Source organism: Furipterus horrens, unplaced genomic scaffold (genome assembly GCF_987537825.1).
Source record: "Furipterus horrens unplaced genomic scaffold, mFurHor1.1.pri manual_scaffold_3, whole genome shotgun sequence".
In the NCBI taxonomy this organism is placed as follows: Eukaryota; Metazoa; Chordata; class Mammalia; order Chiroptera; family Furipteridae; genus Furipterus; species Furipterus horrens.
Window position 1 is genome coordinate 9757105 of NW_028327173.1, and position 105440 is coordinate 9862544.

Below are 105440 nucleotides of genomic sequence, written 5' to 3' on the forward strand. Positions count from 1 at the left end.
CAGGGGGTGGGTGGAGATTGAGGGGGACTCAGTTCCTGACCTGGTCTCGGGGATTCCACAGCCTGTGTGCTCTGCCCTGCACTGATGTGCGAAAAGTTGCCTAGCACCCTATAAATACAGGATGGGGCAGAATAGGCTTACAGTTGTTCGTATGGAAAATAATAATTAATAAATAATAACAAGAATAAACCGTGTTTTGCATACTTACAACTGTAAACCTATGTTTGCGCACCCCTGTACATTCTTAACAAACTCTCAAGACTCTGGCCTTTCTTGTCTCCTGGATGCTGAGCCCGGCCCCTGAGCTTGGAGGGCTCTAGGACCCAGCAGTTGGGGAGAGAGGGGAGTGTGTGTTTTGGGAGTTCTTTCCTCTGGGCCCCTCCCCTCCCCTTCCCCCTCTCCAGCCTTCCCCTTGCCTTTCTCCCCATCTCTTCCCCTCTCTACTCCCCTCCCCCTCTTTATCCTAAGTCCTCCCTCTGTTCCCCTATTTCTTGCTTCCCTCCCCTCCTCTGCTTACCCACCCCTCCCCCAACCCCTCCCATCCCTGTGGTCACATGGGGGCACCGGATTTAAGCCTAATCTGCCCAGTGCTCAGCACAGCAGTCTGGCAGTGGGGTGAGCTGGGTGACTGAGCTGGTCTGGGGCCCTGGAGAGGGTTGCTCACAGCCTCCCTCCATGAGCTTGGGGCTGGAGGGGTCGTTGGAGGCCCAGCTGGCACTGGAGACGGTTATCCAGGTGGGTCCTGAGGGCTGTGCCCACCCCATCCAGTCGCTCTGAAAGGAGTGGGTACCTCCTGGGCGTCCAGTGGTGGGAGGGGTGTGGGGTGAGGTGCGCAGGGACCCCAGTTTGCAGCTCCCAGCCCGACTGGACTCTGGGTAGAGGGGTGCGCAGGGCTCAGCTAGTGTGGCTGCCTTGTCCCAGAGCCCTGCAGGGGGTGGGGGGGCCCCCCTCCACATTTGAGGATTGGCACAGTGGATCCTCACCCATCTAGGTCAGAGCTGGATTGGAGCCCCCGATACTTCGTGCTGACACTGTAGGGTTTGGTTCTCTGGTCCTCGAGGGGCGTCCTTCCCCGGCAGGAGGCACCCCAAGAGTGTCTTTCCATGGGGGTGTGTTTTGCTGTGATTCTAACATCTAGGCTTCCCTCCATTTGGGGGATTTCCTGATGGTCTCTTGGGCGGCAGGACTTTGCTCCTTCTCCCAGGCCAGGGAGCCCAGGGTCCCAGGCTCCCCTCAGACCCTCTCTCTTTCCCTGCAGACATTGGAGAGCAGCGTCCTAGGGCCCGGCCGGGAGACAGGCCTGACTGTGCAGGACCCGGCCCAGGACTGTCAGCCTGCCCAGCTGCCTGCCCGCATCAGGGAGATTGTTGCCCAGAACTTCTCCCAGCCCGAGAGCCCAGGTACCTCCCCTTCCCTGCACAGACACTGCCCACATCTTACCTCTTCTCGCAGCCCCTCCTCAGCAGCCGTGATGATGACAATGACTGCTGCTTCCATGTCTCCTCACTGGGAGGCAAGTGCAACCCTATGATGGAAGGACCCGCTTTACAGAGGAGGAAGTGAGGGCTCGGTGGGGTAATTTCCCTACACGTGTTCCCCAAGCCTTGCTGCTAGAAGGCAAGGCTGAGCATCCCTTCCTTGCTGCAAAGACTTAAACCCCACACACCATATTCACTGCCAGAGAAGGGGTGAACTGGCTGGACCTGAGCTTATAGGGCAGGGCAGTTCAGCTTAGCTCAGGGCTTTGCAGAAGTCCAAGGGGTGGTACTGTTCATCCCCCCCCTCGTTGCCCCACCCCACTGGAAGGCTGATGGGCCCTGGGGCACTCACAACTGAATATGTGATTGAGAGTCTGGGCAGTCTGCGGGGTACACTCAGGCACAGCTGGAGTGTTTGCAGCTCTCCTTGGTGGTGTTTCTGGTGTTCCTGCCATAGTCCTTGTCCAACCTCAGCCTCCTTGGGAGACCAGGGATGCTGGGGTCCCTGGGAGCCACAGACAGGGATTTAGAGAGCCCTCACCCAGGCTGGAAGAGCCTAGAGGCCCATGGTATGTGTCTGGTTTGACCAGGAGGAAGGGGGGCCCACAGGGCAGAGTTCTTCCTTTTCCCTCTGGGCTTTTATTCCCTCTTCCTCCTCCTCCTGCTCATAACCTGATCTACACTATCTTGATCCCTGATCCCTTCCCTAAGTCAGGCTTTCCTGCTTCCCTGGCAAGATCTGGTTACTGTTTCCCCCATTTTAAAGATCAGCAAAACTGAGGTCCAGAGAAGAGTAGTAATTGGAGAAGGAAGAGCTGGAACTTGGGGCCTGGTCTCCTGACTCCTTCTGAGCCTCCCTCCTGGACCCCCCGGGCTGGTTGGGGCCACACGTCAGCTGTAGTTCTGTCCACTCTGAGTCTAGCCCCAGGCCCTTCACTTTGCCCATCTCCCTGCTCTTCAGCTGTGTTTGTGGGGCCTGATGCTACATCCGCTCCTACCTGGGCTCCTCCTGGGTCCTGGTTCATCTTCCTGCCTCCACTGATGGGTAAGGCACCTGTAAGAGGTGGCTGTCCCCCTGGACCCAGGTGGAAGCCAATCATGTGCCTCTGTCCCTCTCCAGCCCCAGCGTCGGCCGCAGAGATGGCATCAGTGCTGTCACTGCAGGAAGAGAACCAGCTGCTGCAACAGGAGCTGTCCCGCGTGGAGGACCTGCTGGCGCAGAGCCGCGCAGAGCGTGATGAGCTGGCCATCAAGTACAACGCGGTCAGCGAGAGGGTGGGTGCTGGTGGGGGGCTGAGAGCTGGGCTGGGGAGGTCAGGGAGACTGCCTGGGCCCACGCACCAGGCAGAAGGTGGGCCTGGTTCAAGCTGTGGCTCTGCCGACTTGAATGGCCTAGAGCAAATCACTCTGCTCTCCGAGTCTGCTTTTTGTAGGGGGGATGGTAATCTGAAATGGAGTTTGGAAGAATCAATGAGCTAATGGAATAAAGTGCCTGGTACCAGGAGTATTTCATTCCTGTCTGTCCCAGGCCTGCCTGGGGGTGAGGAGACTCAGAGAGTAAGACCCCTAGAGGTCTCTGTCACCCCTTGAATCTCTGGGCATCTCCCTCTCTCTCATTTACATGGGCTTGGGGCTCACCCAACAGTGGCTGGGTTCTGGGGCAGACTAGGGTAGGCACAGGCAGCCACAGACCTGCCGCCGCTCCCCATGGGGCTGAGGCCCAGCTGTGGAAGAAGCCAGGCCTTCCTCCAAGTCCAGATGGGATTCACATTCCCAGGGAACCCTGTGTTGCAGGCTTGTGGGGGGTCCCAGGGCCTGGGCCAGGAGGTCAGTATGGGCCAGGGCCAGGGGAGCAGGTTGTTCTCTGTACACTGTCTTCTTTGGACCTCCAGGCTCATGGGAGGTGACCCTGGGGAGGTGATGGTGGCTGAAAGTTGGTGGAGGGTTGCAGGAGGAAAGGAGAATATGTGCATCTTGGGGATGTGTGCGTGTTAATGACAATCATAATAGCTGCCGTTTACTGAGTGTGTAGTACCTGCCAGAGAGGTGCTGAGTGCTTTTCATTTAATGCACCAAACTTGGGACCATTGTGATGCTCATTTAACAGAGAAGATGACAGAGGCTCAGAGAGGTAGAGCACTGTGCTTGGGGTCACACAGCCAATTAAGGCTGGTCTCCTGACTCCCAGTCCAAGGCTGTGCATTACAGTTTTGTTTCTTGGGTATGGGAAGAGACAATTGGGCGGGAGCTCCAGTGGGGCAGGTGGCCCTTGGGAAGCTGGAACGACCTCAGACATGATATTCTGATGTTGCAAACAGGAGATTTAAGCTGGCCCAGGGTCCTCTGTGTGGTACTAGGACCCCTGAGCCGACCTGTTCATGCAAACCCCTGTTGGGAAGAAGGAAATTCTTTTTTGATTGTGGCTGTAGGCTGTGCTGTGTCCTGGTATCTGCCCGCCTGGACAAGCCCCTGATTTGTTGGGACTTGCAGAGGAGCAGGGTGGGGGGCCTGCAGTGTCCCCCAGCACTGGGGACAGCTCAGGGCTAGTTTTCCCAGGGTTTGCAGGGGGTGTGGAGGGCGGACTGGCCTGAGTTCCACATTGTTGGTGGTGACGGGGCCCTGAGCCAACCCTCTTCCAGTTTGGGCCTTTCATCTTTTGGCCCCTGGCGCAGTGCCAGGCTCATGGTGGGTAGGGGGCTACCTCTTAAATGCTAGCTTCTGACTGACAATGAAGCCAGCACTGCCCCCCCCCCCCCAAGCTGGCAAGAGAAGGGAAGAAGAGGTGGAAGGTAACAGGTCCTTTTTCTGCTAGGATAGAGCTACTGGGGCCGGGGCCGCAGCATAGGAGAAGGGGGTCTGTGTTAAGTCTAGAAAATTTCATCATGTGGCCAGGGAGGCCCCAGAGTGACTTGCTGAGTGAGCCTGCTGCTTCACTGTTCTCTGAGATGGTGTCAGTGCAGCCGCACCTGGAGTCGGGGATTGGATGAGAATGACCTCCAGGCCTTTCGGGGGGCGGGGGGGTTGCCCAGAGAACATCAAAGCCTGTAAATCACCTTATGGCGGATGGGGAAACAGGCCCAGGGGTGGGTGTGAGACCCACGGGTGAGCGTGTAGGCCCAAGTCAGTGGTGGAGCTGGGATGAGGCCCCTGATCTGGGCTCTGAGGTCCTGTGGCACTGTCTCTCCCTACTGCCCCCCGTCCCTGTGCTGCAAGTGACGGGCCTGCCCCTGTGGCCATGACTGCTGCATGTGGGCTGGGTTGGGGGGAGTCAGTGAGGTTGTTCTCACTCTAAACCCCACAGCGTCCCCGGGAAAAGTGGAGGTGAGATCAGGATCTGTGTCTTGTTGATTGCATGTAGGGAAACTGAGGGTCAGTGGCCACCTCCAAGTTCAGAAGGAGGCCCTCAGGGTCCCTGTGGAGCCCCTGCCCCCCATTCTTCCTGTCTCTGAGGAGCAGATGTTGGTTGACGCAGCTGGGATGGGAAGGAGGGAGTAGCCACACCCCCTGGGCTCCACAGGGTAGACTCCCTGGGCTCCCTGTGTCCATGGCAACCTGGACAGAGTAACTCGAATAATAACGGTACTGGGGCAGCGGTTGCTAGGGGAGACTGTAAACTTCTTTCATCCTGGCTTGGTGACACCGTCCTTTTCTTTTGAATTACAAGTAAAATTGAAAGGCTGTTTTGTGAGGGGTGAAGTCTGTGGAAAGGGGTGAGGTATGGCCAGGAGTGGCCTGGCCTGGCTGGGAGCACTGGGGAAGCAGGTGGAGTACCCAACGACTGCCTGAACCCCTCTAACTCACAGAAGCGAACAGCAGCTGGTCCAGACAGCTGTGTAAAACACACACAGCACAGGCCACAGTCACACCTACACAGACATACAGAGGCACACAAAACACACCACACAGAAACACAAACTCACCACAGCAGAAGCGCCCGCAGCCAGAAAATCACACGGTCCCACTCAGGTGGGGACTGTGTCACCCAGACGCACAGTCACAGCACCGTGATGTACCCATTCTGCAGACAGCACAGCACATCGCCTCACGTCTCGAGGACACACGCAGCCAAAGGTACGCCCAGGTGCACAAAGCGTAGCGTCGCCAACACGCACGCCACAGGCACGCGCAGAGCCCAGGCGCCCTCCCCAAACTCACCTACTTGGAGTTGTGCACACAGACCCACAAACACACGAACACAGTGATACCCGCAGATGTACCCACGCCTGCACTGCAGCGTAGACCTGCAGTCGCAGACACCACCTCCCTCACAGAGACACACAGGGTCCCAGGTGGAGACCAATGACAGAACACTCCCCACTCCCACCTGTGGGGTACACCTGCATCGGTGCACAACACACTCAGCATTTTGGTGCCACCACCAGCACGCTCAGACAGGGACACTCGGCCTGTCACCTGACCTAGGTGGGCTTATTGCGGGGGCCTGCAGCCCACTCTCCAGGCAGAAGGCTCCTGCATGTCCCCTCCTCTCACACCTTCAGACAACATTCCCCCCCAACTTGAGATGAAGCCTCCAAGCAGCCCTCACCAGCTCCTCCATGGGGGTGGCTTTGGGTACCACAGTCACCCTGCCCAGGGCTGTGCCTAGGGGCCGGGTTAGGAGGTAGAGATGAAGTTTTCAGCTTTCTCAGTGGCTCATTGAGCATCTCCTGGGTGTACTGGGTCAATGCAGGGACCAACTGCAGAGAAACTGCATCTGCCACTAGCCTGGCTTGGCCCTGTCATTAGCATGGGTGAGAGTAGCTGTCTTTGCCATTGGTGTTCTCAGGACCAGGCGTGGGTGGACACATGAATGCCCTGCCCTGGCTGTAGATGGTGAGTATGGGCTGGTGTCAGAGTCCCCTGGGCTGGGGTGTTGTCCTGTGGGCTCTCCCTTTGCACTTACTCCTCTGTTAGTCCCACTCATCCTTAGTTGGTGGAGGAGGAAGCTGAGGGGCCCCCTGGGACCAGCAGGTGCCTAAGGAGGCTGAGGGGTTCCGAGGCCAGTGGGGGCAGTCAGAGCCAGGCAGGCATCCTTCCTCCTCGCACAGGGTCTGATGATGAAGGGGCTGCAAGCTGCCCGGGGGTGGAGGAAGAGCGCCAACAGCAGAGGCTTCTTGTGGGTCAGGGAGAGGTGGGAGCCTGTGGCCGGGCTGGGGCTCAGGGCATACGGTGTATCAGAACGCCTGTGTGCACCTCTTACAAATCTGAGCGCTGCGTACCTGGGAAGCGGGGGCTGGTTGAGGAGTTCATCTGTGTCACCCTGGGGGTGTTTGACACCGCCTGTGTGCCTTAAGTGTGCGCATGTCTCTAAGCTCAATTTGCATGTATGTGTGGATGCCTTTGCTTGGATGTATTTACATGTGCTTATGCCATTAACTCATGATCTCAATGAATATTGCCACTAACACTGTTCTAGGTCTAAGATACAAAAATCCTGGCTTTCCTGAGCTTACTTGGGCTTGGGGCGGGGAGACGTGGGCATGGACCTAATAGTCATCAACCACAGTGGGGTTAGTTGTTTTGGAAGAGAGGCTCACAGTGCACCCAGGGCCTCTGAGGTTTACCCCTAGGTGCATCTTTGTGTTTTGCGTGCACATGTTTGTGGGTCCACCTGAATGTGTCCATTGCATGCACGCACCATCTTTTTGTCCATGCATGCCCCATCTGTGTGTTCATGCACGGCTGCATTAGCCGGTGCATAGGTGCATTGCATCCTGGGCTTGCCCAAATGTGCCTGAAATGCACTGTGGGTCTGGGCCCAGCCTGGCTCCCCCTGCGGAGTCCTATGCCTGCCTTCTCTAAAGGCCCAGGACTCTCACCCAGGACCCTTCCCTGCAGCTGGAGCAGGCTGTGCGGCTGGAGTCTGGGGAGCTGGAAACGCAGGAGCCCAGGGGGCTGGTACGGCAGAGTGTGGAGCTGCGGAGGCAGCTGCAGGAGGAGCAGGCCTCCTACCGGCGAAAGCTGCAGGCCTACCAGGAGGGCCAGCAGCGGCAGGCTCAGCTTGTACAGCGGCTGCAGGCCAAGGTCAGGGCTGCCCATTCCTGCTCCTGCCTACCCCTGTGCTCACTTTGCCCCGCCTCCACCCCAGGGCTAACCATTTGCTCCTCACCCATCCATCCCCAGATTCTCCAGTACAAGAAGAAGTGCTCAGAGCTGGAGCAGCAGCTGCTGGAGAGAACCACAGAGCTGGAGCAGCAGCGGCTGAGGGTGGGTGCTAGGGCAGGGCAGGGCAGGCCCTTCCCACCATGTGCCCAACCTGATGCTCACACCTCCCACCCAGGACACAGAGCACAGCCGAGACCTGGAGAGCACCCTCATCCGCCTGGAGGAGGAGCAGCAGAGGTGGGGCACAGCAGGGAACGGGCGTGGCTGGCAGGGGGTCCTCTCTAGCCCCGAGCCCCCTGGTCTCTCTTTGTCCCACCCAGGAGCAGCAGCCTGGCCCAAGTGAACGCTATGCTCCGAGAGCAGCTGGACCAGGCAAGCTCAGCCAATCAGGCTCTGAGTGAGGACATACGCAAGGTGACCAGCGACTGGACACGCAGTCGCAAGGAGCTGGAACAGCGGGAGGCGGCGTGGAGGCGCGAGGAGGAGGTGGGCATGGGGTACTGGGAGGCCAGTGGGGCCTCGTGGGTCCAGCCTGACCCGAGTGGTGAGGACTCGGACTTCAGGAAAAGGAGCGGGAGGGCCCTGCTGGCCAGGTGCGCCCTTTAGAAGAGGTAAATAGTTGTCATAATAATAGTTGGCCTTGATTAGCATGTACCACGTGCCACGTGTTCATTTTCTCCCCTGTCTCTCATAATAACCGATGATGCTGCCGTCCTCATTTTAAAGAGAGGTGCAGTAAGCTGCCCAGTCATGTGGCTGGGATGTAAACCCAGGTGCCAGCCCTTGCCGCCCTTGCTGGCTGCCTCCTGCAGCTGGTAGAGGCATTGAAGCTCATTTCCCTGTGCCAGAGGGAGGCTTGGGAGTGTGAGGGTGACAGCTTCAACACAGCCCTGTGTGCAGGCCCATACCTGGCCCATGGGAAGACCCCCTCCCTGGGCAACAGAGCCTCCAAGATGGTCAGAGCTGGGGAGGGAGCGGGTGGCCCTCCCTCCAGCCCCTCACTCAGCCTGTCTCCCCTCCAGTCCTTCAACGCTTACTTCAGCAACGAGCACAGCCGCCTGCTCCTCCTTTGGAGGCAGGTTGTGGGGGTCCGGCGGCTGGTCAGCGAGGTGAAGATGTCCACTGAGAGGTGAGGCCTGGCCGGCAAAGGGGGTGGCTTGGGGAGGTGCTGCAGCAGCAGCTGGGACATTTTATTTATTCTTAGAGAGAGAGGAAGGGAAGGAGAAAGAGGGAAAGAAACATCGATGTGTGGTTGCCTCTTGCGTGCCCCCAACTGGGGACCTGGCCCCCAACCCAGGCATGTGCCCTGACTGGGAATCGAACTGGCGACCCTTCGGTGCATAGGTGTGCGCTCAGTCCACTGAGCCACACCAGCCAGGGCAATGATTCCGCTTTTTAAGTTGAAGTCAACTCAACTCAGTTGAACTTCAGTCCAATCCAACACACCTACTGAGGCGGAAGCAACTAGTAATAATGAACTCTTACCACGGTTGTGGTAGTCAGCATTTACTAGGTGTTTCCTCTGAGTTAGGCTCTTTGTACATTTCATATCCACAGCATTTCTGGCAGGTAGGAACTGTAATAGTTCCCATTTTACAGATGAGGATACTGAGGCTCAGAGAGGTAGAGTAACCTTCCCAAGGTCACGTGCCGATAAGTGGATGAGTCAGGATTTACAGTTCCTGCTTTTAATCCCCTAGAACATTCAGCTCCTGCTACCAAGGACCTTACCACCTCTCGTGATGAAAAGGAATAGACTCCCAAGATTCTAGCCTGAGGAAGTGTGGAGACAGGGACATGAAAGTGGAACAGAGAATGTCCTGGATGCTCAGAAGGATGGGAGGAAGGGAGGTCAGAGAAATCCTCTTCGTTGTGGAGGTGGAATTTGCACTGACTGCCAGGGATGGGTAGGATTTTAACTGGCGGAGCTGGGGCACCCCAGGTAGAGAAAACAACCTGAGCAAAGGCTCAGAGGTGCGAGAAAATGGCAGTTGATGGGGCTTGGAGAGAAAGATAGGTGAGGGGAGGTGGGCTTGGAAAGGGGAGCCTCTGAGGCTTGCCCCAGCAGTGGCACTTGGTCCTGCTTGGTCTCTGAGCGGCTGAGTCAGTGAGGAGACCCCAGAGGCAGGAAGACCAGTTTGTTTCCTTTTTTACATTAAAAATCTGTTTAAGTCTACGGCCATACCACCCTGAACGCGCCAGATCTCGTCTGATCTCGGAAGCTAAGCAGGGTCGGGCCTGGTTAGTACTTGGATGGGAGACCGTCTGGGAATACCGGGTGCTGTAGGCTCAAAAAATTAAAAAAAAAAAAAAAAATCTGTTTAAATAATGATCTTTTGTTAAAATCATCAACTATTCAATGTGTCCAAATTTCCAATGGACTCATCAGGGTCACAGATGGTTTGCTTCACTTTTTATCTTTACAGTTTGTTTGACTCAGGGTCCATAGATGTTCACAAACTGTGATGGGTTGATTTGTCCTTTAAGTCTCTTTTATTTGTCCGGGAAACTGGGACAGGTGTTCTAAGAGATTCCCACAGTCTGGATTGTGTGGTGTCACTTAACACTTTGTCCCCCGCATTTCCTGTAAATTGGATGTTGGATTTAAGACTGGATGGGATTCAAGTTCAGGTTTTTGTTGGTTTCTTTTGTTTTGTTTTGTTTTTTTTTTTTTTTACAAGACTTCTTCATATGTGCTGGGTGTTCTTTCATCAGGAGGCCCTGAATGCCTGGGCGTCTCTTTTTGTGCACTGGCGGCCTTCGCCGCTCAGTGCCAGGTCCCAGACACTCACCAGAGGTTGCAAGATTGTGATCGTCTCATTCTGTCACTCCTTCATGTATTAATGCAATTCTTTCTTAATGAGGCACTTCCTCTCCTTATATTAGATACCCAGGGGTATAGTTCATTCACGGAAGAAGAGGATTTAACCTATATGATGTATTTTAAATATGCTCTATTTTTAATTAGCATTTTAAAATTTAATATTTTACTTTAGAATAACTCATATATTCACGAATTCAAGTCCTCAGGCACTCCTCTCCACTCTTGGAGGCAAGCAGTAGGACCTGTCACTTTCCTAAATGACCTCCCAAGATTATTTTATGCAAGCAAATACAGCAGATCTCTCACACACACAAACACACACACACCCTTTTATATACTATTGGTAGAATTTCATCTTTATGATTCTTGAAGATGCTTTCTTCACTTCATATAACTGAGTTATAACTGAGAGGTGGCTCCATTTCAGGACCCAAAGAGCTTCCCTGTTTGTTTTCCCCAGCTACAGAGTAGTCCATGGAGTGGATGTATCATGATTTGTTTAAGAGTGGTCCCCTTCTGATGGCCATTTAGGCTGCCACCGGTATTTCTTACCTGAGCAGTGCTGCAGGGGATCACCTTATACACAGATCATTTTCCATGTGTTGGGGCATCTCTGTAGGATAAATCCTCAGAAATGGAGTTGGTGGGTCAAAGAGCTGATGCACTTGTAATTCTCAGAGCTCTTTATAACTGCCCTCTGTCGTGGCTGCCCTCCTGACAGCAGGGTGGGGGAGGGCCTGTTTCCCCACAGTCTCACCCGCACCGTGCGTGATGACTTCTTTCCCCCAATCTGATAGTGACAAATGGCATTCCACTGTCGTTTTAATTGACCCTTGGGAGCCCATCCCCTCCCATCCCTGTCTTGTGTTCGCTCCACCAGAGACCTGCTGCAGCTGGGAGGGGAGCTGGCCCGGACCTCGCGAGCCGTCCAGGAAGCGGGCCTGGGGCTGAGTGCAGGCCTGCGCCTGGCTGAGAGCCGGGCCGAGGCAGCCCTGGAGAAGCAGGCGCTGCTGCAGGCCCAGCTGGAGCAGCAGCTGCGGAACAAGGTGCTCCAGGAGGAGGGCCTGGCCCATCTGAAGATGCAAAATGACCTGGACAAGGCTGACCTCAATGCCAGGTGGGTGCCTGGTAGGTACCATGTGAAGCAGAGGAGGACGGGATCTGATCACTGAGGACAGGCCCTTCCCCTGCTTGAGCTTAGCCAGTCTTCCGAGGCACCCCGTTTGGTGGAGTGAGAAACTGAGGTCCAGGGGACTCTTGCCCAGGGCATATCACAAGCAGTTCAACCTCTGATGTCAAGTTTGCTCCCAGCTCCTGAGACCTAGACAAGTCCCCGGGTGCCTTTCCAGGATAAAAAGTGGGTGGCAACCTCATTCTCATTTATAGATGTGAAGTCTGAGGCCCAGAGAGAAGTAACTTGCTCAAGGTCATACAAACAGGGAGGTACATCCTAGGGTCCCTGCTTCAGGTTTAGGGAAGCACCCAGGACACAGAGCTGGAGGATTGAGGGCAAGCTGGGTGGCTCTCCCACTCACCTCTGTTGCTTCCCAACCCCCAGAGTGACAGAGCTGGCCCAGACAGTGGAGCACCTTCAGAACCAGAATGTGGAGAAGGATCAGGTCAACAAGGCCCTCACTGAGAAGCTTGAAGCCCTGGTGAGAGGCAGCCACCCTTGAGATGTGGCAGGGTGGGATGCGACACCGACCAGATCCGTGGACACAGGCTGAAGGCTGGGCTGCTTGGCCCACCCTGGAGAGACCCACTCAGACTGTTTTACCCCTTATTAACTGAGCACCCAGTGTGTGCCAGGCTTAGTATGAGCACACTCACCTCCTTTATCCCATTTCATCCTGTCAGCAGCCCTGTAGCATGATCCCCGTTACACAGATGAGTAACCCCAGGCCCAAGGGGAAATGCTTGTCCAGAGGCTCAGAGCCAGTAAGTTGGGGAGTTGGGACTTGAGCTCATTGTGCCTTAACTTGCTAGCCCAAGGCTCTTCCTCTTGCAACTCAGCAGCTTCCTCACCAGAGGGACACCCCTTAAGAGTACTGTCTGGGTTGGTCATCCTTCTGTGTGGGGCCAGGACAGGTTATATGTCTAGCTCTCCCCCAACAGGCTGTTTGACCTGAGGTGGGGCATGCACTTTTCTGGGCCTAGTCTGCTCGGGGCACTGGGGCTGCTGTGAGGTCTACCAAGGGGCTGGACTATGATCATGGCCTTAGAGGCTACCTGATGGCTAGAATGCCAGGGAGGGAGATGAGTGGGTTTCACATTAGGGCAGAGATCCCACCACCCTTCCGTTGTCTCTTCATTACCACTCCAGGAATCCCTGCAGCTCCAGGAGCCAGAGGAGGGAGAGGGGCTGCAGCAGACCTTGAGAGACCTGGCACAGGTGCGCGGTGGAGGGAGCCAGGAGCAGCCAGAGGGATGGGACACCTGGGCACGGCAAGGCCAGCAGTCCGGGGCCACCATGTCCTCTGGTGGCCTTGAGCTGAACTGCAAATGGTTGGTGACCCTGGGGGACACCCCTCCACCTGCGAGAGGCACCGCAGGGTCGGGCCCGTCTGTAAGAAAGGCTGAATGATGTCTTCGCAATACACGGTGCTGGCGGGCTGAGGGGCTGTGAGCTGGTGGAAGTGGAATGAGGAAGCCCTGTAGGAAGGGAGCTTGGGATGACGCTGGGCACGGCTTCTGTGGGCCCACTGCCCTACATGGGCTTACGTGCCCTCCTCCTTCTGCCTCCCTACCCCACCCCTCAGGCCGTCCTGTCAGACATGGAGAGCGGCGTCCAGCTAAGCGGCTCCGAGCACACCGCGGAGGTGTCGGACGGCAGTCTGCGGGGGCTCTCGGGCCCCCGGACCCCGACCCCACCGCGGCGCTCCTCGCCCGGCCGCGGCCGCTCCCCGCGCCGAGGCCCGTCCCCGGCCTGCTCCGACTCCTCGGTGCTCGCCCTGATCCACTCAGCCTTGCACAAGCGCCAGCTGCAGGTGCAGGTACGAAGGGGCCTGAGCGCCCCGGGGGCGGGCCTTGGGCAGCCGGGGGGTGGAGCCAGTGTAACGGGGGAGGAGCCTGAGCGCCCCAGGGTGGAGTCAGAGGTCTGAGAAAGAGCAATGGGGGTCAGAGTCCGGATAAAGAACTCTGGGGTAGAATCTGAGCCTAGAGTAGGAGGTGGGGGCAGATCCCGGGGAGGGAGATGCCTGGTATAGACGGGGAGATGAGGTTCCCTAACAGGACAGAGCTAGGACCCTGGGAAAAGGCCTGGGAGGAGAAATCTGCCTAAGATCAGGGGAGCTTGGGACCTAGGAGCAGAGAGGATCCCGGGGATAGAGTCAGAATCTGGATGCAAAGGGGAGGAGTCTTGGGGCAGCCAGAACCTGGGAGAGGAAGTGTGCTTGCTGGTTTGTCTGGCATCTTGGGGCCTTAGGTGGCGGTTGCCAGGGAGATGGAGTCTCAGAGCCCTGGTGATGGGCTTGAAGAGGTGGTGGTGAGGGCACAGTGACGGGAAATAGAAACCTAGTTTGGGGGTTTAGCCTCACTCTCCTGCATCAGGCTGAGGCCATGGGACAGGCTGGTGTACATCCCTGGAACCAACAGAGAGTAGCAGGCTTCTGTGAGGGCATCCTAGGGCTCCCCTAGACTCAGTGGTTCCCATGCCACAGGACATGCGTGGGCGCTACGAGGCCAGCCAGGACCTCCTGGGCACGCTGCGGAAGCAGCTTAGTGACAGTGAGGGTGAGCGTCGTGCCCTAGAGGAACAGCTGCAGCGTCTGCGGGACAAGACCGATGGGGCCACCCAGGCCCAGGAGGATGCCCAGCGCGAGGCCCAGCGTCTGCGGAGTGCCATGGACCTCCTGAGCAGGTGCCTGGGAGGTCAGAAGTGGGGGCCCTGGAGAATAAATCAGCGTCTGGGCCTAACGCCAGCCCAGGCCCGTAGCATGTGGATTTGCACCAATATGGTCATAACTAGCCATTTGTGTGTGTTTCCTGGCAGTGAGGGAACAGACGTTTCCTGTATACCTGCTGTGTGCCAGGCTCATTGCCAAGCATTTTACATGTATTATCTCCAATTAGCCTTTCTGCCAGACTCACGCAGCTCAGAGCCCTCACTGTCCTGAGGTTGGGAGGCTTGTCCAAGCTCACAGAGCGATGTGGCCAGGGATAGGACTTGGAACTAGAAGCAAAACCAAGGGTTCCCATGTCTTGGAAGGAGAAGGGCTTTTTATAATGTAGTCATAGTGAACACTTCATTTTGCATTCTGCTATTTTTACTTGATATCGTGATGTACCTACTGCTAGCCTTCGTATTTACAATGCTTAAGGGTTGCTACTTCAAGTGACGAGGTGGACAGTGAAGGATATGACAATCATCAGCCCTAAGTCTGAGCTGGAAACCCTACCTGGCTCAGAAAGAGGCACCCCCGCCCCCTTGCTTGTGGCTGCTGGAGTTGGGAAAATGGCAACATTCTACAAATTGTCAGAATTCCCAGTTGCTGTCCCGCCATGCTGCCCTGGCTGCCATGTGCTGCTGGCCTATGCAGCAGGAAGCTATGAGAACTGAACAGACCCAGCTCTATGGGCCTCCCAGGATGGAGGGGCGGGGTAGGGAGTGCTGTAGTTGCATCTACTGGCCATACGAACTGTCAAGCTGGCAGCAAAATTGCCCACATGTGTCAGGAGCATAACCTCTTCAACTTGGTGGCATACTGGAAGATAACACCACCTCCTTTGTCATTCCACTGGCCCCTAGGTGGGCAGTTTGGGGGAGAAGGAAAGCCAGGTTTCCTCTGCCAGGAAGAGTCAGCTTCAGGGAGATGTAGATGAAGGAGTTGGCCATGGACATGGTCAGGGAAGGCTTCCTGGAGGCAGGTGCCTTAGAGGACAGAGGATGTGGCTCACATCTAGTGTAGCAGTATGGTCGTCTTCCCCTGGGGAGCATCCCCAGCATCCCCTTCAGCTCCCTCTTTCCTGGTCCTGCAGGGAGAAGGACAGCCTGGCCCAGAGCCTGCAGGCGGCCCAGCAGCAGGCCGAGGAGCTGCGACAGGAGCAAGAGAAGCTACAGGTGACACAGGAGGAGCTGCGGCGCCAGCGGGACCAGCTGGAGGAAGAGCGGGAGGACACAGTGCAGGACAGTGCGCGGACACGCAGGGAGCTCGAGCGTAGGTGAGCAGCTTCTGGCCTCCCTGGCAAGGCCACTTGGATGGGCCTTGGGGCTCCTGACAGTGTCCCTGGGGTCTACAGGGCCTCTGCTGGGTCCTGGGCCTCCTGCTGTCTTGAAAAGTCCTCAAGGTGCCCCTCTGACGTAGGGTCTCTGGTCAGCCCTGTGTTGGGAAACGGGCTCAGGGAGGTATAGTCACTTCCTGGGATCCGAGAACTGGTAGGAGACATGGATGATAATAACAATAATTAAAATAACAGTAGTCATATATTACTTTTTAAAATTAAAGTTACAGTAATAATATGAATACTAATATATTGCCAAGTGCCAGGCATCATTTTAAGCAATTAGATCATCTTATTTAACCCTCATGATAATTCTATGAGGTAGGAGCTATCATTAGCCCCATTTTATGGATGGTGAAACTGGGGCACAAAGAGGTCATGTAACTTCACCAAGGTCACAGCTAGTTAGTAAAAGAGCCAGGATTTGAACCCAAGCACTCTGCCCCTCACTCTGAAGAGTGACCTCTAAATCACTGCACCCTTTACTATTCTGAGACATAAGTCACAGTGACGTCCAGGACATTGTGGTAGGGGGCATTGTTCTTGTTTCTAAAGGCCCTTGGGGAGCTATGTCAGGCACTGTTTTAAGCCCTTCATGTATCCTTAAGTCAGTCATGTATCCTTTTAACAACTTCACAAGGTGGTGTTACTCAAGTTGCAGATGTGAAAACTGAGGCCCAGGGCCACAGAGCCCCAAGGTGGTGGCCCTGGCTGTCCTTGTGAGACTCTTGCCCCCCAGGGCTCCTGCCTCAGACCTGACCCCCAGCCTCCTCCGCATTATCTGCCTGTAGGAGGCTCAGGGCAGGGAACTAACATGGGGCACCCGCCCCCAACTCTGTCCCACAGCATTAGGCAACTAGAGCAGCTGGAAGGGAAGCGCTCAGGGCTGGCGAAGGAGCTGGTGGAGGTGAGGGAGGCGCTGAGCTGTGCCACGCTGCAGCGGGACATGCTGCAGGCCGAGCAGGCCGAGGTGGCCGAGGCGCTGACCAAGGTGCGTCCCCGTTTGCCCCCTCCCCTAGGCCTTAGACCTTCTCACTCTGGCCAGACGGACCCTTACTTCAGGTTGACCTCTAACCCAGGTCACAGACAGACCCCTGGCTTCTAGACTCGGACTAATATTTGACCTGAGCCACAAACTGACCTCTGACCTCAGACATAGGTGAATTCACCTCTATTAGTAGCCGTACCCCTGCTTTTCCAGATGCCTGGGGCAGTGCCTATAGTTCAGGTCATCTCGTCCCATCTCTGGACACAGGCCTGGGGTCTGTGATAGTTGGGTCACAGTCCTTGGCAGGTGTCTGCACCACTCCCTGTAGCCTAGGCCCAGAGCAGTGCCACCCCTAGATCCCACTCTGGGGGTCCCTCTGGCCCTGCTCTGCATGGCTCTGCGGTGTGCAGCTTGTTTTAAGTGGCTTCGTAGGCAGTAGGCCTTCTGCAGTGATTTTCTGTCTCATCTTGTGTCTCCCTTGTCCCCGCTACCCTATCTCTGAGGGTCCTGTGAATCTGTGTCTTCTTGTTTCGTCCCACTGGCTTGCCTCTCCGCATCGCTCCATGTCTCTGCACATCTTTTCCCAGCTCTCCCTGTCTCTCTCCTTGTCTCTCCATCTCTCCCCACCTGACTGTCTCTGGCTGCCTGGTTCCTGACCCTGCAGGCTGAGGCTGGTCGCATGGACCTCGAGCTCTCCGTGACCAAGCTGAGGGTGGAGGAGGCCTCTCTGCGGGACTCCTTGTCTAAGCTGAGCGCCCTCAACGAGAGCCTCGCCCAGGACAAGCTGGGTCTGAACCACCTCGTTGCCCAGGTATGCCGTGTGCCAGTGGGCCATCTGCTTCGCCCACCTGTGCTCCCCACTCAGAGACCCCACCAGGCATCCCAGGCCCATATCGTGCCTCACTGTACACTTTGCTGTACACCTCTGTTCCCTGTTCCTATCTGTCTTGCCGCTTGCCTTTTTCTGACCCTGTCCTTGTCTCTTGACTCCATCTGTCTGTCTGTCTTCTCTTTTATGATCTGAGTTGAAGAGAAGCTTCATGGGCCCTCCTCCCTTCTCCCTTCTCCCCAGTGTCCACACACCCAAGGGCACTGCCCCTTCCCTCCTGGGCTGTGTCAGGTGGGTGGGTGACCCTTGGTCCTGGGTGGGATCCCCTTCCCTGGGTAGAGGGGCTGAGCTTATCTCCTCATTCACCTCCACCCCCACTGGGCCCCACAGCTGGAGGGGGAAAAGGCAACTCTGCTGGGCCAGCAGCGGCGGGTGGAACAGGAGGCCACCTTGGCGCGGGAGGAGCAGGAGCGGCTGGAACAGCTGCAGCTGGAGCAGGAGGTCGATCGGCAGGGCCTGGAGGGCTCCCTGCGGGTGGCAGAGCAGGCCCGGCTGGCCCTGGAGCACCAGGTCCCCACACTACGCCAGGAGCGCTGCCGGCTGCAGGAGCAGCTGGCCCAGGTGAGTGATGGGGGAGATGGGGAGCAGGTGGGGCAAGGGTTCTAGGCTCCCAGTCTTCTGCACCCTGTCCTGGGGTCACTCACAGGCTCAGGAGCCCGAATCTGGGTTTAAGTCCACCTCCACCTGTCAGCTCGGGCTTTGGGCAAGCTATTCAATCTATTCATGCCTCAGTCATCCCATCTGTAATATGGGGCTAATCGTTCTTATCACAAAGGTCTGTTCTAAAGAGGACACCCATGTAAGCACTTGGCAGCTGGGTTACCACTCAGCAACAATGACTGATGTGAGAGTAGGTAGAGGATTTTAGAATTGGATTCTTGGCTTTACTGGGACATCGTAGCTGGAAGGGACCTCAGGGTTTTAGGGATCCAGGGACCTTTATATGGTGTCTGTCCTGGAGGGCCTGGGTTCCTGGGAGGGGCTGCTAGGGGGCGGGCCATGGGTGCAGGGAGCAGGGATCCATGTTGAGGCCTGCAAAGCAGCCCCCCTTTGGTCTGTTCTTTATATTCAGCTTCTCTGGAAGTTTGGGGGTGCAGAAAGGGTTCTGCCCTGACCCAAACTGAGTGAGAACCCTTGCTGTGTGTGTGAATGCATTGCAGGTTCAGTTCTCTGATTTGTCCACGTGCACACAGCACATCAGGGCAGAGGCTGGGCTTAAACTTGGGCCTTCTGCTTATTAGTCCAGGGCTGGGTCGGGCCCACGGTTGGGGTGCTGCATGATGAGCAGGCTGAGGGAGTCTGAGGGTGGTGCTCACAGTGCCTGGGTGGGTGCCAGCTCTCCCGGCAGCTGAGCGGGCGGGAGCATGAGTTGGAGCAGGCCCGGCGGGAGACGCAACGGCAGGTGGAGGCGCTGGAGCGGGTGACCCGGGAGAAGGAGGCGCTGGCCAAGGAGCGGGCAGGCCTGGCTGTGCAGCTGGCGGCAGCGGAGCGTGAAGGCCGGACCCTGTTGGAGGAAGCCACACGCCTGCGGTAAGGCTTTGGGCTCCGCTCAGCCCACACTGGGGGAGCCTGCCTGCGGCCACTCTGTCCCCCGTCACACCCTGGCAGTGGCCCACAGGCATAGTTACTGAGGAGCTGGGCTTGCCAATGCGTGCTAGCTGTGGCTCAGGCTTCCCCAGGGAGCGCGGGCCCGGCTGGGCAGGTAGGCTGGCACCTGGCCCGGGGCTGGCCACGCCCTGGGCTCCGCAGTTTCCTGGGGCCCCAGAGGCTGAGTCCTGCGGCCTGAGGGATTGTGTGTGCTGCAGCTTGGAGAAGGAAGCCCTGGAGAGCAGCCTGTTTGAGGTGCAGCGGCAGCTGGCTCAGCTGGAGGCCCGCCGGGAGCAGCTGGAAGCTGATGGGCAGGCCCTGCTGCTGGCCAAGGAGGCCCTGACTGGTATGGGGGTGGGGGGGCAGGGGGTGGTGAGGAACACCAGGCTCTAGCCTGGACTGTAACCTGTCTAGTTCTGGGGTCTCACGGAAGTTGGGAGCACTGCCCTCTGAGTCTGGCTGACCTGGGTTCCAGTCCTGCTGCTGCCACTTAGATCTGAGCTTTCTTGAGCAAGGCCCTTCCTTTGCTGGGCCACAGGCTCCTCATCTGAGAATGAGGGGTGATATTGCCCACCTTCTAAGGCTGTTGCCAGGAAGGGGTGAGGCAAGCTTGTGGAAGCCTTGGCACAGAGCCTGGCTCAGCCAATGGTGCCTGCTGCTTATTGTCATCAGGGCGCTTGGAGAGTTCTGAGTTCTCTGTGGAGCCATCGCTGCTTTTCCAAATGGCTCTCTCAGCCCCACAGTCCCAGCCCTGCTTCTCTCCACATGCCCCACCTGGTCTCTGAACTCTGGGGTTCTTCTCTCTCAACAAATATTTACTAAGCACCTACTTGGACCATGAAAATTAACTTCCCCTGTCCACCTGCACCCGAGCCAGGCAGCACCAGGAAGTGAAATGCTGACAGAGTTTCTGGTGGGTTTCCAACCCAGAAGATGGTTTTTATTTATTTTTTATGTTTAAAAAAATATTTTATTTAGTTATTAGAGTGAGAAGAAGGGAGGGAAAGAGAGGGAGAGAAGCATCGATGTGTGAGAGAATCATTGAACAGTTGCCTCTCACATGCCCCCAACTGGGGACCTGGCCTACAACCCAGGCCTGTGTCCTGACAGGGAATCGAACCAGCGACCCTTTGGTTCCCAGGCTGGTGCTCAATCCACTGAACCACACCAGCCAGGGCAAGGAGGTGGTTTTTAGATTGTCCACAGTAGGGTGCACCCTCCCCGTGGTCACCTCCATTAGTGCTGACAGCTGATAGCCCACCGAGTGGTGATCAGTAGTTAAAGGAGATGCCGCGTGGAAAGCTGCGTAGCTTTGGGAGGTTACCTGTCTCCTCTGAGCCTCCATGTCCTCATCTGTAGATCGGGGATGAGATAAGCTCCTTTGACATGTTATGAAGCTCTTATGAGATTGGATCTGTCAGGTGCTAAGCCAGGTGCCTGACCCATAGTGAGCACTCAGTCAATAACGGGGTTGCTATCTTCCTCATTTGTGAGGGCCTCCTCAGTCATTTCATCCCTTCGATGGCATTTCTGGTAGGGAGGGAGGGAGGGGGACAGTGCCAGTGGGTCCAGGCAGCAGATGGGAAAACTGAGGCCCAGAGGGTGAGAAGCTTCTCCAAGGGAACCCAGCCTAGGTACCAAGTGGGCCCTCTCTCCTCCGGGGCTTTGCCTACATGGCTCACCTGGCCTGAGTCTGCCGGCAACCCAAGCCTGTCCCTTCCCCCCATCCTTCCCGTGCAGGGGAACTGGCAGGCCTACGGCAGCAGATTACAACTTCAGAGGAGAAGGCGGCTCTGGACAAGGAGCTGATGGCCCAGAAGCTGGTGCAGGCTGAGCGGGAGGCCCAGGCCTCTCTGCGGGAGCAGCGGGCCGCCCACGAGGAGGACTTGCAGCGGCTCCAGCGAGAGAAGGTTTGGGCCGCTGGGTTAGGGGACGCGGGGCTCTGAGCCGTTGTCTCAGGGAGTCCTCCTTCTCACTTTGCCTCGGTCTCCAACTCGTTGAAGTGGAGCCTCATCTCTCTTCGGGGTCGGGGGCCTTGGGGGAAGCTGGGAAGAAAACATCAGGAACTCCTTGTCAAACATACAGATCCCCAGACCCCAAATCTGGTCCAGCCCTGGTGATCCTCATTCAGGAAAGCAATTTCATTTGCTAAGAATTGCCGTTTGCATTTGAAGGGTCACTCCAGGACCTAAACACTGTATAGAAAGGTGAGGGGCCAGGTCACTAGAAGATAGAACACAGGCATCGGAGAACACTGGCTCTGAAGTTATATTGCCTGGGATTGGGCCTGCTATAGGCCACATACTGGTTATATCACCTATGGCCTCTGTGCCTTCATTTCCCCGTCTATAACAATGGGGATAAGGACGGTATAGGGCACTGTGAGCATGAGGTGAGGTAATCCATATAAAGGGTTATTATAGTGACTGGTACTTTGCACATGCTCCATAAATGCTGATTGTTATTATTATGGTACTAGGTAGGATAGGCCTCCGGACAGGAGACCTGTGTCACCCATCTTGGACAGGGCTGCCTCTGTCAGAGGTTCAGGCTTTTGCTGCACGACTCCAGGGTGCCATTCACTCTGACTCCAGCAGGTGGCAGCGAGTGTTTGAAGTTTCACAAAGGTGCCAGGCACCGCCCTCAGACCCTCCGTGGGCTGTTCTTTGCCTGTGGGCTCTAGCCGCCCAGTCCCCAGGGAGCAAGTGCCTGCCCTGTCTCTATTTTCCCTGCCCTGCCCGACTTGGCCTCTTAATGTCACCCGTCTGTACTCTTTCCTGCTACTCTGACACCCCCTGACGGACCCCCTTTGTTTCTCACAGCCAACCCAGCTCCCCTTGGTCCCTACCTGCAATCCTGGTCCCTCTTTCTCAGTTCCTGTCCAATCCCCAAGCCTAGCATTTAGGTTGCTCCTTATCACTCTGGCTTAAGGTTTTCCATTGCCCCCCACTGTCCTCAGAGTCAGGCCCAGCCCTCCCCACACCCCCAAGGCCTGGTCTGGCCCGGTTGCTTCCTGTGGCTCTGGCCCCCTTGCTCATCATGTTCCCCTTGTAGTCCAAACTCCAGTGACCCTTAAGCAGTGTGACTTCCCTGTATGTTGTGTTTCCTCCTCCCTCCAGGACATCTCTGGGGCTGTACTCTGGGCCTGAGGTTCTTCCCCCTCATCCCTTTTCCTGGCTGACTGCTGCTTGCCTCTCCGCCAGGAAACATTCTCTGACCCCAAGACCAGGGCTGCTGCTCCTAGGGGCTTGCACAACCCTGGCGTGTCCCTGCCCTTGTCATCTACCCAACCTGGAGTTTCCTGGTCACCTGTCTCTCGGGGGCTGGGGTACAGGTGGCCCTAGCCTCGTGGGTCACCTGCTCAGGCCTGGCCCCCAGGAGACAGCGTGGCGGGAGCTGGAGGCAGAACGGGCCCAGCTGCAGAGTCAGCTGCAGCGGGAGCGGGAGGAGCTGCTGGCCCGGCTGGAGGCTGAGAAGGAAGAGCTGAGTGAGGAGATCGCTGCCCTGCAGCAGGAGCGGGACGAGGGCCTCCTCCTGGCTGAGAGTGAGAAGCAGCAGGTTCGTGAGCCCTGGCGTGGGGCCTGGGTTCTGGAGCTGTTTCCCGCTCAGCCACCCAGCAGCTGGGAGTTGGGAGCCCCTAAGCCATGCCTAGTATACAATGGGAGCTCGCTGAGTGGCAGTCACTGCCCTGACACCATGTGCACGGGTTCCGGGAGAGCTGCCCCCCATTCTCTCATGTTCCCTCCCACCCCTGGCTGGGCATGGCGTCCCCATGACTGCCTTCTGAGCAGTCCCTGCAATGCCCAATGTGTCAGCTGACTCTCCTCTAAAAGCACCGACTCCTGACTCCCGTAATGCCATGGAGACAGGGCAGATGGCGCCTTTCTCTTCTCTTCACTGGCTGTGGCTCCCTGGGCGAGTTACTTTATTTCTGAGCCTCGGTTTCCTCATCTGTAAAGTGGGACTCATGAAGGACCCTGCTTCAGGGTTGTTGTGGCAAGTTAGGAAGGTTTAAGTTGTGTCTGTGTCCAGAGTTACTATTACTCTTGTATCCTTTTCTGGGGCTTCAGGAGGGGTGAGCCCTGGGTCCATCCGTGGTGCCCACTCATGCCCCCAAGTCCACAGTGGGCACGTTTCCCAGGGCAACATAAGGGAAAGGCCTGAGCATGCCTCCAACGCCAGCCAATCCCCAGGCCCTTCTGTCCCTGCCCCCGCCAGGCCTTGTCACTAAAGGAGTCTGAGAAGACAGCGCTGTCAGAGAAGTTGATGGGTACACAGCACAGCCTGACCGCCATCTCTCTGGAGATGGAGCGACAGAAGCGAGATGCTCAGAGCCGGCAGGAGCAGGACCGGGTAGGCAGGCTGGGCAGTGGGCCTCCATCTGAGCCAGGAGGAGCCCCCTAACTGAGGGGGCAGCGTGGCTGTGCCCTGGGGAAGCGCCCAGACTGTGCGGGGAGCTCCAGCCCGTCCCTGGGAGTCCCCATCAGAGGGAGGTGGCGCAGCTGTGCCCTGTTGAACCCCTTAGTCTGAGGGACGGGCGCTCTAGGCACCCAGGGATCACAGAGGGTCTGTAAAGCCCGCAGCAGGGGCCATGTTTGGAGCTGACAGTGGACAGCTCAGCTGGCCCAGCCGTGAGCACCGAGGCAGTAGGGGGGATGTGGAAGGGGGCACAGCACCCCTGAGGAGCCCGTCTGTCCTAGAGCACCATGAACACCCTAACGTCTGAGCTGCGGGACCTACGGGCCCAGCTGGAGGAGACTGCCACGGCCCATGCTCAGGAGGTGAAGAGGCTGCAGGAGCAGGCCCGGGACCTGGCCAGGCAGCGGGAATCCTGCATGCGCGAGGTGAGCCGTCTGCCCCGTGCCCTTTTGGGCAGCACCCCCTAAATGCTGCTGGGAGCCTGGTTCAGTGGGGGCCCAGGAAAATGTGAGGCTCATCCCTGCATTCAAGGATAAATGAACAGCCCACTGAGAAAGGGGGCCGCAAACATTTCTTAAGTACTTGTTATGTACATGTGGGAACTTGGGGCGCTCAGGAGGGGCTGGTGGTCCATGCCCTCTTGGTGTTGTCCATAGGACGATCCTGATTGCTTATTTTAGGCCAAAACACTGCTGACTCCAGCTTGCTTTGCTCTGAATCATAACTCACGCCTGTGCTCTGAGTTGTTGCAAAGCAATGGGCCAGGGCTATTTTCCACCAAGGCCCAGCTTGAGTGGAACCCGACCTCTGTCCACTGACCGCCCACTGTCCTCACAGGCAGAAGAGCTCCGGACTCAGCTGCGCCTGCTGGAGGATGCCCGTGACGGGCTGCGGCGGGAGCTGCTGGAGGCCCAGCGCAAGGTACGAGAGAGCCAGGACGGCCGCGAGGCCCAGCGACAGGAGGCGGGCGAGCTGCGGCGCAGCCTGAGTGAGGGGGCCAAGGAACGCGAGGCCCTGCGGCGGTCCAATGAGGAGCTGCGGGCTGCCGTGAAGAAGGCCGAGAGCGAGCGGATCAGGTGGGGCAGCAGGAGGGATCAGCCCTGAGTCCTTCACCCAGCCCTGTCCTTCGCACTGAATTTTGTCCCTGGAAGCTAACATCACTCCCAAGCTTCAGGGAAAATGGCACAAGTGGGGGCTCTCTGCCCTTGAGCCAAGCCTGGCACTTGAGTTGATTTAGGTGTTTTTCCAACCTGAAGGAAAGGGAAAGGTGGCAGCAGGCAGAGTTGGGTCCAGACTCTGACCGCACCTGGTGGAATCACCCTAGAGACTAGTGCGTGCCCCCCACCCTAGCCCCTGACCCACCTCACCCAGCTGAGGGCCTGGGCCCAGTCCTGGAGGGCTCAGGTCAGGTCTGGGCCAGCACTTGAGGCACCTTTAGGCTAAGAGCCAGTTACACCCATTCCAGGAATTATGGGAAGGGACACACTATAATCTTCCTAGGGCCTGGGGCTGCCTCTGACCTCTGCCCCCTGCCCTTTCCAGCCTGAAACTTGCCAATGAGGACAAAGAGCAGAAGCTGACGCTCCTCGAAGAGGCTCGGGTGGCCATGGGCAAGGAGGCTGGGGAGCTGCGGGCTGGGCTGCAGGAGGTAGAGCGCTCCCGGCTGGAGGCTCGGAGGGAGCTGCAGGAGCTCCGGCGGCAGGTACCCTCCATAGCGCTGCACCTTTCCTGGGCACTTGCTGTGTGCCCCTGGGCCAGTAGCACCCCTTTTTATGGAGCTAAGGACTCTCCATCTGTGAAACCAAGGCCTGAACTATAACCGGTTTCTTAACTAATCTTAGTATTAATGGATGGGCTTTGGGGAGTCCTTGAACCCCTGAACCTGTGTGCAAAAGTGTGTGCGTGCATTCACACACTTGTGCACACATGTTTGTGTACATTTGTGTATATACTCATTCACATTTCTCCAGGGGGAGGGTCTGGAGCTCTTGTCCAGTTCTCAAAGGAATCTGAACAAGAGGAGCAGATCCTGTGCACTAGACCAGGAGCTGGCAAACTTTTGTGTGTGAAGAGCCCAATAGTAAATATTTTCAGCTTAATGGTTCATACGGTCTCTGTTGCCACTGCTTGGCTCCGTCGTTCATCACAGTGAGAACGCAGTCCTAGACAGTACACGAACGAGCGGGTGTGTGGCCCATGAACACCTTGTATGAACACTGAAATTGGAATTTTATATAATTTTCATGTGTCGGAATACTGTTCTTTTAAAATTTTCTTTCAAGCCTTTAAAAATGAACTATTTCCAACTATTTGAAAATGTGAAAACCATCTCAGCTCAAGGCCTTTCAGAAGCAGGCAGCCAGTGGAGTTTGGCTTGCACTTTGCTGGCCCATGAACTAAATGATCTCCAAATCATCACCAAGAGCAAGCATTTCACAAGTGCCTTCTGTGTGCTGGGCACTGCCCTGGACCCTGTGAGCACAGGCTGTCCTGCTCTGGAAGACTCCCCAAAACAGGAAACAGCCCCATTAAGTTTCTACGCTCTACCTTCCCCAGAGATATCACAGCCTGAATACAAACCCTTTCCACCTCCCACCACGGCCCCTTCTACCCAGGCCCTTCCTGTTGGGCTGAAGTCCTGGAAGCCACAGGAGAAATGTGGGTGCCAGGCTTTTGCTGGGTGCTTTGCATGCCACAGCATGATCTCATGTTCCCCTCACTTTAGCACCTTGGGGTAGGCCTTACCCCTATTCCTATGGGGAAATAGGGACTTAGAACGCACCTTAGCATTCCACCTGTCTAAGATCAAATCCCGGTCTGCTGCTTCAGGTCTTTGTGACTTTGGGCAAGTCACTTCACCTCCCTGAGCTTCAGTTTTCTCATCCTTTAAATAGTGATAATGTTAGTACCTACCCCATGTAGAATTGGGTTAAGATTAAATGAGTTAATAGGAGTGAAGTGCTTAGAACAGGGCTGGATACTTGGTGAGCACCCCATAATAGTTAGGCATTTGTACAGGTGAAAGGTGATCCAGGGACTCAGCACTCCTTCCTCCATTCCCCATGAGAGATGGTTATGATTAGGTGGTAAACTGAGGTCATTGGTGCCCAGGTGTCTGGCATGGCTCGACTTGGTGGACGTATCGGGGACAAGCTCCCAGTGGATATGGGGTGGTATTCAATGTACATGTCCCTAGAGCAATAGGTCCTGAGCGCCCCCTGTGCCAGGCCTGGAGTAGGCCAGGTTTAGGGGCAGAGCTGAACGGGATGCTATTGGAACCTTTGAGCACTCTCCCTGGGGTAGAGGGGGCTGTGGGTGCTGAGACTGGGTACCTCTATCCGCTCTCTCACAGATGAAGATGCTGGACAGTGAGAACGCCAGGCTGGGCCGAGAGCTGCTGGAGCTGCAGGGCCGTCTGGCACTCGGTGAGCGGGCAGAAAAGGAGGGCCGACGGGAGGCCCTGGGCCTCCGACAGAAGCTGCAGAAGGGTGAGGCCAGCCTGGAGGCCTTGCGACAGGAGGTAACTAGGTGGGTGGGCAGGCTGGAGGGGGAGGGTTCTGAGGGAGTCGCTGCTCTGTGCCTTTCTCTCCCCCACTCCTGGGAAAAGCAGGTGAGGACTCTAATGATGGAGTCATTCTAAGAGACCACTGTCTAGCACTTGTCCCTGTCCCCTATTCCTGGAGAGTCATCCCTGAGTGTAACACTAATAACAACAACTGCAATAACTTTGTAGCAGGAGTAGTGGGAGTTCTGTAGGTATAATCTTCTTTGATTCTTCCAGAAACCTCCTGAGGTAGGCACAGTTATCCCCATATCACAAAGAGAACCAGACACTAAGGCTCAGAGAGAGAAGGGAACTACCCAGGGTCACACAGCCATATAGGTGTGTCTGCATCTGAAGTCTCCACTCTGTCTTTTCTGGCTGTTTCATCACATTGCATCTATTGTGTGACCTTGACTAAGTCACTTAACCTCTCTGTGCTTCAGAGCACTCATGAGATAGGGTCTAGCCTAGCAGGGGAGGTAAACAGGGCCTCCACCCAGATCCTTGCATCCAGGTGGTATTCAGTAGCAGTGAAGCTGAAAACTGAGAGAAGTTGACTCATTAGACCAGAGAGCTGTGTGTGTGTGTGTATGTGTGTGTGTGTGTGTGTGAGTGTGAGAGAGAGAGACAGAGACAGAGAATCATGTACTCCATCAGTAAGTAATTTTTAGTACACTCCCCTGCTGTGTGATTTATTGATAAATTATGTGCACTGAGAGGCAGTGTTGTTTTGTGGTTAAGAGAACAGCCTTGGGAGCCAGAGTGCCCGGCTTTCAATTCTAGCTCTCAGCTTACTAGTTATTGGTGTAGGGCAAGTTACATAACAAATCTGTGCCTCAGTTTCCTCATTTGTAGAATAGAGATGATTCATAGTGGTAGAGTTGGTATTTTTTGGAAAGTTCTTAGTGTCAGGCATTGATAAGTCCTATCTATGCAAGTATTAGTTGTTAGTTTATTACTAATAAGCCGAGTAGATTAGAGGGCATATGAACAGAAGGAAGAGAGAAATTCTACTAGTTTTCTCCCACACCTCTGAATGGTCCTCTCCTGCTTGGATGGAGACCACTAAAGGAACAAACAGGTGCTGTGCACGCCACTTTTGAACAAGTGGGCATCAGGTTGGGAGGCGGCCTTGGTGACCCTCCCTCCGGGCTTCACCCCTGCCCCAGCTCCAGGGAGCCCAGCGGAAGCTGCAGGAGCAAGAGGGAGAGTTCCTGGCCCGCGAGCGAGGCCTGGTAGGCAGCCTGGAGGAGGCACGCAGCGCAGAGAAGCAGCAGCTGGACAATGCACGCAGCCTAGAGCTGAAGCTGGAAGCGGCGCGAGCTGAGGCTGCAGAGCTGGCGCTGAGGCTGAGCGCGGCCGAGGGCCGGGCGCAGGGCCTGGACGCCGAACTGGCCCGCGTGGAGGCCCAGCGGCGCGGGGCTGAGGCCCAGCTGGGCGGCCTGCGATCGGCCCTGCGCCGCGGCCTGGGTATCGGTCGTGCAGTCAGCCCCGCCCCGCGACCCCTCAGCTCCCCTGGCCGCAGTGCGCCAACAGGAGGTGAGCTACGCCCCAGAGACGCACGCTGAGGGGCGAGTGGGGGATGGAGACTTCTGGTCCCCGCCCCCACGACTAGTTCTGTTCCGTGGGGTTCGCCGCTCCTTTGATTACCAGTCTTCAACCCGCCCCCTTGGCTGGTCCCTGACTCCTGGCGGAGAACTGCCCATCTAGACCCCTGTGTCTCACATCTCACGTCACTTTACATCTCTCTGTGGTCCACGCCCCTCTTTTGAAGAGTCTCGGCCCAGCTCCCTCACCAAGGCTGCTTCCCTTTGCTGATCCAGGTCACTTCTTAAAGGGGGTAGAGGTCGCCTCTTGATGCCCCTAACTCCTCTGAGTCTTTGAGCATCCGTCCTCTATAAGTGACCTGCGCTCTGTCTTTATCAACGCGCCATCCTCTTAAGTCTTTCATCCCTAGCTCCACCCCACCCCACCCCCCGCCCCCATGTCAGGCTTGGAGCTCTGACATTTCCCGCAGGCAGGTACACACTCAGCCAAGACCCCTTCCAGGGACTCCTTCAGAAATCCTCCCAGCCCCACTAGCTCCCAAGGCCCAAAAGATGACGCTGGGAAAATTAGCCCTGTGCTCCAGGGGGTGTGAGTACCCTTTAGCGGGTATTCACCTTGTTTCAGCCTGGCACAATCTTGTCTTGATTCCTAGGGCCTAGAACAGAACCTGTGGAATCTTAGCACCGTGGGATATGGACTAGGGGGTAATGAGTCACTGCCTTTTCAAATCCACAGATTTAGCCCCAGGATCACATTCATTCATTCAGCTACTCAGTATTTACTAAGCACCTACTACGCGCCAAGTACAATTTAAGCCCTGGGGTTGGAGCAGTAAACAAAACTGGCAAACGTTTCTGCTTATGGCGTTTGTAGTCTAGCAGACAAGAAATGTGTTATAGAAATGAAATACAGAATGTATTGGGTGGTGGTAGTGAGGGCTAGAAAATAGGTAAGGAAAGATAAGTCAAAGCACATTGCAGGTGAGAATGTAAACTGGTGCTGCCGCTGTGGAAAGCAGTTTGGCAATTTCTCAAAAAGCTAAACTCAGAATTATCATAGGACCCAACAATTCCACTCCTAGGTATATACCCCAAAGAACAGAAAACAGGGACTCTAACAGATACTTGTACACCAATGTTTATAGCAGCATTTTTCACGATAGCCAAAAGGTGGGAACAACCAGTGTCCACAGATGAATAGATAAACAAAAATATGTATCCATACAAAGGAGTAGTATTCAGTCTTAGAAAGGAATGGCATTCTGGCACCTACTACCACATGGACAAACCTTGACAGCATCATGCTCAGTGAAATATACCAGTCACAAAAGGACAAATATAGTACAGTTACCCCACTTCTATAAAATATCTCAAGTAGCCAAATTCTTAAGAGGCAGAAAGTTGATTAGAGGTTATGAAGGGCTGCGGGAGTTACTGCTTAATGGGCACAGGGTTTCTGTCGGAGGGTATATAACTTTTCTGGGGCAGCTGTAACAAAACAGTGTCTTAAACAACAGAAATTTATGTCTCATGGTTCTGGAGGCCAGAAGTCTGAGATCCAGGTGTGGGCAGGGCCACGCTCCCTCTGAAAATGCGAGGGAAGGATCTGTTCCAGGCCTCCTGGCTTCTCATAGTTCTCTGGCTTATGTCAGTGTAACTCCCATCTTCACACGGCCTTCTCCTTGAGTGTGTGTCCACATGTCCCTTTTTATAAGGACACCAGTCATATTGGAGTAGGGCCCACTCGACTCCAGTAAGACTTCATCTTAACCTATGACATCTGCCATGACCCTATTGGCCAACAAGGTCGCATTCTCAGGTCCCAGCAGTTAGGGCATCAGTATGAATTTTGGGGAGACAGTCCAACCCATAATAGGGATGATGGAAAAGATTTGGAAACAGGTCATGGTGGTGGCCACATAATAATGTGGATATAATTACTGCCACTAAACAGTACACTTAGAGATGGTTAGAAAGGCATATTTTGTATGTATCTTATCAATTTTTTAAAAAGATAAGGCAAGGGAGGCTGAGAGGTGCATGGGAGACAGGGAGAGCCCCCACAGAGGAGGTGGTAGGTAAGGGAAGAATGGGAGCAGAGATTGAGGACAAGTGGAAGGGCCTGAGCGGAAGTACACCCGTGAACACAGCGACAGCAGCCCAAGCGCAGGGAACAAGGTGGGAGGAGTGGGAGGTGAGGACGTGGGGACCAAGGACCTGCTCAGGTAGTCCTTGCAGGACACTATGAGAGTGCTGGCTTCCACTCGGAAAGGATGGAGGCCCCGGGGGCAACGGGTGAATGTCCTGCTGTGGGTCCTTTGGGTGCTAACAGATCTGAGGGGCAGATGCGGTCTCCTTTGGCAGAAGCTGGAGGATGCTCACAGGCTGAATCCCATCCTGCAGTTACGATGTTGACCTCTAGGTGCCGTCCTGACTCTTCATTCTGCCCCTCCTGTCTCTGTGGCCCATGATCTCAGCTCTGAGACCGAGCAAATCAGTTAGCCACTTTGAGCCCGCCCAGCCTGTGAAGCGGGGAGTTGGTCCTTACCTCTCTGGGAAGCACTGCAAGGGTGAAAGGAGGTGACGTAGGAAAAGCATTGGCTCAGTGCCCGTGCTCAGTACAGGGAGATGTCAAGGGGATGGAGTGTCCACCCTTGGACTGGGCCCTGGGGACGTAGCCCTCATGGTGCTCGTGGTCTGGGCAGGGAGCGGACATCAGAGCTCCATGAAGGTGGGATGAGGTTACCGCAGCACATTCTGGGGTCAGAGAGGCCTCTGGGGAGTGATCTTTACATTTAGACCTAAAGGAATGGGCCAGGGAAAGAGAAGTTATGGGGAGAGAAGAGAACAGCATATATGCAGGCCCTCATGCTAGAAGAGGGAATATTCTAGAACATGGGAGATGAGGGTTAAGGGGCCTAGCCAGCTTCATGCTAGGGTGAGCAGTAGGGCCTCTTAAGCAATGACCTGGGAGTTGGGCTTGACTCTGAGGGCTACTGGGGCTGGTGAAGGGTGAAGCAGGAGGCCAAGGGGACCTGATCGGGTCTGTGGAAGCTCCTGCGGGCTGCTGGGAAGGGGAAGATGTGTCAAAAGCTTGCAGGCACCATCCTGGCAGGAGAAGCCAGCGGCTGCTGCGTCCCTGAACACTTCTCCTCCTCTAGGAAGTGGGGAAGGGCCCCGCAGCCCCAGCCCCTTGGAACATAGCCCTGGATCTGAGCCACCCACCCCAGTTCCTGCTACCTCCCCGATGTCTTCAGACTTGGACCCGGAGGCTGTGCGGGGGGCCCTCCGGGATTTCCTGCAGGAGCTTAGGAGCGCCCAGAGAGAACGGGTGAGCTGGTGTGGGTGGCTGGATGGGGAATCAGGTGGCTGAGGGCCCTGTGCGGGGCTGCAGGTTGTCAGAGCGGGGTCTTCCCTTTCCCCTGACCTCGGGCCTGCAGGATGAGCTTCGGGTTCAGACGAGTGCCCTGAGTCACCAGCTGGTTGAGATGGAGGCTGAGAGGGACAACGCAGCCTCACGGGCAAGGCAGCTGCAGAAGGCTGTGGCCCAGAGTGAGGAAGGTGAGCCTGCCCTGCCCCCACCCCGGAGCCTTGCTTTGCTCTCTTGTGCTCTTTGCAGGGAGGCGGGAGGCTGTGGGATGCCCTGAGCAGCTCCTGTGTCCCTTCCCTGGCCACTGTGACCTGAGTTGGGGGCTGTCTCCTCCAGGGAACCCTCCCTAGTCAGCCCCACCCTGTGCCCAGACTTACAGCCCCTCCAGGACTCAGGGGCAAGTCCCGTGGTGGGTGGACAAGCAGGCCGGGCATTTTGAGGCCTAGTTGAGGCCTCCAGGCTGTGCCTGGCCAGGCCTGACCTCTGGGGTGGGGGCCACAGCCCGGCGCAGCGCGGATGGGCGGCTGAGCGGGGCCCAGGCAGAGCTGGCACTGCAGGAGGAGAGTGTACGACGCAGCGAGCGGGAGCGCCGGGCTGCACTCGGCCAGGTGGCCGCCCTGGAGAGGAGCCTGCAGGCCACCGAGAGTGAGCTCCGGGCCAGCCAGGTAGGGCGGGCACCGAGGGCAGCGGGGCCAGGGGAGGTTCTGTGTCTGAATGGATGTTCGTAAGTCCTACTGTGTGTATCTCTGTTTCTGCCGGCCTGGGTCTCAGCACCCACTGAAGTGACCAACCTGTGACTCTAAAAACAGAGGCAGGGTCTATTATCTTGTTCTATGTTGAGATCACTAGACTGGAGAAGAAAGAGCTGGCCATTTGAACTTGATAGACCTGGGTTCAAGCCTGGCTCTGCTCTTAATTGGCCTGCCCAAATCTCATTTTCCTCATCTGTAAAAGGGGGGGGACCAATAATTGTCTCACAGAGACGATGCCCATAAGCTCTCCACACCATAGGCAGTTTTCAGGGGACCTCTGTTTCCTTCACCTCTGCAGAGCCACATGAGAGGTGTTCTGAGGTTTCTATGTGTGTTTGGAGGACATCTGTGTGTGTATGTGTGTGTGCGTGTGTGTCTGGGGCAGAAAGCCCAGGCCCTTGTGGTGACAGTCCAGGCTGCTAAAGACGTGAGCCCTTCTCACAGCCACAGCTGCTCTCTCTCTCCCTCCCTCTCCTCCTCCTTCCCTCCCCCAGCCCTGGCCCTCCATTGCTACCCCCACAGCCCACCCTCTGCCTCTGGCCCTGGGCCGAGCTAGAACTGGGTTGTTGTGTCTGTGACTCCAGCTTTGGCCTTGGGCCCAGCCGCAGGGGCTGCAGGAGGCGGCCAGGAACAAAGCTGGGCAGGAGCCAGAGCGGGGCTGCCGGGTGTAGATGGAAGGATTGGGGCTCTGAGCAGGGCATGAGAGGGGCCAGGTCTGGGGGCAGTTGTAAGAACACCCCCTTGACCCTCCCTGTCTCCAGGGTGGTGACAGGGATGGAAGGACCCCAGTTTGTCTTACCATCCTGTCCCCATTCCCCAGACCTCCTTCACCAGCTGAACCCATTTGGGGGGGAGGGGCATCATCCCCTAAAACCTGGTGGGGCCCAGGGCTCCTGCCTGACTCAGCTCACACATGTACCTTCTGGGCTGCTCCCCACCTTCTCCAAAGGGTCCTGAGGGATTCAGGAGGTGTGGGGTGTGGTGGACAGCTGGAGCCTGAGCCCTCCTCCGCCCACAGGAGAAGATCAGCAAAATGAAGGCCAATGAAGTGAAGCTGGAGAGCGACAAGCGGCGCCTGAAGGAGGTGCTGGACGCCTCTGAGAGCCGCACCATTAAGCTGGAGCTGCAGCGGCGCTCACTGGAGGGGGAACTGCAGCGCAGCCGCCTGGGCCTGAGCGACCGTGAGGCCCAGGCCCAGGTCCTCCAGGATCGGGTAGACTCCCTGCAGAGACAGGTGGGTCCCCTCTCCCACTTGCAGGCTCCTCATCTGCAGGCCAAGTTCTTTACACAGATTATATAAACCTTCCAGCAACACTGTGCGGCGTTATCATGATCTCCATTTCACGGCTGGATGAACAAAGGTCCGGGGAGGTGATGTTATCACCCAAGATAACATAACTAATAAATCCAAAATTAGAATTTAGGACTGGTTGATGACAGAATCTGCACTCACAGGAAGCATGCTGGACAAGTTAGAGAAGTAGATTTCACTCATTTCCTATTTTGCCTTGGCTGCCAGGAAGCTCATCTCCAATTGGACTGTTCATTAATTCTGCTAGCCCTGCACAATCATGCACCAAAGTCAAGAACACGGGGTCTGAGACAGCCAGGTTGATGGTGCTCTGGGTGAGGATAGTTAACCAGCAGTGGGATGGGGCCTAGGTGGCAGTAGGCCGAGCCAGTAGGATCCCATGGGAGCAATGAGTATCAGTGATAAGACCTGGAGGGAGGTAGAAAGAGTTTGGCTTGGTTGGGTTGGATCTTTCTTCTGGAGGCCACAGTGACCACAGAGCCACTTTACCGCCCTGTCTCTCCTGCCAGGTGGCAGACAGTGAGGTGAAGGCAGGGACTCTGCAGCTGACAGTGGACCGGCTGAGTGGGGCTCTGGGCAAGGTCGAGGAGAGCGAGGCGGCCCTGTGTGACAAGGTGCAGAGCCTGACAGAGACCCTGGCCCAGAACAGTGCCAGCCTCGCCAGCACCCAGGACAAGAACCTGCAACTGCAGAAGGCCCTGACGGCCTGTGAACATAACCGCCAAGTACTCCAGGTATGGGGATGCCAGGGTTTGGCCGGGGGTGGGCCCAGTGAGTGGTAGCCAGTGGGGCAGACTTGCAGAGGTCTGGCAGAGAGCCAGCCAGTGGGGCAGTCAGTTGGAAACCATAAGGAGCCAATCAGTGAGGGGGAGGGGTGGGTTTTATAAGAGCATCAGCCAGTAAGAGGAGGCTCCGGAGGGGGCACTAAGAACAGCCTACTAGTACAGGCTTGGCGGGACAAGGTGCAAGGTTAATAGAGGAGACATTTGGTGTCTGAAGGATGCCATCTTATATAGGTCAGTGGGCCAGGCCTGCTGTCATGTCCAGGTGAGGTGAAGCTGGCATGAGATACAGAGTAGAGGACGTGTCCCAACCTGGCACCATCCACCCGTCCCCCAGGAACGGCTGGAGGCCGCTCGGCAGGCACTGTCCGATGCCCGGAAGCAGAGCAGCTCCCTGAATGAGCAGGTGCAGACAATGCGAGGCGAGATGGCAGACCTGGAGCTGCAGCGGGCGGAGGCTGAGGGCCGGCTGCAGCAGCTACAGGAGGTGAGGGCCAGGGGGGACCCCTTCTGTCCCCAGGATGCTGAGGCAGACAGGATTGGGTGGCGACCTTTCCACCTCTCTCAGCGTCATCCCAAACCCTGGCCCAGACTTCTGGGCAGGGGAACCCCCCACGAGCCCAGGGAATGAAGCATGGTGTCCCCATTATAGAGATGGGGAAACTGAGGCCCAGAGAGGAGAGCTGTCTGGCCTCAGCTGAGTGGGCACGGCAGGCTGGCATTGTCCTCCCCAAGCTTCAGCGCACGGCCTGAAGCCCAGAGGAACTGGGGGCCTGCGGGTGTGTCTGTGCAGGCGCTGCGGCAGCGTCAAGAGGCCGAGGCTGCGGCCCTGCGCACGGTCCAGAAGCTGCAGGACGAGCGGCGGCTGCTGCAGGAGCGCCTGGGCGGCCTGCAGCGCGCTCTGGCTCAGCTAGAAACTGAGAAGCGGGAGGTGGAGCGGTCAGCCTTGCAGCTGGAGAAGGACCGGGTGGCCCTCAAGAGGACCCTGGACAAGGTGGGCTGTGCCCCAGGGCCTTTCCCTCACTTCATCTAGGTTCTGGCCATGGTTGGTCCCAGCTGCACGTCACTAGGGTCTGGGAACCTCTGGTACTCCTGGTCCTGCTTCCTGTAATCTAACACACCTTCTGGAGCATCCCCCCTTTCCAGACCCCCCTCCATCCCAGGCGCCCTGCTCCCCTCCTGCCTCCCCACCCAGGTAGAGCGGGAGAAGCTCCGCAGCCACGAGGACACAGTGCGGCTGAGTGCAGAGAAGGGCCACCTGGACCGAACCCTCACAGGGGCGGAGCTGGAGCTGGCGGAGGCCCAGAGGCAGATCCAGCTGCTAGAGGTCCCACCCCTGCCCCCTCAGCCCTAGGACAAACTCTCTCCCTAACCCATGACTGCACCCTTGCCCTAGCCTGAGGGACAGGCTGTCCCAGGAGTTGCTGGTAGCTCAGCCAGCCCAGAGCCCACATTCCATAAGCCCAGACCCTGGGCTGGGGGAAGGTGCCTGATACCTCCGTGCACATATGCATACCTGCACACACATGGGGCCAGAGTCCAGACTAGCGGCCTCTCCTACAGGCCCAGGTGGTGGTGCTGGGGCAGGACCATAGCCCAGCCCGGCTGGAGGCGGAGGAGCAGCAACAGCTGGAGCTACAGCAGGAGGTGGAGCACCTGCACAGTGCCCAGCTGCAGACGGAACGCAGCCTGGAGGCGTGGGAGCGGGCCCACCGGCAGAGGGTGCGTGGGCTGGAGGAGCAGGTACTACTGGGGCTGCAGAGCCAGCAGGACTCCCCCCTTGGGAAGCTGGGCCAAGATGGAAGTGTGAAGGAGAAGGAAGGAAGGAGAGGGGGCAAGGCCTAGGTGTGACCTCTTGGGAATAAGCATTCTATGGCGCCCAAAATTGTAATGGTCTGGTGGTGTCAACCATGGCTGAACACGGGCTTAAGTGATGTCATTGGAACTCAGTTCCCTTGCCGTGGCTCTGCTCTCTTCTGGCCTAGGCCGGCCCACTCTCTCGGCAGCATAGGAGGCCTCAATAGCTCCAGCCTCAGGTTATCCCAACAACCCTTGATTCCGGAGGAAAAAGGGGGGGAGGTTTCTGAGAGCAACAGCAGATGTCCCAGGGATGCTTCGCCCTGACCAGCTTCAGTCCCAGGCCCCTTCCTGACCATCCCAGACCCGATCGTGTCTACAGGGCGAGGCTGGTTTGGTAAGCCAGGCCTGGGTCCCAGGCCCACCCCTGGAGTCAGGCTAGTGCCAGGCCTATCTGAGTGGTGAGCGTGGGGATCGGTTGCCCCCCCCCCCCCAAAGAGAGGCAGGGCAATCAGAGGACACCTGACTATACCATGGAACAGATTGAGCAGGGAAGAAAACCCCCTGGTTCTTTTCCTGAAACAGGCAGCATTGGGCCCCTTCTGGGGTCCCAGCTGCAGTCACCCCCCCTTCTTGGAAATCAGGCTGAGGAGCGGTGCTGGCTGGGCTGGCCCTACCGACTCCACCTTCTCTCTTCTGCAGGTGTCCACACTGAAGGGCCAGTTGCAGCAGGGGCTTCGGAGAAGCTCAGCATCCTTCTCCCCTGCCTCTGGGCCCCCGGAGAAATGAGTCCCTTCCTGGCTGGTGGCAGGGGCAGGAGAGGAGGCCCCTCTCCAGGACAATCCACCCAAGAGCCTGAGCGTGTCAGGGCTGTCAGAGCCCAAATGAGGCTGAGGAGGAGCTGGGCTGGGACTCCGTGGCAGGCCAGACCCAGCAGTGGCTTCCCAGCATCATCAGACACCTGCCGTCTGTGTACCCCACCTCAGTCCAGCGCCCCTCCCCCGATGAGCCACTCCAGATCGTACAAGATCCTCACTGAGTGGCTGAGCCAAAGCCAGGGGTCGGGGAGACCCTGTTGTCCATGGTCGGCCCTGGAGCACAGGCTCACAGGAAGGCAGTGGCGTGCCCGGGCCTAGGGCAGGGGTGAGAGACCCAGGCCCTGCCCTGGCTTCCCAGAGGTCTCTTTGCCTTAGTTCAGAATGTTTGTCAGGGAATTCCTCAGAGTTCAGAGTTTCTGTATTTTTATACCTTTTTATAATGTTAACTCTTCAGAACTGTTTGTGTTTTTTATAACAAGACCCCATTTTCTAAAAATGGTTTTGTATAGACATGTCCCTTTACTATGAATGTGCTTTGTCCACCTGGAGGATGGGCAGGGAGACAGATAGGGCCTGGGGTGAGAGGGATGGGTGCCCCAGTGAGGGGCTCAGGGAGTGGGGAAGCTTTCAAAAGGCCTATGGAACTTACCGACCTCAGGGTGTCGGGGTGGGGAGGCTCCCAGCGTCCTGTGCCACCCACCCCATTTAACAGATGGGGCTGTGGAGGCTTGGAGCTGCAACTGAACCTGTATAGCTTGACTTTCCAGCTGAAGCTTCCTCATCCCTTTCTCTGGCCCCTCCTCAGGGTGGGGCCGGCCCTTGGGAGCTCACCCTCGGGATAGTGACCAGCCTTCCAGGCTGGGAGTGAACGTGGGGTCTTGCCTTAGCTCCGCTGAGTGAGCTTGGGCAAAGGTACTTAACCTGTCAGAGCCTCGGGGTTCTCATCTGTCAGTGGGAATGTGCCCCACAGGGTGGTTATGAGGAAGTACACGTGGAAGGCAGTCAGGGTCGCCACGGAGAAACTACCCTCATCCGTGGACTGCAACAGAGTCAGGGTCTGCCCAGCTCTCTCACTTCTAGCTGTGGGCCCTTGCGTGGGTAACTTAATGCCTCTGTTTTCCTGCCGGTAAGATGTGCGTATTAATTGTATCCGCCACAGAGGCCTGTTTGGTGGGTTGAATAGGACGGTGCTGAGCAGTCGTGCAGAGCCTGCCTGCGCCCCCCCCCCCCCCCCCCCCCCCCGTGCTGGTCAGAAGGCGCTGTGTGGGCTTTTCCTGTTTCCGCCCTCGGAGCTGCACTAACCCCTCACCCCGCCCCCAGCCGGAGCCCTTGATCCCACAATCCACATACCTTGACCTTCTGCCTTGTACGCATGTTCACCTTTATGCTTCCATACTGGGGGCCTCCTGCCTTGGCCTGCACCCCTCAGGTGACAGGGGACTCGGCTGCCAACAAGAAAGCTATATCCCTGAGCCTTCTACTTAAGATGTAGCCCTGGGGGCCAGCTGTCATGGCCCACCCTTCCGGCAGGTCAGAGCTGAAATCGGCAGGTGGGGAGGCGGGACTGGGACGGCAGAGGCAGAACCACAGGTCGCAGGAACAGTTCCTTCCTGAGAGGCCAGGCAGCCTCTTAGTGAGGACAGGTAGTGTTGGAGGCACCTGGCCACTCCCTTTGTAGTCTGAAAAATGACTGAATCTTTTGTAAAAACTTGTTTTTAATTTTGTATAAAACAGAGGTGGTCTATGCCCGGGGGCTGTAGAAACTCCAAGCATACCAGCTGGGGTGAGGGGCATAGCCTACCTCAGGCGCTGGCGGGGGACTGTCCTCAGAGGGACTGAGAAGGCACGTGGGAGGCCCAGGTCCCACTGAAAGGCCTGGGATGCCCGCCACCTGGGGGCAAAGACTGGGTGGGGCAGCCCCACTGTGCCTCAGGGGTGGCCACAGCCTGGGAGGGGCCCGAGACAACCCTGGGGCCGCAGTCCACTAACTTTTACCAAATAAAAGGAATGTCAGGCCGGGAAGGAAAGCACCAGGTCAGGCAGGGCCTGAGGGCCCAGATCTGAGGAGGGGCCAGGACTGGGGCGCCAGCTACACCCTAGCAGCCCCCGCAGCTCCTAGCACAGGAGGCTGCCACCGATTGGCACAGGCCACTGCTGGCCATCACACCACATTTGGAGAACTTGTCCCGACATAGGTCAGCTGTTGGGGGGGGCAGAAAGGAGACAGGGTCAGGCGGGGCTGGGTGATGGGAACTGCTCCCCAAGCTGATTTCAGGGTCCTCTGGAAGTGGCCCCGCACATAACACGTGTTTAGTAAACGTGGAGAGGTGGATGGATAATGAGTGGGCGGGGGAAAGGGCGGGGTCTGGCGGTGGACGCTGCCTACCTCGGAGGAGCTCCTCGTGGGCACAGACTGTGCGGACACAGATCTCCTTATTGATGACATACATTCGGCGGAGGCTGGGGGACGAGGCCAGGGCAGGTGTCAGCCGCACCGCCACCCAGCCCCACTGGGAGAGCCTGGACGGGACTTGGTATTGGAGCTCTGGAGTCCCAGTCCCCAGGCCCGGCTCAACCGAGCTGAGTTCAACTTCAGGATTCATCATCGTTCCCCAAATTTCCCCTGGGCTGGCTGGAGCCATCCGCTTTGCTCCCTGCCCCCCACGGCCTGCCCGTGCTCACCTGTAGAAGCAGACCTCATTGAGACACTGTTTGCAGGGCTTGTGTATGGAGTAGAGGCGGGTGCACGGGTACTGTTCCTCACGGCAGTCTGGGCGACAGGTGGGATCAGATTGGGGGGCTGCAGCTGAGGGCCCAGAACTGAAGCGGGTAGCCCCTAATCTTGCCCACCAGAGACTGGCTCTCATTTCATGGTGTAGGTATGTCCCGCACCCCCTGGCCCAACCCTTAGCCCTGCCCCCCCCCCCACACCAACACATGCGTAGCGGTGTTGTCAGACCTGAGGCTGTCCCATTTTACACAAGTACTGATACACAAGTTCACAACCATACTTAGAAGCGTATGGTTGAACATACATAAATTCAAACACAAATCCACACGCACACGCACTGTCGCAGTAGTCCACACCAACCTCACATGCGCGCACACTACTCCACTGAGCCCACAAGGGTCAGACACGACCCCTCCTCGTCCTGCTCTCTCAGGCTCCGGGCTGGGGCCGCATGGGGGCCCGCTCAGCCAGCCAGGGCTTCCTGCTCCCTCCTCACCTGCCTGCCAGCACACTCCCTGCCCCTGTGTCTGGAAGCAGAGGGCCCCTCCTGAACCTGCAGCCAACTCAGCCTCCAGCCAGGCCCGGGGGACAGGGGTATCTCCCAGAGCTGCCTAGGGGGCCCTGGACTTGGTGGCCTAAAGCAGGGGCACATGTGCAAGCCCCCCCACCCCGCCCCCAACCTGGGCAAAAGCACAAGGCCTGGCAGTCTGTGCTCCCAGCGTCCTGCCCCGCTCCACCCTCGCTCCAGGGGCCACGCCTCTTTCTCCAGCTGTCAAGAAATCACTTACCAAGGGGCCCGGGCTCCGTGGGCTCCGTCTCTGCGTTTCCTGGCTCTGGTGTTGGGAGAGGGGCAGGCAGAGATCACTGAGAGGTCTATTCAGAGCGGGGTTAGGTCACCTCTCCCAGCTCTGGGACAGACCCCTCCATGCCCACGGCCGGCGGGAGCCTGCGGCCTACCATAGGTGGGAGCCGGGATGGTTTCCTGCTGGACTTGCTGCTGAGACTGGAACTGGAACTGTTCCTCAGAGGGCCGAGGAGTGGCCTCTGCAACAGGACGTGATAAAGGGGCGTTCTCTCTCCCCTTCCCCCACACCCAGCCAGGTGACTTCCCATCCTGTCCAGCACCCTACCCTTTACCTTGATAATCATAGTAGTCCGGGTTGTCTGAAAACAAAGACGAACTTGGAATTGGTGGGGGTCAGGCTAGCTCCCAGCCCCAACGACAAAGGATGTCACCACTGAGCCAGGGACAACATCCTCCACCCCCACCCCGATTCCTGTCACCTAACCCCATTGGGTCCCTGGCTGAGCCTTTGCACATCTGGGGAACCAGGCCTTGATGACCTGGCAGGGCTGGGAGGACCTGGTGGGGGGACAAGGCCTTACCGATATGGTCGCCATAATGGGTGTACTGGACATGGTCTGGGAATGGCGGCAGCGGGTCCAGGTCGTATTGCTCCTGAGCCAGCAAGCCTGCTGTGGGAGACAAAGCAATAGGTGGTGCCCACAGGGACAGCAGGGACCCCAAGTCACTTCTGGAGGTGGTAGCTGGAAGTCAGGCAGGCGTGTGAGATCCTACAATCCTACGACCAGACTCTTAAACTGTCAGGATCCAAACTCATGCCTCAACTATTGAGGCCCTTGCACTCCCTGGTCCTGTGCCACCTCAGAGACCTCATCCTGCCCATCTCCCCCATGCTGGCCTCCTGCTGTTCCTGGAACTCAGCAGCCTCCTGTCTGTCCCAGGGCCTTGGCACCTGACTCTCCCTAGGCCTGTGATCCTGTCACCTTCTCCTTTAGGCCTCAAACTTTCAGCTCTGCTAACAGGCTCTGGCTGGCCCACCTCCCGCTTATTCATCCTCCTGTTTATTTCCGTCCTAGCGCTCAATACAGTCTGACATTTATCATGTCTACTTGATAATATAGGCCTCACTCCCCTAGACTGGTGGCACCACAAGGGTGAAGGTGGGGATTTGTCTGCCTGATTCATCGCTATATCCCCAGGGCCTAGCCTAGTGTAACGGGAAAATTGCAACGGTGAAAATTATAACCCACCCCATGATTCTTTAGACACTGTTTCTGTAGGTGCCGACTCTGACTAATAAGTAGCTTATAAATGAATCCTAGGAACTTATTTCAAAAGATACAGACCCTGACCTTCAAGCATCCCAGCTCCAGGAGATTTGCTGACTTTCAACGGTGGAGCCAGGATGACTGAACCAGGATTATGCACACCGGACCATCACTTGCCTTATCAGAATGACTGCTTGTCTGCACGTAGAGAACTTCTCACCCCCCTTCCTTGATCTCTTTGTTCTGTTCCCCTCTCCCTCCTTATAAAAACCTCTGCCTCCACTGAGAGGTGGAGATGGGCTTTGTGACATGAGTCCCCCATCTTCCTGGAGATGGGTTTTGAGATATGAGTCCCCCATCTTCCAGATGGCCAGCATCTGCAAAGAAACCACTTTCCTTTACATTAGCACCTGCCTCTTGAGTATTGGCATTTGTAGTGGCAGGCAGCTAGACCTATGTTTGGTTACAGTAGTGCCTGGCACATAGTAGGAGCTCAACAAATATCTGTTAAATGAATGCGTGTTAGACCTGGCAGAGCCTTTTGATCCCCATTGATGACTTCTCACTCAGCTAATAGGGACCCCTCTAAGTCAAGACTGTATAGGGTAGTTGAGCCCCAAATGGGTCTAGACTCTCTGCCTTGGAAACGCTCAGCTCCAACACATCGGGTTCTGGAAGGGTCAGTAAGTGAGAGGAAAAGCATGCACTTCTGCGCCTGGATGTGTGCCCACTCTCCAGAATCCTGCCTGTCTGCTGCTGTGGACAGTGGGGGTGAGAGCCCAGGAAATGGCTCAGACTTTGGGAGGGGTTGGCTAGTCCAGTCTGTGGTCCAGGAGGCAGGAGGCCCTGGGACCCGGGGAGCTGAGTTATGGCCATAGGACCCAACAAAGACTCACTACCATCTCCCTCCCCTACAAACATCACTCTCACCCACATAAGGAGACCCATCCCCCATCTCCAGGAGTCACTTACCAGGCAGGAATAGCAGGAAGAGGTAGGCAGCCCTCATGGCTACTCAGTGAGGTGGGCTGGGCTGATGTCAGAGGACAGCTGGAAGAAGAGGGGGCGTCAAACTGTATCCCAGGCCCACTAACCCAGGACTGCTGAACCCACCTCTGCTCCCCCGAATTCAGCCTGGAGAAGGAGGCACCCAGAATAGAAGCCAGGCAGATGGAGGGCCCAGAGTCTGAAGAGGGAACTGCTTTGGAAGGACATCTGCTGCCCCTGATGGCCCACGGAATGTTCAAGTCCTAAGAGACAAGGCCTCCAACGTGGCTCCAGGGCTGACTGATCTTGACAAATGGGCAGACACTACCCTGCCCTGCCCTGCTTAGTAAGGGGACATTTCTAACTGCCACCAGCCCTGACCTTGTTCTCCTTTTTCCACTACCATGCCCAGCCTCTGGCTCAGCCCCTCCCCAGGTGTCTAATACACTGATCATGTGAATCCCTGACCCCGGGGCCCATCCTCGGGACCCCAGCCCTTCCCAGCTGACATCACAGCCCACTCAGCAGCGTCTGCCAAGCCCACCACCTGCTCCCAATTAGCCCCTGGGCCTTGAGCATCTTGCTCACCAGGAAACCACATGCGTCCACAGGCCCTGGGGCCCCTGAGGCAGCCAGGCCTGGGCAGGGCTCCCACCCCTAGAAGACTGCTCTCCAGCCAGGCCTCCCAAGACCTGGCTGAGCATCAGACTCACGAGACTGTGGTCTGCTTGTCTGCAGCGGCAGGAAACCCTCAGGGTGGAGTCTGAGGAGGGCTCCTCTGGCTCAAGGAGGGCAGTGCTGGAGGGAGCCGTGATGTCACCCAGCCTAGGGGTGCTGAACCCCCTGATGCTGTATGACAAGTGTGTAATTTTGGGGAGACAGAGCAGTGGTCCATAGTTCTCACCAGGCTCTGGAAGTTTAAGAACTCCTGGTTGAGTCCAGCCTCCAGTCTTTGGCCCCGCAGTGGACTTGGCAGTCTACAGGTCCCCACGTCCAGGCCCAGCTCAGTGGAGGGCAGCCTCAGACAGTCGGCCTGCTGCTGGGAGGGCTGGGAGAGAGCCCATGGCTCATTTACCCAGGAGGGCCCCCTCCCTGCCACAGTAAAGGAAGTCCTTCCAGACAGCTTACTGGAAACCTAACTTTGCCATATGCCCCCTGGGGGGACGTCTACGGAGAGGGGAAGAAAAGGGGCAGAAACGGGCATCTTGCCCCCTTTCTTCCCGGTTCTGAGACGTCTGGGACCCCTGCCCATCTCATGCATTCCACATCTCTCCCTTCTGCACCCTCACGGCAGCTGGACGGGGTGGGTGAGGAGACTGAGGTGGGTGCAGGCGATGAGACTCGTGACTCAAGCTGCCCCACAGACTGGGAACATCTGGCTCCCCACTGCCCCGTTCTGAAAACCCTTGGCCTCCTCCTGTTAAGTGGGGCTGAAAGACCCGGACCCCCTTCCTTGCAACTCCCTCCAGGGCCACGCTGTCCCACCCTTGTCCTCCAGGCTCACTGGAGCTGTCAGCACGCAGGAGGAAGCCCCGGGTTGCGGGGCGACCTCTGTCTGTCCCCAAAGCCCCTCCTTGGCCCCTCAGCGCCCTGCGCAGAGTCTAGTCTTTTCCTCCCCAGAAGGTCGGACACCCAGGCCCAGGCTTCTTGGGGCAAGGGGTGTGACTGTGAAGAGGAGAGTCCCGTGTGAATAATGAACTGACTCCCAGCACTTCTAGAACATGCATTTCGGGGGCGTGGGGGAGACCAGGACCTGCCCAGGAGGCTGCCCACCCCTTCCACAGCTGCGGCTCCTCTCCCCTCTGCGTTCCTCGTTGGAGGGGGACAAGAGGGGCCTACCCGGCGCCTCCTGCCCACGCTCACGCAGAGGGAGGCTCTGCCGCCGCGGAGGCCGCGCCGGGGTCCGGCTGCAGGAAACCAGATGTTGCAGCCCGCACAGCTGGGAACAATCAGCCACCGCGGGCGCGCTCTCCCGGCCTCTGATCTCCCTTTGTCTCTCCGCGTCCAGGGGCTCCCGCCGCACCCCCCACCCCACCCCACCCGCCGCATTCCAACCTCCCAGGGAGAACAAAAGCTGCCCCCATCCCCGACGTCCCCACTTCTGGCTCCCCCAAAACTCGGGCTCTTCTCCCTTCCCAACTCGAGTCCTCCCCTCGGAGCGATCCCAAACTTTCTCAGTGGCCTCTGAGCATCTGCTCAGACGGCCAAGGTTCAGGGACGCCGGCAGCCGCCCCCAGGGTCGGGGACACGCAGAGCCCCGCGCCGCCCCCCTGCCCGCAGCCCGGGTCCCTCGAGCGCTCCCCGCCGAGTCCCGCAGCCAGGCCCGCGCCTACCTGGCCGGGTCACTCCGCTTCGAGTCCGCCCGCCAGAGCCGCCCCTTTGCCCGCTTCGAGCCCCGCTCCCGGCCCCCGACGGGCCGGCGCCCGCCCTCCAGCACTGGATCCGCTGGGTCCTAACGCGAGCGCCGCCGCCGGGCTGCCGCGCCCTCGGGTCCGCACACGGCTCCTGGGGGCGGACCTGGGGAGGGGGAGGTGCCCGCGGAGCCAACGTCAAGTCTGTTCAACACTCCTGCTGTGCAGGACCATTTCCCCTTATCTCCCATCACATCTGGCCCGCAGTCAGCGGTGTGGTGGGTGAGGGGGGCGTGTTACCCCATTTTACAGAGGAGGAAAGGAAGGCTCATAAAAGGATTCACCCAGGGCCACTCAGCTGGAAATAAGACTCGCGCTCCCCTCTGGCTTCTCCCAGCTTCGAGGACACCCTCTCTGGCCGGATTTTCTCCTGCCTCTTTGGCTCAGCCTTCTGGGTCTTCTTAGTCATCTCTGGGCTATGACTGGCTTCCATAACTAGCATTTCTTCTAGCCCATGGGCTCCAGCTTACCAGGCCTGGCCCCACGAATGTCCCCAAGGCATATCAGATTCATCAAGAATCCAAGTCCAAATTCAGGACTCCCTGACCCTCCCCCAGGCCTGACTGGGGCAGGTGTTCCCACTCATCAGGCTTCACCATCCTTCCATTACTCAGGCTTCTCCTGCTATCAGCCCCTGCCTCCAAACCAGCGCCCAGCCACTAATTCCACCTCCAAAATCTCTTTTGAGTCTGTTCATTGCCTGCATGGTGGTGTAGCCACTACCATTTCTTTTAAATAAATTTTTTAATATATTGTTTTATAGTGAAAGAGAAACACCGATTTGTTATTCCACTTATTTATGCATGCATTGGTTGATTCTTTATGTGCCCTGACTGGGATCAAACCCGCAACCCTGTTGTATTGGGACAGTGCTCTAACCACTGATATGTCACTATCATCTCTTGTCTGGATTCTGTAACGACCTTCCAATCTGGCCTTCCCAAGTGGGCCCTTCCCTTCCCTTCCCTGCCTGCTTCAGACAAGAACCCCCTTCTACTTAAAGCCTTTGCTTCTTTTCCGTGGTTCCAAGGCTCAAGGTTAAGCTTCTCTGTGGCCCTCAGGAGCCCTACCCTTCCTCCTGGTCTGGCTTTGTTTGCCTCTTCATTCTCTCCAGCCACATGGCCTTTTGGTATTATCTCACTAAAGTCCTTTCTCTGCTGCCACAGGACCTTTGCTCAAGCTTTGCTTCCTCCTGGAACACTGGTGAGGTCCACCTCCTTCTGGTCATAGATCAAACCCGGCCTTCCTCAGAGGAGCCTTCTCTTCGTCCCTGTCATGCTCCAAAGCATCTTCTGCTTTACTGCTCACAGCTGGCATGTTGTCCTACGTCTGTGGGATCATTTGATTAGCCTGTCAACCACATGAAGACAGGGACAAGGTCTGTTTTTGCTCATCCTTGGATTTTACTCATTAGGTACAATGGCTCAGCAACTCTTCAGTGAACAATTGTGGGGTGAATGAATGAATGTACACTTGATTCTTCTCGGAGAGACTGGCTGGGTGTAGGGGTGCAGGTACCCTGCCTCTGGGGCAGTCCTCAGTCATGCCTAGTCATGGGAGCTGAGGCCCAAGGCGAGGGACTCCAGCTGGGAGGGGGAGATTGGCATGCCCTCCGATTCAGGCCCTTACCATCAGATCTCCTTGCCCACTCCTGCTCCCCACAACTGCTTGTCTCTTAGACTCTGAAACCTATTAGATAAGAACTAAACACAGCAGTCACCCCTTATCCGTGGTTTCGCTCTCTTCAGTTTCAGTTACCCATGGAACACTGCGGTCTGAAAATATTAAATAGAGAATTCCAGAAATAAACAATTCATACGTTTTAAATCGCACACCGTTCTGAGTAGCATGATGGAATCTCAAAGCATCTCACTCTGTCCGGCTGGACGTGAGCCATCCCTTTGTACAGAGAACTCATGCTGCACATGCTCCCTGCCCCTTAGTCACTTAGTAGCCGTCTCTCTTATCTGTGAGTTATCTGTCACGGTATCACAGGACTGGTGTTCAAGTAACCCTTATTTTACTAACGCCACAGTCACGTAACTTTTATTATAGTATATTGTTTTGGCTTACTAGTTATTAATTTCTTACCTTGCCTAATTTGTAAATTAAACTTTATCCCAGGTATGTATAGGAAAAAAGTGTATATAGGGTTTGGTGCTATCCACGGTTTCAGGCATCCACTGGCAGTATTGAAATGTATCCCCTGTGGGTAAGGGGGGACTGTTGCATGTCCCTCCATCATTTGTTCCCCAGTTCTGATTTGTCCAATGAATGAATACCTGCCACCTCCCTCTCCATTATCTATCACAGAAGAGCAGGGACTTTTGTCACCGGGAGTGCTATAGGCCAGGGGTCCCCGACTGCCCCGGGCCGCAGACTGGTACTGGCTCATAGCCTGTTAAGAACTGCGCTGCACAGCAAGTGAGCGGTGTGCAAACAAAGCTCCATCCCACTCACTCGCGTTATCACCTAACCTTTGCCTCCTGTCCCTGCCCCCCAACCCCAACTCCTGCTCGTGAAGAATTGTCTTCCACTAAACCGGTCCCTGGTGCCAAAAAGGTTGGGGACTGCTGCTCCAGGCCCTGGGGGCCAGCCCAGCCTTCTGTGCCCTCCCTTAGCCCTTCATCACTGCCAGGTACAATCCCACTAGGGTAGGAAGGAAAGCGGTCTGGCAGGAATCCTGCCCCCTACTCTTGACAAAAGGGGGAAACTGAGGCCCTAAACCTGCACACTTGAGTGTCCTGGTTTCCAGGTCCTCTCTGCTGCTTCTACCCACTCCCCTGGCCCTAAGGACCCAAGCAGAGATAGCGGCTATTGGGGAGGGGGTAGTGGGTATGGTTGCTCCCTAGAGATCTGTTCCTTCCCTGACCATCTCCTCTCAGAGGCCAAGGCCATCTTTTGCTCACTGCCGTAGCCCGTGCCTGGCACATGCCTGCCCAATAAACGCAGGAATAATCAGCTAAGGGTAGAGGAGGGTTTCAAACCCAGGGCTCTCACTGTGACCTCTGACCTCCCCTTGAACAGCAAACGCCACCTTGAACTGTTGCTGGTTGATGAACCCAGCCCAGCGCAGGTCTGTGAGTGTGCCTGATGTCATGGGCCACCTTCCCACACCCCACACCCCTTCTCCTCAGCAGTACCAGGTGGGAAACCAGACACAACCAAGCCAGTAAAATAGTGGTTTTATTTGCTACGCTGACAGCAGCTCTGAGTGGGGCTGGTGGCTGCTGTCTCTACGTGGGATGTCTGAAGAGGGGGACAACAGTTAGTATTTCCCCAAGTGGGGGGGCAGGAAGGCTGGGCTGGGCAGACTTGGGGCAAGAGTGTGACAACCGCCAACCTCAGGGTGGCAGCGTCTCTGGAGATGGGGCCCAGTCGGTGGCTCGGAGGGAAGGAGCTCAGGGGCCAGTGCTGGACAGGGTGCACTACCTCCCCGGCCTGGCGGGCGGTGGCCAGGGCTGCTCAGCCAGCTCCCGCTCCAGCTGCTTGAAACGCTTCTTGGAGGCCCCTTTGGGCCGCAGCCAGCGCAGGCAGCCCGGGAGGCACTGGTCCAGCACACTCTGCAGGGAGCAGGAAGGGTGCAGAGGGGCGGCTGTGGCGGAGCCCCACCCCCGGAGAGCCCCTGCAACCCCGGCCCGGGGCGGGCCCCACCTCCAGCATGAAGGCCCCCACGAAGTTGAAAGCGACCAGGGCCAGTAGCAGCAGCTTGAAGCAGGTGTCGCCGACGTTCCTCAGTTCCAGTGGCCCCCGTAGGAAGCTGGGGACCAGGAGGAGGCCCAGCAGGATGGAGCCCAAGAGCGCCAGGGCCACCAGGAAGGGCACTGGGGGTGGAGGAGACCGTGAGGCCAGGGAACCCCTGCACACTCACAGGCCAGCCCGGTGGGCCCCCCACAGCCCCTTGCCTCCCTGTGCTCCCCCCGCGCCCCCGCAGCAGCACCGTTGGTGTACAGCGGCTGGCGGAAGGGCGCCCCCTTGGACACGGCTGCGGCCAGGATGAGGTACTGGAAGCTGGACACAGAGAAGACCACCGTGTTCTCATAGTTGGGCAGGTTGTCGGGCGCGGGCACCGTCTTGTTCAGGGGCTCGAACCTGAGGGTATGGGGACCAGGGCTCAGGGAACGAGCACGGGGAGGACAGGGCAGGGGCGGGACTTGGGGGTGGGCTCCCTACTCACCAGGGCTGGGCCACAGTCAGGAAGTAGCCCCCCAGCTGCACGCCCGCCACCAGGGCCACCTGCAGCAGCAGGCTGCTCAGCACCGGCACGCTCAGCAGCGCCCCCGGCGGCCGCGCCCGCCCCAGCACCGGCGCCGGCCCCGTGCGGCTCATGAGCACGGCCGCAGTGGTGGTGATGACCAGGTCGATGGCCAAGAACTGCAAGTCGCCCAGGTTGGTGTTGATCTGCCGGCCGGGGAGGAAGGGCAGAAGCAACGCTAGGCCTGTCCGACAGGGGAGCCCCTCCCCCTCGGAGGGAGAAGGCCTCACCGCTGACCATGGGAGGCCTGACTGACAGCTCAGGGCCCCTGCCTGGAGGGAAGGCCCAGCCTGAGCGGAGACTTAGGCTCTGCCTGGCCGCGCCCCTGGGTTCATGGGGGGCACAGTTCCTGCACACAGGAAGCCCCGGGCCCCAGAGGCCACGGGAAGAGCCTCCTGTATAAGATCAGCGTGGCTGCGCACTCACGTGTTTTCCATGGGGCCAGTGGCACGTGCTCAGAGAGGGGCGAGATGTCCGTCCTCTCCGGGAAACAGGAGGACCCATGAGAAAGGGGCAAGGGCCTTGGCTGCCCCACCCACAGGCCTGGGCTCTGCCTCAGTGTCCTTTGCATGTGGGGAGCCCCGGAGCCGCTCCCCCATTTCTGAGAAGCCCCAGGCCCTGCGCTTTCATCATCTCAAACCAGCCTGGCCACTGAGGCCCTGGAGCACCCACACTGCACAGCTGGAGCGGCAGAGCAGGACTGGCGGCCACACCGCCTCTTGCACAACCTGTGGGGCCCCTAACCCCACCCCAGCGTCCTCGTCCTGCGCCTGACACGGCCTGCCCTCGGGCACAGCTCTGTGCAGGGCGCTCTGCAGACACCCACCGTGTAGAGGATGAGGACGGAGATGAACTGGGTCAGGCTGTACAGGGCCATGAACTTGAAGACGCTGAAAGACGTGTCGAGGGAACAGCGGCCTTCCCTGGGGAGCAGGTGCGGACATTAGAGGCCCAGCCGGCTGACGGGCCAGCCCTCGCCCACGGGCCCCCCGCCCGCCTCACCTGATGACCATGGGCACACACTCGATGCTGGCCACGCTCGAGGTGAAGGGCGAGACCACCGAGGCCTCGGCCTGGGAGAGCGAGATGCCCACGTCTGCCGCCTTCAGGGCCCCGCAGTCGTTGGCGCCGTCCCCGCACATACCCACGCAGTACCTGGCAGAGGGGCGGGCAGGTGTGGCCGGCCTCACAGCTGCCTCTGAGCCTGCGAGGTGCCTCCTCATCTGTGAAGGAACCCCGCCCACCTCACGGGCTTGCCGGCAGAACACAAGGATCCCTACTGCCCGCAGGATGCCTGGCGCAGAGTGGGTGCTCGGTGAATGGGTGCCATTACTACTCCGGCAGGAGAGCCCCAGGAGAGCCCGCACGGCTTCCCACTGAGGGCCGTGGCTTTCTAAAGCCTGAGGTGGGAGGCAGGGATTCATAGACCAGCATGTCCCCCCAGACCTCGCACCCACGTGCACTCACTGAAGCTTCTGCAGCTCACACACCAGCTCCGTCTTCTGCTCAGGAGCCATGCGGGCGAAGATGGTGCCCTGGACCAGGACCTGGGAGCACAGGGAGAGGGGCGAGGGGCTGAGGCAGCCACGGGGTGGGGGCAGGGCAGCCAAGAGGAGGGAGCAGAGCAGGGGAGGGCTGGGATGGGGGGGCCAGGGAGGCTGGGGCAGCCCTACCTTGGGCAGTAGCTTGGGGAAGTGCTTTATAAGGACCCCAAAGGTGGACCCGCTGAGGGCCAGGTGGCTGGATCGGGGGTCTGGCTCCACGGTGTAGCTTGAGACCTGGGCAGGATCCTGGAGGACCGGGAAGCTCAGGTCAGCTCTGCCCCCCCTGCCCACCCTGGGTGACACAGGGGAGGGGGGCACTGGTGGGGTGGCGTGGCAGGAGCACTAGGTCCCCCTCACCTTAGCCCTGTGCACAGCCACAGAGGCCTCCACTGGCCGGAACGCGAGGGTGGCGGGCTGGCCCCGCTCAGGGGGAGTGGCATGGATGATGACCAGATGCTCCTGGGGGCCCACCATGCCGCAGCTCTGGGCCACAGTGACTGCTGTCTGCAGGTTGTCCCCTGGAGGGTATGGGTCAAGGTCAGAGTCCAGCTGCTACCCAGGGGTACCATCCTCACCCTGACATTTGTAGATGGAAAAATTGAGGCGGGACAGAGTCGGTCTGCATGACTGGCTGAAAGGGCTCAGGCAGGTCATCGATGTCCCTGAACCTCGGTCTTCTTGTGTGTAAAATTAGGCATCAAAGGTTTTACAAACTGGGGGCCTGGGTTTGAGTTCCACGTGTACTACTAGTACTGTGGGACTCTGCTGGAAAACGTGTGTGTGTGGGGGGGCGGGTAGGGAGGAGGAGGAAACAAGTTGGTGAGCTCCTCCATGTCACCGTGTGGAAAACTAGACCTTGGAGAGGCCACCAAGCAGGCGAGCAGGCGGGCTGGAGCCCCGTTTGTCTGACACCATCCCGGCTCCTCTGAGCCTCGCCCTCTTCAGGTCAGATGGGGCAACAATGACCACTTGGAATGGATATTGTGAAGATCCATGACACGCCTGACAAGGACCTGGCCTGAAGCAGGGTCCCAAGAGATGCCCTTGAAGTGCCACTAGGTACCTTCTCTCTGCCCAGGATGGGGGCACTGGGCCCCGAGGAGGCCCTACTGGTACCTGTCACCATGACGGTGCGGATGCGGGTCTTTCGCAGAGCCTGGATGACAGGTGTCGTCTGTGGCTTCAGCAGATTCCTCATGACCAGCAGCCCCAGGAGGCTCAGCTGCTGCTCCACTGTGTCCCTGCAGGGTGGGTCCGAGGTCACGAATGAACACGGCCCCTCCCCCAGCTCTGGCTCTGCCTGCTCGCCTGCCTCCCTTTGCCCGAGCCCGAGGCCTGGTTCCCAGGGCCCACCTGGTCAGTTGCTGAGCCGCCTCCAGACTGGGTGTGATGGGCAGTGGCTTGCCGGCGAGGGCCACGACGCGGTAGCCAGCGGCGGTGTAGCTCTGCAGTACCTGCGCGAAGTTGGTGGGCACTGCCGGGCAGAGGCAGATGTCACTGGGGCAAGAAGGCTGGCGCAGGGACAGAGACTGGGCGCCCACCCCATTCTGTGCCAAGGCCGACCAGGGGGCTCTGAGGCCCGCCCCCTTCACCTGTCTCAGGGTTGCAGAGGCCAGTCACCAGCTCAGGGGAGCCCTTGACATAGGCCTCAGGCTGAGCAGCCCCTGGCCACGCCACCACTACATTCATGCGCTGCAGGGCTGAGGAGAAGGGGAAGCGGCCGAGGATTCTGACCGGCGCCGGGGGCTCCTCCTGCAGGGTTGGAGGGGCAGCTGAAGCGCTGGCCCCTGGAGCCTTCCCCTCCAGCCCCACAGGAAGCCCCTCCGCTCACCACGCCCTGCAGCTGGGGCTCCCGAACTGGAGGTCTCATCACTGCTAAGACTGGGGTCCCAGACGCCGAGTCTGCAGCCAGCCCCTCCTCCAGGACCTGGGAGGCAGGCAGAGAAGGTTGGCATCACAGGGCTGGGCAGCCAATCCTCGGCCCACGGAGAGAGGCAGCAGGAGAGAGCCAAGTTAGACTTATGGAAGACTTCCTTAATGGGAGACTGGATATAGAACAGAAGAATGTAGGCTTTGGGGTCAAGTGGACCCAAGTTGACACTCTGGCTCTGCCACCTGTAAGCTGTTGGGTGACCTTGGACAAATTATTCCACTTGTCCCTCAGCCTGTTTCCTCCCTGGGAAGGCGGCTTTAAGCTTCCTTCCTAGGGCTACAGGGAGGAGCGTATGAAACAGAGATGTACAACAGAGTGCTGGCACACAGGAGGTGCTGAGCACGTGGCCTTGGCCATTGTTAGTATTGGAAGTCCTGGAGTGAAGATCAGGTGGGCTTAGTTAGGGCCCAGCCGCCCAGAGGCAGGGGGCTGACCTGCTCGGCCTCCTCACCCAGCCAGTAGATTCCACCATCTTGAGGTCCATGGGGTCGCCCACTGGGGTGTCCTGGAGCCGGCTGAGGGCGTGGCAGGTGGCCAGTGCTCGGAGCAGGGGCCCCATGGGCAGGCGGCGGGGCTCTGGGACCAGTGGCAGGAAGGCCTGCCCCTGCAGGGGCACCACACCCATCACATCCAAGCCATCCTCAGTGAGGGTGCCTGTCTGCAGGGGGCAAGGGGGCAGGCCGGTGATGAGGCCTGGGATGAGCTGTGTGTGCCCTGCCGGGTTGGGCGCCCACACCCCAGGCCAGGCAGGTCCCATGGGAGCCCCAGGAGCCAGAGCTGGAAGCAGAAGAGGTTTTCTCTTGCCTCTAGGCTTTTGCACATTCCGTCCCTCTGCCAGCTGGCCCTCCCTAATCCCTGCTGTTTCTTTGTCTGGCATTTCTCCCAGGAAGTCTTCCTTAACCCTATGGTTGGGTCAGGTGTCCTGGCTTTGGGCTACCACCCATGGCCTCTTTGCTGCCCCATCATTTGTTCACTGCAGTACTAGAGAGATCTGGTCACGTACCACACATAGTAGAACTGTTGAATAAATGAATGAAGAATGCCTGCATTCCCACATGTCCATCTGTTACATGCCTGGCTCCTTTGCTAGCCTGGGGGCTCTGTGAATCTGATCGTCTACCAACCTTCCTATTAAAAACTCTCCACTGTCCCCTCTGCCCTCAGAATAACATCTAAACTCCTCCCCACTGCTCCTCTGGCCCCAAGCACATGGTCTGTTCCTCCAAGGAGCCACCAGTGTGGCCCTAACCTCCCCAGCCCAGGTCCTGCCACATCTGCATGTGGTTCACCCTTCACTGAGGTCACCCAGGGAGCTGCTCAGAGGAGCCCTCCTTGACTGCTCTCTCTCTACAGGAGTGACCCCCATGTACCCCATTTGCTTCCATCCTAAAACCCATCACCAACGGTATATCTCCGTGCTCTCCGGGTCACTTGTTCTGGTAGGGGCGGGCACACACACATCCATGTCCATCCAGGGTGACATCTGTGTGAGCCATGGATGGGTCCCCAGGAGCACTGGGAGCACAGCAGGCCCTCAGTGATTCTCGAACAAAAGAGTTAACGATTTCAGACATTTTATCTGAGCCAGATGTGGCTGGTGGCTGGGGGAGGGGCAGTTTCTCTGAGTGTTTCTGCCCCAGGACAGTGCCTGGCATCCAGCAGGTGCTCAATGTCGCTGAGTGAAGAACGCTGGTGTGGAGGTCTGGTCATGGTGCCTGTGCCCCTGCCCCCTGCCAGCGCCGTCCATGGCCCCCACCTTGTCGAAGCACACCAGCTGGAGCTTGCCCCCCAGGTTGATGCGCAGGGGGTCGATGCAGAAGATGCCCTGGCTCCGCAGCCGGCTCTGGGCGTAGAGCGTGCACACAGTCATGGCAGCTGGCAGGGCGGGCGGCACCACCACCGTCACCAGGTCCAGAGCCCGGACCACAATTTCATGCACAGGCACCTGGCAGGGGGCACCATGAATGCCAGGGGCCAGGCTGTATGGGCCCCGGGCTCCTGCCGGCAGCCCCCACCCGGCCCCTGGGGCGGGCTTACCCGGTTTCGGTGGAGGATGAAGATGCTGTAGATGGTGCCAAGGAGAGCTGGGGAGATAGCAAGGGACTCAGTGGGATTTGGGAGGGAGCCCTGGGGACAATGGCAGGGCGGGGTACAGTGTACACTCACCCAGGACAGAAAGGGCAGCCACAAACTTCATGCTGTGTTTGTAGAACTTGAAGCTGATGGGCCGCGGATGCAAGATGGAGCTCACCAGCCCCCCTTTAGCTGTGCAGAACCCTGTGAGGGGATGAGGAAGCTGAGGCAGGGGATGCTGAAGGCCAAGACGGGTCTTCCCACCCTGACCAGTGTGGCTTAGTTTGTTGGGCATCGTCAGAAAAAGCGAAAGGTCACCAGTTTGATTCCGGGTCAGGGCACATGCCTAGGTTGTGGGTTTGGTTCCTGATCAGGGCGCACACGAGAGGCCACTGATTGGTGTTTCTTTCTCACATCCATGTCTCTCCCTCTCTTTCTCCCTCCCTTCCCCCCTCTCTAAAAACAAATAAATAAAATCTTAAAAAAGAAAAGATAGGTCTTCCAATCCCTACCCAACCCCCTTGCACCTCTGGGGTTGTAAGACATAATGCTCCAGGGTTAAAAATCAGCCATTTGAAGTCACACATGACAGCCCACAGGACTTGTCCAGCCCTCGCGGAGTTTATTAAAGAACCTGCTGAAGTTGTACAGTCGTCCCCCTCAGTCCCCCTGAGAGGGACATGTTCCAAGGCCCGCAGTGGGTGCCTGAAACCGTGGATAGTACCGAACCCTATATATGCTGTTTCTTCCTCTAGGTACACACCTTTTCACTTAACGGAAGCACTTTACGGCTTCTCTTTGGCAAGTCCAAGTTGCCAGCATCACTACTCTTGCGCTTTGGGTCATTAAGTAAAATAAAAGTTATTTGAACACAAGCCCTGAGTTATCTCAACAGTCAATCTGATAACCGAGTCAGCTCCTAAGTGACTAATGCATGGGTGGAACACGAGGCATGAATATACCTGATAAAGGGATGATTCACGTCTCCAGTGGGACAGAGCTAGATGGCTTAATATTTTATCATGCTACTCAGAAGAGTGTGCAATTTAAAACTAACAAATTAAGGGGGTGGGTTGGGTGGGGGAGAGAAATTGGGAGAAAAGGGGTCAACTGTAACTGAAAAACCAAAAAAAAAAAAAAAAAAATTTCTGGAATTTTCCATTTAGTATTTTCAGACCGCGGCTAGCTGCAGGTAACGGAAACTGTGGGTAAGGGCGCACTCCCGTACAGCGCGACTCCCTTCCCAGCTTGCACATCCCTGCCTACTTCAGCCAACCCAAGCAGAGGAGCGGCAAAGATGGGTCCTGCCTGTCCCATGTCACCTCTCCCTGCTTCCCTGACTCCTACCTGTTCGGGTCACCACTGCCAGGACGTGGGGTCCTACGAAGGCCCGGGACTGCAAGACGAGGGTCCCGCAGAAGAGCGTGTGCCGCCTGTGGGTCTCTGGGCAGTAGGGCACCGGCCCCTCTGGCAGGGCCGTCTTCAGCACGGGAACACTCTCCCCTGGCAGGGATGCGGTGTGAGGCTCACGACAGCCTCCATGCCCCGCCCATCCCACCAACAAGACCAACAGTTACATACAGAACTGGTTCATCAGCCCTAGGTATCATTTTTTTAAAAAGATTATTTATTTTTAGAGAGAAGGGAAGGGAGGAAGAGAGGGAGGGAAACATTGAGGTGTGAAAGAAACATGGATTGGTTGCTTCTTGCACGCCCCCAACTGGGGGCCTGGCCCGCAGCCCAAGCATGATGCCCTGACCGGGAATCGAACCAGTGACCTTTTGGTCACTGAATCACACCAGCCAGGGCAGCCGTAGGTCTCGTTAACTTTCATAATCATGTGTGGAAAAAAATCATTGCCCCTAACTTACAAAGAAGGATACTGAGGCTCAGGGAGGGCAAAGACCTAAGACACAGAGACACAGTCCCGGAGGGGTGTGTGACAGCCAGTTACCAGGAACTGTCTCTCGGGAGAGTCAGGAGTGTGTGTGTGTGCACACATGCGCGCAGTGGGGGGCACAGGCTGGGGGGAGACTTTCTCCTCCTGTTGGAATTCTTTTATAACAAGCTGTACTATTTTTAGAATTCAAACCAATAAAGATATTGACATGAAGGGGCTTAACCATTATAAAGCCCTGAGCCCACTGCCTGGCAGGGTAGCGATCCCTTACTGAGGACTCGAGGGGTGCTGAATTATGAGTGCAGAAGCCAGGATTGTTAGCTGAGAGCATGAGGAAAAGGAAACTCAAGTCACACGTTTTGATGCAAGGATGAGGGGCTTCGTACAGGGCAGGACGTGCAGGAGACGGGGCCAGGGGCTTGGGCTGACCTGTCAGAGAGCTCTCGTTGACCATGCACTCGCCGGCCACCAGGGCAGCGTCACAGGGCATCAGCCCGCCCTCTTCGGGCAGCACCAGGCAGTCTCCGGGCACCAGCTCGCTGGAGTCAACCCATTCCTCCTCTGCGGGCGAGCAGAGGCCTCAGCAGGGCCCAGAGTCCCCCAGCCGCCTCCCCCAGCCTCCTTCTCTTCCCCAGCTCTCACCTCCCCCGGGCCGGCACACACACACCCGCACGGACAGTTTGACCATGTCCCTCAGGGTCTGGCTTTGCTGTGAGCAGGGGGACAAGCAGGGGGTGAGTGGATGGAGGCCTCCGTGGGGACCCACCGGCTCCGCCCACCCCACCCCACCGCATCCCACCCACCTTTCTGGTCTTGTAGAGCGACAGGCAGATGGAGACGGAGGAGATGAGAACAATACAAAGCGCGTACCAGTAGTAGTGGTCGGCCAGCCACAGCCCGATGCTGAAGGCCTGGAACCCATAGTAGGGGTTCAGGGCCTGGGGGAGGGGTGGGAGGCAGCGTCAGGGCCCTGGGTCCCCAGGGCAGCCCGACCACAGGGAGCAGAGAGCCCTGCCACAGGACTACCGTGGCCACAGGACTACAGCTGAGCCTTTTTCCTGGTCAGTCCCAGCCAGGTGTCCCTCGAGCCCCCAGCTTCTTCACTCTAAAGAGGAAGAGGACATGGGCATTCCCACGGCAGACCCAGCGCTTTTGAGTGTCACACAATGGTGATGACAATCACCACTGCGGATGCTACTGTTAGCTCCATTTTACAGGTGTGGAAACCGAGGCACAGGAGGGTTAAGTCACTTGCCTAAAACCAGAGAGTTTCCAAGTGGCTGACTAGGGTTTACATCAGCCCAGACTCCTAGACCCCTCTGCCTCTCACAGGTGTCTGCCCTGGGCTCAGAGGGCTGAGATGGTAATGGTGTCAGGGTCACTGGCTCCCCTTTGTCCCTGTGTGACCTTGGCCATGCCATGTCCCCTTTCTGGAGCTGGGGTTCCTTACATGTGAACAGTGTCCCCAGCCCTAGTCCCTGCTCCTGGGGCTATGGAGAATGAAGAGGGTAACGCCCAGAAAGGACCCGACTGCAGCATGGCTCTTGGCACAGAGCAGAAGCCCAGGCTCTGGGCTCACCCCTTGGCCTCTCGTCTCCAGCCTGGACCAGAAGCCCCAATTCCTCACCCAGAGCTGACGGGGGCTGGGTCTGAGATGACTCTACTGCGGAGCAGGGGACTGCTAGTCTGATCTGCCACTGTCAAGTGGCCCAGAGAAGGCGCGCGGACAGCCCTACCTCATCCACCAGCAGCTGGGGATAGGACTTGACCGGTACACTGATCACGTTGGGGCCATAGATGGTCTTCCTGTGAGAATAGAAGGGGCAATGCCATCAGACACAGGGGGCTGTGGTAGCTGGACCCTCTGGGGGTGCCCACAGCTCCTCATTTTACAGCTGGGGAAACCGAGGCCCAAAGAAGGCAGACGACTGGAAGAAGGCAAGAGCCTGGGCAGGGGGCTAGACAGGCGTCCCCAGCCCTCAGGGCACCTCTGGCCCAGGGCAGCACACACCTCACAGTTTGGTCCTGGAGGCTGAGGCCGGAGCCGGAATGGTGGATGTCATCGCATGTGTGGCCGTGGTCCAGCAGGCTGGGAAGGGGGCGGGGGGCACTAGTGTAGGTGACGGGGCCTGAGCTCTGCACCCCCTGCCCCCTTTGGCCCATTTCTGCTGCACTATGCTCCCAGGAAGAAGCAGGTCCCTTGCTAATTCTGGGGTCAACTTTTTCCTCTGGTTCCTCTGATTGGGCCCAAACCATCCCAACCACCTCAGCAAGGAAGAACAATGAGGGATGATAGTATTTAATAGTGACAACAGCAGTGATGATGCCTTAGGTAAGTCACTTAACTGCTTTGTGCCTCAGGCTTCTCTCACCACGGGGATGGTCCCAGCACCCACCTCCCAGGGCTGCGGGTGGATTAAGTGCGGTGAGCCATGCGGAGTGCTTGGACAGCGCCGGCACTCCCGAAGGGACAAACCCGTCAGCCATTTTCGCCGTGGTCCTTAGGGAGCAGAGGCTGCTGGTGCCAGCCCTGCTGCCCCTCGGCACGCACCTCCGCAGGACGCAGCTCACTGCCAACACCTGCCTTTACCCGAGGGCCTCTCCTGGCTGCGGGAGCTCACTCTGCCCGCAAAGCGCATTAGAGTCCACATCCCAGGAGCCGCCCACAATCAACAATGGTAGGTGATGGACAGGTACCCCGGCCTCCTCACTCTGTGGGTGAGAGCACCCCAAGGCGTGTACTCTACACGGGATCAGAGATCCCCGAGAGGACCGAGCTCCAGGGGCCCCTGATAACCACTCCCCTGGCAGCCTGCCCGTCCCACCTCACTTCCCCAGTGGTTCCTGGGATCACCTTCCAGGCAAACTCTGCACCTGAATCCCTGTCTCGGGGTTTGCTTCTTGGGGATCAAGCTCAGACGTGTTGGAGCTCACATTTACGAAGCACTTAGTAGGTGGCAGAGCTGGGACCAGACCCCAAACAGTCTGAGTCCAGTGCCCACTGGTTCACAGCGGTGCTCCCACCTCAGTCAGAGGCTGTGCCAAGCTTTACAGACGCTTACGTACTTCACCCCTGCCGGAAGCCCAGGAGGCAGGGATTCTTTTCATGCCGTTCGGAGATATCCCAAGGCCCAGGAAGGCTCAGTGCCATGCCCATGATTGCAGGAGGCAAAGGCACAGAACTGGGAGGGAGCCCAGGCCACTTCCTGCCACCTCCTCCGCCCAACGCAGCACCCAGCACGACGTGCGCCGCGGCCCTGCCCCCTACCTGACTTGGCAGAAGGCCTGCCGGGCCTCTATCCAGACGTAGCGCTGGCCCCGGAAGAGGTAGTACCGCAGCACCTGCTGCTGGGTGGGAGAGAGGAGAGGCTGGGCTCGTGGGGTGGGGGCAGGAACCGGTGTCATGGGACAGCGGCAGGAGAGGAGTGTAAAGGTGCTCAGTCAGCATCCCGGACGTCCGGCACAGCAGAACCAAAGGTGCCCGGAGAACAAGGACCTTCCCCCGCCACTGTGCAGAGTGTGAAAGACACGCTCAGAGAGCAGCGGGGCCCTGTCCGGAACCCACCTGTCCGCTCACTGCCTCTTCACTGCTGTGGAGCTGGGCGGTGTCCTTCCAGGTGTCCTCTGGGACCGCCCCCACAGCAGCCTGGCTTCGGCCGTCGTCCTCCGCTGGGGCCTGTGGGGACAGCTCCGGGCTGGGGAGGGGCGTGGGGGTTACTGCCGAGCCCTGGGAGCTGCCCCGGCACCGCTCCATCTCCACAGAGCCACCTTCCACCCCGGGGACGGGGGGCCCCGGGCTCAGGGCCTTTGTGGGTGGGGGACGGGGGACAGGGGCTTACCGGCCCCAGCTGATGGCCTCAGTCTGGACCCGGACAGTATACAGCTGCCAGGAACTATCCTGGAACACGGGGGTGTGGGCTCAGTCCTGGAAGAGACGCCCTCCTCCCACGTCCCTCCTCCCAGCCAGGGGGCCCCTGCTAGAGGAGCGAGGCTCCAGAACACAGATGACCTCCTCGGGGAGCACCCACCTGCCCCTCCCGCCCACTGCTCACGTGGGGAAGCTGAGGCCCAGAGAGAGCAGGCCACGCGAGGTCCCACGGAAGAGCAGCGGCCAGGTTAGGCTGAGAGCCCGAGCACCCTCCGCCCCCCGAACCCTAACCCAGCGCCCCCTGTCCCCAGCTCCAGGCCGCCACCGCTCGGCCTCTCACCTCTTTGTCTCTTATTTCGATGACGAGTGTTTCGGCGCGGGCCAGGCTGCACGGCTGGAATCGCAGCCGCGCCCCCCACGCCGGCTTCCACCGGAAGAGGAGCAAAGGGATCCCTGCCATCATCCAGACCACGACGTGATAGCCTATAACCCTCCACGGACTCCCGCAGTAGCCGCTGAGCCTCTGCGGGCGCGGGGAGAGAAGGCCCAGGTGGGGGCGGGGCGGGGGCGGGGCGGCCCCGGCCTCAGTCCCACGGGCCCCGGCCTTGCCCACATACCACGGATGAAGCTGAGGAGCTGAGGGGATCTAGAGATGTCTCTGTCGTCAGGGTCCCATAACTGGCGGCCGTGCTGCCCGCGAGAGGGCTGCTGTCTGTGGGCAGGAAAAGGAAGGCTGTTTGGGGGCAGGGGACTCCTCTGACTCTCGTTCCTTTAAACAGAACAAGCACGGTCATTTCCTAAGCTGGCGTGACAGGGCCCACAGTGCAGGGCTGCCTGGGCCTGTTATCTGGCTGCTCTGTCTGTTCTCGCTCAGTGGCTCGTTTCCTGTGTGTCTGCTGATTTCTGACGGGTGTAGGCCCGCATCGGGGACGGGGTCTGCAGAGCACCCTGAGCTTCCGCAGCGCTCACACACCCAGGTGTCAGCCTCCTGGGAGCCCTGTGCCCCTCTTTTCCAGCTGGCCCCCCTCCGGAGGGCAGCTTACCCTTGTTCACGCCCGGCACAGGCCTGGCAGCAAGGAGATGCTGCAAAGTCCTGTCTGGACTGATGCAATTTCAGGCCTGCCTTTGAGGGCAGCTCCCCTCCAAAGGTGGGCTGGGCGGCGGGAGGAGGAACCCGGCCACTGCGGGTGGGCTGGAGAGGCTAAGTGAGTCCCCAGGACAGTGGAGAGAAGCTACCAAGTGCCAGGGCCCCGCTGAATGGTTCCCAGGGTTCCTTCTGTGAGGAAGGCCCTACCATCACCCCCACTTTACAGATGGGTAAACTGAGGCTTGGGGAACAGCACTAGACTGTTGCAGAAATTCTTCTTTCTCCTATTTCCTCTCTTGTGGAGCTGTGGTCCTAGCAGGGTAGGCAGACAGAGGGTGTTCGGGGGCCCTGAAGGGAGTGGGGCTCACTGCTCCCCACCTTGGATGGCCCGATGGGATTCCTCTGATTGTGATCCCTGGACCACCTGTGCAGCTGTCAGACATAAAGGTGCCCGGCCCCGCCCCAGCCCAGCTGGAGCAATGGCAGAGGTGATGCATAATTTCATGAGAACCTCTAAAAAGAACACTAAGGGGGGTGGGACAGCTGGGTGGGGGCCGCCTGCTGACTTTCTGGATTCCCTCCTTCTGCTTCTCCAGAGCCCTGCAGAGGCCTGACCTAAAAGTTTCCTCCCAACAAGCCCAGGGTGTCCCAGGCAAATGCCACTGTCACAACATCCCAGTCCCTCAGCTGCTCTGTCCCCAAACACTTGGGCTTCTGTAGCTCAGCTCAACAGCAACCTATAATAGTCAATCGTTCTTGTGCAAACTCTGCTCCTGGCTCTTTTTACATGGTTAACACGATACCCCTGTCATGTAAGCACAATTATTACCCCCTTTTTATAGAAGAAAATAAATCTCAGAGAGGTTAAATAACTTGCCCAAGATCACACAGAACAAGTACATGTAGTGCAGGAATGCAAGCCCAGGTAGGCAGACTCCAGAGTGGCTTTAAAAAAAAAAAATTATTTATTTGTTTATTTATTTTATTTTTAGAGAGAGGGGAAAGGAGAAAGAGAGGGAGAGAAACATCACTGTGTGGTTGCCTCTCACTTGCGCTACCAACTGGGGACCTGATGTGCAACGTAGTCATGTGCCCTGACTGGGAATCGAACCAGCGACACTTAGCTCGCAGGCTGACGCTTGATCCACTGAGCCACAGCAGCCAGGGCCAGGGTGGCTTTTAATCCCTCTGCTTTACTACCTGGGAATATCCTGAGGGTTGGGGCCACATGTCCCCATCAGACCAGGCAGTCTGTCTCCTATCCCAGCCTCAACATCTCTTTGCCTCCTGATGGCGATAATAATTACTATGGTAATGAGCAAAGTAAGAGCAGCCAACATCCATTAAGTACTTCCCAGGTGACAAGAGCCTCTGAGCCTCTACACAAATTAACTCATTTAACCCTCCAGCAACACAATGAGGGGGACTCATTTTTCCCAGGACACAAATGAGGAAACTGAGGCTCAGAGGCACATAGATCCCCAAGTAAATGGTGGAGCCAGGAACTCGGAGCCCCGATCCTGTGCTTTGGGGGCCCGTGTGGGCAGCTTCAGAGAACAGGGTGCGTGCCCTGCACCTCCTCCTCTCTCAACCTGATGACTCAAAAAACCTGATTAGCCTAAGCCTCACCTACAGCCAATCACTCCTCTGTCCACTCAGGTGACTCAGAAAACAAATGGAGAGAGAGAGAGAGAGAGAGAGAGAGAGAGAGAGAGAGAGAGAGAGAGAGAGGGAGACACACACACACACACACACACACACACACACACACGAAGCCTGCAGCTCTCAACCACTGGGGTCTCTGGCCAGGAGTGCACTCAAGGCTAGAGGGGCAGGAGGCCAGTGGCTCTTCGTCCCTGGGGCTCACAGAGACCCCAGCCTGGGTCCCTGGGGATGGGGAGGTCCCTTTCAATCTCTATGCCTGGCCAAGTCCAGCTTGTGAGAGGCTTGTTGAGGCTTCATTTCCTTCCTTTCCTGAGGCCCCTCTACTCTCTGGTGTGGCCCAGGGGAAACTCAGGCTGGCTCCTGGCCTGGGGGGTGGGGGCGGGGGCGCAGAGGGGCAGACATTCAGGACAACTGACAGTCTGTCTGGCAACGCTGGTTCTTGGGTCCTTGGCCACCAACAAGCCACAGCCCTTCTCTCGCCCCACTTCAAAAGGCTGCAGTCCCAGTTGCCCCTGGAGACCAGCTCTGTGTGTGGGAGGGTAGTCTCTCATGCCTGACAGCTGTTCTCTGGATGTTTCTGGGGCACAAGGGGAAAGAGCCCCTCAGGTTATAAGGGGCTGACACAGCCCAGGCCCTGCTTCAAGGGCTTGACATCCGTTGATTCATTTATTCCCATGAAGCAGGTACTAACTGTATCCTTGTTTTACCAGGTAGGAAACAGGCCCAAAGAACCGCAGAAAGCGGCCCAAAGGCCACACAGCCAGCGATTGGTGGGATGGGACCTAGGCAGTGTGACTCTTAGGACCCACTCTCACCAGGCCCCTACATCACTGTCACCAACTCTGTAGAATTGTGTTCCTGGCTCTCTTACAAGCAAGTCATGTTTTTATTGATTTGTCTATTTATTTATTTTTATTTTTTAATAATTTATTTATTTATTTATTTTTAGAGAGAGGGGAAAGGAGAAAGAGAGGGAGAGAAACATCACTGTGTGGTTGCCTCTCACTCACACCCCCAACGGGGGACCCGATGAGCAACCTAGTCATGTGCCCTGACTGGGAATCAAACCAGCAACACTTGGTATTTATTTATTTTTAAAGGCCAGAGCCTTAGCCTCTCTGGGACTCCACTTCCGAAGTCTAGAATCACAGCCCTGAAGCAGCTGGCACAGGAGGAAGCGTGAGCCACCCGGGGTGTCTGAGGTTCCAGGGAGGTGTGGCTCTGCTCTGACCCATTTCTCAGGCTCCCCCCAACTTTCCTGGCACCCAGCCTGAACCCTCACAGCTGTGCTGCCTTTCCCACATGCGCACGAGACAGCCCCTCCCAGTGCCTTCAAACCCTCAGGCGGACAGCTCACTGGGGACCGGAAAGAAGCCTGCAGCCGGTGGGGTGCCGGCCCTTTGCTGCTGCTGATCTGATCTAATTCTGCAACCATCCCGCACCTTCTCCCCTTTTACAACCAAGAAAACCAAGCCTCCGAGAGACGGTTTGCCCGTGGACTTGCCTCGCAGCTGGAAAGGGCGTGTCTTCCCCCAAAGCCCTCTCTGCCCACTTCGCCCTGAGCCGCCAACACACATCACAACACCACAGGCCTGCACGGGTGCCATCGGCCACCTGCTCACAGCGCCTGACACAAGGCTGGGGCTCAGGAACCACTCCCTGGAGGAATGCCCGCACATCTCACGGATGTGACAGCACCGAAGTGATGGTGCCCAGCATCACTACGCCCATCTCCCGCTTCTGGGTCAGTCAGCTAGTGACCGCCAGTGACCGTCTTGTGCCATCCCCACTTCATCCCTTCCCCCAGGATCAATCACACGCCAGTCATTGTCATTTAACGTGGATGCTCTCCCAGTCAACCTTGGGAAGACGGGAGGGAGAGGAGCTTGAAGGAGGAAGTCACGCGGTGGAAAACCCTGGCCTCCACGCAAGGTCAAGCCCAGGGCACGCGCTCCTACAGGGCACGAACACTGGGCGTGCTTATTTATCTCCATTCACATCCCAGTCTCCCCAGGGATGTCATAGGAAGGGCAGGGAAGCGTCTCATCTCTCTGGTACCACAAGCTCAGGCCAGGCTGGAGCAGGCGCACGCAGGACAAGATAACTTTCAAGATAATTATATGGGTCTTCTGAATAAAAGCGACTGATCTTCATGCATAACCCTCTGAGGGAAGGACTATTATCTCCACCTTACACCTCGGGAAACAGAGGAACAAAGCTTTGACGTCCCTTGTCTAGGGTCATATAGCCTGAAAGAGCAGAAGCTGGAAATAAGCGGGTCTGAATGAACACATTCCTCACAGTCACCCCATGGAAAGCATGGACCCTGATCTAAAAGGAGGCACAAACAGGTAGGTTAACAGGCCCAAAGGCACCCAGCCTGACTCTGCAGCCCCGGGGCAATGCTACAGGCAGCGCCAATCAGAGGGGCTGCAATCAAAGCCATCTGGGAACCCCGTTTCCTGTGGAAGTCCCACGCATCCGCTGGAGGCTGGCGACCTGGCAGCTGCCTCCTCCGTGGCTCCCCCCCCCCCCCCCCGGGGCCAGAGGCTCTGATCCTCTGCCAGGCGAGGGTGGTGAGGGCCAATCTGCCAACAGCACCCTAATTCTTGGATTTGTAGTCCAGGCGCCGTCTTTCCACAGCCTTTCCCCTCCCTTACCCTGGCTGCACTCTAGACTTTGGGGGTGGGGACTGAGGGGACAGATGGGGAAGGAAAGACCTGAGCCCAGGGGTCTGCAGCTGCAAAGAGGATGCGCAAGCCCTGGTGGGCGCTTTGCTGAGTGACTTCCATGGTGACGAGGCCCTCCGGAATAGGAAGGGTGTACTCGCCCTGTGCTCAGCAGGTGGGGTTTAAATTAGACTCTGGCAAGGCAGGGCCTGGGATGCTTGTGATGGGTATCGTGGAAGGCGTGGTCCTTGGACTTGAGCGTTGATGGACTTTCTCTGGGGGCCCAAGGACACTCTCAGGTACTCAGGAGCCCCAGCCATGAGGGAAAACTGCCCAGAGGCCCCGGATGCTGCGGCCTCCACGCCTCTTCCCCTCACCTGGACATTGTCACGCTCGCGGGAGCAAGTCCTGCGGGAGCGGGGGCATTTCCCTGCGCCCCGCCTCCGCGGGAGCCCGATTACCCCTTGCACAGGCACCGGGAGCTTCCCCTCCCAGGGCTGTAGGAAGGCGGGGAGGGAAAGGCTCGGCGCGGCGCCATCCCCGGGCTCCTGGCGTCTTTGGGAAGGGCCCCAGGGATGACTCCCCAGTGACGGGGGAGGGGCCGGGCGCGCGACGACCCCCGGGTTCGCTCCCCTGGCTCACGACCCCGCTGTGGGGTGTCGCCTCACAATAGCAGTGTGGACTGGCGGCCCGGTTCTGCGGGGGCCCGTGCCGCACACTCACCTGCGCTCATGCTGGTCCCTCGCGCTCATCGCCGGCCCCGGCGCTGCGGCCAGTGGCCTGGGCCTGGGCGTCGCGATGCCTCGCGGCTGGGGCGCGAGGCGAAGGGCGGGGAGCGGTGAGGAGGCCCGGGAACCTGCAGCAGCTGGCGGATGGGAAGGTGCTGCAGTCCGACTCTGACTACGACCAAGCCCCGCCCACTGCGGCCGCACGTCCGCCCGCCGCGCGCGGGGACTGCCGGGACTTGTAGTCTGTGCCTCCTCCAACGCACGCGCAGAGGCAGAGACGCAACAGCCCTCAGAGCCCCCACCCTCACCCTCCTCCCCACCTGGGGACCACTCAGGGAATCCGAGAGGACCAATCTCAGACAGACAGAGAGACGAGGGGGGCACTCTCAGGGAATCAGATAGGACAGCCATCAGACACTTGAACACGCAAACATACACTCAGAGGAAACCTCAGACACAAACACAAGTACACCGCAACTCTCTCACGCCGTACCAACTTACAAAGAGGTGTGACATTTCAGAGATACAGACACAATAACCTTCAGACACACACATAGATAGACTCCCAAGACCCAGACACAACACACAGATTTACACAGGTGACATGGCCATACACAAGGGTATGACCCACGCAGTGCACATTTGCAGTCAGCCCCAGCTGCATGTCATAGTGGTTATGAACTATGCATGGTGGTTCAGGGTGGCCTCAATCTATTCCAGGCTGTGGGACCTTGGGCACAACAGTTAACCTCTCTGGTCCTCATTTCTTTTTCCCTTTTTAAAAAATATAATTTATTTATTTGTTTGTTTATTTATTTTATTAGAGAGGGGAAAGGAGAGAGGGAGATAAACATCACTGTGTGGTTGCCTCTCACGCGCCCCCAACTGGGGACCTGATGTGCAACCTAGTAATGTACCCTGACTGGGAATCGAACCAGCGACACTTGGCTCGCAGGCCGACACTCAATCCACTGAGCCACAGCAGCCAGGGCTTCTTTTTCCCTTTTTGTTGGGGGACGGGAGGGCTCATTTCTTAACCTGTAGGGGGTTGATGACATTAGCAAAGCCTACTTCATAGTTGTGAGGATCACATGAGAAAAAGCATGCAAAGCACTTGGGACAGTGCCTGGCGCTGTTCAGTATATGTCAGAGAAGGAAGATACACCTGTCCAGAGCAACATGGTCAGACATGCCTCACAGAGATATGTGTGGACAGAGGGAGGCTTTGCGATGATGCACAGGAGGCCTCTAAAATGCAGAGTAACAGCAAAGGCATTAAACCAGACTCCAGAAGTCTCACCTCACAGCATGACCCACAGACACACGTGCAGAGGAGGGATATGTGGAGGCCCCTGAGAGGCACCAGAGACCTCATACTTATATGCAGTGGTCATTATGTAACCCCATAGTGACAGGCACAGACTCTGTGTCCTGACCCTGGGGTCAGTGGCCTCTGGACTAAGGACTTCCAAAGGTGAGAGCCCAGGCTCTGGGGCAAACCGGGGAAGGATCAGGTTCGGGCCAAGGATAGGGCTGGGCTCGATCCATCATCATTCATCCAGTATGAATTTCTGGAGTGCCAGGCACCAGTCTAGGAGCTGGAAACATGAGGGTGAACAAAACACCTGGGAGCAGCCAAAGGCAAGCAGTGGAAAACTCCCACAATAACCTATTGTGGAAAGAGCTGGAAGGATACAGAGCTTTGACAGAGAGAAATAGTGGGAGACGGACTGCAGAAAGAGAAGCAGGGAAATCCTTGGCCATACCAAGGACTCAGTAAATACATTTGGTAAAGGAGTAAAATGTTAGCAGGACTTGCTGACATGTGGGGTATGGAAGTACAGGAATGTGTGGAATCAAAGATGGCCCCCATGTTTCTGATCTGAGTAGCCTGGGGACAGTGGAGCCATTTTTCTGAGCTGGGGCAGACTGCTGGTAGAGCAGGTTGACCGCAGGGTGGGGATGGTCTGAAGTGGCCTCACTCAGTTCAGGTGAGACCTGTTTCATCTGCAGAGGACATTTCCAGTGGGGGCAGACCACTGACTTAACCAGGGGAACTCAGACCCCCACAGCAGGCAGGATGGCTGGAGTTAGAAAAATGACTTGCTCAGGTGGCCTTGCCAAGAGGCAGTATGGCACAGGGGCAGGGGCCTGGGCTTCAGCAACAGAGAGACCTGGGTCTGGATGTCCACGGGTTGCTTTCTGGCTGTGTGAGCTGCTATCCTTGTTGGTAAAATGAAAGCTGTTGAGAGGATGAAATGAGGTGCCAGGTGCTTGATGGAGCCAATTACTTTCTTTAGGTCCTGGCGCTGGGCTAGAAGTTTCATGAAAGAGGGGGACTTGGGGACCGTACTGCAAGACTGGTCACCTCACTCTTTGTATTTTTTAAGAGATTTTATTTTTATTTAGTTTTAGAGAGAGGGGAAGGGGGAGAGAAAGAGATGGAGAAAAACATCAATGTGTGAGAGACATATTGATTGGTTGCTTCTCCCATGCGCCTAACCGGGGACCCAGCCTGCAACCCAGACGTGTGCCCTGACTGGGAATTGAACCAGTGACCTTTCAGTTTGCAGGCTGGCGCTCAATCCACTGAGCCACACCAGCCAGGCCTCATTGTTTGTATTGTTAACACTGCTTGGCATTGAAGAGGCTCCATCCTCTGAGCCATCTGGGAGGAACCTGCTCCTCAGCCCATCACCTCAACAGGGCAAGAGTCCAGACGAAGCTTCCTTCCAAACCACAGAGGATGTGGGAGGCCCTGCTAGCCATCCATCCTTACCTCTGGGGAAGTGACTCTCACTGTGTGGTCCTCAAGCGGTCTGCGGGCTGGGATACTGGCACCTGTGGGACAGGACCGATGGAGGAACTGTCCTTCCAGGGCTGCTGCTCTCTTGGGGGTCCAAGGAAAGACAATACGCCTAACAAAGGCTTGAGAAGTCACTCATTTGGACTGGTTTATTCTAGAACGTTGTCTCACTTCTCTGTTTTTCGAGATTTCGCTACATTTTTGCAACAAAAGGGGTTTTCTTACCTAGTGACAAGCCCCGTGACAAGATTCAGGCTGTCTAGACACAGAAAATGGAGTTTCAGCAGTTCATCGTGGCGTTTCTTGGGCTAAGAAGAGAAGGAGCCAGAAGAGAATTTGGGGGTCAGTTTGTGGCACTTCCTCCCTACAGAGGGCAGTCCACGTGAGTGTGTCGTGAGAGCTGAAAAACGGGTATCGTTAGCCTTGCACAGAAAAACCATCCTTTGAACAGGATGTCTAACTGTGGCCAGTTTTGCCAGAAATATAGCAACTTGTCCAGAGGGCTGGGAATTAACCACCTCCATAGTCCCTGCAGCCTTCAGCCGAAGGCCTTCACACAATAGGTATTAGAGAGTAATCAGCTAAATTGAGTGTGGAGCAGTTGCTCTATTGCAAGTTAGATGCTTTTCACATAGCTTCTGAAAATTACTATATGTTAAGTATTTATTTTAATACATTTTCAGCTTTACTGAGGTATAATTGACACAATTGTAAGCTATTTAAAGTGTATGGGATGATGATTCGATACACCTATACGTACTCTGTAACCCCCCATCGATCCACCCATCCTCTTTTTGCTTTGCTTTGTGAGAGCTTACATTTATTCTTTTTTAAAAATTATTTTATTTATTTGTTTGTTTCTCTATTTTATTTTATTTTATTAGAGAGGGGAAAGGAGAAAGAGAGGGAGAGAAACATCACTGTGTGGTTGCCTCTCACTTGCACCCCCAACTGGGGACCTGACGTGCAACCTAGTCATGTGCCCTGACTGGGAATCGAACCAGCGACACTTGGCTCGCAGGCCGACGCTCAATCCATTGAGCCACAGCAGCCAGGGCAATACATTTATTCTTATTTAGGCTACCACCACAATTCTGAGAGGTGAATGCTGTTAATTCTCATTGTATGGGGAAGCAGGCACAGAGGCTCAATAACTTCCCAAGGCTGGTTAAGAAGAGATGTCTGGCTTCAGTCTGAGAGAAACTCGAAGCATCCCACAATATTATTTTTGTGCATGAGGGCAGATCATCTGGACACAAGACATAAAAATAGCATAAAGGATAACACAGTCTTTCTCTGGTCAGGTCCACAGTTTCATTAGGAAAGTTGTTGTGATTGCCAAAATAGAACATCTGTCTGCAATCCAATGTAAGATTAAATAAATAGCAAATTAAACTCTCAGTTGATAATGTATTCCACTTTAGTGGGAGTTTAAGTCAACAAGAGTGAACTACTGTTGCAAACTTGCCATCTGACGAAACTGATTGGAAGTGGCAACTCCTCACCATACGTGGCCTCTTACCAGTCGCTGGGGTTGCAGAGCTCCTCTTTGCAAGCCATGAACTTATGCATGAGAAAAGCGCATCATTCCCTGCAGATCTAGAAGTGAAGTCACATTTTCCATGAATCCGAGGATTGTGCCCTTCCTGAGGCTGGCAGAAATCAATGAGGTGCTGCTTTTGCCCTACTGCCCTCCCCACACATGGCATGGGTGTCTGCCTGAGGTGTTTTCAGTTCTCGTCTAAAGTTTTTTAAAGATTTTATTTATTTTTAGAGAGGGGGGGAGGGGAGAGAAAGAGAGGGAGAGAAACATCAATGGGTAGTTGCCTATCACACCCCCTCAACAGTGGATCTGGCCCGCAACCCAGGCATGTGCCCTGACTGGGAATTGAACCGGTGACCTTTTGGTTCACAGATCAGCACTCAATCCACTGAGCCACACCAGCCAGGGCCTCTTCTGAATTTTGACCTTAAGCACTGGAGGACTGTGTACCATGTAGTGAGGTGGTCAAAAATTCTAAGATGTTATTCTTAAGGGCAAAGACCTTGTTCCCTAAAATTCTAATTCAATGCTTGTTCCCTTTTTTCTTAGTGACCTCGGCTCCTAGTTGGCAGGGAACAAATCTTGTTCATCCTTACATGTGCCTTTCCTCTGGGGGTGCTGGAGAGTAGTGTTTTTGAGTCTCCCCTTTAAAGAGCCAGAAATGCAGCCCATACCACCCTGAAGGTGTCTGATCTGCAAAGTGAAAAGCTGCTGGAAACGCTCATTAAGGTTCATTCTCAGTGAGTCAGACATTTTTCTTAGCCGCCTGCCTCCTGACACAAGCAGCCTTTGTTCCCTGGATGACTTACGGGCTACAACGGAAAAAGCAGCCTCGGGATATTCCTAAGAGTGAAAATTAGGTCTATCCCAATTGAAATAGTGGGAGAAATGGTTAAATAAATTATGGTGCATCTACACCACAGAGCAAGGAACCAGAGGTTAAAAAGGCTAAGGTAGAAAATACATTTTATACACACAAATACAGACACATCCATCAAGGGATGAATGGATCAACAAAATGTGATATATACACACAATGGAATATTATTCAGCCTTAGAAAGAAAGGTGTCCACATAAGAATGTCCGAACCAGTAAAGAACTTCTGTAAAAATTTGACTCAGACCCAAGTTACCCCTGGAAGCAAGAGCTCAACAGCCTGAGATAAATGCTTTGGAGAACAAGAGTTTGCAGTGTCTTTCATGCATTAAGAAGGAAGCTAAGGAAGGTGACTCCAAGGTGGGAGAGAGTAAGATGGGCATCCAATAACAGGATCGTTCAGATTATGTGCTCTCTAGAGGGTGGTCACGCTTTAGAAGGGTCTGAAAGAGGGCATTTCAAAGGTGTGTTAACGTAGGTGCACAGAAACAATGGTCAGGGCTGGCTTAAGACAAAGAAAGTTCCTTGCCCGGGGCCTGACTACTCACCATGACCTGCCCAGTTAGGAATTAATGATCAGATTGCCCTGGGAGGTTACTTTCCATAAAACCCCTTTCCGTCCACAAAGGGGAATCTGACACACGTTACAACACGGATGAACCTTGAGAACTTGATGCTAACTGAAAAAAAAAAAAAAAAGTCACAAAAAGGCAAATACTGTCTGATTCCACCTAGGTGAGGTAGTCAGTCACAGAAACAGGAAGTATTATGGAATGGTGGTTGCTAGGGGCTGTGGTGGGCGGGAATGGGGAGTTCTTGTTTAACGGGGAGAGTTTCAGTTTTGCAAGATGAGTTCTGGAGACGGTGGTGACGTTGCACAATGATGTAAATGCACTTACTACCACGGAACTGTACATTAAAAATGGCTGGGGTGGTAAATTTTGTTCTACAATAAGAACATGGGAAAATAGAAAGCTGCTAACGGATGGTATCATATTCTATTTTTGGAGAGAAAGTTTTATGTACGCCACACATTTGTTATGACATAAAGGACTGGAAGGAAATGATAAACTGGCAACAGGGCATGCGGGACTTTGGGGGCTTCCGCTGTTTACCTGACACTTTTGCAGTGTGTGTTTTCAGTGAATGTTACTACTTTTATAGTTTCGGAGCCAAGACGGCAATGGCGCGGGACTCATGCTTTGTAGGGAGAGGTCCCTTGAGGTCACCTGTGGGATGAGTTCACAGAGGATCGGGGTCACTGTTCCACTGGGGTGATCTCCAACCTTGCCTCCATGAGATAAAAGACTTACCGAGATTTGGTTTTAAATAATTCTAATGCTGACAGTAATTCTAATACTGAGCGCTCAGAGTAAGTGCCAGGAGGGTGAGGTAGGCACCGCGGGACTCCCATTTTACAGATGCGCAAATGAAGTAGCAAAGAAGAGGAACTGGAGCAGGGCTGTCCGGCTGGTGAACGGCAAAGCTAGAAACAAGGCCCAGGTCCTGCCTGATACCCGCTCTGTGCTCGGTCCCGCTGTACCTACTCCCCCACCCCAGCGGCTCAGGTTAGGAGCCCTGGCCCCCTCTTCAAGGACAAGGGCTCCTCCTTTTGGCACCTTTGTGTTCCTCTGCAGCAAGTAAAAGGAACAGACTTGCTTTTTTGTTAATAAAGTAGAATAACATTTATTTATTTTAACATTTTTATTATACATGCTATAGTTATGAAAAATTAAGACCTTGAAGGAACTCAAATTAGATATAAATTACATTCAGCTGAGCTGGTTACAAGTCATGTTTAGCATCTGAACAGTTAAGCTGAAGCTTTCTTTTCCTTGTAGGTCGCCATCATCTTCTTGATTTCAGCAATAGCTTTCCCTGGGTTCAGCCCCTTGAAAAAAAGAGAGAAGAATTAATACCCAATGATAGTGAAACTGAATGTAACAAGTCCAAGACCTTGGGCGGGCCTCTCCCCAAGCTGGTACAGTGTCAGAACAGTGAATGCAAATCTGGCCCTTGTAAAGCCCCGAGGCTCGGGCTAAGAGCTCTCTTTGGTCCACTTGCAGACATATCTGACCGCTCCCTCTCTGGCAGGGGCCCAGCCTTGCTTTTTTCTTGCCTGTGTGGTGCGCTGTAGCAGACTACAGGGTGGAGCCGCGCTCTGGGAATGCTCCAGGAGACCTAGGAAAGAGCGTCTCTCCTATGACTCGCTGGTGTCAAAGCCAGCTGGACATCTCTAAAGGTTTTACACGTTACGTTCTAACTCATCATCAGAAACCAGCGTACATAAGCTCTCAAAGGTGGTGTGGAAGAGGCTCTAGTCCTTCCCCTGTTTGAATGACCAAACGTGCTCTCTGCCAACTGCCTCTTCAGGGGCACAGGGCACTCCTGTCACTGCAGCTCCCAGGCAGAGCTGAGGGCACCAGCCCTGCGTACCTTGGGACAGGTCCTTGTGCAGTTCATGATGGTGTGGCAGCGATACAGAGAGAAGGGGTCCTGCAGCTTGGCCAGGCGCTCCTCTGTGAAGTCGTCTCTGGAGTCGATCATCCAGCGGTATGCCTGAGAACCAGGGACTGATTAGCGGAGCTGTCACCTTCAGGGGCCAGAGCAGCCCTCCGGTCCAGCTCAAAGCCCCAGGAGCGCAGGGAATTCCCTCGGCTTTGACGCCCTGCCTCTAACCGCTTTAATTCTTGCCGTATTTCAAGGAAAGGCTCTCAACTCTTTTGAAATCTTCCTGATTCACGGTCCCCACAAACCTCTGATCCACACTGCACCTGGTACCCCTGGTGCTTAATTTTATGGATCCAGGCATCGTCCTCTCATTATTAAGTTGCTCATTAGCTTCCTATCGAGATTACAAATTAGTGAAGGCAGGGACTGCGTCACATGACTCCTTATCTGTCTTCATAGAACCTACCCACTGTCTCTGAGTAAACTGATGGCCTAACAGACCTGTCGAGAGATAGTATTTGCTTCACTTACTGACTCTTTTAATTATCATATTGATCCTGGAGGCCTGAGACCAGCCAGCCTAAAACGGACTCCTGTCCTGACCCCGGGGCCTGCTCTGGCAGTGTTACTGGGAGGACTTCTCCATTTCCCAACTCAGGTCCCTGGCACAGGGGCCGCCTATGGATGTACCACCTCATTATCAATCTCTACCATGGCTGGGAATCAACCACGTAACCTCTCTTTTTTGGGAAATGAGAAATGAGAAGTTGTTTTTCTGAGTTGCTTAAGAGTCTGTGGAAAGCACTGACCACAAATCTGAAGTATAAGCTTTCTGGGAGCAAAGACAGTGACTTTCTTTGCAGTGATTACTCATATAGTGAAAGGTAATGAAAAGCAATACTACTTTCTTTTCTAAGCAACCCCTAAACCCAGCAGTGCAGGCTTCCGTTAGCCTGGAAACAGTTTCCATCCTGACAGCTGGGCAGTGGCCCCTTGGTGATGCCTCCCCCCCTACCCCCACTTGCATGTTAAAAACCCCCACGAGCAGGAGGTGGGGACCCACGACAGAGGCAGTCTGGGGAAAGTGGGCAAGTGGCTAGGTAAGAGCCAGCTGCATAGGAAACACATTTTAAGTATTTGCAAGCCATGTTTTGCCAGCCAGCATGTGACTGCCCTGGGTGGGACCCTCCCCTCCCCTCCCCTCCCCTCCCCTGGGTGGGACCCTCCCCTCCCCTCCCCTCCCCTCCCCTCCCCTCCCAACGCTGAAACAAAGGCATTTTGCAGGTAAAGCCCGAGATTTACTGAAAGCCAGGTGAAGACAATGTAACCCATGACCTTTTGTAATAGATGCAAATAAAGGAAGCCATGGCTCCTCAGAATGCCTGGTTTCTGACAATATATCGTGCGGTGGATTTCTGGATGCTTGCGTTTCGGTTTTCCTTAAAGCCACTACGGAGCAGCTTACCTGCATGAGGACTGCAGGCCCCAAGTACTTGTCCCCGTTCCACCAGTAGCTGGGGCAGCTGGTGCTGCAGCAGGCACAGAGGATGCACTCGTACAGCCCGTCCTGTGCGGCAGAGGGGGGCAGTCAGGGGCCTGGGCCCTGACAGCCTGCCCATCCTGTGCTCACTCATGTGGTGTTTGGGATCAGCATGAACAAAGTGCCTACTTGCATGTGAAGTTTCTTGGAAAAATCCTAGCAGTGGTTTGCGGAGATTTACTAGAGTCATAAAAAAGATGTTGGAATTGGAATGTAAACATTTGCTGGATTAGAGCCCAGAGTCTTTAAGGGCAAGTACAATGTACTTATCCTTTAATCAATAAGCCTTCTCTTATCTAAAGAAAAATAATTAACATAAACATGAAAAACAAAAACAAAATGTATCACCTAGCATGCAGTCTACAAGATACTAACAAGGCCCTGGGTGCTGAGGTATCTGGTAGTCTGCACCAGCCTCTGCCCTGACTCAGCAGAGGAGACGGCAGCTTTTCAATGGGAATCCACATCACCCTAAATAACAGCCAACCCGAACTGAGCACCGTGTGCTTTAACAACTTTACCGTCCTTTGATTATCACAATAATCCTATTAGAGTCCCTTTCTCCAGGTGAGGAACTGAGGCTCAGGGAGGTTAGGCCATTTGCCCAGGGTCACACGGCTGCTAGCAGAGCTGCGATGGGACCCCAGGCCTCCTGACTCTGGAATGCCTGCTCCTAACACCTGCCACACTGACTTGATCTGCCCAACCAACTCTACCACACTGCACTTCCACATTTTAGGAACAGAAACTGATTAAAGGCAGGAAAACCAAAGGGAGAGATGATGCAGTGGATGGTCTTGACTGCAACCATGAATCTTCAGCAAAATCTATGTTCTGTTCAGGCAGCTGGTAGGAGTATAAACTGGCCCCACTGGTCTAGAAAGCATAAGGTAACAGGATTAAGAGCCTTAATTATGGGCACATTCTCTAGCCTACTTGTAGAAAAAATCTAACAAGAAATCAGAATTTCTTGGATGGAAATTGAAGGATAAAGATGTTTATCTAGCCTTAAAAATAATGGGAAATATTCTCCTTGTCCAACAGTAGTGGGGATGGTTAAGGGGCACAGGATGCACACACCTGAGTAATAGAAAGTCAAGTGTAAGCTGATGCTTATGAAGAGCTTTTAAGAACATGGGAAGACTCTCACAAGAACAAAAGGGAGAAAGCGAATACAAAAGCATATTTACATTTTGACACCAGCTACGTAAAATGTGATGTAATATAAAAAAGAACAAAAGTAGTTGAGAACAGAGGCTATGTTTGGGTGGTAGAATCATAAATTATTAAAAAATTATTTTCTCATTATCTACGATGAGCACGATGACTTTTAAAATCATGAAATAATTTCAGCGTATCAATTTAAGGAAGCGAAAAATGCTAAGTAAACAAATGTTTGGTATTTAAATGAGTAGATCTTGATTATCCAGAAAACTCATTCAGAGGAAGCCTTCATTCCCTAATAACACCGCATCAAGGAGACGTTTACGAGCTACTCGCTCCCAGAGGCATGAGATGACTAAGGCGGGCCAGCGTGGCCAGTCCCAACGGGACGCTGATGTGTCAGATTCCCTGGGAGTTAGAAACGGGGGCAGAGCTCTGTGCCGAGAACCAGAAACTCCCGAAAGGAGTCAGCTGCTCTGCCCCCCATCACTGTGCTGGCCCTCACCGTCTCTGCGGCTGAGCCGACAGCATTAGCAGGAACGTTTCACGGGGAAGAGGAGAGGGGCTAAATATTCCCCAAGGCCTAACAGGTACAATTCATTCATTCATTCACACAACTAGTATTTATTGATAAAATAACAGGTGCCAGGGTCCTTGGCCCCCCGTAGAGACCTTGTTGGGGTCCATCTCCATTTGCCCCGCCTCCCTTCTCCACAAGGACACTAAGCATTTGGGGGGGGGGGTGGCGTATAATCAGACCCTTCTGAGAGGAGGTGGAAGTAGTCCAAGGAGACTAAGAACCGACAGTAACTCCTTCCCTTCCAAAGCCTCTGAGCCTGGACACAGGAGCGGCGACTCCGAGAGAAAGTGAGGCAGGCAGCCAACCACCAGACGCCGGTGTTACGGTTCCAGGCCTGGTTTACTCACTAACTACTTCGTTCCCACCTATAAAACAGGGAGGTGGCAGACTGCAGACAGCAGTGTGTTCTCTCTGCCTATGTGTTAAAGCGCAATGCTCACTTAGCTGTCACCTGTTACAGGTGGGGCAATGCTCATACTGGTTTTGTTAGACAGAGCCCACGTGGCCACATGGTAACAACTTGCTCCTTGGGCCACAGGCACTCCAGCGCCTTGGCCCCCCCTTGGCCCTTCATGGGCCCACACTACCCACCTGGCCCTGGGAGGATGAGTGTTCGGCCCTTGGACGGACGCTTTTGAAGTTCCTTCCAGAGTCACACTAAATGGTCTGCATTACCTCATGCTGCTGCCCACCCCACCTCTGCACGGCACACTCCCCGGAAAACATCTTTGCAATGAAATTCCTCAAACCAAGACAATGAATGGGGGTAATGACCAGTTTCTCCCGATCTTCTATGGACTGCAGATACTGCTGTTTGCCTTCCTGGGATTCATCCTTCTTCTTCAAATAAGGCTCAATGGATTTGTACTGAGCATAGAAGTTGCTCAGATCCTGAGGCGAAGAAGAAGAAAAAGGTCAGGTTCCACCCTCACCTTAGCCCTCTTCTTTACCCCATTTCTTGGCCCTCCTTTCTGCCCTACGACAGACGGAAGTCAGACTCTCCTCCTTTGGCAGGGATATAAAAAAGGAGAAACGGTCAAATATAAGTGTGGTTGGGAAATCTCTGCTTCACCCCCTTGGGGAACCTTCTGGGCAAGTATAGGGAGGCAGAAATGAAAGTAAATGTGTAACGACTGCTGCTCTCCCCATTGGTCTATTCCACATGGATTCTCTGTAGTTATGGCCAAATTCTTCATTTCTGGGACTGTTCCAATTCTGTGCCCTGTTATTCTCATACAAACTTCACCAAACAAGCTGCTAGAAGATCTTCCAGGCGTTTTTATCTTCCAACATCAAATTGCTTAATGAAACTCAGACAAAAAAAAAAAAAAAAAAAGCCTGCCCTAAAGAATTAATAGCATAACCCGAACACACCTCTCCCTTCCCCCTGCAAAAAATGTGGTGGAGGGGTAGGGTGGGGAGGGAGGGGCCCAGGGAGGAAGGGGTGCAGAAACTCACGGGAACAAGATCCTTTATCACATACATATGTGGAAGAGGGTAGATTTTGGAGACTTTGTTGAGGTTGGGGTCAATCCTTCGGGTGCAAGCTAGAGTGTTGCCTCCATTGATGTTCATTGCACAAGAGCCACAGATACCTGAGAGACAAAATACACCAAACACTTTCTTACCAGATACAGAGCCATCCAGCTTCAAATCCGTTGTTCTGGATTGTCGTTACTCTACCATCCAGAGCAGTGCTGGCAGGCAATGCACCTGTGGCAGAGGTGTCTGTTGCCTTTCTTCCTTTTCCTCGCCTAGAATGCAGATCTAATGGCTGTAGTTCCAGCAACCCTTCTGTGACCATGAGGCAACCTTGAGGTTGCATGGCACTGGAGAAGTACTGGGATCCAGCAGGCATCATGGAGTTCCCAATGCCAGGCCTAGCTTCATGCTTCATGTATTTTGAGAGAAAAATCAGCCTCTGTTTTTTAAAAAGCCACCGTCTCTGGCCATATGCCCCCATCTCTGACCTTGGGAACCACTGTCATTTGAACTCAAACTCTAAAACATACAATACCCTGAAACAAATCATATTGTCTTGATCATCTTAAGGCTGAGGCTTGGATACAGATTATCCAGAGCCAGCTCTTCTCTTATTGTCTCCACAAAACCAGCAGCACAGTGGTTGCCCTGGGGACAAGGAACCCACAAACACTGCTGAGCACTGACTTCCTGAGAAGAATAATGAACTAATGGGGAACCAAAGCAAAGCAAACCAAGCCAAATAAGGTGCTGACCAAGGGCCCCTGAAATGAGAATTTTCTCAGCCTGGACTCATTTCCTGTGCATGGAAATTTGCTAAGTATTTTAGAGTTTAAAAATGATTGTGCAATTTAAACCCTGGGTACCACCCTTCTGAAGCTGCGCTTTGATCACCAGGCCAGAGAAATGTGATCTCTTGTGAAACGGGCGCTGGGTTACCGCTGTTGTAAGACTCCCCTCTCCCTCTCCCTCTCCTGTAAATCTTGTGAGAGGACAAGGGAACGCACACCTCTTCTACTCTGAGAGTCTTAAGCAAATACTCCTCAAGAGACTTAATATTATCAATAATTTATGTATGCTTGGCATTCAACTGGAGCAGTGTGTTTTTATAAGAAATGGTATAGAATTAAAAAAAATCCAATGAATCCTCTCGTAAAAAGGCTCCCCTGGGAATTCTCTTAATAAGCAATAAGGGAATAAAAAGGAATGGCAATTAATATCACTCTGCCTCATATATTTTAGTCCACACGGGCCACACTTCATGTTCTTGGCTCTGAAAGAGTTTTATGGGGAGAGGTTACTGAAAAGCGTCTATATTTCTTGTGTTGTCAGGATTTATGTGGGGGAGGTTGGTGTTTAGTTACAGCAGGATGTTCCCTGAACAGCAGGACTCAGCCAAACTATCATAATATCTGTCAGCATTTGCTACATTAAATCCAATCCTGTAAGATTAGCTGAATCAAAACAGATGTCTTAGAAACAGGACTTTAAATGCCTGAAATGCACAGCAGGATAAACATAAAAAAGCGATGGGCCAATATCTATCGTGACTTTTCCTCCTTGGAAGGTTATTTTAGGAAGAAAGTTCAATCCCAGCCCTCGGTCCTGGCCCGAACCACGCTGTTTTGGTTCTATCCCAGGTCGCCTAAGCCCGACCAGATTGTCCTGCCTGAAGTGCAGTTCTACAACCTGACAACTCTGGCTGACTTTTGGCTTCCCAACTCACTGTCTATGAGGCCTTTTGGAAGTCCCCTAACCTCCTCGGGCCTCTGTTTTTCTGTCCATTGGGGGTAAATAATCATAGCACCTGTCTATCTCATGGTAAAGTGCACAGACCGTGCTCCACGGCCATCAAGGCCAGACGGCCTTCAAAGCATCGCTGTGTGATTTCAGCCACATCTGAGTACCCCTTGAATGATTGTTTAGGAGTTTTATATAAATCAAATCATTTTAACTTAAATTCATATGAAAAAGCCATTTATCACTGCTAAACTGTCAAGAGTAATCACATTTTTTTATTATGTAAATAAATACACAGTTATGGAAGTAAAATGTGCTGGTATGCACACTGCCTGAAATCAGCTCCCGTGGCACCAGCAGCTCACTGTGTACATGCTGTTCCCATCCAGAACATTCCTACTGAGCACCTGCCCTGTGCACAGTTAATGCTGGGAGCTGGAGGCGGGCACACATGCCTCCCCTGGTGGACATATGATAAGTGTGCATAAGCACTCGCTACATGCTGTGTGCTTCCCCGCTAGTAAATGAGCTCTGCTGAGCAGAGGTGGCCAGCTAGTGCACCCAAGCTGGCCCTCACAGGGAGCCGCAGCTCTCAGGGACTGCCAGGGACAGCAGCCACACGACAGAAAGCTCCCAAAGGAAACCAGAACTTGTACCAGGTAAAATTTCCGACATTTACCAAAAAAAGGAAGTGCAATGCACAGCAAGGTCAGTGGGCAGACTCCTACAGCTGTTCTCTAGGTATTTCTGCCAGTTCTGGCCAGCCCAGGCCTCTCTGGGAACCAGAACACGAAGGTGTGGGACTTGACGGGGAAGAGAGTGCTTACCTTCTCTGCATGACCTTCGGAAGGTCAAGGTAGAATCGATTTCATTCTTAATCTTGATTAAAGCATCCAACACCATAGGACCGCATCTGACCAGAACCGAAATAATGACAAAAACCCACATGTATTTATGTGAAGTTCAATCTTGCTACACTTTTACCACAACATGATGAGACATCTGCCTGTATTTGCTGCCTTTTTTATCCACTTGGTCTTCTGAGGTCACATTCAGACTCCCCCCCAGAGTTTTGTTTGCACATTTTTACACATTGAATATTGAAGAGTTCTATTTTAGTGATCACACTGAATATACATTTCTAGGAAATAGAAAGCTAAAGAAGTAAAAAAGCATTTTGGTTAGGAAACAACTTCTATATACTGGTAGTTCTTGTTTCTGTCTTCTAAAGCTCCCTGCAAAGCTTTCCCAAATAGTTTATTTCAAATTAAAAAAAAAAAGTTTAGAATCCAGACAACAGTAATTAATAATAATAATAATAATAATAATAATAATAATACAGTATTCCCTCACTTATCGCGGGTATTATGTTCTAGACCCCCCCGCGAAATAGGAACCTTACATTTATTCTACACTCTTAAACCTATGTAACTTTAACAATATACATATAACAGTACCGCAAAATCCCACAATAGCGCGAAAAATCCGCGATAAATAATTAAATATAATATTTTTAAAAATCCCACGATACAGTGATGCCGCGATAAGTGAACCGCGATATAGAGAGGGACTACTGTAATGCATTAACCATAATAGAAAACACAGTACAGAGAATAAAAGAAGATAAGGCACCACAGTCCCCTAATCCAAAGCACCGAGTGTTCCTTGCACGTGGGGGCAGTGACAGGTGTAAGGGCAGCAGCCCTGGCTTGGAACCCAGAGCGCAGGCCTGGCGTCCGAGAGCCTGGTCTGAGTCCTGGCTTGAACGCTCACTGGCTTATGGGCAAATCACGCAGTCAGCTTCCCAGCTGTAAAGCACAGAGGGCAACACCTACACCTCACAGGACTGCTGCAGGCGACCAGATACACAGGGAAAGGAAACAATGACAGACCTGTCTGCCACAGACATTCAGTTTAACAATGATTATCCTCATGCAGAGTTGCTCATTCTATGAAAACGGTTTTCTGTCTCTGAGCTTCGGTTTCCTTAATCTGTAAAATGGAGTTATTATTGTATCACAGGATTATAATGAAGATTAAATAAAAACATGCAATTTTTATGTTGAGTACACAGAAGTGCTCAAGAAATCTTATTTCCTGGTTGCCACCAAATTTCTCTCAGTATTTTTCTATGCATGGAATTTAAAAAATATGCCTCTCCTCCAATATCCATTAGCACTGTCTGTATTTTTCCCCTGGCTTTACAGAGATAAAACTAATAACATTGTGTAAATCTAAGGTGCATGATGTGCTGATCTGATATATGTATAAACTGTGAAGGGATTAGCACAATCAGGTTAACACATCTGCACTGCCTGTATTCCCATCAGCAACATGAAGCACCCCTGTAACTGTGCCTGTGCCAACAATGGAAACTGTGACCTTTAAAAACCTCTGCTATTCTGAGAATGGAGGCGTTATTATTATCAGTGTTTGGAAATCTTTGAATACTAACTACAATGGCTGAGTATTTGTCAAGAATTCATTAATTTTTCTTCACTCACCAATTATTCATTGCAAGTCTTCTCTGTGCCAGGCTCCAGGCCAGAGAACAAAACAAATGACAATTCCTGCTCCACAGAAGGTTCCTTCTCGGGGACTAATTCTAGTGGACTCTGCTTGTGAATGTTCTTTGACTGTTTACTGAAGTCCTGAGAAATTTTTTAAAGATCTGAGCTTACTGCCCTGGCCGGGTGACTCAGTTGGTTGGACCATGGTCCCATACACCAAAAGGTCACAGATTTGATTCCCAGTCAGGGCGCATACCTAGGTTGCAGGTTCGATCCTCAGTCAGGGTGTGTATGGGAGGCAACTGATCAATGTTTCTCTCTCACATTGATGTTTTCCTTTCTCTCTCTTAAATCAATAAACATATCCTTGGGTGAGGATTAAAAAAAAAAAAAATCTAAGCTTATCATCTTACTTCATTTCTGGTCACCAAACATGTGGGTGATTTCCCCACACTAAGCAATCCTGCGACATCAGCTGGGTGTCCCACAGTGTAACTCAGTTCTGACTCCACCCACCTGGAGACAGCATCAGATCGCAGAGGTTAAGGACTATTCCACAGGAACGTCCCCCTACCCCCTGTCCCTCTCAGAAGTTAAGTGCCAGTCCAGGTTGTTATGTGCGCTTCTGACCAAATGGCTATAAATTGGAGATTCTTGTGACCCCCTCCTTGGGTTTGATACTTTGCTACAGCAGTTCAGCGTTCAGAAAAAACACTTCACTTTCTAGATTGCAGTTTATTATAAAAGGATGCATCTCTGGAAGAGCCAAATGAAAGAGAAGCACAGGATAAGGCATGTGGGAAGGGGGCAGAGCTTCCATGCCCTCTCTGGGCAGGCCACCCTTCCAGACCCTCCATGACTTGACTGACCCAAGATCTCTGAAATCCACACTTCAGGGATTTTTATGGAGGCTCCATTATATAGGCACAATTGATTACTTCATTGGCTACTGGTGATTGATTCAACCTCTAGGCCCTCTTTCCTCCCAGGTCAGGGTGGGGTGGAAAATGCCAACCCTCTAATGACATGGTTGGTTCCCCCTAGCAACCAGCCCCCATCCCATGGTTATAAAGGGGCTTGGTATGAATAACAAAAGGTACCCACTTCACTGTGATTATTTTTCTGAAGCTATTTCAAATCTGGGAACAAAAATAAAATGTTACTTATAGCAAAAGATGGCTATAGGTCTTATCCCCTTTGGCTACCTGTAGAGATCCTTGGAAGTGGGAGATGTTGGAAAAAGAGCAGTTCAGAGATGTGATGCAAGGGACTCAACCCACTGCTGCTGACTTTGAAGATGGGAACTAGGAGCCACGTGGCAGCCTCTGAAAGCTGGGAATGGCCCTCAGATCCTAGCTGACATGAAAACTAGGGACCTTGGCTTATAGCCATGAGGAACAAACAGTATGAAGAACAGAAAATGGGTTCTCCTGTAGTCTCCAGAAAGGAACACAGCCTGTTGAAACCTTGATTGTAATCTGATGAGCCCTTTACTAGACTGCTAACCTATGAACTATAAGCCATCTGTATTAAGCCACCAAGTTTGCGGTAATTTGTTATGACAGAAATAGAAAACTGATACATAGGTACAGATAGCGTTTAGTATTGTAACTACATCCTTATCTTGTCCTGTCACCATTCCAGCCAGGTTTACAGTGTTTATCATTATTCTATAACACATAGGTCCAAATACATAGAATTAACATGAAAACATTCAGTACTCTAAAATTGATAATGTGTTAAATGACTTCAAATACTATGCATAGAGCCAACTCTACCATGATTCCTAGAAACTGGTCATGCTTTGGTTTGGGGGAAGAAAAAGAATTTTGCAAGTTATTCTTCTTGATACTATCTTTTCAAATCAGGCACCTGCCTCATTCTTTTTTTTATTTTTTAAGTATATTTTATTGATTATATTGTTACAATAGTTCCAATTTTTTCCCCTTTGTTCCCCTCTCATTCTTGTTTTAAAGAGGGATGATAAATTCCCGAGCCACTGGATGATCTTAGTTTTCAACCTTGCAAGGATGTGAAAAGCATGTCCCTGAATCAGAAGAGCTCACCTTCGTTTATCAAATACCCAGCTTTCCGAGATACTCACTTATTCAAGTCAATTTCATAAGTTTGCATACGAGGTTTATCTCCAGTTTTGTCTGGATCCCATCGATAGATGGCAAATTTCTTGATTCGGGGAGCTGCGGCTGCAGCTGTCTGGGCCCCTCGGCAGGCCTAAAATTTAAAAGGATCATAAAAAGGAAAAAAATATTTAAAAATGCAAGATGAATCCTTCTACTTAGCTGCACTATAAACTGCAATATTGGATACAAACCCACACATTATGGACACAGTGTTCTTGGAAAAGGCAGTCATCTGATGTTCAACAAATAATACGCACCTACCATACGTCAGACATGCTAATTCATACTCATTTTAAAGCCACTATTTATTATTGCCAGGAACTATATTAAATGCTTCATATGAAGTATTTCAGTGAATCTGCATGTTAATATTTTTTTAATTCTCACCCGAGGATATGTTCATTGATTTGAGAGAGAAACACTGACTGGTTAACTCTTGCATGCGCCCCAATAGGGGATTGAACCCGCAACCCAGATGTGTGCCCTGACCGGAAATCGAACCTGCAACCCTTTGGTGTACGAGACAATGCTTCAAGCAGCTGCACCACCTGCCCAGGGCTGAATCTGCATTTTAAAGATGAGAAAAATGAGGCTCAGAGATCAAGTTATGGGCCCACAATTACAGAGCTGATGAGTGGAGATGGAGTTGGAACCCAGGTCTGCCTGACTCCAGAACCCACGTTCCTAAACACTGTGCTATCCTATTCATTTGGGAATATTCTCAGGTCTCTTCTTGGTGCTGTCTTCTCTTTATGTCCTCATCTCCTTGAGGGCATGTATCTTAGCGTTCTCCAGAGAAAGAGAACCAACAGTGTGTACATACGCGCGTGCACACACACACACAAACATATATGTACATATACATAGATTAAAAAATAGGTTCATAACGAGGAATTGGTTCACGTAGTTATGGAGGACAACAACCCCCAAGATCTGTAGTCGGAAAGCTGGGAGACCAGGAGAGCCAATATGTAAATGCATTCCATGCCCGAAGGCCTGTGAACCAGGAGAGTGGATGATACTGTCCCAGTCCGAAGGCCTGGCAGGCTAAGACCCAGGAAGAGCTGATGTTTCGGTTTGAGTCCAAAGGCGGCAGGAAAGGACCTGATATCACAGTCTGACAGCAGTCAGACAGGAGGAATTCCCTCTAATTTGAAGGGAGTAAGGGAATTTGTTCTAGTTAGCCCTTCACCTGCCTGGATAAGGGTCACCCACGTCAGGGCAGGCAATCTGGTCCACTCAGTTTTTTGATGTGAATGTTAAACTCATGAAAAACACACCTGAGCACCCAATGGCCCAGTGAAGTTGATACATAAAATGAACCATCAGAGCATGGAACAGGTTTTATTTTAGATCTCCCAGGGTACCTGGTCCAGGCTTTTGCATACAGCAACTCAACCCATGGTTTGGGAAGAAAGAAGAAAAGAGCAAAAATTGAGCATTATACTAAAGTAAAAATGTGGTTTATTTTAAATGTACCTTAAAGGACTGAATAGTGCAACCTGTATCGAGCCATTAAAAATAAAATAGAAACACCCCTGAGTCAAGAGGTAAGCTGTCCCCATCCCATGGTCCTTGTAGCCATTTCCCGTTTAGGCAGAGACCACACCAAGTCCTCTACGCTTCTCCTATGGGGACAGGGAGGGGAGGATCCTGTTAGTCCAAAAAGCAAGTATAAGCCAAACCCTCCATTTTTATATGGAAAAATTCAGATTACATTCCAGGCTAGCTAATTCCCTTATAAACTGTTCAAGAACAGTGAAAACTGGGAAGGTTCATTGATATTACAGGAAAGTAATGGTGTTTGTTACTTGCTGGCAAAAAGTGCCCCAAAGTAAGTGAAGCTGAAAATATAGATATCAGACCTCAGTATGAAAAAAAAAAAAGTATGAAGAAAGTGAAAGCGAAGGTGAAGATGAAAGCTGTGGTTCACCTTATTACCAAGCTGGCTAAGATCATCAGTAAAAGGAAGGTCGTTTTTACAAACGAACCTTTTCCGCGAGGAACTCCATTTTGTGAAACGACAGGAACGCTTGGCGAACGCCACCTTGTGGTATTTATGAGAAAGTTTCGATAAAATGGCATAACCACCACACAACTGTGACGGAACATGTCCACCCAGAAAGCCCTCTAGGGCTCCTCTACAGCCAGCCAGTGCCCTCTCCTTACCCCTTGCAACTGATCTATCACCAGTTATGTGAGATCTACAGAACTTCATATAAATGCAATCAGTACATTCGTGTCTAACTTCTTTCACTTAATGCTTCTGAGATTTATTCATGTTGTTGGGTATATCCAGTGTGTTGCTTTTTAAAAAAGTTAAAATTCTCCTTTTGAAATAATTGTAGAGTCACATGCATTTCAAAGGAATAATACTGAGATCCCATAAATGCTTTACTCAATTTCCCCCAATAGTAACACTACAAAACTACATGATATCACAACCAGAATATTAACATCGATATAGTAAAGATACAGAACATTTCCATCAGCACGAAGACCCTAGTGTTGCTCCTTTATGGCCGCTCCTACGGCCCTCATGTCTCCCTCCCTTACTCCTTAACCCTAGCAATCAGAATCTGCTTCCATTTCCATAATTTCATCATTTCAAGAATGTTATAGAAATGCAATCATCTAGTTTGTAACCTTTTGGGATTGGCCTTTTTTTTTTTTAAATTCAGCATAATTCTCTGGAGATTCAGCCAAGCTGTCATGTGCCTCAATAGTTGTTTCCTGGCCTGGCTGGGTGGCTCAGATGGTTGGAGTGTCCTCCTGATACACGAAGGCTGCAGGTTTGATCCCTGGTCACGGCACATATAAGAAACAACCAATGAATGCATGACTAAGTGGAACAACAAATCAATGTCTCTCTCTCTCCCCACCTCTCTAAAATCAATAAATAAACTTCTAAGAAAAAAAAAAGTTGTTTCTTTCCCTTACTGAGTAGCATTCCAGGTTACGACGTGCCAGTTTGTTTAGCCATCCCTCCACCGAAGGACATCTCAGCTGTTTCCGGCTTTTGTCTATTATGTGTAAAGCTGTAATGAACACTTGTGAATCGGTTTCTGTGTGAATTTAAGCCTCCACTTCTCTGGAACAAATGCCCAGGAGTGTAAATGCTGGGTTATATGGTAGTTGCACGTTTAGTTTTTTAAGAAACTGCCAAACTGTTCCCAGAGTGTCACTGAGGCGGGTGGTAGGAGGAGAGGGACAAAATGCCTTCTAAAAAGTATGCATATAACGCCTTCAGATTTTTACCCTGGGATTTTGGGGTTGTCAGCTCTGATGCAAAGCCTGATTTAAAGGTATTATCAGGGAGCGACAAGCATCTGGTTTGATCCAGTTCAGGCTCGCGCTCACAAAGTCTGTCAGAGATGACCGTGGTTCCCCGCAACGCATCCTCACTTTAACCCCCCTCTGATATTAAAGGCCTGCTTCATATCCACTCTACAGAGACAAAGGTTCTGACCGGACCATGCAGATCTTCCCAAAGGGCGTCCCGTTTACTTAGAAACCATTAAAACAGACATCATATGAATGATGTGAGACAGACGCAGTGCAAGGAGGCATCACTACAGAATATCATAGGCAAGAAACCCCAATATAAATTTTGGGGTACCCAAAGTATCACTATTTTTCAAAAAAAATTAATTTAAATTCATTCTGAGTTAAAAAATATATTTTATACAACGCTTAGAGGAGGTAATGGGCATGAGGAGAGAAGACATGGAAATCAAAAGGGCCAGAGGAGGTTGTGGGTCTACAGTGATGGAGCTCTGCTCATCCTGAGGGCTGCACTCACGTTAATTCACAGGACTATGGTAGCTGTGATTAAAAAAAATTCTCTGAATAGAGAAAATCTAAAAGTTTGTTCTGAAGGTATTCATAGTAGAAATGATAACAACAGCTCTCATTCACTGAGCCCTTACCATGTATCAGACATTGTACTAAATTATCTCCAATCTTCACAGCATCTCTGCAAGAAAATTTTTATTATTCTTAAAGATCATGTAACAAAGAGCCAGGATTCAAACCCAGGTCATTTGACTCCAAAGCCCAAGCTTTTAGTTGCTATACCAGTGGTGGAAATGCAAATACAAAATAGAACAATACAGAGAGAGAATTTCTTTTCCCAAACAGACCCCCAAACAATAGAAGTTGTTACTCTACTCATACAATCAGCAAGATCTTAGTGGTAGATACCCCAAACATACTTATTCACTTATTTGTTCAATAATTATGGAGTGGCTACTATGTTTCAGGGACTGGTCTAGGCCTTGGGGGCCACAGACAAAACAGACATACACTCCCACCATCATGGAGGGTGCACAGTGAGTGGAGGAGACACACACAAAATCTCTAGTATGATACGTGTTATGGGAGGGAGAGAAAACAGAAAGGGGATGGGGATCCTGGCTACAATTCTACAATTCTTAATGGGGTGGCCAGGGAAGACTTCATTGAAAAGGTGGCAGGTAAGCAAGGCACACATATATTTAGGGAAGAGCATATCAGGCAGAGGGGGCCCTGAGCACAGAGACCTTGTTTGAGGACCAGACAGGCAGCCAGCGTGATGGAGCGTGGAGTGAGAGGAACAGGAAGTTAATGGGAGAGCCAGGTCATGTAGGACCTTGTAAGGATTTTTGCTTTTACCCTGAGCAAGATGAGAAATTACTGGAAGGTTTTGAGCAGAGGAATGACAAAGCCAGACAAGTTTAATAGGAATCATTTTGGCTTCTGTTTTAAGAATCAACTGTTTCATGCAAAGATGAAAGAAAAAACCAGGTTAAGAACAAACTGCAACATCAGCCCAGAGATGTTGATGGCTTGGAGCAGGCTGGCAGCCATGGAAATGGCAGGAAGTGGTTAGTTTCTGAATACATTTTGAGAAGGAAGTGACAGGATTTGCTCTCAGACTGGATGTGAGAATGAACGAAGAGGAAGGATGATGACTCCAAAGTTTTCGGCCCAAACCACATGAAGGATGGAGTTGCCATCAACTGTGATGGGAGGGGCACGCTGGTATGTGTGGTGGTGGTGGTGGTGGTGGTGCGTCAGGATTTTGGTTTTGGGCAAAGTATATGCTGCATTATTAGACAGCCATGCGGAGACATAACTGGGTGGACAACTGAATCTAGGGAAAGAGCTGGGCTGGAGACATAAATTGAAGAGTTATCAGCATGTACAGGTAAATGGTATCTAAAGCCCAGGGGCATGTATATAAAGAAAAGGACTAAGAACGAAGCCCCAGTGTTTAGATTTTGGGGTGACGAGGAGAAATCAGCAAAAGGAAAAATGTGTGAGGAGGAATACCTAGAGGCTCGGATGATCTGGAAGCCAGATGGAAGAAGTGTTTTAAGGAAGGAGTGAATACTGACAAAGGCTTCAGAAAGAAAAACCTTATGAGACTTGAGAAGTGACCACTGAATTTCACAAAGCCCATGTCACTGGTGACCTGAACAGGAGCAATTTCAGTGAGGTGGAGAGGGTGAAAGGCTGGCTGGAATAGGCTCGAGAGAAAACAGGAGATGAATTTTGGACAGTAAGTTCAGACAACTCATGAGAAGTGTTTCTATAAAGGTGAGTAGAGCCCTGGCTGGCATGGCTCAGTGGACTGAGTGCTGACCTGCAAACCAAAAGGTCGCTGGTTCGATTCCAAGTCAAGGCACAAGACTGGGTTGTGGGTCAGGCCCACACAACAAACATCAATGTTTCTCTCCCTCTCTTTCTCCCTCCCTTCCCCTCTCTAAAGATTAAAAAAAAAAAAAAATATATATATATATATATATATATATATATAAAGGATGAGTAGAGAAATGGGGTGGTAGGTGGATATGGCTTTTTTTTTTTTTTTCCCATGCTTGTGTGCTGCTGCTGTGATGTGAGAAGGAAAAACTGATCGTGCAGAGGAGGGGAGAACCACTGGAGAGCGATCTTTGAACAAGTGATGGGATGCAGAGGACAAGCGAAGGGTTAGCCACAGGAGTGCTGCCAATTCTCCCAGTGACAGGAAGAAAAGGAGAATATACAAAATGCAAATGCAGGGAGGTGCACAAAAATCTGAGGTCTTTACCTTTGTTGCCTGTCTAGCAATTTACTACAAACCCACGACAGAGGAGGATTCTTCAAAATAATTTCTACTTTAATCTACAAAACTAAGGAATACTCAAGGCTGAGCGTACCTTTCTGGAAACCTTGGAAAAGGTTAACTTCATAGTTTATAATTTAAGAAAGGAAGCAAGATAATCAACAGCTGGACTGAACTGAACTGACGAGGATAAGGAGGGTAAATTCTGATTCATGCTGAAGGCTGTTTATAGTTCCTTTAGGAAAGATCCCTTCAGGAGCAGGCTTGGGGCTAGATAGAGCAGGTTCAGATTTGGAGAGAAAAGTGTGGAAATGGAGAGGAGGCGGGCAAGGAGGTCTGCATACACCTGAGTAAAACAGAAGGTGCAGCCTTGTTTCTGAAATGTGGGCAGCAAAGTCCAAATGCAACCACTTAGTAGCTGTGTGTTCTTTGGCAAACCAGTTAACCTCTCTGATTCCATTTCATCTTTTGTAAAAGGGTAGGGATGATTGAAACCTACCTCGTAAGACTAACTGGAGGGGTCCAGCTTCTAGTGTAGCCCAGAAAATAATTTCTGCTTTTCAATATGGGCAACATTACCTGTTTCTGTGTTACTCTGATTGGCAGAGAAGTATCCTAAGCCTGCCAATGCTAGGAGATACATAACCGGAAGTGGGTGGTACTTGCCCTAAAGGAGTTCATAGTCTAGATGAAGAAATAAGGCAACGCAAACAACGGTTAATCACTTACAGGCAGAACCGGGGTTCCGTGGCGCAGACTAACGCTTAGAAAAAATTGAGGAGAGAAATCCTACTGTGTCCTAGGTCCTAGGAACCTCAATTATCACCCACTGGTAACACACCCAACTCATTGCTGAATCCTTTTGCGGTGGCGTTTGGGATGAGAAGGCACATCCCTATAAGGGGGTTGCAGGAGGGACTCTTCCATTTTCCTGACAACACTGACCTAAGAAACCAGCCTTCTCCACTATTCGTTCTTGGAAGAGGGACCTGAGCTGTAGAACTCCCTCTCGTTGGTGGGTCTCTCACAGCCTCATGGCTTGCTCAGTAACTACAGACGGAACTGGTAAACAAGGTCATTTAATGCTCAGAACACACTGTCTTGAATCTCTGGTAGGCAGTCCTCTTCCCCTATTCCCTCTTTGCAGAAAGACCGTAAGATGGACTTGTCCAAGTTCACATAGCCAGCATCACAAGCCAGGCCATATGCCTTACGTTGTGCAGCGGGAGCAGGTACTTAAAATGAAAGAATTCTTGTGTAAGGGCAAGAAAGGCAGAGGAACCAATACTCTTAGTACACCTTCCACATGCCCAGATGTATGCCGGGAGTTTCTCACATATCATGGTTAAAAAAACTGGGTTTAGATACTGGATCCATCAGTTCTTGGCCATTGATATTCTGAACAAGTAAAAATGTTTTCTTTCTGAAGCCTCAGCTGTCAAATCGCTCCAAAGGAGGTAAGGATTCCTGCTCACCCGCCTTAAGGGGGTTGCTGAGGAGCCCAGCGGAGGACGCACGTGAAAAGGATTTGTAAATTCTTAGCCCCTTATACACGCCATGGCGATTTCCCTTCGCCTCCTAAAAATCCCCCTTCAGAACGGCGATCAGAAGGGGGCAGTTCCTGGCAACACAGGCGGGGTAGGAAAACCCACCCCTGCGCACGGAACGAAATACAAAAGAGCACGGCCACGCGCCGCACCCCCGTGATCCGGGCCCAGACTCCGAGGTCGCGGCTGTTACATGCCCTTTACGCGCAGGGGCACTGAGAGGATGACACTGCTTTAAGGACCGAGTCTTCCCCGCAGTACCCCCAGTAGGAAAGGGCGCAGATCCTTCAGACGACCGGACGTCCCTCCACTTCTCCCTTCCCCGGCTCGGGCCTAAGAAATTCACTTGCCCTTTCCGTACCGATCTCGGCCCAGTCCCCTTTTTAGGGAGCCCTCCACCTTGCATCCTGCGGGAGTGGCCTCGCGTCCGGGTTCCTACCCCTCTTCACACCCCAGCAGAGGCGGCAGCCTGGTGACAGCAGACGGGCACGGAGCCCAAATGTTTGGATGAGAGTTCTGCTTCCGTCTGTCACTCACTTGCCATGTGACCTTGGGCGATTTAATTTCTTCTCTGAATAACTTTTTTTATTTCTAAAAATCGTCTTCGCCCTCACCAACTCACAGGCTGGCACACAGCACAGAGGGTGACAGGGATGCTCCACGCCAGCCAAGAGCACTGCGCGGGTGGGAGCGGTCCTCCGCCTCCCTGAGGCCTTGCCCCGCGCTCCCTCGCCCTCCTCCGCGGCACGCGCGGCTCCAGGCCATCTCCGCGACCTCCATGCCTGACCTCTCCTTGCGACCCCGGAGCTCACCTGCAGGCAGGCTCCGCCAAGGGATGTGGCCGGGAACCGGCGCCTCAAGGACACTCTGGCCACCGCCGCCATCTTGGCTCCTGACGTTGAGCCCCTCCCCTTAACCCCGAGGTCGCTCTCCCCGGTGTCCGGCTGAGCACAGGAGGGGGACGGGGGTGGCGAGCCAAAGTCCACCCAAGATCCGCTAGTCGCCTAGGAACTACAGAGAGGGAGGCGGCTTCCGGCTTCCTGGGCGGGAGTAGGGAAGGCAAAGAGCAGGCCAACGCGAGCATGCGCAGTTGCGGAGTGCCCGGCGCATGCCCAGTTAGCCTCTCGCGTTTCTAGGGTGACCTTCCCAGAAGGAGGCGGGGTGAGAGGGCGGTAAGAAGGGGTGGGACTAAGACTATGAGGGGGTGGGGCATGCTATCCGATTCTGTTTGGTTTTAAGCTCTTTCTTTCTGAAAATTTGTCAGTCGTATCACTCATCTCTATCGTTTAGTGGCTTTAGTCAGACATTGTCAGACACAACGCGGCTTGCCCGAGGCTGTCCAGGTTTCACACTGAGAATCCCGAGCCCCTTGTGCAGAGAAACCCCTCATTCCCAGACGAACTGGGAAGGTTGGTGAATGAATCCAGGGGACTTCAAAGATGACGGACAAAGGTGCCATCCAACCATCCATCCATTCATGCATTTATTCATTCATTCATTCAGAAATATGCATGAAATACAGCTATGTTCCAGGTGCTGGGTTGCACAGTAACTGAGTGGGTAAGCCAGGCGCAGTTACTGCCCTCACTGAATTTGCGAATAGGGCACCGAACAATTACAATACACTAAGCTCTGTTCTGTAATGTTGGGGTAAGGGGGGAACTCAGTTTTCTGTGGCTTACTTAGCCATGTAGCATCAGAAATCATTTCTTAAACACCTACTGTATGTAAAACATTATGATTCACCGTCTTCTTAACCCCACAACAGTTTGTGAGACAGGGTTGTGTGTTTTGTCTCCATCCTGATAGTCTGAGTTGCTTTTTTTTCAGATCGTCTATGGGTCACCTTGGAGCTTGCCTTGTTTTTCTAGTTTGATTACCTTGGGCAGGGTTTGGCCTCAGTTCTCCAAGTCCCTTGGTCTCATTAGTGTCCTCAAACACTTATGGAGGAAGTTAACTTTGCAGGTACTTGTTTCTCAGGAAGGATGTTTTTCCTTCTCTGCCCACTGGTTTTTTACATATGATGGGCACCTTGTTATATTCTTTGGTTTCCACACTCATAGCTCATTTAGATGCTACTGGAGAAATTAAGATGGCTAGACAGCCCTGACTCATGCGGTTTTGTGGCTCGGGTATCCTCCTGCAAACCGAAAGGTCACTGGTTTGATTCCCGGTCAGGGCACATGCCTGGGTTGTGGGTCAGGTCTCTGGTTGGGGGCATGCGAGAGGCACTTGATTTACATTTCTCTCCCTCTTTCTCCTTCCTTTCCCCTCTAAAAATGAATAAATAAAATCTTAAAAAAAAAGAAAAAAGATGGCCAGCCAGACACATTGGTTGGATGGCGCTAAGTTTGATGGGGCTAAGTTTCTGAAGTCTTGGGCTGTTACCTGACTACACTGCCATGTGGTCTCAAGAAGGAGGTGTGAAGTGAGGCCAGGAGAAATAGCCTGGTGCCCTGGGTCTAACCTTGAATCTTCCCCTCAAGGCTGGTGACCTTAGATAAGCCCCTCCTGTCTCTGACCTATAGTTTTCTTGCCTGTATTATCAGGCTGTTGGGCCAGCTGTGATTCACATGGCTGTCTTGGGGCGCTGCCTTGGGGGTGACTGGTGACAGGGCTGAGGTCACCTTGACTTTTCACTGGCACTGACCTGGCTCTGGTATAGGGCTCCTCCAAGTCTCCCAGAGGGGCCTCCTGGGCCACTCAAATTGGCTGACATCATGGGAACACTGTCACTCTCCTTTTAACTTCTGGCTAAATTGTCTTCTGAGACAGAGGAAGAATGTCCTCTTTCTCCAAGGGACACGTTTCTAGAGAATTGGTCTGAAAGAGGCCACTAAGCCAGGACAAGTGGAATAGAGGAACAGACAGATAGCTGAACAAACTGGCCGCACAATTTACAGCCAGATATAGAAAGTCACCTCCCTAGAGATAACATCTAGGTCTCAGCTGTATTTCAACCCCAGGCCTGGAAAAGCAGAAAAACCAGGTAGGTGACACCAGGACCAGCTGCAATGACTAATGATCCCCTCCCCTGGCACTGACCAATCAGTGGAGGCCATGGCCCTGAACCCACACACCAGCTCCTGGCCAGTCCCCTTTCCAGTAACAGGTCCTCTTGGCATTTTCAGGGTTCTTTCATCTCAAAGCCAGATGCCACTCCTAGATAAGTGACCACCCTTTTACTTTGCCTAGGTCACGTTGGAAAAAACAGTCTGTGGCCAGCAGAATCGAGACCCTGATTTATGAAGGGGCTCTTGGTGCCAAAGGGCCCATGTACCCTGCAGTCACATCATCCCCGGGCTTCATAGGGATTTGGGGAGCTCAAAGTTATGGAGGAATAAATTCCCGGGCGGCTGTACCTCCGCTCTGAACTTTGGGATTCCAGAAAGGCACAGCTGCAGAAAGACTTAGAGGTTTTCATAGCCAGCTCCTGACATATCTTCCCAAAGTGTCCTTGTGTTAAGATCCACGGTTTTTTTGTTTGTTTCTACTTGTCCAGCAAATGAAGTATTGCGTTTCACCAGTCTGCTAGATGCTTTAAGTTTATGCTGAACCTCATCATTTATGAATGTGTTTATAAGAACAGTCTCCTTTAGTCCTCATAACAAGCCTTTTGGGTTGGAATAACTGTCCCCATTTTAAAGACTTTCTTAGTCTTCAGATAATGAGAAATCTGAGCAATCTTGGCTGGGAATCTTGCTTCAGGGACTCTGTCTTCCCTGAAGACTGGGAATCAAGTCCAGAATTTAAAAATTAACCAAAAGCATCGATGTTTATACAGCAAACTATATTTCTAGTGTCATGTGATTTAGGGTAAATCGGTTGGATTCCATGCAGCCAGAGGGCTAAGGAGGGCTGGATTTAGAGGGAATATTAGATTATTTTGTTGCCTGGGTGATTTATTTGCCTCTGAGAAAAACCCACCTCAGTCTAATTAATCCCTCTGGTGGGACTCAGGGGTCTTTTCATTCAAAATTCAGGATTCCAGCCCTGATTGGTGTGGCTCAGTGGACTGAGTGCTGTCTTGCAAACCAAAGGGTTGCTGGTTCGATACCCAGTCAGGGTACAGGCCTGGGTTTCAAGCTGGGTCCCCAGTTGGGGGGCATGGGAGAGGCAATCACACATTGATATTTCTCTCTCTTCCTCTCTCTCTAAAAATGATTGAATAAAATCTTTTTAAAAAATGAAAAAAATTCTGGATTTTATTTCCCTTCAACCAAGACTCGTGTTACTCTGTTTCATCTCTCTGGCCGACCCTTTCCCTTTGTCCAGCCATCTCCTGGGCATCTCCATTTGCATGTCCCAATGGCCTCGGAAACTCAAACTGCCCCCAACTCTACCTGTCACCTGAGGAGTTTGTAGCTCCCCTCTAATTGGCAGCACCATCTCTCCAGCCTTCAGCCAGAAACCCTGTGTGGCCCTTGACTCTTCTGCTGCCACATCCAATCAGCCCCCAACTCCCAGCATAGCCTCCCAGGTTTCCAGGACTGGCCTACCCACTGGCCCTTCCGGTCTCATCTTTCCCTGTGATCAAACCCCTCCTGTTTCCTTTCTTGTTCCTCACCTCCATGCCTTTCCTCATTTCCATGCTGTGGATCTGAAGTGCCCTTTACTTCTTTTCCACATGGCCAATTCCACATCATTCGGGATTCAGCTTCATCCTTCTCTTCCCTTAAGAAACCATCCCTTTGGCATCCTCATTAATGCATTCTCTATATCTGCCATCAGTGCACCGACACCTGATTTAACAATTACCCATTATACATCTGTCTTCCCAGACTGTGGGCATTTTGAGGGCACGCCCAGTCACTTAATTTTCTTTAGAACTTATTGCTATCTGCAAGCTTAATTTTAGTTCCTCATCTCCCACACCAGAGGTCAAGAACTATGTCTGTCTTGTTTATTTTTGTGTCCCTGGAGCCTGGCACATAGCGGGTGACCAATAAATGCTCACTGAAGGAACAAATTTGTATTTTTTTCCAAAGATGGCCTGGGATTTAACACATAGTAGCTATGCATTGATGTTGGCTGGTTGAATGAAGGAGTAAATAAAAATAGAGAAATGCATTGTCTCTGTTCCTTGTAGAAGGTGAAAGGAGAGACTGGGGGTTGGAGGGCTGGTTAGAGGAGCAGGGAACTCAGTGGAGATTCAGGCAACTTTAATATCTGGGTCAGGACTAGGGCAAAATGAGTGCACAAAATTTAAGAGGGTCACAAAACCCAATCATTAAGATAAATAATATTTTAATGCAATATTAAAAAGGAGTAAACATGCAAAAATCTGTGATAAATGAAATGTCAGCATTTAAAGTAAAGACTGTTCACAAGAAAAACGAGAGGACTGAGTCAGTCAAGGGAACTGGGAGCAATCATCGTGGTTCCTTTTTGTCCTGCTAAAGGCACTTGGTGCTATTATTGCTCAATGTGCTGGTAACAGTGATGGTGGGGCTGCTGCTGCTTGTAGCTGCCACCTTTGGAAGACATAGTGCCTACCAGGCCCTCTGCAAAACACTTTGGGTACATTTTCCCTCTCTAACCATTATACCCCCACGAGGTAGGGATTTTTGTCCTTCTTTTACAGTTGAGGCAACTGAGCCTGAGGAGGGTCAACAACTCCCCCTAGGACAGCGGTTCTCAACCTGTGGGTCATGACCCCGCTGGGGGTCAAACGACCCTTTCACAGGGGTCGCCTAAGACCATTGGAAAGCACATATATAATTACATATTGTTTTTGTGGTTAATCACTATGCTCTAATTATGTTCAATTTGTAACAATGAAAATACATCCTGCATATCAGATATTTACATTACTATTCATAACAGTAGTACAATTACAGTTACGAAGTAGCAATGAAAATAATTTTATGGTTGGGGGTCACCACAACATGAGGAACTGTATTAAAGGGTCGCAGCATTAGGAAGGTTGAGAACCACTGCCCTAGGAGGTCAGTTAGGGGCTGTGCTGTGGGCAAGTGCCCAAGGGTAATGGGAACCCAGTGGTTGCAGCCACCCTGTCCCACCTGCAGAGGGTGCTCTCACCCTATAGAACTGCCAGGGCTCCAGAACGGCCCTTTCCAACCTGCTCTTAGAACCCTCTTCCCTCTAAATCCCGCCATATAATTAGACTTCTCAAAATATTCTCTCTGAGTGGGATGGGGACAATCATATGCTACAGGCTTCTTGAATTTCATGAGCAGACTCCATGGAACTCCAGGAGCAAAAGTCACAGGCCACCCCCACTCCAGATGGGGCTGTGTTTCATGTAGTTGAAGTCAGGTCAGCTGCTGGGACTTAACAAGTGGCCCAAGGCCTTTAGGGGACTGTCACGTTGCTGGGCCCTATGGCAGCATGCACACACGCGCGCGCGCGCGCACACACACACACACACACACACACTCACCCGCCCTGCTAACCTCAGGGTCACTCCCATATGCTTGCCACATCATCAGCATATTCTCAGATTATCGGTTAATTTGATCCTCCGGATGTGTATGGGTGTGTGGTTTGCGAACCCAATCCATTACAAAAGTCCCTTTTCAGCTGAATCTGAATTTTGAGCACCCCTTTCTATCAGAGACAGAACCGTGTAATGAAATGCAGTTAAGGAATAGTGGTAAACATTCATCTGTAGTGGCGACATATCAGCTCACAGGCAGCAAAACAAGTCAGAGGGTTGCAGAACGTTAAAAGCAACTTGACCTTCTAGAAAGGCAGGGAGGTAGAGTGGTAAAGTGTGCAGGCCTTTGGGAGTTCAAATTCTATTATACCATTTACTGTGTGACCTTGAGCAAGTTACCTAACCTCTCTGTGCATTAGTTTCCTTTTGTGTAAAGTGGGGAAAAAGAATCATAGTCACCTCACTGGGAAGGAAGTAAATGAATTAGTATCTGTGAGGAGCTATCAATCTTAAACTAGTAGAAGGAATCCCAGCTGGGGGAAGAAAAGAGGTTAAAAGAACTGTGAGTTATTAGAGGGAAGAGATTATGCTAATCAGGATAGGGAGACTTCATCATAAATAAGATGCCAAGGGATTCAGACAGCTTTAAACAATTATTAAAAAATACATATGTAATTAAATTCTCACCATGTAAAAATTTCCAACAACGTAGATAAAGCTTAAATCCCCTTAGTCACACTTTCTTCCCCAGAAGTGATTACTATTGTCAATTTCAAAAGATTGTTTCTATATCTTCTTCTTTGCATGTATATACAGAGATCTGTTCAGAAGAAGTCCAGCCATTTGTAATATAGTGAGAATGGTTTGCACAGAATCGATGTAACCTGGCAGCCACGGAGAGTGACTAAATGTGCATGCCTGTACTAGTCCGTGGGGGCGGTAGACACCCTTGAGTGGCCACGTATACTGTGTGACTGTCGCACTCAAAACGACTGAACGAGTAGAGCAACGAATCTGCATCAAATATTGCGTTAAGCTTGAACATCCCTCTGTAGAAACTATTTGGATGATTCAGAAGGCCGCAGCTATGGGCAGCTGGTGACTGGCAGCTTCATTACGACAATGTGCTGCTCATACATCACATCTCACGCAGAGTGTTTTGGCAAAACATCAAATCACCCAGGTGACTCAGCCCCCTACAGCCCAGATTTGGCCCCTGTGACTTCTGCCTTTTCCCAAAACTAAAATCACCTTTGAAAGGGAATAGATTTCAGATGATTTGATGAGATTCAGAAAATACAATGGGGCAGCTGATGGTGATTGGGAGAACTGTGTGAGATCCCAAGGTGCCTACTTTGAAGGGGACGGAGGCCTCTACTGTGCTATGTACAGTGTTTCTTGTTGTATCTTATATCTTCTTCAGTAAATGTCTGTATTTTTCATAGTATGTGGCTGGATACTTTCTGGACAGAGCTCATACTTATGTATTTTTCTTCAGAAATCCATGGCTTTGCTTGAGGCTCTTTTTCTCTTCTTCTTTTAAAAAATACCAACATTGAGTGCTCTATCTTGGAGCTCTTCCCCTGTCAGTACACACAAATCTATTTTACTTTATGTGCTGCAAAATACGTAAATGTAGGGATATTCCATGGTTTGATCATTCCTCAGGTACATTAAAAAAAATGTTTTTCCTATAGGCTTAATAGCAATACAGAAATATATGTTATTGTCCTCGTTCTAAAATCCAGGATTGGTCATGTGACTGCAGTTGCTCCAGACCTCTAGGGGTTCCCATTGCTCGAACCCTAGTGTTTCCAGCATGACTTCAGTCTGTATCTCAGCCACTCTATGATCACCATTTCCCAAACATGTCACAACCCCCCTCCTCTGTATCTGAACTCAAGTTGGCAGCCCTTTCTCCCTTCTCTCCCAGTTATTCGTCTCTACATTTATTTAGTAGTCACTCATCCTCGCCCAAATGAACACTCTCTTCCAGATGGAAATAACTCTGTGTGTGTGTGCGTGCACGCGAATCCACAGTTTTTTTGTATCTTATTTATTTCTCCATTCAGCAAATACTTGTCAAGTGCCTACCCCATCAGCCTGCCTCTGCTCTCCTGTCTGTCTCCCTGACTCAGCTGTCAGTTTCTTTGGGGCTGAGATCATGTCTCGTTCCAGGGACAGCAGGCATCCTGCTTTGCCCAGCATGCTTCTGGTTTTCACCTGCTGTCCTGGCGGAATTATTTGTAGTCTCCCCTTTCGCTGTGGTTTAGATGAAAAATTACATGATCTCCCTAGTTTTACCTACAATAGGTGCTTATAGTGAATGTTAATGGGAAAAAAAGAATGAATGGGTAAATGAATGAATATTGTTTGATTTTCATGATTCAGGGGTGTCCTCTTACTCTGAGCTAAAGCCTCCAGAGCGCATACTGTGCTATGTACAGGCCATTTCTCTCTGGGCTCTGCTGACTTTGAGGGGTGTATAGGGACCCTGTGATCTCCAGACATCTTGCTTATAGGTAGCGGGGTTTTCTTATTGTAAGATTCTAATAGGATATCTAATATGTTAAAAAATGACTGGTGCAAAGTCAACATTTTCGAATAAAAGAATGGTGACATTAAACTTGGGTAAGGAAGTTATTTCTACGATGAGGTTGTCAGGAGCAGGGGTTTAGCAGGTGGGTTCTGGAGTCAGACCACCTGGGTGTGAATCCAATACCTCCTTCTGTGTAACCTTGAGCAGGTCACTTCCTCTTTGAGCCTCAGTTTCCACATCTGTAAAGCTTGGATTATATAACCTCACAGCTTTGTTGTGAGAATTAGTTGAGATGATGAATGTAAAATATTTGGCTAATCCACTCTATTGCCCATTTTGACCTTCCAAATGGCATTTCATGTAGTTCAATCTGGCAGGTGCCTGGCATGTAGTCAGTGTTTAAAAAATGATGGTTATTATTACTTCATATCTGGTTGGTCTGATAGTCCTGCTTCTATTGCCTTGGTGAACAGGTGTTTCATTCTTTCACCCAAAATATATTCGCTGAGCACCAACGATGCGCCAGAAATTGTCACCAGGAGGAACACAAAACATTCCTCTTAAGGGTTCAACATATCTCTTCAATACATCAGTAGCTCAGTAGCATGTGAGTAGGGCCCTGGACTTGGTCAGAGACTGTTCTTAGGGAGTCTTCTTGCGGGATACTCATGACTGTGATAAAGGGGACCTCAGTTTACAGAGCATGAGGGGTTGAGGCAAAGCAGGTTTGACCTGAACTTGGCAGTCTGCTTTGTGACTGACTACAGAAGACCAGCCCTGTGCTTTCTGCAAGATCAGGGCTGAAAAGGAGCCCAGCTGGTCATTGGGTAACCTCTCCCATCAGCCAGGCTGGACGCAAGGCTGCAGAGCTGAGCTTTCTGCCCAACCGTGTCCTTCTTCTGGTTGTCTAGCTGGAAGAGATTCCACAAGCTGTCATTTGGTGTCTCTCACTATATTTAGTTACAAATAACATTTCCATTAGCCCCCTGGACCTAATGCCACTTGGGTGAGGATCCTGGATAAGTCCCTCTGGGGAGGCAGAATTCATCCCTAGTTCTTTTGTTGGCGGAGGGGGTGCGGAACCCTACTTCCACAGGTTTTTGGCTTTGCCATGTTATGGCTCAGATCTGGAATGAGGCGGCTGGGATAATGAGGACTCAATTCCCCTCACCTGGGACCCCAAGATGATATCTTACATTAAAATGCAGAATCAAATTGTGTCCCAAGGGAATGGTGAAGGGGAGGAGGCTAGAGGTGAGGGAGTTATGTTATTCCTTTCCATGGGCTGGTGGGCTTTCCATTTTGACCTGACCAAAGGCACTCCCCTTGCTGAGAAGGAAGCCAGACCCGGTAACATAGTGGCCCCTATGGTTCAGGCAAGAGGACCTTCTGGAGGGGCAAGGCTCTGCATCCCAGGGCAGAAAGGACCAGTGTTTATTTTATACTTCTCTTTTTGGTATTATGCTGAGAAACGTTTTTGGTCATTTCATCGCAGCCAGACTAGCTGGACTCTGGGGCTTTAAGAAATGTGCCTATTTCTACAACTGGGGCTCAGCCTAGCAGAGAAGCTTCCAGAACTATACCTTCCAATATGGTAGCCACCTGTGGCAATGGATCACTTAAAATCTGACTGGTCTGAATAGAGATGTGATGTAAGTATAAAATATACATCAGCTTTCAAAGACTTACTACCAAAAAATGTAAAACATTTTGTTAATACTTAAAGTTTTCCCTGGACAGGTGGCTCAATTGGTTGGAGCATTGTCCCCATACACCAAAAGGTTATGGGTTCAATCCCCATTCAGGGCATATACCTAGGTTGTGGGTTTGATCCCCAGGTGGGGTGTGTATAAGAAGTCAATCAGTCGATGTTTCTCTCTCACATTGATCCTTCTCTCTCTCTCTGATCCCCTTCCTCTCACTCTAAAATCAATAAACGTATCGTCAGGTGAGGATTAAAAAATATTTAAAAAGCTTTATTACATGTTGAAATGATAATAATCTGGATATATTAGTTTAAATAAAACATAGTATTAAAATTAACCTCACCAGTTTTTTATTTTTTTAAATGTGGCTACTAGGAAATTTAAAATGACCTACATGTCTTGCACTGTATTTCTAGTAGAACTACTATTCTAGAAGCCTGTGGGCGGCTTCCACCTATTCTGAGGTGAGTGAGTGGCCAAATGTGAAAACACCGCCAGGATGGATCTAACCCACCAGCATCCCTCGGGGAGTCTCAGAAAAAGGTGGGTCAGGAAACCCCACTGAAGATTGGCCTCGCTGTGGCTTGGGACACATTAGTTGGGTATAAAAGAGAAGAGTGACCTCAGAGTGCTGGGCCTGTGAGTTAAGTCTGGGAGCAAGAGAACTAGTGATTTTTGTTTTGCAATGGCCCCTTGAAATGGCTGCTCCAAAACATCAATCCAGAAGGTCAAGTTGGGTGTAAGGGGTAAGAAGCCGCCAGGTGTATCCCAAAGAGCTTGGAAGTGGCTTTTAGGCTCAGCAAGTGAACAGGTGGCTCTATTTCAGGGCCCCAGAAGTTTGCTCACAAAGCTCCTGTTATGTTATGGCTATGTTGTATGGATTTTTATACCATGGGTCAAATCACAAACACCTCTGTGTAACAATGCCATGTTATGAGGACCTGGTATTACCCAGAGCAGTGGATACATT

General features: G+C 53.4%; 4 protein-coding genes, 1 long non-coding RNA gene and 1 other non-coding gene across 7 annotated transcripts; 2 read left to right on the plus strand and 4 right to left on the minus strand.

The window, feature by feature from the left end:
* The first annotated feature begins 636 nt into the window (after positions 1 to 636).
* CROCC (ciliary rootlet coiled-coil, rootletin) lies at positions 637 to 37944 on the plus strand. Its single transcript, XM_090268680.1, has 37 exons — positions 637 to 735; positions 1259 to 1400; positions 2599 to 2753; positions 7317 to 7502; positions 7602 to 7685; positions 7759 to 7820; positions 7904 to 8069; positions 8606 to 8712; positions 11288 to 11524; positions 11966 to 12062; positions 12731 to 12799; positions 13167 to 13400; positions 14067 to 14266; positions 15385 to 15567; positions 16474 to 16618; positions 17280 to 17426; positions 17835 to 18065; positions 18841 to 19034; positions 19310 to 19437; positions 20832 to 21001; positions 22470 to 22649; positions 23310 to 23444; positions 23792 to 23935; positions 24348 to 24586; positions 25053 to 25212; positions 26863 to 27030; positions 28224 to 28593; positions 31763 to 31932; positions 32042 to 32162; positions 32473 to 32636; positions 33742 to 33957; positions 34545 to 34769; positions 35155 to 35304; positions 35611 to 35811; positions 36013 to 36144; positions 36381 to 36560; positions 37317 to 37944. Exons 1-37 carry the CDS (start codon positions 676 to 678, stop codon positions 37401 to 37403), a joined length of 6039 nt encoding a protein of 2012 aa, XP_090124806.1. The 5' UTR covers positions 637 to 675; the 3' UTR covers positions 37404 to 37944.
* Positions 9755 to 9873, plus strand: LOC150014250 (5S ribosomal RNA). Its single transcript, XR_016510234.1, has one exon. It is a non-coding gene; the product is annotated as a 5S ribosomal RNA (ribosomal RNA).
* A 1185-nt stretch (positions 37945 to 39129) lies between the features above and the next one.
* On the minus strand, positions 39130 to 42021 carry MFAP2 (microfibril associated protein 2). The gene is made up of 8 exons (XM_090268246.1): positions 41952 to 42021; positions 41550 to 41639; positions 41301 to 41327; positions 41121 to 41207; positions 40952 to 40996; positions 40115 to 40202; positions 39819 to 39892; positions 39130 to 39632 (listed from the first exon to the last, which is right to left on the minus strand). The coding sequence occupies exons 1-8, from the start codon at positions 42019 to 42021 to the stop codon at positions 39529 to 39531; spliced, it is 585 nt and encodes a 194-aa protein (XP_090124372.1). The 3' UTR covers positions 39130 to 39528.
* Positions 42022 to 43214: 1193 nt separating this feature from the next.
* On the minus strand, positions 43215 to 45667 carry LOC150014252 (uncharacterized). The gene is made up of 3 exons (XR_016509635.1): positions 45557 to 45667; positions 44128 to 44271; positions 43215 to 43286 (listed from the first exon to the last, which is right to left on the minus strand). It is a non-coding gene; the product is annotated as an uncharacterized LOC150014252 (long non-coding RNA).
* A 3135-nt stretch (positions 45668 to 48802) lies between these two features.
* ATP13A2 (ATPase cation transporting 13A2) lies at positions 48803 to 67532 on the minus strand. Its single transcript, XM_090268682.1, has 29 exons — positions 67352 to 67532; positions 61825 to 61919; positions 61548 to 61730; positions 61179 to 61237; positions 60905 to 61034; positions 60608 to 60687; positions 59351 to 59428; positions 59076 to 59145; positions 58143 to 58277; positions 57982 to 58048; positions 57769 to 57900; positions 56787 to 56942; positions 55533 to 55643; positions 55404 to 55450; positions 55123 to 55311; positions 53818 to 54024; positions 53265 to 53360; positions 53026 to 53185; positions 52787 to 52907; positions 52550 to 52674; positions 51791 to 51951; positions 51563 to 51679; positions 51357 to 51436; positions 50892 to 51044; positions 50716 to 50812; positions 49812 to 50035; positions 49575 to 49726; positions 49289 to 49458; positions 48803 to 49197 (listed from the first exon to the last, which is right to left on the minus strand). The coding sequence occupies exons 1-29, from the start codon at positions 67359 to 67361 to the stop codon at positions 49063 to 49065; spliced, it is 3540 nt and encodes a 1179-aa protein (XP_090124808.1). The 5' UTR covers positions 67362 to 67532; the 3' UTR covers positions 48803 to 49062.
* Positions 67533 to 74253: 6721 nt separating this feature from the next.
* On the minus strand, positions 74254 to 94896 carry SDHB (succinate dehydrogenase complex iron sulfur subunit B). Of its 2 annotated transcripts, none has more exons than XM_090268675.1 (8): positions 94638 to 94896; positions 86154 to 86281; positions 82367 to 82452; positions 79776 to 79936; positions 79092 to 79208; positions 76499 to 76600; positions 75019 to 75141; positions 74254 to 74473 (listed from the first exon to the last, which is right to left on the minus strand). In XM_090268675.1, exons 1-8 carry the CDS (start codon positions 94707 to 94709, stop codon positions 74396 to 74398), a joined length of 867 nt encoding a protein of 288 aa, XP_090124801.1. In that variant the 5' UTR covers positions 94710 to 94896; the 3' UTR covers positions 74254 to 74395. The 2 variants fall into 2 exon arrangements, with proteins under 2 accessions (XP_090124801.1, XP_090124802.1); XM_090268676.1 differs by having other exon boundaries at positions 79776 to 79912; positions 94638 to 94895.
* Positions 94897 to 105440: the final 10544 nt, after the last annotated feature.

Excerpts from the sequence above, each read along its gene's own strand:
- CROCC (XM_090268680.1), top strand. The coding sequence starts at position 676 with ATGAGCTTGGGGCTGGAGGGGTCGTTGGAGGCCCAGCTGGCACTGGAG. Across the intron at positions 7,686-7,758 it reads TGGAGCAGCAGCGGCTGAGG|GACACAGAGCACAGCCGAGA; the intron begins GTGGGTGCTAGG and ends CCTCCCACCCAG. Across the intron at positions 19,438-20,831 it reads GGCCAAGGAGGCCCTGACTG|GGGAACTGGCAGGCCTACGG; the intron begins GTATGGGGGTGG and ends CTTCCCGTGCAG.
- MFAP2 (XM_090268246.1), bottom strand. The coding sequence starts at position 42,021 with ATGAATAAGCGGGAGGTGGGCCAGCCAGAGCCTGTTAGCAGAGCTGAA. Across the intron at positions 41,208-41,300 it reads GGACTACTATGATTATCAAG|AGGCCACTCCTCGGCCCTCT; the intron begins GTAAAGGGTAGG and ends GTCCTGTTGCAG. Across the intron at positions 40,203-40,951 it reads CACGGAGCCCGGGCCCCTTG|ACTGCCGTGAGGAACAGTAC; the intron begins GTAAGTGATTTC and ends CCTGTCGCCCAG.
- ATP13A2 (XM_090268682.1), bottom strand. Across the intron at positions 58,049-58,142 it reads CGCTCTACAAGACCAGAAAG|CAAAGCCAGACCCTGAGGGA; the intron begins GTGGGTGGGATG and ends CCCTGCTCACAG. Across the intron at positions 54,025-55,122 it reads AGCTGGTGTGCTTCGACAAG|ACAGGCACCCTCACTGAGGA; the intron begins GTGGGGGCCATG and ends TGCCCCCTGCAG.
- SDHB (XM_090268675.1), bottom strand. The coding sequence starts at position 94,709 with ATGGCGGCGGTGGCCAGAGTGTCCTTGAGGCGCCGGTTCCCGGCCACA. Across the intron at positions 75,142-76,498 it reads GGCCTGCAGTCCTCATGCAG|GCATACCGCTGGATGATCGA; the intron begins GTAAGCTGCTCC and ends CCTGGTTCTCAG. Across the intron at positions 74,474-75,018 it reads GCACAAGGACCTGTCCCAAG|GGGCTGAACCCAGGGAAAGC; the intron begins GTACGCAGGGCT and ends CTTTTTTTCAAG.